Below are 144,179 nucleotides of genomic sequence, written 5' to 3' on the forward strand. Positions count from 1 at the left end.
GGACTTCCTGGGAGGCACACCTACCCCCCACCAGGTCAGAGTTTAACCTCTGCACCTGCCCATTCAACTCAGAGTCACCACCCTGAAGTTGAACAATTGCCTGGCACGCCAGGACTTCCTGGAGGGCACACTGACCCTCCACCAGGTCAGAGTTTAACCTCTGCACCTGACCATTCAACTCCGAGTCACCACCCTGAAGTTGAACAATTGCCTGGCACGCCAGGACTTCCTGGAGGGCACACTGACCCTCCACCAGGTCAGAGTTTAACCTCTGAACTTGGCCATTCAACTCAGAGTCATCACCCTGAAGTTGAACAATTGCCTGGCACACCAGGACTTCCTGGAGGGCACACTGACCCTCCACCAGGTCAGAGTTTAACCTCTGAACTGGGCCATTCAACTCAGAGTCACCACCCTGAAGTTGAACAATTGCCTGGCGCACCAGGACTTTCTGGGAGGCACACCTACCTCCCACCAGGTCAGAGTTTAACCTCTGAGCCTGGTTCCCCAACCCAGGGTCACCACCCTGAGGTTGGGCAATTGCCTGGCACGCCAGGACTTTCTGGGGGGCACACCTACCCCCCACCAGGTCAGAGTTTAACCTCTGAACCTGGTCATCCAACTCAGAGTCAACACCCTGAGGTTGGACAATTGCCTGGCACAGCAGGGCTTCTTGGGAGGCACACCTACCTCCCACCAGGTCAGAGTTTAACCTCTGAACCTGGGTATCCAACCCAGAGTCACCACCCTGAGGTTGAACAATTGCCTGGCACGCCAGGACTTTCTGGGGGGCACACCTACCCCCCACCAGGTCAGAGTTTAACCTCTGAACCCGGTTATCCAACCCAGAGTCAGCACTCTGAGGTTGAACAATTGCCTGGCACGCCAGGACTTTCTGGGGGGCACACCTACCCCCCACCAGGTCAGAGTTTATCCCCTGAACCTGGTTAGCCAACCCAGGGTCACCACCCTGAGGTTGGGCAATTGCCTGGCACGCCAGGACTTTCTGGGGGGCACAACTAACCCCCACCAGGTCAGACGTTAACCTCTGAACCTGGTCATCCAATCCAGAGTCAACACCCTGAGGTTGGACAATTGCCTGGCACAGCAGGACTTCTTGGGAGGCACATCTACCTCCCACCAGGTCAGAGTTTAACCTCTGAACCTGGGTATCCAACCCAGAGTCACCACCCTGAGGTTGAATCTTGGCCTGGCATGCCAGGACTTCCTGGGGGGCACTCTCACCCCCCACAAGGGACACACCGTCCCCAAGGGCCACACAAGAGTCTGGTTGGCGCAGGTCTCCCGACCTCTGCCCATCCGGCAGAGTCTGGGTTTCCCCCAAACCAGAAACGGTTTCACCTGGGTCATTCCTGGGGGGCTCTGCTCTCAGAGCTGTCCCCTGACTCTCAAGGTCCTCCACTGGGGTCTGCAACCCCCTCTCAACCCTATGTCTGGACTTCTGCACCCCCTCACTAGGAGGGGTACTGCCAGACACCAGAACTGTTGGGATGCTGGCTACAGTCACCCCCCCAAGTTCTTCTGACACTGCGGGGCTTCCCTCAAAAGGTGGCCCTACGGTACAGGCTAGGCTTCCCTCCTGGTGTTCCCTCATGGAACCCTCCAGGACCTGGGACCTACCTGGGACACTACAATCCTCTCCCACCACACTCGGTTGGGAACCACCTAGACCACTTCCTTCAGGAGCACCCCCAAATGCCTCTTCAGACTCTCTGGTACTCACCCAGAAGTCTGCCTCCATTGTAAGTTCCCTGGGGTCAGAGAACTCACACTCCACCTGGTGTTGGCGTAGCTCTGGAAAATAAGGACCAGACATATGCTCTCCAGCAATTACATCACTCTGCCCTTCACATGTATTAACCACAGTACCCTTCACCCAACCACCCAGTAACTCAACCTTGGAAAAGCACTCTACTTCACCCTCCTGAGACTGGTGAGACAGTATCTGTCTGTCCCTGACACTCAACCCCAACTCTTCTGGGATGTCTCTACACTCTATATCCAGGACGTCCACCAGGGGGGAACCCTTTTCTCTGTCACTCTCTGCTAGAGTCAGTAAAGTGTCCCTCCCCCCAGTAGGAATATGACTCCCTGTGCCAGTTCCCCAATCCTTCTCAGGGACCCTGTGCATAACGGGAACTACCTCATACCCTTGAACTGCCTGGGGTGTGTCAACTCCCTTCTTCAAGTTGGGCACCACATCTCTGGGCTTGTGCCCTTCTTCAGCAGTACTAGATGAAAGATTTTTGCTGCCACCATCTGAACTGGACTCAGCCCTTCCGGCCTCCAGTTTCAGCTCTTTACAGCTCAGCTCTTGAGCTGCAATCTTTTCTTCTTCCAGGGCTAAGAGTCTTTTTGCCTCAACCTCTGCAAGATACTCCTCTAATTGTTGCTCCTGTCGCCTTTGACTTCGGAGCCATTCATCTATTTCTGGGTCACTGTCCAACTCTGAGTAGTCTTCCTCCTCATCTGAGTAGTCTTCCTCCTCATGTGCGTAGTCCTCCTCCTCATCTGAGGGGTACTTAGTCATTTGGTTTCTTGCTGCCTCTCTCTCTGCCCATCTTTCCTCCCCCCAGACTATGTAGTGATGGAGCATCTCCGCTTTAGTAGATCTCCTTGCTACAGGAAGGCCCCATTGTCTGCAAAGCTTCCTTAGGTCAGCCTTAGTGAGGTGGTCAGTACGAACAAAGAATGAGTAGGTACACAATCCCATTTTGATAAGATCTTATCAGCAAAAACCAAAATCCAAAGTCCAAAATATCAATAGTATATCCAGGAGGACATCAGAGAACCAAGAGCCAAAAAAAGATGAAAAATCAAGTTGACCTTCAACTGTGGGTAGGTAGTGAAATACTTAGCTACTGTATGTCACTGCACAAACACAAGTCCTATCCTCACCGCTGATCACCAATGTTAGAAATGGGGTTTTTGGTTGGCAGTTAGGTTGCCCTCTGTCCAAGCAAGAACCCTCGCTCTAGTCAGGGTAAGTCACACACAATCCAAAATCAGCCTGTGCTCACCCTCCGGTAGCTTGGCACGAGCAGTCAGGCTTAACTTAGAAGGCAATGTGTAAAGCATTTGTGCAATAAATCATACAACACCATAGCATAACACCACAAAAATACACCACACAGTATTTAGAAAAATATATAATATTTATCTGGGTATCTTCAGGTCAAAACGATCAAAGTTGCAATATGAATTTGTAAAGATATCACTGAAAAGTGATATAAAGGTGGTCATTCTGACCCTGGCGGTCTTTGACCGCCAGGGCGGAGGACCGCGGGAGCATCGCCGACAGGCCGGCGGTGCTCCAATGGGGATTCCGACCGCGGCGGTAAAGCCGCGGTCGGACCGGCACCACTGGCGGGCTCCCGCCAGTGTACCGCCGCCCCATTGAATCCTCCACGGCGGCGCAGCTTGCTGCACCGCCGCGGGGATTCCGACCCCCCCTACCGCCATCCAGATCCCGGCGGTCGGACCGCCGGGATCCGGATGGCGGTAGGGGGGGTTGCGGGGCCCCTGGGGGCCCCTGCAGTGCCCATGCCACTGGCATGGGCATTGCAGGGGCCCCCGTAAGAGGGCCCCTACATGTATTTCACTGTCTGCTGCGCAGACAGTGAAATACGCGACGGGTGCAACTGCACCCGTCGCACAGCTTCCACTCCGCCGGCTCGATTCCGAGCCGGCTTCATCGTGGAAGCCTCTTTCCCGCTGGGCTGGCGGGCGGTCTGAAGGCGACCGCCCGCCAGCCCAGCGGGAAAGTCAGAATGACCGCCGCGGTCTTTCGACCGCGGAACGGTAATCTGACGGCGGGACTTTGGCGGGCGGCCTCCGCCGCCCGCCAAGGTCAGAATGAGGGCCAAAGTGTCTTAAGTCTTTAGAAAGTAAACAGAGTCTCTTTCAAACACAAAGTACCTGGTTTCTGGTGGAAAATCTCCTCAGAGGGCCACAAAGGAAGAGGTGCGTGGAAAAAGGGTGTGTGCGTTGATTTCTCCCCAGCACACACGGACTTGCGTCGTTATTTTCCACGCGGGGAAGTCGGGCGTCGTTTTCTGGTGCGCGGACAGTCTCTTTCTGTGGGTCGCGGGGATTACCAGATGTCCCGGGTCTGTGCGTGGATTTTCCTGCTTGTTTTCCGGCTGCGCGTCGTTCTGCGGGGCTGCGTGTCGAAGTTTCGATCTCACGGCAGGCGTCGCGTCGATTTCTCCTGCGGAGTCGGGCGGCGTTGTCCTTGCGAGGCCGTGCGTCAAAGTTTTGATCTCACGGCAGGCGTCGCGTCGATTTCTCCTGCGGAGTCGGGCGGCGTTGTCCTTGCGAGGCCGTGCGTCAAAGTTTTGATCTCACGGCAGGCGTCGCGTCGATTTCTCCCGGGAAGTCGGGCGGCGTTGTCCTTGCGAGGCCGTGCGTCAAAGTTTCGGTCGTCCCGAAGGCGTTGCGTTGATCAGCGTCGGTGTGCGGCGTTTTTCTTGCCGCGGAACAAGCTGTGCGTCGAAAAGTTCGGCGCACGGAGCGTCCAAGAGGAAGAGTGAAGTCTTTTTGGTCCTGAGACTTCAGGGAACAGGAGGCAAGCTCTATCCAAGCCCTTGGAGAGCACTTTTACAGCCAGGCAAGAGTTCAGCAAGGCAGCAGGCCAACAGCAAGGCAGCAGTCCTTTGTAGAAAAGCAGACAGGTGAGTCCTTTGAGCAGCCAGGCAGTTCTTCTTGGCAGGATGTAGTTTCTGGTTCAGGTTTCTTCTCCAGCAAGTGTCTGATGAGGTAGGGCAGAGGCCCTGTTTTATACTAAGTTGTGCCTTTGAAGTGGGGGTGACTTCAAAGAGTCTCTAAGAAATGCACCAAGTTCTCTTTCAGCTCAATCCTGTCTGCCAGAGTCCCAGTAGGGGGTGTGGCAGTCCTTTGTGTGAGGGCAGGCCCTCCACCCTCCCAGCCCAGGAAGACCCATTCAAAATGCAGATGTATGCAAGTGAGGCTGAGTACCCTGTGTTTGGGGTGTGTCTGAGTGAATGCACAAGGAGCTGTCAACTAAACCTAGCCAGACTTGGATTGAAGGGCACAACAAGATTTTAGTGCAAAGAAATGCTCACTTTCTAAAAGTGGCATTTCTAGAATAGTAATATTAAATCCGACTTCACCAGTCAGCAGGATTTTGTATTACCATTCTGGCCATACTAAATATGACCTTCCTGCTCCTTTCAGATCAGCAGCTGCCACTTCAACAGTGTATGAGGGCAGCCCCAATGTTAGCCTATGAAAGGAGCAGGCCTCACAGTAGTGTAAAAACGAATTTAGGAGTTTCACACTACCAGGACATATAACTACACAGGTACATGTCCTGCCTTTTACCTACACCGCACCCTGCTCTAGGGGTTACCTAGGGCACACATTAGGGATGACTTATATGTAGTAAAAGGGGAGTTCTAGGCTTGGCAAGTACTTTTAAATGCCAAGTCGAAGTGGCAGTGAAACTACACACACAGGCCTTGCAATGGCAGGCCTGAGACAGGGTTAAGGGGCTACTGAGGTGGGTGGCACAACCAGTGCTGCAGGCCCACTAGTAGCATTTAATCTACCTGCCCTAGGCACATGTAGTGCACTCTACCAGGGACTTACAAGTAAATTAAATAGTCAATCATGGATAAACCAATCAGTAGTACAATTTACCCAGAGAGCATATGCACTTTAGCACTGGTTAGCAGTGGTAAAGTGCCCAGAGGTCAAAAGCCAACAACAACAGGTCAGAAAAAATAGGAGGAAGGAGGCAAAAAGTTTGGGGATGTCCCCGTCAAAAAGCCAGGTCCAACAATATCCACAAGGACAATCGAAGCCACTTTGTGCAGCTTTTCATGGTCTTGTAGATATGGGGTAGGGCAACGCAGCGCTAGTCGCTGTGTTGCCTTAGTCTGCGTCAAAGAGTGGTCCATGGGTGTTGCAGTGGGTTTTCCCACGCAAATCCCATGGATTTTGACACATTCTCAGATTTATAAGAATTAACAATCATTCATACAACGCAGACACGTGCAAGGGTGCCTGCGTTGACGCATGATAGCCAATTATGCGCCAACGCAGTGGAAGAGGACAGAAATGTGCTGTATCTTATAGATATAGCACTTTCCTGCGCTTTTCTTTTGACGCAGGGCAGCACAGCGTGAGGACTTACAATGCTATCCTGCGCAAAAATATTGTAAATATGCCCCTGGGTTTATGCCTACTGATACCGTGAGCAGTGCCAGCCTTAGGATATTTCAGTCCCTGTGTAGAGTATACTGTAGGGGCCCCCCATGACACAAATCAAATTGTTGTTCATTTCATTTTATTTTACTAGATTGTTAACAAGTACAGTTTACAAGGCTTCTGAGGTGCACATACTCCCTTCTGCCTCCTTGCCGCATTGTTTTTAGGTTCCCTCTAAAAGAGCAGCAGCGCTGAAGTGCAGGTACTCTGACGTCGATGATAACTTTTTGTGAGATTTTCTGAGACATTTTTGGACCCCCTAAGTTGTGGGCCCTGTGTGACCACATGGTTCGCACACCCCTAAGGCCGGCACTGCTGTGAGAACATCTTTTGCTGACTGCCAATTTTTGAGATTAAGGAAAGCAAGCACATTCAACATAAAACCAAAATTACTTGCCATTTGCTGCCTGATTTTAATCTAAAAATATTAGAAATATTTCATCATCCTCTGCAGTAAGGCTATGTGATGTTGCGTATTGTTTGCAAGGGACAGGCCAGAATTGTCACTTGTCTGTGGAGGCGGGGGTTCCCCAAGTACAGGTCTGTTTACTCCAAAAGACAACAGTTAAGTGTGCACACAAAGGGTAGTTTATACATGTATTTCTACATTACATTACACTTATACTTATATTCACTCACATAACACTGTAACTCACCATGTCACACATACTCAAGTCTCCACATACACATAAGTAGACTATGCCCACTGTTATATGACACATAGCCATACTGCTTACACTACATCCAGGAGCAATTTGAGATTGCACAAGGTGCTATTCCACCATTTTACAGTTTTGCACATTGGTCCTGACACATTAGGCTACTTGCGTCAATTAAAACTGACTCAGCACCTCTAAATTTTGTTGCATCGCTGAAGTTGCATCAGTTCTGAAGCGAACTTCAGCAATGCACCACTTTTGGGGCTGATTTGTTATGGCTAAATTCCCACAGATGTGTCAGAATTTCTGACGCACCGTGGGTCCTTGCACCATGATGCCGCATATGGCGCATCCATGGTGTCATAATGGATTTCTGTGCATCGTAAGTCTTTTTGATGCATCGCTGCTGTAAGGCAGCAATTAGTTATTTCTTGTAACTATGCCTCACAGTGCCTCAGCACAAGGAGATAACAGAAATGTTCCATATCTTTGTAAATATGGAGCATTTCTGCACTCTCCCTTTCTTGCAACGCAGCACAGAAATACACCTTGTTGCATGAAAAAATGGTAAATCAAAGGTAAATCTATCGTATTTCTTTTTATTATGCCTTTGTTGGGCAGGCGTACCATTTTGACACAAACCCAGGTTTACAAGACTTTGCATATCTGGGTTTGCGCCACTGGGGGCTGTTACCTTTTGAAAGTGGTGGGGCACATAAAAAAATTACCTTCAATCCTTTCACATTAAAAACAAACTTAGCTTGCAGAATATGTTAGGCTGCAAACACTACCAAAGTTTCCCCTGCCTTGCGCTAATTGCTAAACAATGGCATGTGAGCCATTCCAAGCACTGCTCTCTTGCTGCTTACAATGTTAAATGACATAAGAGCAGTGCTAGGATTGGCTGGAGCAGGCAAACACAGTGCTCTATCGGACACCTACGGTTCTGTGCCTCTGCTTCTCAGCTGCCTTTGAGCTGTTGATTGCAGATGCCTGAACTGCATATGTTAGGCTGGCCACACTTAAAACACTGGCTAATCTGACATGTGCAGTTGAGTTAACACAGCTTCAGGTCCTCCCACTGAACTGCTGTGATGGTGGGAGAGAGAGCCCGGTAATGGCCCCGCCCCTAAGCAGGTGAGAATTCCCTGGAAAGCGTGCAAGGGAAACTGTGTGCCTGTGTTTGTGCAGTGGATTGCAGAGGGGAGGTCAGGGGGTCAACGCCCCCCAGCCCTAATGCTGAACCCCCCTGGTTTGTGCCAAAGTAAATGGATGGATGCATGAGAATGCACATGCTCCACCCATGTAATGCCGACTCGACACAAAGTAACACAAGGCAGCACCATGCACTGCCTTCTCTTTCTTTTTATTATTAAACCACGCAAAACCATGCAAAACCATGCAAAACCACGCAAAGTGGCTTTGTGTGTTTTACTAAATCCATGAAAGTACTTGCGGTACCTTACAATGGCTGGCGTGATGCAAGGACAATGCAAGCCCTCAGTAAATCTTCCCGTTAGGGCCAGATTTACCATTTCTTCATGCAACACAGCAAGCTGCATTGCATATAAAGTAGAGGGCAGAAGTGCTCCATATTCACAAAAACAATAAACCTTTGGTGCACCAGTGGTGTATCTGCACTGCAGCTGCCATTAAGTAGCTGCATTAAGCCAAGGGGAAGAGCATAGTGTGCCGAGGGTAACAAACTAGTGATGCCACTTCCCGTGCAGATGAATAATGGGAAATCCAGTGATGTCACTTTCTGTGCAGATGGGCGATGGGAAATGAAGTCCTCTTGCTTGGTTTTTCTATTAATGACGGTATTGGTGGGAAACCAGAGCTGTCGCTTCCTGTGCAAATGAGTGATGTGTCACAATTTGTTACATACACATGCTGCAGTGAGTGGCCCTCTGTAGCAACAATGCCCTAATGTTTTTATTGAGGAACATGGCAATAAACAAACCGTTGGAGACCAGGACAAGTAGGGTTTATCATGAAAGGGATATTTCACCAAGCAGAGAGAGAAGCAGGATGTATATATACCCTAGTATTACCTAGTGCCAGTCACCACTAGATAGTTATAGTTAGGACCTAGGGGCAGATTTATGGAAAGTGGTGCTGCAACGAGTATTTAAAATACAGCGCACAATGGCGGAGGGTAGGGGGCAATAGTGTCAATATTTTTTATGCTATTGATGTTCTCTGCAGGAGTAGGGCCAATCTGCAGAGTACATAGGGGCCCATTCTAAAGAATGGAAACCCCTTTTTAACACCTGCTCTGAGAAGGCGTTAAAAGTGCCATAAAAAATGGCACAAGAAAATCTCATAGATTTCCTAGCGCCATTTTTTCGGCCCCCCTAACCGGGGAACGCCCGCTTTACATACATTATGCCTGGTGCAGACATAATGTAGGTCAAAGGGTTACAGAGTGGCGCAATATATGCATTGCGCCACTCTGTAAATACAGTGTGGGGATTTTGGTCTCGTTGGGCCACATTAAAGTAAAAAATAATGACATTAGTGTGGCACAAGGTCTCTTTAGGGCATTATAAATATGCACCCAAGTTTCTATAGAAAAGCATTTTTTTACCTGCCTATATCTGTGGCGCTGGTTGAATAATCTTCACAAAATGTTTCAAAACAATTCAGCAGTCAAGTCAGCTGCTGTCTGGAAAGTTTCAGGGTGATCCGTCAAGTGGGGTCTGAGAAAAAAGGGGGGTCCCACAACACATTTCCCCATTCATTTTTCCATTGGGATTTTGAATGACAATAGGGCTGGAACTACTAGACGGAATTACACCAAATTTGGCAGAAATGTAACTCTTTGGTGTACATTTGTTCAGTATTTTTAGAGAAATTAAAGAAAAAGAAAATCTGAATTTGCATATATTGGGAAGCTAAGGATTTGCAACCCCTCCAGATCTTGTGCTGAGATCTGATTGGCTGCTAACACTTCAACAAGGAAGTGTTTTCCAGCAATGTTGAGACTCAGCTTCAGCCGAGTCCCAGAAAAAATATTAAAACCCCTTAGCTCTCGGACCACCCCAGGTCTAAAAAGCACTTAAAAAAAAAAATGTTGCTGTGAAAATGTGACGGCGTCGAAAATCCACGGCAATGTTTATTGTTTTCTAAATGAATCGCAAGCGCAGGCTCCCATGCTTCTTAATACCTAAGCCCCCGGGTAGGCCAAGTGCCGAGGGCATTGATATTTGTAATGCAGGGGGGGGTGTCCCCGCAGCCCCAGAGACCACCACCTCCCCGGGACAATTAGTACACTGTATGTGGGGGGCCACGTGACTCCCCCCAAAGCCCCAGGGACTGCCACCTCAATGGGGCACAAGAGTAATTTAATGCAGGGGCCTCAAGGCCCTACTGCAGCCCCGGGAACCACCATCTCTCCCCAGGTCTATACTAAAAAAGTGAAAAGGGTCCGTTTGGACCCTCCAAAGCTCCAGGGACCACCACATCCCCAGGGCTATGCACGTTAGAAGGGCGCCACGTGGCCCTTCTCATGGAGCCACGTATGGTCGTGGGACCGCCACCACCCAGGGCCGGCTCCTGCAATGTCCTGGGGTGCCCACCCCTGGGACATAGCTCTTAGCTTTTGCGTGTTGGGAGTTATGACAGCTCCCACCAAGCAAAAGCAAACAAAGTCTGCTTTCTGACAGCAGAAGCTGCCAAACAGCATCCACTGTCAGAAAGTGGACTTTTCATCTGTCTTCCCTGCACGCAAAGATGCATGCAGGATACACAGAATAAAATATTGCTCCCAAAAGCAGGGAGCTGCTATTAAAAGCAGCTCCCTGCTTGTGGGAGCAATGCCAGCTCCCAAAGGATGCAGGAAGCCCTATATATATATATATATATATATATATATATATATATATATATATATATATATATATATATATATGTATTTGTGTGTGTGTATATATATATATATATATATGTGTGTATATATATATATATATATATATGTATATATAGCTATTGATAGCTACAGATATAGATATATAGGCCTGTATTATGGATTATATCCGCCGGGACAACGATGGCGGGAAACTGCCGGTCCCGGCGGTGTGACCGCTGCGCTACCGCCACGGTCAAAATATAGCAATTTGTACCGCCAGCCTGTTGACCGCCAGGGTTGTAATGAGGGCCATAGATAGGTATATGCCAGCTCCCAAAGGATGCAGGGAGCCCGATATATCTTATGATTGTTTTTGAGCAGGGAAGTGTCCCTTCTTGCACAAAAACAATCACCCCTGCCACGCAGGCATCCTTGCACAATGGTGCAAGGGTGCCTGCATTGGCGCATGACAGCAGTTTGTGCCGCAGTGCAGGGAACAAGGACAGGAATGTGCTGTATCTTGTAGGTGCAGCACATTCCTGCCCTTTTGTTTTGATGCAGGGCAGCGCAGCAAAAATGCTTGCAACGCTGCCCTGCGCCAAAATCTTGTAAATGAGGCCTCAAGGTCTTGGAGCATCGAACCTCTCCAGCAAGTCCATAACAGGAAATATGTGTGCCAAATTGCGCCACATAGAAAAAGAAATATTGGGTTTTGGAAATCATTTTTTAGAAGACCACAGGCATTATACGAAATAAATTACAAACTTGGGTCTATAAGAAAGCTGAGGTAGTTTTTATGTCCAATGCTGCCCTAGAATGACTGCTCTGCCCAAACGATGTAGCCTGTCGCTTTAAACTGTGATCTGAAGGACACATCCTCTTCAAAGGTAAAGTAAAATCGTCTGAGAAGATGGGGAACTTCTCCTACATCAGATTTAAGATATTCTGGCTTAGTGTTTGGTAGCGCTCGTGTCCAGATCCTGCAACTTCTTAGACCACAATTTCCACAGCGTATTCGCATTCACTAGTAGCCGAGACAGCTCTACAAAACAAAAGCACACTAAAACGAATATTGTTTTCCCTAGTTATAGAGTTGAACGTATTTAAACCAAGGTCGCTTTCCCAGTGAGGAAGACACTTTTTTCCCTTGTCCATTGTTTTAGCATTTATTTGTATAAGAATAGAATGGCGTATTTTCAGATCTGAACTGAGAAAAAGTAACAAACAGATTGAGCATGTTAGTGGGTGTACATGTTGCATTTCGTGTTATCGCTCGTTTATTTTTTCCAGACATTGGTGTCAAATGAAGGTTTATCAATGCTCTATTAGCTAATAAAATTAAATGTAAAACCCTAAAGCTGTACGGTTATCTAGGATCACTATTTTTTATTGGGTACATTTTCAGTATCTGTACAGAATATCTATCCAAACTGAAGTATAGAAATTTGAATCAGCGTTGTTGATACAAATTCCACATGCTGAGGAAGTCTACTGAGGTCTTGTACACCAAAGAAATCCCAATAAGGTCGATTCAGCTCTTCATCCTTGTAAAGTTCATAAATTAGGTTGTATTGAGGTTGGTAATAATAACCTCTATATATAGCATTTTAAACAGTACTAGTAAATGTTAATATTATTTGTGATGGGACAACACTGTATTCAAACTGAGGAGCCTAACAGCATCTGAAACAAGGCAGGGCAGACTATTAATTACATTCTGATTTTCACTTCATCGACGACATTTCAAGTGTTTAAGCGATGTTTGAAATAATATTAATAGACCTTTTGTTACAGTGGGACCCATTTTATGGGCTCGTGGCAAAGGGCAGTGCAGCAAGTCACCTTGCTGCGCCGTCCTGCATTAAAGGCAAAGGGCAGAATTGCGCCTTATCTTTGGCATATGGTGCATTCCTGTCCTTTCCCACTGAGCTGGCTCGTTTTGGCAGCCTAGCCCCAGTGCAGGGACCCTTGCACCATGGTGCAAGGGTGGTTGCGTCGTAGGCAGAATTATTTTTGTGCAGGAAGGGCACTTTCCTGCACAAAAACAATACTGGAAAGCTTTTTCCTCTTTCTAAATGTGCTGCTGAATGCAGAACACAGAAAGAGGGTAAAACGAGAAGAAATTAAGTGCCAGATGTAGGTAGGTTTCATTTTGCGAGTTGCAAATTGCGAGTACTAGCGACTCGCAATTTGCAACTCGCAAAATGAAATGCAGAAAGGTGTCTCAGACACCTTCTGCGACTCGCTTTGGGGTCGCAAAGACCCACCTCATGAATATTAATGAGGTGGGTCGCAGTTTGCGACCCCATAGCGAGTGTAGGCACTCACAGGGATGGTGGCCTGCTGGAGACAGCAGAACACCATGTCCGTGACTGCTTTTTGAATAAAGCAGTTTTTTTTTTTCTTTTTGCAACCCGTTTTCCTTAAAGGAAAACGAGCTGCAAAAATTAAAAATTCCGAAAACATTTGGTTTCGTTTTTTTCAGAGTAGGCAGTGGTCCATAGGACCACTGCCTGCTCTGAAAAAATATTTTTTTGGGCATTCACAAAGGGGAAGGCGTTCCATGGGGACCCCTTCCCTTTTGCGAATGAGTTACCATCCACTTCAAGTGGATGGTAACTGCGTGTTGGATTGCGACCGCATTCGCGGTCCCAAAGCAACTCTGCATGGCGATGCGATCGCAAATAGGAAGGGAACACCCCTTCCTATTTGCGAGTCGCAGCCTCAAATTGCGAGTCGGTAATTTGTGGCTGTGCATCGCATGAGGCCTTTTGCGCATCGCAAACTGCGTTTTCTGCCGTTTGCGAGGCGCAAAAGGCTTACTACATCTGGCCCAAAGATACTTCTCCTCGTTGCTGCCCTGGTGAGGTGAAAGGTTTTGGCACATCCCCAGGTTTACAAGCTTTTGTAAATCTGAGGATGTTAAAATCCATGGGTGTGGTACATGCGAACACCCACCGCAGCACCCATGGAACGCCTCCCTTGCAAAGAGTAAGGCAATGCAGCAATTTGCGCTGCTTTGCCACATATCTTTGCGGCCATTCAAGTACATGCAAGAGACAGGAATGCGCTCTATGCCTTAGATATAACACATTCCTCCCTGGGCCAAAATCCTATAAATATGGACCCAAATCACCGGGATGCAGGAGGAGGTCCCAGGCTCCATAGCATAGCATTTTATTCTTAGGAAGCAATCCCTCGTGCACCCTCCGACTTTCTGCTGTTTATGGAAATCTCTTGTTAGCTCCAGTACATTTCTTGAAATTGTAAACCAAAACTAATGTGCCATTGTTTTCCATACTCGCCTACATGGATAGGGTAACACAATGTCCCGGTTTTCCTTGACAGTCCTGGTTTTCAGTGGACTGTCCCGGTGTCCCGACACATGTCATCATTTTAAATAAATGTCCCAGTTTTTGGGACAAAGGTCAGGTAATCACAATTGTATGGAGAATTTGAAGGTATGCTCTCCTTCCACGGGCTCCTCATAAGACTAAAAAAATAAGCTATTTAGGGTCATATTTAAGAAAAGTGGCGCTTTCAGCTTCTCGATGAGGTAACATGTTTTACAAGGACGTTCCTTTCACTCCAGAGGAGGAACTCGGGCCCTGTAAAAAGGTAAATGTGCGGCCTAGTTGGTCTTAAAAAGACAGCCCTCATATGTTATAGGTTGTTAAAGGTTGTTTGTATAAAGTGTACACGTTATTGTCTCCGTGCTCCTGAAGTGAAACTGAAACTGAAACCTGTGGATAGTGCCACGTGGTGTGACAACAGGTGAGTGAATAGTTTTTGCGTGGGTCCTGTAAACTTCTTTACTTTTGGGGAATTCCTTTAGAGTGGCTTTCTCTAACTAATAGTCCCGGTAAAACATTTAAAAAAACGATTCCAAGGAGCAAAGGGTGGTCCCAGTTGTTTTACGGGTCTTCTCTTTTGTTGTTCGAACTGTTAAAAAAAAAAAATGTGTTTGTAGTACAGATGTTTGTAGTAAAAATACATTAAAATATATTTTCAGGAGGAGAAAGGCTGAAAGAAGAGGAAGAGAGAACGGAGGGTGTCGTAGTTAAATCTTGACAGGTGGTTAGCTGAGGGAACATGTTTTCTGTGCATCTCTGCATGCTCTTTGGATAAAATAGCAGGACACTCTGCAGTTAGATATTTTAGTAGGCTAATGCACATGCTGTGGAGATTTGTGTACCCTGCGCAGTGCTTGGAAAAGAGGCAGAGATGTCTTAGCATTTCATCAGTGGATATAGATTCATGACTGACTGTGGGTCTATGGCAGTCAGTAAAATAATAAACGATCATATAGCAGTCCTTCGTTAGCCTTAAGTTAGTAAAGTGTGTACCTGTGGGTTGTCTAATATTGTAATGCAGAAGTTCATGGTTCTCCTGTCACTCACAAACATATTTGTCACCTCTCAAACAGACAGCCAGTTTTATCTTCGTAGCAACCTGCATTTTCCATGCTATTATTAAAAAACTCATATTGGCAATCGTGAAACTAGTATTACCAGAATGCACAGTATTCTTAGTTAATAAAAGTCATAGATGGGTGAAAGTATCACAACTGACATCGAGCCACTTGACAATTAGGCAAAGGCCCGCACTTGCAGGTCTATACAGTGAGTACTTTGAATAATACATTTTTGCCTGCTGAAAAGAATGGGTTAATGTTGATCTCTTTCTGAGACAAACGCCCTCAGCAGATGAAAATCCTTAGCCCTGCCAGGACAATATTTTCAGTGCAGGGCTATGGGCAGCACATGCTCTGACCTTTTCATACTTCTGTTTGCAGAAACTTACAGCAGGCTGCAGCTGTCACACACTTCTACAGTCAAATCACTGGGAGGTTTAGTAAAGTTCACAAACTCAGAATACCACAAGAATTAGTGTAGTTCAAATTCATCCAAAGTAGTTCACCCAGGCATAGAAATTTACATGGGTGTGACTTGAATACGTGCTGTGGGGAGTGGGCTACAGACGCATATATCACAATGAGTTGAACATTCTTGCTTCATATTCAGGCCAAACAAAGAGGGAGAGCATTAGCCCTGTCAGCCTTAGGGTGGCCCTCCCCGAAACATTTTGACTTACTCCTACATACATTTTCTGATTTAGTTTTTGTTGACCTTAGGACTCTGTGCATTGTACCACTTATAACCAGTGCTAAAGTGTGTGTGCTCACTCCTTAAAACATGGTAACATTGGCCTGTCCCCAACTGGCATATTTAATTTACTTATACGTCATAATAAAGTGGTGCCTCATGTACCCAGGACCTGTAAACTAAGGGGCATATTTATACCTTGCTTGCATCATTTTAGCGTCAATAATTTTGATGCTAAAACGGCGCTGAGCTAACTCCATATTTATATTTTGACGCTAGACCCGTCTAGCGTCAAAATATTGGAGTTAGCGTCATGTTGTGGAATGAGGCATACTACCTTGCGCTAATTAGATGCAAGGTAGGTGTTCCCGTCCACAATATGACGCTAACACCCTACCGCCTTATTCATACTCCGGCACAGAAATGACGTGCACAGAAATGACACGCACAGAGTAGGCAGACCCAAATAATGGTGCTAAGCCTGCTTGGCGCCATTATTTAACACCTGGGTCAGACCAGGCATTAAGGTACCTGTGGACCCATTTCCATGACCAAACACCATGGCCCGTGGCCCACCTATGCCCACCCCAAGCCCCAGCAACACCCCCACCCACCCCAGAGGGACACCATAGGATGGAGGACCCCATCCCCGGTAAGTATGGGTAAGTATTTTAATTTTTTTATGAATTTATTTTTACATTTTATTTTTTAAAACATTTTTAATGTGCAATTGGGGGAAAGACAGGAAAGTAAAGACAGGAGTAATTTTTGGGCGCTAGTGCATTAGAAAATGACGCTAGGCCGGTTAGTGGCATACTTATTGCTGCTAACCAGCTAACGAGCCTAGCATCATTTCTGACCCACTAGTGCCTTTCACCCTACACCCCCCCCAACTGACCAGCATCTTTGTTTTAGGTGCTAGCCTATCCTTAGCTCCAGCTTGTGCCATTCCATAGATATGGTGCACAGCTGCCGCTATGGAAGGGCGCTACTCGGTGCTAAAGATTTTGCCACAAAACTGCATTAGCACAATTTTGTGGCAAAAACCATAAATATGCCCCTAAATGGTGCTAGTGGGCCTGCAGCACTTATTGTGCTACCCACTTAAGTAACTATTGAACCATGTCTCAGGCCTGCCAGTGTACCCTGGTGCAGTTTTAATCTGCCATTTTAAACTGGAAAAATAAACCCTTTCGCGGACCCAAATATTCCTTTTTAGTATATATAAGTCACACCTAGGGTAGGCCCCAAGCAGCCCACAGGGTAGGGTGCAATGTATTTAGTTTTACATGTCCTGGTAGTGAAAAATTCTTAACTTCAGTTCTCACCATTGCAAGGCCTTCCTCTCCCATAGGACAACAGTGGAGTTACCCTATTACATTTAATAACAACATCTTCCAAATGGAAGCAGGTTAACAGTTCACGTTTGGTGTCTTTGGAGTTGTAATGAAAAATCCTCTTTTATGGTAAGGTCTGATTTTGAATTGCAATTTTGAAAATGCCACTTTTAGAAATTAGCATTTTCCTGCCTTAGCCATTTAGTGCTTGCAGCCTGTCTCTGGGTCACATGACTAGGTGTACTTGACAGATTATCTTTGTTTATGCCTCCTAGACAGCCACACTTCATTTTGAACCTCTTTTATGGTAAGGTCTGATTTTGAATTGCAATTTTGAAAATGCCACTTTTAGAAATTAGCATTTTCCTGCCTTAGCCATTTAGTGCTTGCAGCCTGTCTCTGGGTCACATGACTAGGTGTACTTGACAGATTATCTTTGTTTATGCCTCCTAGACAGCCACACTTCATTTTGAGCGTAGGTGGTGCCTGGGTGGGCCATCACTGGCAGGATGGCATGGCGGAGATAGTCACAGCCCTGTGTGTCCTGCCTTCACCCAAAGGATTGCATACTCCTTGTAGGTAGTCTGGAGTCAGGATAAGGGAGGCAGAAAACATGAGCACTTCACAGATAATCCTCTACAAGTCTCTTCCGCTTCAAAAAAAGCATCAGGTATAAATATTGGACCCCAGCCACCAACTCTTCTTGGGGCTGGACCTAGCAACGCTCCATAACCAGGATTTAAGGTACTCTTGTTCAGCGGCCCTAAATGGGTCCCTGTAGCTTGCCCGCGCTCTATAGCAGTTGGATAGAGCTTGTGACTTTGTTCTGGTCCAGCTCAACCAGATAACCACACTTGGCGGTTTGGGCTTTTTGGCAGTATGTTCACTGAAATCTTTAAAATTGCATATCTCTGGTTCTACTGGTTGGATTTTTGTCATTTTGATCTTGATTTATTTATTACCATTTACTCTCGTTTTCTAATCTGGTGTGGGGTTCTTCTTGTGTTGATATTTAAATTTATTACTGCTTGAAATGCTACTTAAATACTTTACACATTACCTTTAAGTTAAGCTTGACTGCTCAGTGCCAATCTACCAAAGGGTTGAGCACAAGTGAATTTGGGGGTTCATTGTGACTTCACCCCTGACAAGGATTGCAGTTCCTGTCTGAGTAGGGTTTCACCCCCTTTAACCAGTAACCTGAGTTCTTACAGAGTGTAGACCCAAACTGTGAGGTAGGAGTCTGTATATGGACCATGCCTGCAGAGGTATTATTGAGTAAGCTCCTGAGAGTGATCTGTAGGGATATTGAGGAGTGTCGATTGAAGGTCACTCCTGCCACTTAATTCTGTTTAGTAGGCATGGAGGTATAAGCAATCATTATATAGGGCTGAAAGAGTATGCTTGTACTTTTCCAGTTGGAAGTGTTGGGAGTGTTGATGTGCTTTTATTTGTCCAGTTAGCTAGTGTTTACCTGAATGACAAACCAATTAAATGGGCTTTGCATTTTCCCATTTGAATTGGAGTATGGCTTTATATTGCCAAAGGACATTGCAAATAAATCCTCTGGGTACATAAAGGGAGTCCAAAAGGGCTCAAATCTGATGGCTTTAAAAGCGGATAAAACCTAGGGACATCTTATTATATTTCATATCCTATTAAATCTATCCATGATGACACGTGGCATCTAATATCTGGTTCTCTTTGGTAATATAGAGATTCCTAAGAGGAAAAAAGCTTGATTTCTGCTGTGCTATCAGTCTGTTCAAATACAGATTGCTAACACTTGAGATTCTTTAGCGGGTCCAGAGAGCCAGTCCAAAAAGACCACCTTATAATAAGCTTTCATCCAAGGAAGTGACAGCCCTCCTTTCTCATGGTTTAGTCGAACAACCTGAAGTTTGAGACCAGGCTTCTTCCCTTGCCAAATAAAATGTCAAAGGTCAGAATCAACTGCATCAAAAATGGTTGTGGAGCTTTGACCATTACATTTGTAAAAAAGAATAAACATAAGGGGAGAGTGGTCATTTCAATCAATGCGACCCAGCCTATGATCATCATTGAAAGACTCTGCCATTGATCTTCTTTAGTGTGGTGCTAGAGTAAAGTGCAAAGAGATCATCAAATTGGGGGGTAACGCAAATGCCTACATATCTCCTTGGGGTAGTTAACAGAGCCTGTATCAATGAAGGCAAGATATCTGAATCGCAGTTAAAGAGTAAGGCCTCTGACTTAGAATGATTAATTGTGTATCGTCCTCTGCTGCCAAGTATAATACTGTATCATCGGCAAACAATTTCAGGTTAGCTGCTCCTGTAACTAGTGGGAGAATAGTAACATCTTGATGAATGTCACAGGCTAATGGTTCTATAAACAAAGAAAAGAGAATAGGTGACATGGGACACCCTTGATGAGTTCCCCTGCTAATGGCAATCTGTCGAGGCGGCTTGGCATTAGTAACTTTATGTGCTGCTGCATTTTTATATAGGATTCCTAATACCTGTACAAACCTGGTTGGAAAGGCAAACCTAGTTAGAATAGCAAATAGCACTTCCTACTGAACCAGCTCAAAAACTTTTTCCGCGTCCAACATAATAACTATCGCTTAGATTTTTGGGGCGGAATAGAAATTGATTGCCTGAGTTAAATAATTTGTATTAATGGTAGTACATCTGCCAGGTAGGAAGCCATTTTGATCGCTGTGGGTTACAGTTTAGGCTAATGGTGTAAGTCAATTTGCAAAAATCCTGTTAAAAAGCTTATCATCACTATTAAGTAGATTATTGGTTTGTTTCATTGCCAGGCTTGTTTTTTTTATAGAAAGCTAACTACCACGGATTCTATGAATGAACTGGGGATTTTGCTGCCTGCCAGGATTTGTTTAAACAGCCTAACTAAAAACTTGATTAGTTGTTGCGAGAAGAATTTATATACTTCTGTTGGTATTCCATCCATGCAACAAGCCTTGATGCTGGGAGAGGAGCTCATCGCTTGCTCAACTTTGGTCAAAGTGATTGGGGCAATGATGGTATCCCGCAGATCTTTTGCCAGGACCGATGTTCTAATGCTGTCTAGCCACGTGTTTATTGCCTCAGGAGTAAGACTGTGCACATCTGTATACAATTTAGTATAGTATTTCCTGAAGACGTTGGCTATCGACTCTGGCTCAGTAACTACTCTAGGTAGGACTGGATCAAAATCCTTTTGATGGAATTCTTATTTTCCGTGTTGCCAAGCAGGCCAACTATTTGCTCAGGTCTTCACTTTCCTCGTCCCTTTTTTGAAGATATGTGCTAAGATTCACTACTTCGGCTGAAGCAAAGTGCTATTTTATGTTCTTTCTCGCTCGAGCTAGCTTCCTTTTAGCTTCGAACTCTGATGTTGACATGTAAACGGAGACTGCCAGATTTAATGCAGACTGTAACTGTTGTAATTTTGCCTTTGCAAGCTGATTTTGTTTTACTTGAGAGGCGATTACTTCACCTCTAAAAAACGCTTTCACGGCCCACCACACCGAAAATTCAGATCCTGTGCCTATATTACGGTCCGCAAAACTTGTAAGACTTGTATAAACGCGCCAGCCAGTTTTCATTTAGAAGCAGAGATTTATCAAACGTCCACCTAGGCCATCCTGTCAGTCTCGCATACAAAGTTTTAACAAAATTACGGAATGATCTGAAAACGAGTTGGCTATTATATCTGTTTGTCCTCGACAGAAGGAGTGAGAATCTAAATAAACATCAGTTCATGAAGCTGAATTAAATCTTTTTGAGAAGTTTTTCAACTAAAGCAAAATCTTGCTAAAATAATCTCAGCACCTTAGTGGTATTAGGCTTATTTTGGAGTTTATTAAGGTGAGAGGAATCCACAGAGACATTAAGAAGATTGAAATCGCCTCTATTACCAAAGACCCCGATACCTCTTTTGCGATGTTGTATATTATATCCAGGGCAAGGGACAAGTCCTCTATGGGCCCGTAAACACTTTTAAAATGTATTATATGATTGTGCACTATAGCTTTTACCCCAATCCATCTGGCTCCCTGGTTACCTCCAATATTTCACTGCACAGCTCTTTAGTTATTAAAATTGCTACAACCCTAAATGCTGCACCAGAAGATGCAAAAACAGAGTATTTGATATAGCCTGGTGTCTTTCAGAGATGAATCCTCTGTGGGTCCCACCCGTCCCAGACTCTCTTCTGGGCCCTGCTCCCCTTTTACTTCCCCCTTAGCTGAGTGCCTTGAAACTGCAATCATAATTGCACCAGAGGGTACCAACGGCGTAACATTCTCTACAGACATCAAATCCCCCCCCCCAAAAAAAAACACTCCAAAGAAAAGAAAGCCCTAAAAAAGAGAAAAGAGCATAAAAGAGAGAAGGATCCAGCAATACATCATACAATAGAAGGGACGTAAGACAGGCAATCCACTTTCCATCAATGCCCAGGGACCAGAGAGTCCCCACATCTGTTCACTTGAGTTTTAGGAGCCCTCTTCCCCTCCTCCCTCCTACAAGATTTAATAATGGATTGTAAAAATTCATTGGCTTGTTCACCTGAAGCAAAGATACAGAACTGTCCTTCAAAAAGAACTTTCAGCTTGGATTGTTGGACAAGACCAGCTTGAACGCCTTGTCTTTTCAAGGAGTCAATCATAGCCTTAAACTCCCAACGGTGACATGCCACAGCCAAAGGCATATTGGAGAAAATTTTGAATGAGAAATCCAAAGTGTGGAACCCTTTGGCTCTTATAGCTTTGGTCAGGGTCTTCTCTTTTATCCAAAAGTCTCCAAAGTTAACCATAAAATTACAAAGGTACTTTGCATTGGGAGGTTGAATCGAGGGAACGCGACGGGCCCGCAGTATTTTAAGGTCCTCCGCTTTTCTTGATTATGTGGGATTACATACTGTTTCACCAATTCTGAAATCATTTTAGTGGTATCCTGACCATTCTCCCATCCTTCAGGAATTCCAAAAAAGCCTGAATTGGAACCCTGGGATCTATTTTCCATCTCTTCCAGCCTGAGCTCTGATAATTCTGATTTAAATTTTGTTGTCGCACTGTCAGACTTATGGGCTGATTTAGATTTTGGCGGATGAGTTACACCATCACAACGACTGATATCCCATCTGTTGAAATCTAAATCCCATTATGTCCGATGGGATTTAGATTTCGGGAGACAGGTTATCCGCCACCGTTGTGATAGAGTATCTTGCCCTCCAATATGTATATCAGGCCCTCAGTCTTGTAATCCTCAAGGTCTGAAATTCTTTGTTCTGCTTGCTCAATTCTATATTTAAGCTGCCAAAGGCTTGCATTTATTTTAACAAGTTGTTTAGTTAGCTCTTTAAATGCCTTATTTTGTAATGTTTTTTATCTCTCTAATCTCTCCCAGGATTTGCTGCAGTACTTCAGCTATTTGAAAAGTCGTTCCTGTAGGTAACATAGTTTAAGACCCAAGGGCTGGCAAGTCTTATTGGATAGTGTTCTTTGAAAATTGTGCTGAAGGTGATAATGGGAAGTCTGATTTCAGCTAGCCACGTTTTCACCCTCATGTGTAGCTTTGGTCCTTTCAGGAAATTTTTGCTCACATTGTGAGCTAACAGGCATATTGTCAGGTAAACATTGGCAGTCTATGTTAATAGTAGTCGCAGCTCTCTGCCCTCACGTGGGGTGGGGCGGGTGCAATGCGCAGGGGTGAGCGGGGCGGTGGTGGGAGTGGGTAAAATTTAATTAAAAAAATGTTTTTTTAAAAACTTACCTGTGCCCCGCTCCGCGCCGTGCCATTCCTCTGTCTCCTCACAGGCACAGGCTCCCATCCTGCCCTGTATCCAATCCTGACGCTGCTCAGAGCAGCGTAAGGATTGGCTGGGAGCGCCAGCCAGGGTTCTCCCAGGCAGACTGGGAGCCTGTGCCTGCTCTCCAGCCCGGCAACTGTGTTTGGCTGGCCCGAGACGGCTGGCCATACACACATGCGCTCTGAGGGGAGTGTACAGTTCACTCCCTCGTACCCTTGTCATCCCCAATGCCTGCCCCTTCAACAAACGAAACAATAATAAACATGGTTTATTGCCGATTCGTTTGTTAAAGGATTTGAAGCGGCTGCTGCTGGCGGGGGAGGCGACCCTCACTGTGCTTCATGTGAACCGCCTAAAATCCTACTATGACAATAGGCTGATATGACCCTGCTCGTGGCCACTGATGAGGGACAGGAAGAAGAGAGTGACCCTCACCCTGACATCTTCTCCAACACTGCAGCTGATGGTTCAGTTGATGGGGTAGTCCTTGCTGACTGCCTTGAATCACAGAAAGAAGACTTCAGGAATCTCCTAGGACAGTTTTCAGAACTGTTCTCTCTAACACCTGAACAAACCACATGGTGTGAACACATCATTGATACAGGGGACAGTTTGCCCATAAAAAGTAAAATCTATAGGCAACCTGGCCATGTTGGAGACTGCATCAAAGCAGAAGTGCGAAAGATGCTGGACTTAGGAGTAATTGAGCACTCAGACAGCCCCTGGGCTAGCCCAGTGATCCTGGTCCCAAACTTGACTGAAAGAATGGGAAGAGAGAAATTAGGTTTTGTATTGACTACAGAGGGCTCAACACTGTCACAAAAACAGATGCTCATCCTATCCCTAGGGCAGATGAGCTAATAGATACACTGGCATCTGCCAAATATCTGAACATATTTGTTTTCACTGCTGGATATTGGCAGATCGAATCATCAAATGATGCTAAAACAAAGATTGCATTTTATACCATTGGAGGGCAGTATAAATTTAGAGTGATGCCCTTTGGTCTGAATACAAGGATTCGAAGCCTATAGTGCAGCTTATCTAGATGATAGAGCTGTCTTTAGCTACCCCTTGGAGGATCACCTGGTCCACCTGTAGAATGTTTTGGAGGCTCTGCGGGAAGCAGGCCTCACTATCAAGGCCTCTAAGTGCCATATAGGGCATATAGGGCAGGGGAATGTTGTATATCTGGGCCACCTGGTAGGTGGAGGCCAGCTTCAACCACTACAGGGGAAATTCCAAACCACTTTGGATTGAATTCCCCCCACTACCCAGACCCAGGTTAGAGCTTTTTTATGCCTCACTGGGTACTACAGGAGGTTCATAAAGAACTATAGCTCCACTGTAGCCCCTCTTAATGCCCTCACCTCAAAGAGAATGCCTAAGAAAGTTTTATGGACAGCTAGCTGCCAAAAAGCTTTTAACGATCTCAAATTAGCTATGTGCCCTGCACCTATTGTAAGAAGTCCTGACTACTCCAAGCAGTTCATAGTTCAGACAGATGCTTCTAAGGTAGGGGTTGGGGGTAGTGTTATCACAACTTAACACTGCAGGCCAGGACCAACCTGTAGCTTTAATAAGTAGAAGGTTGACCCCCAGGGAAAAGCGTTGGTCAGCCATAGAAAGGGAGGCCTTGGCTGTGGTCTGGGCCTGGAAGAAGCTGAGGCCATACTTGTTCGGCACTCACTACCTTTTTCAGACAGACCATAAGCCCCTTCTTTGGCTCAAACAGATGAAAGGTGAAAATCCCAAACTGTTAAGGTGGTCCATATTCCTACAGGGAATGGACTATACAGTGCAACATAGACCTGGGGTAAACCACTCCAATGCAGACGGACTCTCCAGATATTTCCACTTAGACAATGAAGACTCAAATGAACAAGGTTAGACGTATTGCCCTTCATTTGGGGGGGGGGTTGTGTAGGAAAGTACTCTCTTTCTTGGCATGGCTACCCCCATATTCTGCATATTGTCAGTGTGTTTGACTCTGTTCACTGGGATCCTGCTAACCAGGACCCCAGTGATTATGCTCTCTCCCTTTTAAAGTGTGTTTGACTCTGTTCACCGGGATCCTGCTAACCAGGACCCCAGTGATTATGCTCTCTCCCTTTTAAACCTGGTTACTTGAACCTCATACACCCCACATTTGGCATACTATTGCCCCATGTAAGTCACTAGTATATGGTACCCAGGAACCCCTGGGCATTGGAGTACCAGGGGATCCAGATGGGCTGCAGAATGTATAATGCCACCCATAGGGAGCCCATGTAAAATGTGTCTGCAGACCTGCCATTGCAGCCTGCATGAAAAGGTGCATGCACTTTTTCATTACAGGTCACTGCACCAGGTCGCTGTAAGTCACCCCTATGGTAGGCCCTCCTAGCACCGAGGGCAGGGTGCAAGTACCTGTGTATGAGGGCACCCCTGCACTAGGAGAAGTGCCTCCACAAACTCCAGTTCCATATTCGTGGACTTCGTGAGAGCGGGGACGCCATTTTATGCGTGTACTGGACCTAGGTCACTACCTATGTCCAGCTACATAATGGTAACTCCGAACCTAGTCATGTTTGGTATCAAATGTGTTGGAATCATATCCCAATACTGTTGCCAGTATTGGAAATATGGTTCCATGCACTCTGGGGGCTCCTTAGAGGACCCGCAGCATTGCTCCTACCAGCCTTCTGGGGTTTTCTGGGCAGCCCAAGCTGCTGCCACCCCTCAGGCAGGTTTCTGCCCTCCTGCTGCTTGATCTGCTCAAGCCCAGGAAGGCAGAACAAAGGATTTCCTTTGGGAGAAGGGGTAACAACCTCTCCCTTTGGAAATAGGTGGGAGGTAGCCTCCCCAAGCCACTGGTATGCTTTGAAGGGGATTATTTGGTGCCCTCCATGCATAAACCAGTCTACATCAGTTCAGGGACCACCAGTCCCTGCTCTGGTGCGAAACAGGACAATGGAAAGGGGAGTGACTACTCCCCTGTCCATCACCACCCCAGGGGTGGTGCCCAGAGCTCCTCCAGAGGGCCTCTAGGTTCTGCCATCTTGAATCAAAGGTGGACAGGGACCTCGGGGAGCATCTGAGAGGCTAGGTCAGGCAGGTGACATCAGAGCTCCCTCATGATAGGTGGTCACCTGGCTAGGTGACCAATCCCCCTTTCAGGGCTATTTAGGGTCTCTCTCTTGGGTGGGTCCCCAGATTCGGCTTGCAAGATTCCAGCAGGACTCCTTCGCAACCTCTACTTCAACTTCTGGCAACTGAAACTGCAACTTCACCCTCCAGGAACCGACAATCTGTATCCACGACAAAGACTCTGCTTGCAACATTGTTTCCACAACTCCTTCCAGCTTCTGCAACATTTCCCCAGCTGTGCATCCTCTGAGGACACCAAGTCTTCAGTCTGCATGAGAAGGAAGAAGGAATCTGCCTGGGAGTGAAGGAGTCACTCTCCTGCATCTGCAGGCACCAACTGCAATGACGACCAGCTGCGTGGATCTCCTCTCATCACGTGGATCCTGCATCACGGGTGGTAGTCTGGAGTAGTCCTCTTGGTCCTCTCTGCCAGCTGTCCCACTTTGGTGGAGGTAAGCCTTTGCCTTCCCACACAGGACAGTACCCCTCGTCACAGCGTCTCTTGCAGCTAACAAGTCTTGTTGGCATCTCCTCCAAGGGATCTACAGGCTCCTTGTAGCTTCAGCCCCCAGCACTCCTTTCTGTGATGCACAGCCCTCTGCATTCTTCTCCTGCAGCATGGGACCCTTCTCCAGTTGTGCTGCATGGGCTCCTCTGCAACTCCTAGCTCCTCTTCCAGTGGGTCTCCTGTGGGGTCTGCCTTTTCTTAAGTATATTCTCTGACTTGCTGAGGGTTCCCCTAAGACTCCCCCATGGGTTGAGTCCTCCCGGATCTTTCTAGTCCCCAGCAGCTCCACTTCTGCTTCACCATGACTTCTGCCTTTGCCAAGGCTTTCTGGCGGCTTTTCCACTCCACTAACGGACTGCAATCATCCATTTGGCGTGGGACGTGGACTGCATCCTCCAGGAACTCTTCACCTGCTAGGGCTGCATTCCTAACCGTCTTCATCTTACCGTCGGCCAACTCCTGCAACCACAGACGGGTGGGTAGTGGCTCCTGCCCCCACCGGACACTTCTGTGACTTCTGGACTTGGTCCCCTTCTTCCACAGGTCTTCCTCTTCAGGAATCCACAGCTGGTTTCTTGCAGTCTTGTCTGGGTGTTGCATTATCTCCTTTTTAGTCCTTTTGGGTAGTTTGGGAAGATCTAGTAACTTACTGCTTTCTTCCTGGTCGCTGAGGGGTGTTATGGAACTTACCTTTGGGGTTTCCGAGTTCCTCAGCTCCCCTCTACACATTCCACTTATCTAGGTGGGGGTCCTGCATTCGCATTCCATTTTTTTGTATATGGTTTGGGCTCCCCTAGGGTCACTGTTAGACTTGGCATCATTGGCATGATCTCCCCTAAATTTCTGCCTCTACTTCCCAGGTTGTTTTTGTGTGCTGGACTCTGTTTTTGCTGTTTTTGTTTGCTCTGGACACTTTGGGGGTCATTCTGACCCTGGCGGTAATTACCGCCATGGCAGAGGTCGGCGGTAGCACCGCCAACAGGCTGGCGGTGCACCGCTGGGCATTCTGACCGCGGCGGTTCAGCTGCGGCCAGAAACGGAAAGTCGGCGGTGTACCGCCGACTTCCCGCTGCCCTTGAGAATCCTCCATGGCGGCGGAGCGCGCTCCGCCGCCATGGGGATTCTGACACCCCCTACCGCCATCCTGTTCCTGGCGGGTCTCCCGCCAGGAACAGGATGGCGGTAGTGGGTGCCGCGGGGCCACTGGGGGCCCCTGCAGTGCCCATGCCAATGGCATGGGCACTGCAGGGGCCCCCGTAAGAGGGCCCCACAAAGAATTTCAGTGTCTGCTTTGCAGACACTGAAATTCGCAACGGGTGCAACTGCACCCGTCGCACCTTCCCACTCCGCCGGCTCCATTCTGAGCCGGCGTCCTCGTGGGAAGGGTGTTTCCCGCTGGGCTGGCGGGCGGACTTTCGGCGGTCGCCCACCAGCCCAGTGGGAAACCCAGAATGACCGCCGCGGTCTTCTGACCGCGGTACGGTCTTCTGGCGGTTCCCGCTTGGCGGGCGGCTACCGCCGCCCGCCAAGCTTAGAATCACCCCCTTTATCACTGCTGACCAGTGCTAAGGTGTAAGCGTTCCCTGTATAAATTGTATGTGTACATTGGCTTATCCAAGATTGGCATAATTGATTGACTAGTAAGTCCCTAGTAAAGTGCAATAGAGGTGCCCAGGGCCTGTAAATCAAATGCTACTAGTGGGCCTGCATTACTGGTTGTGCCAACCACATTAGTAGCCCTGTAAAAATGGCTAAGACCTGCCACTACATTGTCTGTGTGTGCAGTTCTAAACTGCCAATTCGACTTGGCAAGTGTATCCACTTCCCAGGCCTAAACCTTCCCTTTTTATACATGCAAGACACCCCTAAGGAAGGCCCTAGGTAGCCCCATGGGCAGGGCGCAGTGTATGTGGGACATGTACTTATGTGTCTTACATGTCCTGACAGTGAAATACTGCCAAATTCATTGGGGCTGCCTTTAAATGTTATTAAAGCACAGATTCCCCTTGGGAGCAGATAGACATGTGGAGTTTGGGGTCTCTGAACTCACAATTTAAAAATACATCTTTTAGTGAAGTTGGTTTTTAGGTTGTGTGTTTGAAAATGCCACATTTAGAAAGTAGGCATTTTCTTGCTTAAACCATTCTGTGACTCTGCTTGTTTGTGGATTCCCTGTCTGGGTCAGTTTCACAGTTGGGCTGTTTGCACCTCCCCTCTAGACAATGACACAAAGGGGGCTGGGGTGTAGTCTGCCTATCCTGATGGGCCATCTGGGCTGAGGGGAGGAGTGGTCACTTGCACCTGAAAGGGCTGTGCCTGTCCTCACACAATGCAGTCTCCAGCCCCCTGGTGTTGTCTGGGGCCTGGCCTGGGACAGGCAGGATCTTGAAAACAACAGACACCTCTCTTTGAAGTAGGTCTACTTCTAAGACAGAAAGGGGTATAAGAAGAGCACCCAAAACCCCAAAAACCAGATTACTTCTGGAACCAAGAGGAACCTCTGCCAAGGAGAAGAGCTGGAAGCTGGAGGAGGATTACTGCCCTTTACTGTGTGTGTTGGTACAAATACTTTACAGATTGCTTCTGAAGTGAAGCCTGCCTGCTCATGCCAAGCTACCAAGGGGTTTGAGCAGGGTTTAACTGAGGGTGATTTTCCTTTTCCTCGACTGGAGTAAGGATCCTTGCTTGGACAGGGGGTAACCTCACTGCCAACCACAAACCCCATTTCTAACATTGGTGATCAGCGGTTGGGATTGGACTTGTATTTGTTCTTGACATACAGTGAATAAGTATACATTACTGTTTTCAGTGCAGACCATTACATGACCACCTACTACTCGTCTTTTTGAATTTTGATTTTTTCTCTTTTTTGTTTTTATTTGTCACTACTTCCATTTTGTGGTAATCCTTGATTGACATTTGAACTCCATTTGGGAATTTTGCACTTTTAACTCTTTATCATGTCTCAATCTGGAGATGCATCAGCTGGAGCTTCTTTTGATTTAGGGAAACTGGAGAGCTATACAGTTTCCCAGTTGAGGCAGTTCTGCAAAAACCTTGCTTGTCCCATTAGGGGCTCCACCAGGAAGGATGAGCTTGGGTAACAGCCAAGGCTGAGGGGCACACAGAGGAAGAGGAGGAGGAGGAAGAGCAATCCATCCACAATGGTGTAGTGGGTGGGCCTGTTATGTCCAGGGAGAAGGTCTCCAGGACAGGTAGCAGTGTGTCATCCAAAGGTCTGACTCCTGAAGAGTTGAAGGACAGACAGGCATAGAGGGCTCACCAGTTGGAGGTGTAGAAAATGAGGTTGGCCATAGAAGAGAAAAAGTTATTGTTGGCTTGTGAGCTCAGCTTGAGGGAGCTGGATCAGAGGAGCCAGTCTAGTAGGGATGGTGGCAGCAATAACACAGTGCAGCCTAAGAGGAGGGTGCACATTCCTAAGGACCTTGTAAAGGATTACAAGAGGGAGCATGACATACTGTTGTGGTTTAAGGGGTATGAGCCTGCTCTCCATATGAATCTGGTCCTGGAAACTCATTGGGGGGTGGGTCTGTGGAAGCACTTCGAGGTGGAGGGAAGGGATACTCTGACATCCTTAGGGGATCCCCAGGGGCTCACTTACCCTATCATGAAGGGCGCACTGATCACAAGGTATGGTCTTACCCCTGATCGGTATAAGAACAAGTTTAGGTCCTATAAGAAGGAGAAATCCCAGCTTGATTGGAATGTGTTGATTCTTTTTGCAGGTCACTGGATGGTTGGGTGAAGGGCAGTAAGGTAACCACGTATGAGGGGCTTTACAGTTTGATTGCTTGGGAGCACTTGTACAGTTTATGTTTTCCAGAGCTGTGCCAGCACCTAATTGACAGCAAGCTGACTGACCCCAGGAAGCTTGTGCAGGATGTGGACCTTTGGCAGAGCACCAGGGTCCAAAAGAGGTACGGGGAGAGCATGCCAAGGGTGGGCAGGGTCCCCTTCAGAAGAAGTGGGGGCTAAGGGTAAATAGGGGGAGTTCTCTAAAGGGGCCAACCTAGTTCCCAGGGTAAAGGATCCCAGACCCCAGTAGAAAAGAATCCATGGGTCTCTACAGGGCTTTGCATGTGATCAGGATGGTCACATGAGGGGGGACCCCAAATGTCCCAAGTGGACACCGGGATCCACTGGTGCTCAGTCACAGTGTTTGGCCAGTGTAGCGCTTAGGAAGGAGTTGGTTCCAGATGGGTGGGAGCCAGCTGAGATGACCCTTGTCTCACTAGGGGACAGTGAGAGGGCCCAGAGGACCCTCGTGCCTGATAACACTAAGAAGTACAGGTGGAGGGTGACCATCAATGGACAGAGGGTGGAGGCTCTGAGAGACAAAGGAGCCAGTGTGACTACAATGAGGAGTCACCTGGTGTCTGAAGAGCAGATAGATCTCCATGTACTTCACCAAGTAGTTGTAGTGGACAACTCAGAGCACCTGTGAAGGCTCCCTTTGAATGGGGGGGGCTCAGGTTCCTTGAAGGTAGCTGTGAGTCCAACCATGCCTGTAGATTGTTTGCTTGGCAATGGACTGGAGGATTCCCCTCGGCAGGAGGTGGAACGCAGGTCAAACTTGGAAATGTTGGGTCTGCCTGGGTGGACCTGTGTTTCTACCCAGTCTATGGCAGCCCGTCAGGGTGATCAGGAGACCCTGGAGCCTGAAAGAGTGGCCCAGGTGTCTGCCAGAAGGAGGAAGGGCAAGGGGTGTGGGAAACCGGCACTAGAAGTTCCCACAGTCCAGGAGAAGGCTGAACCTGAGGGGGAGGCCCTGGAACCTACAGGGGAACAGGTGGCTGAACTGTGCGAGGTCCCTGAGCTGTCACATTGGTAGCAGGAAGGATGCCCACCAGGGAAGCATTCTGTGAGGCACAGAAAACATGCCCTACTCTGGAGGGTTTGCAGCCGCAGGCTGCAGACCAGGCGTCTGTCAAGGAGTCTGGATCATATTTGATTTATTGGGAGGATGGCCTCCTATATAGTGAGCCTAAGGTTCCTGAGCCTGTGTCAGCCGGTGTGCTCGTGGTACCCCAGTGCTCCAGGGCCTTCCTACTGGGTCTGGCTCTGATGCACCTTTAGCTGGTCATTTGGGGCAAGACAAGACCTTTGAGTGGCTTGTCACCCACTTCTATTGGCCCAAAATGTGCAGTCACTCTGATGCTCATTGTAGGTCTTGCCCAACTTGACAGGCAAGTGGTAAGAGTTGGAGGAAATGCAAGGATCCCCTCCAACCTTTCCCTGTGGTTAGTACCCCATTTGAAAGGGTTGGTATTGACACTGTGGGTCCTCTGGATCCCAAGGCAGCTATGGGCAACAGGTTCATCCTAGTCTTGGTGGGACATGCCACCCGGTACCTGGAAGACATTCCTTTGAGATTGATCACTGCCCCAGTGGTTGGCCGTGCATTGATGGGGGTTTTTATCCACACAGAGTTCCCCAAGATGGTGGTGTCTAATAGGGGTACCAACTTCATATCTACATATGTAAAGTCTCTGTGGAAGGCGTGTGGGGTAACGTACAAGTTCACCACCCCTTACCACTCCCAAAGTAGTGGAGAGATTGAACCGCACCTTGAAGGGCACGATAATGGGCCTGTCAGAGCCCTTGAGTCGGAAGTGGGATGTCCTCTTGCCATGCCTTCTGTTTGCTTACAGGGAGGTGCCTCAAAAAGGAGTTGGCTTTAGTCCTTTTGAGCTGTTGTATGGCCACCCTGTGAGGGGACCTTTGAGTCTGGTAAAGGAGGCTTTGGAGAAAGCCCCTAGTTAATCGCACAAGAGAACCTGGAAGCAAGCCAGGAAGACAAAAAAAGCTGGTATGACCCGAATGCCACTCTGGGTCCTAATGTGAACTGGCTCAAGACACACTTTGAGCAGACTGAATTGTCCATGCTCCTAGCAACAGATAGTGGGGTGGAACTCCTGTCTGCTGGAGAAAGTGATGGGTCTGTAGAGGGAGTGATTCTCTCCCCCTCCCTGACCCCAGAGCAGCAGAGGGACTGTCACCAGGTGTTGGGTCAGCTCGCCTCACTGTTCTCCCTGATCCCAGGGGTCACACACTTGTGTATACACGATGTGGACTCTGGGGACAGTCCTCCTGTTAAACACAAAGTTTACAGAGTGACTAACAGGGCGAAGGCTAACATTAAAGATGAAGGGGGTCATTCTGACCCTGGCGGTAAATACCGCCAGGGCGGAGGTTGGTGGTAGCACCGCCAACAGGCTGGCGGTGCTCCGCCGGGCATTCTGACCGCGGCGGTACAGCCGCGGCCAGAAGCGGAAAGCCGGCGGTGTACCGCCGACTTTCCGCTGCCCATGGGAATCCGCCATGGCGGCGCAGCTTGCTGCGCCGCCATGGGGATTCTGACACCCCATACCGCCATCCTGTTCCTGGCGGTTCGCCCGCCAGGAACAGGATGGCGGTATGGGGTGTCGTGGGGCCCCTGGGGGCCCCTGCGGTGCCCATGCCAATGACATGGGCACTGCAGGGGCCCCCGTAAGAGGGCCCCACAAAGAATTTCAGTGTCTGCTTTGCAGACACTGAAATTCGCGACGGGTGCAACTGCACCCCTTCGCACCTTCCCACTCCGCCGGCTCCATTCTGAGCCGGCTTCCTCGTGGGAAGGGTGTTTCCCGCTGGGCTGGCGGGCGGACTTTCGGCGGTCGCCCGCCAGCCCAGTGGGAAACCCAGAATGACCGCCGCGGTCTTTTGACCGCGGTACGGTCTTCTGACGGTTCCCGCTTGGCTGGCGGCTACCGCCGCCCGCCAAGCTTAGAATCAGGGCCGAAGTGTCTAAAATGTTAGCATAGGGTGTTATTGAGTTTTCCAGCAGCCCTTGGGCCAGCCCAGTGGTTTGGCCCCAAAGCCTGCTGCTCCAGGTGCCACTCTAGAACTTAGGTTCTGTGTTGATTACCGGGGACTTAATATGATCACTAATACTGATGCGCGCCCCATCCTCCGAGCTGATGAGCTCATTGACCGGTTGGGAGCTGCCAAGTACCTAAGTAAATTTGATCTTACCTCTGGGTACTGGCAGATCGTCCTGACTGAGGGGGCTAAGGAGAGGTCTGCATTCTCCACACGAGATGGGCACTACCAGTTTAGGGTGATGCCCTTTGGGATGAAGAATGCCCCTGCCGCCTTTCAGAGGTTGGTCAACCAGGTGTTGGCTGGGCTGGATGATTTCAGTGCTGCCTACCTGGAGGACATTGCTGTCTTTAGTTCCACATGGGAGGAACTCTTGCAACACCTCTGCAGAGTGTTGGAGGCCCTGCAGAAGGCAGGCCTCACTATTAAGGGAAGCAAGTGCCAAGTAGGGCAGGGTTCTGTGGTGTAATTGGGATACCAGGTGGGGAGTGGCCAGGTGGCACCCCTACAGCCAGAAATTGAAGCCATTCTGGCTTGGGAGCCCCCCAAGACCCAGACTGAGGTGAGATCCTTTTTAGGTCTCACTGTATACTATAGAAGGTTTGACAAGAGTTATGGCACAATTGTTGCTCCCTTGACTGAGTTAATGTCCAAAATGAAGCCTAGAAATGTGATCTGGACTGAATCTTGCCAGGCGGCTTTTGATACCCTGAAGGCTGCCATGTGCACAGCACCTGTACTGAAGGCACCTGATTATTCCAAGGAATTTGTTGTGCAAACAGACTCCCCAGAGCATGGTATTGGAGCAGTACTCTCACAGCTTAATGAAGAGGGCAAAGATCAACCTGTAGCCTTCATTAGCAGGAGGTTACTTTCCAGGGTACGTAGGGGGAGTGCAATGGAGCGCGAAACTTTTGCTGTGGTCTGGGCACTGAAGAAGTAAGACCCTACTTGTTTGGGACCTACTTCAAGGTTCAGACAGAACACAGGACCCTCAGATGGTTAATGCAGATGAGGGGTAAGAATCCCAAATTGTTGAGGTGGTCCACCTCCTTACAGGGAATAGACTTTATGGTGAAACACTGCCCTGGCACCGACCACACCAGTGCTGATGGTCTGTCCAGATTCTTCCACCTTAGTGATGAGAACTCCCATGAGGTTGGGTAGTTGCTCCCCACTTTCAGCTGGGGGGGGACACGTGTTAGACTTGGCATCATTGACATGGTCTCCCCTAACTCTTTGCCACTACTTTCCAGATTGTTTCTGTGTGCAGGACTCTGTTTTTGCTGTTTTTGTTTTCCCTGGACACTTTACCACTGCTGACCAGTGCTAGTGGGTCCCTTGCTCACTGTGCCACTGGATTCAAGCTAACCTGGCTGATGAAGGGTGATATCCTGAAACCAGTCCCAGGATACTTGTTTCCAGGCCAGAGAGGACCTGGCCTGGCAGTTCAGGCTGGACTGTTACCATGGGACTGATTTGCATATGGCTGGGTCCAAATTGGGATGGCATGGTGACCAAAAGAACGATGGATTAAACCCAGATCTGTGACTAGGGGTGAGTGGTTGAGATGTTTCCGCACTCCATCCATCATCCTTTTGTGTTGCTATAGATGCATGAATGCCCATGGTCCATCCATGGAACAAATCCCTGCCACAAGGTAATTCAAGACAGCAAAATGTGCTGCTTGCCGTTACCTTGGATTTACTAAACCACGGAGAGCCACGTAAGGTGGCTTTGCATAGCTTAGTAAATCCCAGTTAACGTCTTGCGCTGCCTTGTGTGATGCAAGGGCAATTCAAGCTCTTAGTAAATCTAGGCCACAATGAGACGAGATGCCCCTCCCCTGACTATCCCGAACCGAGGCCCGTGCACTGGATGAGCCATTTACGGCTAAGGAGATAGGCGTGGCGTTGTCCGCGATGGCTCCTGAGAAAACCCCCGACCCATTGATTTTCCTGCAGAATATTATACAACATTTTGGGATCTCCTGGTCCCTCCATCTACTAGCCCTTTACAGGGAGGTAGAACAAAAAGGTAACTTTCCACTTCAGATAGACACAGCCACGATTGTGGTTGACTTAGCCTTGTTTTTCATCAACTTTGAAAAGGCATTTGTTATGGCGGAGTTATCTATGGTCTGTGCTGGTGAATGCCGGGATCGGACCCTGCTTTTGGAGACCGGTCCAAGCCTTTTACTCTAACCCCTTGACGCAGGTCCAGAGCAATGGTGTCCTCTCCTGGGCAGTTTCTACCAGCCGGGGGCCAGGCAGGGCTGATCCCTGTCCCCCTTACTTTTTGCAGTAGCAATTGTGCCACTGGAGCACCTCATCCATGCTGATGCTTAGCTACGTGAATGGAGATGGAGTGAGGATCATGAGGACCGAATTGCCTAATACGCGGATTACATCCTTCTATACCGTGCGGATCCCGCAACGAGCGGCCCACATTGTGTCCGCATCCTTTAGTACTTCGAGGAGGCTTCTGGACTCTGGATGAGTTCCTCCAAATTAGTGTTGGTGCCTCTGACCCATTCCCATGATTGCTTTGACTGTCAGGATATCATTCCCATCCGTCATCTTAGTTTTAAATACCTGAGCATCTGGGTGCGCTTGCACTCTGAATTTACCTGGTCCCTCAACCTCGAGACTATCACTCATAAGGCCAAGACCGACCTCGTCAAAAGACAGAAACTCCCGTTGAATGTTATGGGCCACATAGCACTGTATAAGATGACGATTCTGCAAAGGTTTTTGTACATTTTCCGAAATCTGTCACTCCTCATACCGCGGTCTTGGTTTAAGTCCATGGACAGGAATGCAACCTCCTTTTTGTGGCATGGATCTTGACCGTGCCTTGCGCACTGTCAGAGGGCCCCATTTGACGGTGGACTGGGTATGGCCAACCTCTATCTATACTACTTGGCCTCCCACCTCGATGCGATCCATGACTGCTTGGTGAGACCCTGCCTATTGGCCAAAGTTGCCCCTTCTAGGGTTCTCCTAAATTTTGGCTATGCTTTGGGGTTTCCCGATCCCTTGGGAGGCACCGCCTGTGACTAAAATGGTTTTCCTGGCTTGGAGCGCAGCCCATTGCCACACTCAATGGAATTTAACACTTGTGCAACAAACGCCCCTTTGGCACAGTACCTGGCTGCAGGAGGCAGCTTCTTCCCTGCAGGGCTTTAGAAGGTGGGACCTTACAGACATTTCCCAATTAAGTGACGTCTGGTCGGGGACACATATGCTGTCCTTTCCAAGACCTTCAGACCACTTTTGCCCCTTGCTAATAGACAATTTTACAAATATCTTCAACTGAGACATGCCCTTCATTTCCAAGACCACCAATCCAACTGCCTTCCTGATTCAGCCCACTGGAAGTTAAACTCCTCATGGGTGTGATAGACAAAGGAGGGGTCTCTAAAATCTATCATACATTGATCAATGCCCCGGGCACCTACGTCCACCTCAGAGCTCGATGGTAGAACTCGATAGACCCCCTTGAGGATGAGGACTAGAGAGATGCCCTTCTGGCACCTAGGACTATCACTATATCTACTAAATTGCTTCGGATTCAAACACACTACTTATATAGTGCTTACCTTTCCCCAGCTAGACTACACCAGGCGGGCCTCCTCTTTGAATCTGCTTGTCCCCGTTGCAGTGATGCCCCTGCCGACTTCTAACATGTGGTTTGGTTATGTCCTAAAATCCACGCGTTCTGGGCCACAGTGGTGGAGGAGCTGAGGTGCAGGGGTGGGAGGTCCCCCTTTCCCTCTTGATGCTTCTACTTGGAATCCTCGACAGCTCTGAGGGTATGAGAGCTGATAGAATATTTTTAGGCACAGCCCTGATGGTTGCCAACCGTGATATTGTTACTTGCTAGAAAAATCATATTCAACGTACTATCTATCGGTGACACCATAGGGTGGATTAGTGCTTACAGCAGGAGAGGCTGGTTTACAAGGCTTGAGGTTGCCCTCGCAAACATGGTCGAGTCTGGAGTAAATGGCTTGGCAAACTAGCCTAAGGTCCCGCTTGAAGGTAGAGATGTTGCTATTGTCTTACTATTGCTATGAGTCACTTGATTGTTTATGCTGTGCTCGAGTGCTGTTTTCTTTTATCCAACATGCTGTTTATGTGTTTTACTGTACCTTTTGTTCAAAATCCAATAAAATGTGTTTATCAAAATCTAGGCCACAGTATTTGAAAGGTTCAGGTTCAGACCGAAAATTCAAAGGTTGATGAAGAAATTCCCATGGGCTATGTGTTGGTTGATTTGAGCATATGTATAGATGCAGACTTTGCCTCTAGGAGCTCATAATTTCCAGGATCCCTTGCCCATATCTATTGTGGCATTTGAACACGTTGATTGACATCAACAGCATTTGAATGAGTTGAGCTCACTTGACTCAGTGGTCCATTATCAAAGACACATTTTGTTTCTCAACTGAGATCCTAAGACTTAGCGTACTTAACATGTGGCAGGTAGTAAGTGAGAACATGGCCATTGTTCTGAAGATATATTGCTTTTTTGAGGATGACACCGTCCAGTTCCAAGCTTGATTTGAAACCAGCAGATTACACAGTTCGCAAGTTCAGGGTTCTGCAAGAAGTCAACGTGAGTTCTGCTTAGCTGCGGGTCTTGCTTCGTAATGGAAATAAAGAAAGGTTATGCATGATGCATGCAATGAGCAGAACAAGGCTTGATTTTGTAGGAAGAAGGCGGTCAGGTTTCTAATTCAGTTCTGGTGCGTGCCCATAGTTTAATGTTTCAAGAGCAGCCATGGGTCAAGTGAGCTCTCGATCAGTCAAAAGACTGAGGGTGTCATTTACAAGCCCTCAGCGGCACACTGTGTCACCAGAGGGTCATTATGTTTATGCTCAGGTGGCGCAGTGTGCCTGCATATATTTTCAAGGCCACGCAAAGCCACCTTGTGTGCTTTTTCATGGCCTTGTAAATTTGGCCTCCTTTCACGCATAACCCTGTGAGAAAAGGGTGTTCCATGGGTGTTGCTGTGGGTGTTACCACGCAACACCCATGGAATCTGACTCATTCCCAGATTTACAAGGGTGGGAATGCTTCATATTCCTACGCCACCTCAGGGGTGGCATTAAAGTGGCCCAAAGGGAAGAAGTAACATTATTTCTCTATGTGTGCTGCGTTCACATAGAGGAAAAGAGGAAAATGCCATTAATGATTGTTTATGTGCAGGAAGGTGTCCCTTTCTGAACATAAACAATCATCCCTGCAACGCAGACACCCTTGCACCATGGTGCAAGGGTGCCTGCTTTGACGCTAGGCAGCAGTTTGTGCACCAGTGCAGAGGAAAGTACAAAGATGTGTTGTATTTTTGTAAATACAACACATCCCTGCACTTTCAAAATGATGAAGCGTGGCACAGCAAGCAGGCTTGCAGCACCATGCTGTGTCATTTCATTGTAAATGAGCCCCTTAATGTGGCTTACATTTGAATTTGACACTTTCTAATTGTAAGGGTATGATTGCGAATCCAATTCTCCAGTGATAAAGAACACATGTCTAACTTCTAAGGCCTTGCACTTCAATTCCCACTTTCCCACTAACTCAAACAAAACCTGGAAGTGTCTAAAAACAGGGTCTTAACAAGTACTAGCTCACTTCTCATGAACACACAGCATTTACGAAATGTCTTCCAACCACAGATGTGGTATTGCGGGACTGGCTTTTTGGTTCAGTGCTCTGCGGGTCACTATACCTTTGTGGGTTGAGGTACTGTTGATGACGCAGAAAAAGAAGGACCAACATATATTCATATATCATGTAACCAAAATCGTATAATGTAGTGTGATTTTAGTAAAGAAAATGATGTACGTGGGAAATTATGCCCTCTGAGTAGTTCGCCAATATTTTAAACGAGCTTTATTAATCACGAAGAATTGAAATTTGTAGTAATCCGTCATAATTGCAAATGTGTGCCATGATTTCTTATTGAAACTGTTTGTGCTTAGCTTAAATTTAGTAGAGGCTTTGGCCTAGTTGCCTGGTCTCAAATTCTAACTGTGTGGCTTTTCCTTGAACTAATAAAATGAATATTTCACTTACTTATCTCCAAGGTTTCGTGCTAGGCAAGTTTCATCCCCTTTGAAGCAAGGTCAGTCTCTGCAGGTGAGGACAATAAGAGTACTGATATCAAAATAATTGGCAAACTGTGTTGCAACTTGTGTTCCAAGGCTCCAAGGACAATGTATGCATAAATGAGTACTAGGAGAAAGACACTTTCCATTGGTCAAATTGAAGCCACCCTATAAACCCTCCAATGGAAGACCCTGCAGAATTTTGAATGTTTCTTACTTAAACCCACTGGACAAAGAGAAGTCAGCCATTTTCCTTGATGCCATCTTTGAAGCCTAATGCCAGACACCATCTTAGATGACATCTTGATGCCCTTTTCTCCATCACAGAGAAAGAGACTTTGAGAATTCTCACCCTAGAGACTTTAACTTTAAATTGCCCCGTTTTGCCCATGCAGTAACTTTGCCCCATTCTCCTTGCTGCTGCAAGGAAACTTACCCTTAACTTTGCCCCTTTGAAATCTGCCCCATGCTGATCGAACCGGTACCTGAAGGACGAAGACTTTCTTGAATGCTGATTGTAATTGGTAATTATGAAAGGATAATTGTATTATGCATTGTGTTTTTCCTTTTAGGTACCAACTGCTATTTTGATAGGGCCCAAGCTAGAAGTTTTCTAAATTTGTGTTGACTAAATTAGTTTTGCATGAAGCCCCACATGCCAATGCTAATTAGAGGTTAGTTGAGGGTTTTATCTGATGCACCATGCTAAATTGAAATCTTGTTATGCTGACCGATGTATGCAATTAGTCAAATTCAATTACTCATATTAGTGATTTGTATTGTTATAACTGAATGCATTATAATACAGATTTTGCATAGATTGCATTTCTTCCACCGTTATGGACAGCTAGTAATGTTCGTATACATATATCATTTGGTCTTTAGACTCATATACATTGTGCTAGCTTTGTTAATATAGGGAAATAAACTCACTAACTTTTAATAAACCGGTGTGGTTATTCAATTTCTGAAAGGTCATGGTGCGTCAAAATGCCAACTGTTATTGATTCCTAATGTGTTATTTTGATCTATTAATTGAGTATTGGCTATCGATTACAATAGTTATTGATTATTGATTTAAGTGACTCGACTATTCGACGATGAGGAGAGCCCAACTAGGCTAAAAGGTTCCCCGACCTCCAACGTGTCCAGGTACAGGTAATTTATAAGGACTGGACGCGTTATCACTGTCCAGCGCCTCTTGTACAAAGCAATATCCACACAGACTACCTTCCTTGCTTTCAGTCAGAGTTTTATATGCTACCCAAAGCAGATCAAAAAAGGAGGAGTAGGGCCTTTGAGCTTCAATGACGTCAAAGGGTCGAATAGAACGTGTATAGGGGTTGAATAAGGAGACCATTGAGGGAGAAAGAAGCGAACTAGGAGAGCCAGGAGGTGGTTGGATCCCATCAGAGGTCGAGTACACACGGAAAAGAGAGTGTAGGAGCACTAGAGAAGCACCAGAGAAAAGAGGAGAGGTGAGAGGAGATATTGAAGAGGGAGCGTGAAGCCTGGAGGAGAGCTGGGAGGAGGCAGACTGCAGACCTGAGCAGGGGTCACAAAGACATGGAGGAGGGTTTTAAGGAACACTGGAGGCCAATCAAGAGCAGGAGAAGGGCGTAGCAGGAAGTTATAGATTTGGAATAGAGAGCAGAGCAAAACTGGAGGAGAGCTAGGAGGAGAAGGAGAGCAAAGCCGGTGGTCATGAAAAGGGCAGAAGAACACCAAGATAGAGCCAGGAGGAAGAGGGGAACCAAACAGACGTGGAAACCAATCAGACAGAATCTCATCATGAAGACCCACTAGACACCACTCCAAGACCCAGTGGCCACTTGAAGAGAGGCACTGATTCCCCACTGCCCACAGTTTTTAATGAGGCCCTGGTCTGTGCAGGTATTTTGTTCTGGGTGGGAGAAGTGTCTCTAAGATAGCATGGGTGTGGATATTAGTTTAGACTACCAATAGTAGACGGTGAGTTAAAGCAATCCACATCCCTTTTTAGTACTGATCTACACTTGATAGTGGAATCACTTTATTGAAGTATAGAGTATCAGTGGCACTATCAATACTCAGTGTAATTGTATGAACGTCAAATATTGGCCTTTGATATATTTGAGGGGTGAAGAATTCTCCAGGACAAAATCACTGGGTTACCACAAGAATCCCGAAGTGAACAATGGTAATCAAAATTATGCACTCATATTGTTTGTTTAATGACGTGTAATGAATACACCTATTACACTTAGCAAAGATTTGTCCCTTCTTGACCAGCTACGTTCATCTACTCAGGGAGTGTCCCTGAATATCAAATGTCCTTCCCTGACAAGCCCCTACACTTTCAATCTTCAAACTCAAACTTAAAGACCGTTTGCTGAACCTATGCTAAACTTAAAATACATTATTATGCCTGCTCGGAGAAGGCATTAAAAATAGGCTCCCATTGGTTTTAATGGGTCCCTGGGTGCTTTGCGGGATTAGTGTCAACATTTTGGATGCTAGTCTTGCAAAGCGCTGAATTAGCGTAAAAAGTTATGACACTAGTTCCCTAACTACTGCCTTGGTGTGCCGTATTTTAAATATGGCGCACACATGGTGGTGTTAGGGGGCGCTAAGGGGTGCAAGAAAAGTGGCACTGCACTAGGTGGACCACCACTTTTCTAAATCTGCCCTTAGACTCGTGTCAAATTCTCTGAGGAGTGATATTTCTTTTTGTCAAATTTGAGTGAAGCATCTCTTTTGCTGAAGGTTTTACCACTCCAAAAAGGGCAATATCTGCTTTTATTTGGTTTGTGGAATCTATAATTAGATCGTAATCTATGGGCAATCTGGTTTCTAAATGAAACATAGATGTGTGTTGTGTGGTACCTCAAGAGTAGCGTGCTTCTTTTCAGAGGAGTGTGAGTTCCTTGCTAGGTCGCCAGAAGTTCATACGGATTAGTAGAGGCACTTCTATTAAATATTTAAAATGCACTTTCCAATGGACACTCACTAATAAGATCACTTCTTACTACATGATCAAATAACTCAAGGAACCATCCCTGATAAGTAATGAAAACTTGCCCCTTTGTGACTTGCATTGGCCCACCTCACTTCAGAAAGAGGGGGACAGGGGAGTAAAATTAATATGACCCATCCCAATACGGCCGATCATCACTGGGGAACTGACAAGGTTTGCACCATTCTTTTAAGTTGGGAATGGCCATAAGTACTAGTTAATTGCATGGTGCCATTCGGTCACTGCCATTGAACCACCGTCTTTATTACATACAATATCAGAAAGCTTTTACAACCCGAGATCTTGGCACGATTAGTTGGAAACATCATATGGCTGTGCTTGTAAATAAAATGCAAAAACTTCACACAAAAGTGCAAACGTGGCAGATTTTATAGTTTGAAACAATCATATACAGGCAGCAATGGAAAACTCTGCTTTCTCAAAGCATTTTCACAATTACGTGGAATAACACCAAGGTTATCAGTATGCTTCTTCATGAAAACTGCTGGAGAAAACGCCTGCCAGTTAAATATGTCTATCTGCATTAAATATACATCATTTTATCAAATAAAATATTGTTTCCGAGAGTGGTTCAGCTCACTGTATCTAGGACAGCTAGAATAACTCGATTTTATTCTATCGGAATAAAATTAGCACCAAAACCGCTTATGTGCATGTTCTAAAGATTCCTTGTTAGATCATGTGAGCACGAACCTAGCACCAGTAAGAAATTGAATTTTAAAAAGATTTAGTAACGTATGCATTTAGAAAAATATCATGCAAAACGGCATTGCTACGTATACAAAATTGATCCTTTTATGCTAAACAATTGTGTAAATTCAGAAAATCTACAAAGTTATGGAGAGTTGTATAGGCTTTTTTATAGGAGTCCTGGACCAATGGAGAACTAATAAGGAAGTCTGACAGACAAATTAGACTTTGCCTTTTTAATTCCGGCCCTCTCTTGCTGAAAACAAACCATTAAGATCTACAGGTGTTTGAAGTAATTCATAAACAATGTTCTTATTTTTACCCACCGTGGTGCCTTTCGTAATGAGATTCAGTCGAGAGAAGCTGGAGACTGTTGGGAGATACCTTTGGGACTAGGGCTCTCCGTTTCCCATTGGAGAGAACTGACAAATTCTGATGACAAGTGAAAATTAAATGTTCTCACTGATTAGATAGTTTTCTCTTTCCATATTGTTATCTGTAACTACGCACTGAGGTGGCAAATGAGGAGTCCCTACTGAAAGATGATTCGGTGAAATGTATATTATAAAGTGTTTGTCAAATTGTGTGACTTGAAAGTTGTGCATTTTACTCACTTAGGGCCAGAATTATTCAACGGCTTGCATTGTCATTGCATAACGCAAGGCGACACAAGGCAATGCATGCTTTTAAGTCAGATTTATTATGCCATACAGAGCCACCCTGCATGGCTGTGTGTGGCATAGTATAACTGAAGTAACGCAAGGCAGAGCTACTCTGCATTGGAAGGTGTTCCATAGGTGGTACGTGGGTGTTCCCATGCACTCACCTATGGTTTTTGGTGCATTCCCAGATTTACTCTAACAAGTAAACTTAAGAATGTGTCAAAATGCTATGCCTTCCCAGGAGAGGTGTAACTAGTAGAAATATGTTTATTTCTCCTTGTTATTTCCAGTTTCTAGGTGAGCTGCATTCTACAGCACACAAAGAAAGAAGAAAATGCCTATATGGATAGTCTTTAGACAGGAAGGTGTCCTTTCCTTCAGAAAAACAACCCTGGCCGTAACACGGGCACCTTTGCACCACGGCTCAAGGCTGGTGCTTTGGCGTTTGGCAGTCACAAGTGAGCCAGCACAGAGAGAGCGTAGGAATGCAACATATGTTAGTAACAATAGCACAGCACAGCAAGTAGTCTTGTTACACTACCTTGCACCAAATGATTTTAAATGTGGCCCTCAACATTTATTTTACCTTGCACTGTACCTGGAAGTGAATTTATATTCACACAATTCAAACATTTTGCATTTTCAGTGAAATGCTTAATGGAAAATGTATTAACTGTACAGTGGGGGAAATATTAAGATGAAAGGGTAAGGAAATCAATGGCACACTGCTTTTACTAATGTATGCCTAGTTGCTTGATTCAGCTTTGTAACTTGCCACTAATGTCAATTAGGAGTGGTGGATGTGTCATTTTTGGCATTCAGCAGTACCTTGGATGGTGCTCCGTACGGAAGATTTTTGGACACGTTAAGCAATCTCTGGACGGTGTAGAGCTCTATTATGGTTGATGTAAGAGAAATAACTTCACATGGCATCATTCCTGCAATAGAAGCTGTCCTACTGATTAGAAATAAACTTTCACAAACCAATTGTTAACTTCAATGACAATCATTTCATGACAGAACTTAAAGGAGAGTTGGTGATTAGAAGTGAACCCAATATTTTCAATAATTTATTTCGATTTCACAGCTACTTTTAGCAATGTGAGTTCAGTCAGATACTAGACCCACCTTCTATATCAGGCATTCCTGCTTACACTTTAGGATTTTCGCTGAATTCAATGGGGGGAATTCATCATTGCTCCCTTGTGAGCACACAGTGCCTTGGTATGCTACACTCTTTGACCTGCCTTCCTTTGTGCTTGACTTTACACATTGCTATGCAGTCAGCATTGTAGCTCACAGTGCCACAACCGCTATGTCTAAGTCAATGCCCATGTCCTACTCAGTGGCGTAACAAAACTTGAGTGGGCCCCCTCTGAGCTCACTTTAGAGCTCTCATGCCAGGGTACTGAGCTGCAGGACTCCCTTGAGCTCAGGGGCCTCCCGCACCGCGGGGCATGCGGGGGCCTTTGTTATGGCACTGACCCTACTTGCTTATCCCATGTCGAAGTATGTCCCTGCACACATCGTTTCTCTTTAATGTCCATAGAGTTCCCTTATTTTCTGTGACCGGCATGTTGTCTTGTGTGGGCCTCGTCTTTTTCTTACCATACGGATGTCTCCACTTAACGCCTTCTCTTTTCTCTCATACTTTTACTTTGCTGCTAGTGCTGCCACCTTTTTACCGCCCGTGTGAAGGTGCTAGAGTTGTGATTATAGCATGGGATTGGCCTGTGTGGAATCGCTGTGACATATTAGCTGCATATATACGTCTTTAGACCAATAACATGCTGTTTTTGTTGATATGTCAATGATGATAAACCTAAGTGACTGTTCATACTGAAAAATAGATGTAGGCTTCTAGAGATTCCAGGAGGGGAAAATGCCTGAAACATATTCCATTTGCATGCTGTACTTGATTTTCTGAAGCAGCCGTCTACTCTCGTATGTGTACTTTCAAAATCCCAGAACTGAGAGCCAAGTGACTTAAAATTACATTGATGTGGTCTAATTTGACTCAGTCTTTGGTGACAATTGAAAAGGCACAGATAAGGCAAGCAGTGTCAGAGCTCTTGAGTTACCCATTAAACTGAACCTGTAGCATCAGTGTTAAGAGGAGAGCAGGTGCTAACGAGTGCTGTCCACTGACCCTCCTGGAAAGTAAAGCCCATATTTATGGGCTTTGTGCTGCAGGGCAGCGCAGCAAGTCACTTTGCTGCTCTGCCCTGTATCACAGAGAAAGGGCAGGAATGTGCCATATTTATCCAATATGGCACATTCCTGTCTTTTCCCCCTGCTCTGGTGCTCTTTTGGCAGCCTAGCACCAACCCAGCACCCTTGCACCATGGTGTAAGGGTGTGCTCATTGCATGCAGACACAACATAGAAAGAAGAAAAAACAAGGAGAAATAAGCATATTTATCCTCGTACGCCTCTCCTGAGGAGGTGTATCTTTTTGGCACATGCCCATGTTTACAATTTGTAAACCTGGGAACGCGTCAAAATCTATGGATATTGTATGGGAACACCCATGCAACACCCATGGAAACTCCTCCCTCGCGCAGAATAATGTACCTCAGCGATTTGCGCTGTGTTACATTACTCGAGATTTATAAACCCACGCAGGGCCACACATGGTGACCTTGCATGGCTTCATAAATCTCATTTAAGGTTTGTGTCACTCTTGCACCACGTTGCCTGGTGCAAGAACGACGCAAACCAGGCCCAAATTCGCTCTTGAGCAGACTGTGAGTGATGTCCGCTCTGTGTAACTGCACTGTAAGGAAGAGTACAAGCACTTCAGAACTCCACCTGAATGCTTTCAGTGAGAGAACACTAGTCCACCGCAGAAGGGTGCAGAAGGTTCTGTCAAGCTTGGGTCACTGTCCTTATCACACACTGGATAATGCCAGGTGCGTTGCTAAACAAAAGTTTGGTTTTCTGCCCACTCCCTATTTCAAACCATGAAGTGCATCTCAGAAGGTGGCCCAACCACCACTTCTCTCAGAACTCACAGCACATGCACAAGGGCTTTATGATAAATATGCATCATAGTTTATTTACAATGCAATGCTTTTTAATGAAAAATACGTGTAGGCTGCCCAAGAGAGACTTGCCAACCACTACCAAGAGAGAGTATACCAATAACAGAATAAGAAAACTATTTTAGCTTCCATTCACAAAAGGGTTATGTTTAGAGCTCATTGGCCCAAAGATACTATGGCTTACCGCCTACACACTGGAGATGATGTGCTTTGGTGCATAAAGTAGAGCACATGATGATCAATTTCTGAGAGCAAAACCTACCTAGCACCAAAGTTTCACATGGTCACAGTGCTAAAAACACCTTGCATTTTGCAGGAAAATGCCCCTGCTTAAATTTATGTTTAAAGGGGGAGTGCCTGGGTGGGGTCAGCACAAGCTGCCATAGTATTTGAGGCAGAGGCAATCAATTAAAATTACATACACTGGCTTTGCATTAAATTCTAATGGCAAATCAAACCTGGTGCAAACACAAGGCAAGTGGAATACTGCATAATATTCACATGTGTACCATTTCTAATGTAAGCAAAATTACAGGCTTTACACAACTTTTCCTTTGCCATTTGACATTGGATAGTAATTTGTCTTCAAGGGTGCTCCTTCAAACACACGATACTGGATCCTCACTCTTGCGCTGTAGTGCAACATCTAGCATCATGCTAAACCAGCATTTCTTGTATGACCGTCCATGATGACATCCTCAGCATATGACACTCAGGGGAAAAGTTACATGGAACTGGCGCAGCGCGGTGTTGCACCAAAATTGACAGTGCCCTGCTGCCTGCTCTGAGACCCAGGGATGCACCGCATTTACAAAAATGCAGCACACCCCTGTGTTTCACCTAGCACTGAGGCTAAATTTAGCTGCCAACACAGGCATCCTTGCATCATAGTGCAAGGATGTCTGTGTTGAATGGAATGATTGTTTATGTGTAGAAAGGTGTCCCTTCCTGCATATAACCAATCTGGCAATTGGGTACTTCTATGTGTGCTGCAAAATGCAGCACACATAGAAGTAGCAAATCGTCATTATTGAATGATTGTTTCTATGCAGGAAGGGACACCTTCCTGCACATTAACCATCATTAATGGCCTTTTGCTTTTTCTGTGTGATGCATTCTGCAGCACACATAGAAAAAGCTAAAACGAGGAGAAATAAAAGTATTTCTCTTTGTTGTGCCATGCTAACGCCACCCATGGGGTGGCATTCATTTTTGGCAGTGCCTCACATTTACGATTCCTTGTACTCCCCCCTGCAGCAGAAAAATGTATCGGAGGAGCCCATATTTACAAGCCCACGTTAGGCCACAAAAAGTGGCTTAGTGCCACCTTGTAAATATGGCGCAGTGCACAGCGCCACTGAAGCGTTGCTAAAAGCGATGCTCCGGTGGCGCTAGGGACATATATATATTTCCCTTTATATTTTTACACTGTCCAGTCCTTTCTCTTTCAAGCAACACAGCCCATTGCATGAATAATGGTAGATTTAGGCCTAACCTTGCTCACAGAGCTTTCAGCCAGAAAGGCCAACCGAATTTCAGGAGATGCTTACCTAGGATTAGTAAGGCCCGATATGGGATACGATCTTTAACCCACCTGGTTACTACCCACCTGAGCAAGTTATCTGTGAGACTCTTAGACAATCATGTAGTCTGAAGAAGACTCCTGAAAACGTATCTTTTTACATGTTCATGTTCTTGCCTCTCCCTCTGGAGTCTAGTGTTAAGGTGCTTATTCAGGTAACAGTTCTCCGTTCGGGCTCAATATGGAAAAAGGTATATCGCAGAGATTTATTTCTGTGCACACAGGTTTGAATCTGGTAGAGCGGGAAACAGACACCATGACATTGATGCTGTGAGATAAGCTGGAGAGGAATTTTAGGTTTCAGATGTTACATTAATAAACGGAGGGCTTACATACACTTAACATTGAATCGTTTCTTGTCCGTAATGGAAATAGCTCCCTGAATTTGATCAAAATCTGACAAAGTATATGTACTAGATATTTGCCCCAAATTTTCCAACAAAAATAGGCCTTAAAACTCAACTAATTGCAAGGGGTGCTTCCAATCAGATTGTCCAGTCTAAACAGGATAAGGCACAGTATCCACAGATGGCCCTGTGAGTGCCGCCATCTTATCTGCAATGTGACCAATGACTAATCTACAGTGCTGTTTGAAAGAGCTTCTCTGATTTCCTCTAGGCAGCATCTGCCAAAATGTGGGTCCTTTGGTTTTTATAAATACACTGCCTCCTTAATAAAGATGGAAAGGCACAAAATTAAATTTTGCCATATGGGCCATTAGACACAAGCTCCTGAGCAAAATCAGTGTTTATGAGACCTGAGGTATTACTTTCAACCTGCTGCACCTATATGTAGTCCAGAAATGTGAACTCATTCACTACTCACCCCCGTGACAAACACATGGCACAGATTTGTGGCCTGACCTGTGAAATGGCCTTACTGTGCAATAGCTCATTAACATTTGCAGGACATTGCTGTATTCCAATTTTGCAGGTGTTTAACTGCCCGAAGTAAGGTATCCCATACACTTGCTTCACAGAGAGAGAGAGAGCACCATTTGTCATTAGCACATGTTTTCTGAAGGTTTTCAGTGTACTGGTGGCGAAATATTTTGCAATTTCACAGCTTCATACTGCAAGATGGATCAGATGCATGGTGCATCATGCTTCAGAGCCTGGGAAATGCAAACATACACTGAAAGTCAAAACAAGTCTAAACGCTATTTTCAAGCAAACACGAGAAATAATGTTTCCTGAACTGAACGGTCTTTGAGTCATATTCACTTTTGACACAGGTCGCTTTTTGGATGTCAAGTGACTCTACTGAAAACCCATGCCTCAGCGAGCTTGCAAACAAGGGGGTACATTTCAATTTTAAAACGTCTTTGCAGTATTGCATGACAGAGGGTCAGCGTCCTCCTTAGATCCAAAACTTTACACTGAGTGTGGGTGCTGATAATGTTTTGTGTGTGGTTGCAGTCAACCAAGAGTGCAATCAGCATCATTGCCATGTATCCAGAGGCAGATTTGTGCATACTTTAATGGGGTGATCCTCACTGCCACATTATAATCCTGCTGCACACCGTTCACATCAACCCACTGGTGGCCAGAGTATATGGCCACGATCTTGCGCTTCCATTTCTTCTTGTTGATCGGATCCTTGAGGCGTATGTAGATGCCCGAGCCACTGGAGCCGGGCTCGGCATCGCAGTACTGGTAGAAAAGATGGTTAGATTCGTCCGACACACTGCAGAAGCGATAGACCAACTGGCCAGGCCGGTCATCATCGAAACCAGAGAAATGCACCCTGCTTCCTGGCATCTTCTGTATCGGTATACTAATCCCCAAATCCATGTACTTCTTTTTGTGAGGACGCTTGAGTTCTAAAACAGCATAGTCATAATCCAAGGCAACTTCATCTGATGTTTCTTTAAACCAGCCTTTTGGGATATGGGTACTTTTTACTCTAGTCCACTGAAATGAAGGCTTTCCATCACCACTGCCTTTGTTCCTCTTTGACCCTTTGTTTCTCTTACCATCTTCTGCAGATCTCTTTGCAATGCTTCTCCCTCTCAATTCACTGGTGTCATCAATGTGTTGCTTATCATTGGATGAAACCTTTGAGTTCCTTTTTCCTCCTCTCCGCTTCTTGCCACCAGCCCCCTTTGATCTCATCTTCATCAACCCCACCCTCAGCTTTTTTCCCGTTTTAACGTAATCCCGGCCATCGTGAATGCAGTGGGCAGCTGTCAAGATGTGTTTAGGGGATATGAGGATCCCACTGCAGCCTGACGAGATCTTGACCGCTGTGCTGAATGGAAAGTTGGTCATGAAATGCTTGTCTGCGATGTTGAATCTGCTGTCCGTGCCATAGACCTGCCTCTTCCTTCTTGTTCTCCCTGTGGCGGTGCCCTCCTCAGTAAGCATGTCTGGCGACAGGCCCTGGACGTTCACCCTGGTCATGGTACGAGTGCCATTCTCAAATACAGTTTCGTATGACAAATACTCCTCCAGCTCAGACAAGCTGGGTGGTGACAGCCTCTTCTGGCACTCAATGGCACATGTTCCGTTCAGCTCCAGCTTGGTTTCTGCCTCGAACCTTGGACTTTCGAGGTGGACAGTTCTCTGGTTTAGAATTTGGGGTAGCTTTCTTAGGTGCCAGGTGAAATCCTGTTCCACTCCTCGGACGAGGCTGATTGTGAGCAGAGAAACCAGTAAGAAGTGCAGCACCTGGGACATTTTGGTCTTTCTTGTTCTAGAAATAGAAAGGAAAATCATGATTAGACTCAGTAAATGGCTCATTTGGCTATGCAAACTTGTGTTTTAGTAGCAACATTGATTTTGTTCACACATGATGCCCTATTTTGGAGTGGGGCAACCGTCACTTGTTTTCCCTACAGGGACCACCATCTGTGCCCTAGTAGGAAATTGCACAATTTCCACCCTGCAGATGGAGAAGGCTCCCTGTACATCATGGTCGATATTATCTTGCTCTGAAGAGCAAACTCCTACTTTTGGACCCAGTGCCTCTAATGCAGCCATCGCAGATGTGGTTCCACAGAAGGCACAGAGATTCTCGTCAATTTGCCAGTCTATTCATTCTGCATGAAACAGAATCTCTTTTCAAAGGGAGCTTCTCCGTAGCTCTGATAAACACACTGTAATGCCATCAACTTCATGTATACACAATTGTATCCCCAACCTTACTCGGTAAGGCTGTATAAACTCAAAGAATATCCAGGACTCTAGAGAGCATAATTAAATTGTGACCAATTCAAGCAAAATGTGGCAGAACATGTAACAAAATACAGAATGCACACCCTAATAAACACAATTTAATGTATCTTTCCTCCGAGCTGCAACCCAACTCTTATTTACATGTCTATAGCCCATATCCTCATTTTCCTTCTTTCAACTTCACTTGACAATCTTAGGCCCATCTTGCAAAGGTTTCTCTGCACAAAACCATATGTGAGTTGAAATTTCACACACTTATTCACAAAATCAGAATTAGTAGAATTTTACAATCTAAAAGTTCAGTCACGACAGCAGGAAATCTGTCATATGTCTAAGCATAGGAGTGGCAACCCCTAGGAAAGCACCCACAAACTCAGGCCCATATTTACAAGGAGCTTTACGCCACCTCAGTGTAATTTTGTTTTGATGCAGCAGTGGTGCAATCAGTGATCCACACTGCTCACTATTTGCAAACTGGCACATTGGGCCCAATGTGTCAGTTTGTAGAGGTTTGCGTCACATTATACCTGTGGCAGGTATAATGTATGCAGGGTAGGCGTTCCCACATTAAAAGCCACATAGAACTGATGCGTTAAAATTACAACTTTTCACTGCGTCACTTTGTGACTTGACTGCGTCAAAATCCCTACGCCGCCTCAAACCAGGCGTAAGGATTAATGCAGGGCTTTTAACATGGGACACACCTCTATGTTCTGACACATTGCTGGAGTTGCATCAGTTTTTCAACCAGCTCCCACAATGCGTCACCTTAGCTCCAAAAGATGTATCAGAATTTCTGATGCTTCTATGAATCCTTGTGCCATGGAGCACTGTATTATGAATACAGTGCATAAATGGGGTTGTAAGGGCATTTGCAGCAGACACAAGTAAACTGACGTATCAATGCTGATGTGTCAGACCTTGTTAATGAGGCCCTTAATGCTTGCATATCTTTCCAAACATTTTGCAAGGAGTTTCCCACTTTGAATGTGCACATAATCCTACTCCTGTTAAAGATAGGATTAGCAGAATTGAGGACAGGGGGTTTCCCCAAAGTAAAATTAAAAATATATGTTCCTTGTTCAGAAAAATGTGTCAAAGCGCAATTCAACCAGAATTACTTGTGCACATTTTCTGCCAAGTGAAGGATGCACATCAGTGCATTTTGGGAAGTGAGGGTGGGGGCCTCGTGAAAATCTACGTGCTCCTAGGATTGTTTACGAATCTACAATAAAGCAGTAATCGAATAGAAACTTAGGGAGAAAGCAACTGGAGTAGATTTCTGCCTTTGGCTTCTGGAATTTTTGAATGGGTGCCTTTGATCTTTTCTTATCCTTAAAATAAACTTTGTACAGATTTCCCTTTAAAAAGAATATTCAAATGAGTATGACTGAATGTTCTGCTATTGTATGACGATGACCTTTGAAATACAAACAGTAATAATGGCATTATTCATCTCTTAGGGGCATATTTCCAAGCCCCTGTGCACTGATGGAACGTCACTTTTAGTGATGGTCTGGTGGCACACACTGCAGAGCCAAATTTACAAGGCCACGTAAAGCCACCCTGCGTGGCTTTTCATGTCCTTGTAGATATGGAGTTAGGCAATGCACTGCAAGTCGCTGTGTTGACTCTGCAATAGGGGGCATACCGTGGGTGTTATGGTGAGTGTGCCTACCTAACACCCATGGCATTTGACACAGCCCCAGAATTAGAAGCTTTTGTAAACCTGGGAATGCGTCAAAAACCCACACCTCGCCAAAGGAGGCAGAAGGGAGGTGCAACAAGGAGAAATACCTTTATTTCTCCTCATTTTTCTTTTTCTATGTGTGCTGCATTCTGCTGCACACCTAGAAAGAGGAAAAAGCCTCCCTTGCAATGTGGTGCAAGAGTGCCTGCATTGGTGCTAAGCAGCCCATTATGAGCCAGTACATGGGAAAAGGACAGGTATATCATAGTTACAATGCATTCCTGTCCTTTTCTTTTTTGGTGCAGGGCAGCAGAGCAAAGAGGATTGCAGAGCTGCCCTGCATCAAAAAAATATATATATATTCTCCTTAGGGGCATATTTATACTCTGCTTGCGCCGGATTTGCGTCATTTTGTTTATGCAAATTTGGCGCAAAACAAACACCATATTTATACTTTGATGCTAGACCCCTCTAACGTCAAAATATCTCAGTGTGCGTCATTTTCTGTATGCGTGAAGCCGCCTTGCGTTAATGACATGCAAGGTAGGCGTTCCTGTCTAAAAAATGACTTAAACACCCGTACGCCATATTTATCGAAGCGGGCAAAAATGGCACACGGCTGGGAGGCGGAGCTGGAAAATGGCGTAAATCCCGATTTGCGTAAAAAATTAACACCTGGGTCAGGGCAGGCGTTAAGGGACGTGGGCTCTTTTCCATGGTGGGAGACCATGGAAGCAGTCCGCAGGTGCCCTTCCCTGCACCCAGGGACACCCCCTGCACCCTAGCCCAATCCTGGAGGACACCCATGGATGTTTTGAGGTTGGCATGGGGGGCCTAACTTGGGTCCCCCTACATGCCACTGTGCCCAATGGCCATGCCCAGGGGACAGAAGTCCCCTGGGCATGGGGAAAGAAGTCCCCTGGGCATGGCCATTGGGCATGGGGGCATGACTCCTGTCCTTGCTAAGACAGGAGTCATTCCCATGGGGGTTGTGCATCAAAAAATGGAGCAAGTCAGGTTAGAGCCAATATTTTGTACTCTAATCTGACTTGCACCATTCTTTGGCGCACAACCCCCAGTCTTCCCTTCGCCCCCACTGCCCGGTTAGAGTCATTTATTTTGACGCAAACCAGGCCGCAGCGCCGGCTAACGTAAATAAGGCACTCGGCAGTTGCGTTGGAATGGCGTTAGCCGGCAGTAAACTTTTTGACGTAAATCTGCCCTGGCGCATCTTTGCGTCAAAAAGTATAAATATGGGTCTTAGTTTGTCAATGTTTTAAAATTCTTGAATATTGTACCCTGACAGTGCACTATGAGGATAATAAACACTGCCAAGGTGCTATCTTATGCTGTTCTTCGTACTGAACTCAAAGGTACTTAAGATATCCTGGTGATTTATTTTATGGGCGTACATCATTTTATATTATACTAAAGTGAAGTAAAATGTGACTTTATCCCTGATTCCTGAGGAAGTGTTTAAGCTTATGCTGGCAAGTCACTTTCAGTCTGTGGGACGGAGGGGAATATTTAATTGCTAACATATATTGCGGTTATCAGTCGTATCTTCTCATTAATTTTAGTTATTAATCTTCATAAAAACATTTCATGTAATTGGTGCTGTTTAACAGCAACACACAATACACAATGTATTCAATGTGTTGACTACAGTGATAGAAACTCACTGGTGTTGAGTATGGTATACTTTCAAGTCTCTTTGTTACGTTTCAGGAAACATTCTTTGCATTCTAATGTATCTAACCTGTGGTACTTCGGAATTATGAATAGATATAAGATACTCTAACTTCTACTTTAAACAAATCCATTCTGAGATTTGTAGTGCGGAGTTATCAGTTCTTCAGTCTATGTATGAGATACTGTATTTGACTATTGAAAGCTCCTATTGAATGCCACCACCATGGTGGTCTTTCAGCAATGGGCCTAACAAGCACAATAGGTCGGAGACATCACAGAGCGAGAGGCTGCATTTCCAATAACGAAGATTGTTTTACCTTGCCGAAATATGGGCTAGAATGTTCCAGACCTAAAAAGGGAGGAGGTACCACAGTGTGGAATGTTGGACAACAATTTGGAACTGACTCATCTTGATCTGAGGAAGGGTAGGATAAAGATGAGAACATCAAAAAATGAACACAGTCTCCTGAGAGGGCTGTAGTGTTCAAACGTTTGTTTCGATGAACGTAACACCTTGATGATAAACAGCTCAGAGAATGGTGCACAGGAATTACAACTGGATTTATTTGACTAATCACAGCCCGCAAGAGTGAAAAGGCAGATTGTTTATTTTTTGTCCCAAAGGGATCTAGAAGCAATACGTTGCAGTTATCGGAGTCTTCGGATGACAAGAGGTAGAATTCCAAGACAGATGTATTTACCACAGTAATGTCTGGAAAAGATGACAACATACCCTACAGTTGCTAAGCATGGAAGAGAAAGCAGGGCCGGAGTCATTTGAGGTAGAAAAACATATGCTAACAATGGAGTTGACTTGAGGAGTCAGGCTGAGATTGGAATGTAGACAAATGGCCACCTTTCTGATGGAGAGGGGGAGAACAGGCCATGGGCTTAAAGTCGACAGTCAGCTACAGGAAGACGATTGCTCTGGACTAACATTTGTGAGGAGGACCTCCATGCTATTATCACTGAGTTTTCACCAAGTACTACATCATCAAATGCTTCTTAGCCGTGAGAGATTGGAAAAGGTTGGTTGGAAATTCTGTCTACATAGATCACAATTTTGAAGTTGTCTCTCTAGGAATCAAAGGGAAGTGCTAAATGATCAGGTCACAGAAGCTAAGGCGTAGAGACAGATGATGAAAAAAGGTGAGAGAGTGTTAGACCTGACAGCCTTAGGGTAGTCACCCCTAACTTTTTGCCTGCCTCCCTCCTCGTTTTTGGATACTGTTTTTGCTGGTTTTTAGACTCTGCGCACTTTACCACTGCTAACCAGTGATAAAGTGTATATGCTCTCTCTCTGTAAACATGGTAACTTTGGATCATACCTGATTGAACTATTTAATCTACTTATAAGTCCCCAGTCATGTGCACTCCAGGTGCCTAGGGCATATAGATTAAATGCTACTAGTGGACCCGCAGCACGGATTGTGCCATCCACTTAAGTAGCCCCTTTTCCTTGTCCCAGGCCTACCATTGCTAGGCCTGTGTGTGCAGTTTCACTGCCACCTCGACTTGGCATTTAAAAGTACTTGCCAAGCCTAGAACTCCCCTTTTTCTGCATATAAGGCACCCTTAATGTGTGCCCTGGGTATCCCCTAGAGCAGGGTGCTGTGTAGGTAAAAGATAGGACATGTACCTGTGTAGTTATATGTCCTGGTAGTGTAAAACTCCTAAATTCGTTTTTGCACTACTGGGAGACCTGCTCCCTTCATAGGCTAACATTGGGGCTGCCCTCATACACTGTTGAAGTGGCAGCTGCTGATCTGAAAGGAGCAGGGAGGTCATATTTAGTATGGCCAGAATGGTAATACAAAATCCTACTGACTGGTGAAGTCGGATTTAATATTACTATTCTAGAAATGCCACTTTTAGAAAGTGAGCATTTCTTTGCACTTAAATCCTTCTGTGCCTTACAATCCACGTCTGGCTAGGTTTAGTGACAGCTCCTTGTGCATTCACTCAGACACACCCCAACCACAGGGTACTCAGCCTCACTTGCATACATCTGCATTTTGAATGGGTCTTCCTGGGCTGGGAGGGTGGAGGGCCTGCCCTCACACAAAGGACTGCCACACCCCCTACTGGGACCCTGGCAGACAGGATTGAACTGAAAGGGGACCTGGTGCACTTCTTAGCCACTCTTTGAAGTCTCCCCCACTTCAAAGGCACATTTGGGTATAAAACAGGGCCTCTGCCCTACCTCATCAGACACTTGCTGGAGAAGAAACCGGAACCAGAAACTACATCCTGCCAAGAAGAACTGCCTGGCTGCTCAAAGGACTCACCTGTCTGCTTTCTACAAAGGACTGCTGTCTTGCTGTTGCCCTGCTGCCTTGCTGAACTCTTGTCTGGCTGTGAAAGTGCTCTCCAAGGGCTTGGATAGAGCTTGCCTCCTGTTCCTTGAAGTCTCAGGACCAAAAAGACTTCTTCCTTTCACTTGGACGCTCCGTGCGCCGAAACTTTCGACGCACAGCTTGTTTCGCGGCGAGAAAAACGCCGCACACCGACGCTGATCGACGCGACGCCCTCGGGGCGATCGAGACTTCGACGCACAACCTCGCAAGGACAAAGCCGCTCGACTTTCCAGGAGAAATCGACGCGACGCCCACCGTGAGTGCGAAACTTTGACGCACGGCCTCGCAAGGACAACGCCGCCCGACTTCCAAGGAGAAATCGACGCGACGCCTGCCGTGAGACCAAACTTTCGACGCACGGCCTCGCAAGGACAACGCCGCCCGACTTCCAAGGAGAAATCGACGCGACGCCTACCGTGAGATCGAAACTTCGACGCGCAGCCCCGCAGAACGACGCGCAGCCGGAAAACAAGCAGGAGAATCCACGCACAGACCCGGGACATCTGGTAATCCCCGCGATCCACAAAAAGAGACTGTCTGCGCGCCGGAAAACGACGCCCGACTTCCCCGCGTGGAAAAGACCGACGCAATTCTGTGTGTGCTGAGGAGAAATCGACGCACACACCCCTTTTTCCACGCATCTCTTCTCCTGTGGCCCTCTGAGGAGATTTTCCACCAGAAACCAGGTACTTTGTGCTTGAAAGACACTGTATTGCATTCTAAAGGACTTAAGACACTCTATATCACTTCCCTGTGATATTTCTACAATTTTCCATTGCAACTTTATTCTTTTTGACCTACAATTATCCTGATAAATATTATATATTTTTCTAAACACTGTGTGGTGTATTTTTGTGGTGCTATATGGTGGTATTGTATGATTTATTGCACAAATACTTTACACATTGCCTTCTAAGTTAAGCCTGACTGCTCGTGCCAAGCTACCAGAGGGTGGGCACAGGATAATCTTGGATAGTGTGTGACTTACCCTGACTAGAGTGAGGGCTTTTGCTTGGACAGGAGGTAACCTGACTGCCAACCAAAAACCCCATTTCTAACATTGGTGATCAGCGGTGAGGATAGGACTTGTATTTGTGCAGTGACATACAGTAGCTAAGTATTTCACTACATACCCACAGTTGAAGGTCAACTTGGTTTTTATCTCTTTTTGAAAATCCGTTTTTTTCCTGACAATTTTCAAAAACTAAATCCTCACTCAACATGTCTCTGACTGGGTCTCAGACAGGGGACTTTGACCTAGTCCAGTTGGATACATACACGGTCAAACAACTAAGAGGATTCTGCAGGGCATTAAGGGTACCCACCCAAGGGGCCTCCAGAAAGGAGGACTTTCAAGTGGCGCTGAGGGCCTGGGCAGAAGCCCATTTAGAGGATGATGAGGAAGAGGAGCCAGAAAATGGCCCCTCAGAAGGATTTCCACTATCTATGGATGGTGTTACCACTGCAATTGTGCACCCTTCCAGACCAGGGAGCAGTGTCTCCATGCAAAGCCTGACCGCAGAGGAAAGGAGAGAAGAAAGGGAGTTCCAATTGCAAATGGCAAAACTGAAAATTGAGGCACAACAGGAGGAGAAGAGGGCAGAAAGAGAAGCCAAACAAGCTGAGGCTGAAAGAGCAGCCAAACAGATTGAAGCTGAAAGAACAGCCAAACAAGTGGAAGCTGAAAGAGCGTTGGCTGAAAAGAAACTATTGTTGGCTCATGAACTGAGTCTCAAGGAGCTGGAGATCAAGGCAAGACAGTCTGAATCCAGCAATAATGGTGGCAGCATACAGACAGGACCTGCTGGAGAAAAGAAGGTTCGTATACCCAAAAATGTGGTGCCCAGTTTTGTGGTGGGAGATGACATAGATAAATGGTTAGCTGCTTATGAAGTTGCACTAAGGGCTCATGAGGTTCCTGAAGGGCAATGGGGGGTAGCTATGTGGGGTTATGTGCCGCCATTGGGGAGGGACACACTTCTCACATTGGATCCACCGGATCAAAACACATACCCACTCCAGAAAGCCACTTTACTTGCCAAGTTTGGGCTGACCCCTGAGGGATACCGTCAGAGGTTCAGGGACAGCACCAAACAAACCACACAAACATGGGTAGATTTCTTTGATTTCTCTAGTAAGGCACTGAATGGATGGGTGCGGGGCAACAAAGTAGCAGATTATAAAGGTTTATATGACTTGATCCTGAGAGAGCATATGCTTAATGTTACTTATACCGATTTGCGCCAGCACCTAGTGGATAGTAAGCTGACTGATCCCAGGAAGCTTGCTGAGGAGGCGGACCTCTGGGTTAGCACCAGAGTGTCCAAGAAGGTACCTGGGGGGGACTCCCACAAAGGTGGTCAGGGTTCCCAACAGAAGAAAGAGGGGGGAGATAAACTTACAGATAAGGAACTCTCTAAAGGCCCCCAAAAGAATTCCCAGGGAGGGGGTGGCAACCCTTCCTTTTCCAAATTTGGGAAGAAACCAGGGACATTTGACAGGTCAGGAAAATCTAGCCCCAAATGCATGGAGTGTTACCAATATGGTCACTACAAAGGCGATCCACAGTGCCCCAAGAGGGCACCGTCCACTACCGGACAGGCGCCTGGGTTGACTAGTGTAGCACTCGGGGGGGAGATGGACCCCACTAGCTTTGGGGAGCAGGTAGAGATTTCCCTAGTGTCCCTGGGAGAAGGAGAAATGATGTCCAAGGTCCACATGCCTAAAAATACTTCCAAGTACCGGCAGTGGGTCCTCATTGATGGGCAGAAGGTGGAGGCTCTGCGTGACACAGGAGCCAGTATGACTACTATCAAGAGTCAGCTGGTGTCCACAGAGCAGATAATCCCGAATACATTCCACCAGGTCATAGTCGCTGACAACCGCGAGAGTCACCTACCGGTGGCTCGGGTTCCCTTTGAGTGGGGGGGGGTCTCTGGTACTCTGAAAGTAGCTGTGAGTCCTGCCATGCCTGTAGATTGTCTATTAGGCAATGATCTAGAGCATACTGCTTGGAAAGAAGTAGAGCTCAGATCTCACCTGGAGATGTTAGGGTTACCTGAGTGGGTCTGCATGACCACCCGGTCCATGGCTGACCGAGAGGGAAGTCAAGGGCATCTGGAGCCTGGAACGATGGCCCAGGGAGCTGCCAAGAGGAGGGACGAGGGGCGCGGGAAACCGGCCCCAGAAGTTCCCACAGTGGCTGACGGGGCTCCTGAGGAGGAGACTCCCGAGCCAACTGGGGAAGACATTGCCACCCTAGGTGACTTACCGGAGCTTGCTGGCTGGCAAGTTGAGGGTGGACCCACCAGGGAGGAATTCTGCCAGGCGCAGAAAGAGTGTCCCACTCTAGAAGGGTTGAGGAAACAAGCCTTAAACCAGGCAGCAGGTGACGCCTCTGGTAATCACCACCTATATTGGGAGAATGATCTCCTCTACAGTGAGCCTAGGGTTCCGGTCTTTGGGGCAGCACGTGTGCTGGTGGTCCCCCAATGTTACCGAGCCTTCCTACTGGGTCTGGCTCACGACATTCCCCTGGCAGGACATTTGGGACAAGACAAGACCTTCAACAGGCTTGTCAACCACTTTCACTGGCCCAAAATGAGGACACACTCAGACAAGTTCTGCAGGGCTTGTCCTACCTGCCAGGCTAGTGGTAAAGCAGGAAAGAGGGTTAAAACCCCCCTGATTCCACTCCCTGTCGTTGGCACCCCCTTTGAAAGGGTGGGCGTCGACATTGTTGGCCCCTTGGACCCCAAAACTGCCTTAGGCAACAGGTTTATCCTGGTTTTGGTGGACCATGCCACCCGGTACCCAGAGGCAATCCCTCTGAGGACCGTAACTGCATCGGTGGTAGCCAGAACCCTGATGGGGATATTTACCCGTGTGGGATTCCCCAAGGAGATAGTGTCTGACAGAGGCACTAACTTCATGTCCGCGTACATGAAGCATCTGTGGGATGCGTGTGGTGTAACCTACAAGTTCACCACACCCTATCACCCCCAGTCTAATGGGCTTGTGGAGAGATTCAACAAGACCCTGAAAGGCATGATTGGTGGCCTCCCTGAGGCCATGAGGCGTAAATGGGACGTCCTCTTACCATGCCTTCTCTTTGCTTACAGAGAGGTCCCCCAGAGGGGGGTAGGGTTCAGTCCCTTTGAGCTTCTCTATGGGTACCCCGTCAGGGGACCCTTAAGCATTGTCAAGGAGGGATTGGAGAACTCTCCAAAGACACCCCCTCAGGACGTGGTCAGCTACATGTTGGCCCTCCGCAATCAGATGACCCGCTTCTGGAAAGAGGCCCAAAGTAACCTGGAGGCCAGTCAAGAGGTGATGAAACAATGGTGTGACCAGAAGGCCACTCTGGTAGAGTTTCAACCTGGAGACAAAGTGTGGGTAATGGAGCCAGTAGAGCCCAGAGCTCTCCAGGACCGCTGGTCTGGCCCATTTGAAATAAAGGAGCGGAAAGGGGAGGCCACTTACCTAGTGGACCTCCAAACCCCTAGGAACCCCCTAAGGGTGCTCCACGTGAACCGACTAAAAGCTCATTTTGAGAGGTCGGAGATCAACATGCTTCTGGTCACAGATGAAGGAATGGAAGAGGAGAGTGAACCTCTCCCTGACCTCCTCTCTGCCCAAGAAGGTGATGGGTCCGTAAGCGGGGTCATTCTGTCTGACTCCCTGACTCTAAACCAGAAAGGAGACTGCTATGAGCTGTTAGAGCAGTTCTCCCCCCTCTTCTCCCTTACTCCGGGACTGACCCACCTCTGTGTTCATGATATTGACACCGGTGACAGTCTCCCTGTGAAAAACAAAATTTACAGGTTGTCAGATAAGGTGAAGGCCAGCATCAAGGAGGAGGTCTCCAAGATGTTGACGCTAGGGGTTATTGAGAAGTCCAGTAGTCCCTGGGCCAGCCCAGTGGTGTTGGTCCCCAAGGCTACTGCCCCAGGCGCGAAGCCAGAACTCCGGTTCTGCGTGGACTACCGGGGTCTCAACTCAGTCACACGGACTGATGCTCACCCCATCCCCCGAGCTGATGAGCTCGTGGACAGGCTAGGCGCTGCCAAGTTCCTGAGTACGTTTGATCTTACTTCAGGGTACTGGCAGATCGCCCTGACTGAGGGGGCTAAGGAAAGGTCCGCCTTTTCCACCCCTGACGGCCATTACCAGTTCCGGGTGATGCCGTTTGGATTGAAAAATGCCCCCGCTACCTTCCAACGGTTGGTTAACGGGGTCCTGGCTGGCAAGGATGCCTTCTGTGCAGCCTACCTGGATGACATAGCTGTCTACAGTTCCAGCTGGGAGGAACACCTGCTCCACCTCAAGGAGGTGCTTCAGGCCCTGCAACAGGCAGGCCTGACCATCAAGGCTAGTAAGTGCCAGATTGGGCAGGGTTCCGTGGTGTACTTGGGACACCTAGTAGGTGGTGGCAAGGTGCAGCCACTCCAGGCCAAGATCGAAACTATCAAGGCCTGGCAACCACCTCGAACCCAGACTGAGGTGAGGGCCTTTTTAGGCCTCACCGGCTACTACCGCAGGTTTGTCAAGGGCTATGGTACCATTGTGTCCCCCTTGACACAACTCACGTCCAAGAAGCAACCTAGGTTGGTGAATTGGACAGAGGCTTGTCAGAAAGCCTTTGACGCCCTAAAGGAAGCCATGTGCACGGCCCCCGTGCTCAAGGCCCCTGACTACTCCCAGGAATTTATCGTGCAGACAGACGCTTCAGAGCATGGCATAGGGGCAGTCCTAGCACAGCTAAATGAGGAGGGCCAAGATCAACCGGTAGTCTTTATTAGCAGAAGGCTATTACCACGGGAACAGAGGTGGAGTGCTATTGAAAGAGAAGCTTTTGCTGTGGTCTGGGCACTGAAGAAGCTGAGGCCCTACCTGTTTGGGACTCACTTCCTAGTTCAGACAGACCACAGGCCCCTCAGATGGCTCATGCAGATGAGGGGTGAGAATCCAAAACTTCTGAGGTGGTCCATTTCCCTACAGGGGATGGACTTTACGGTGGAACATCGCCCAGGGGTTGACCACGCCAATGCTGATGGTCTCTCCAGGTACTTCCGCCTTAGCGATGAGAGCTCCCAGGAGGTCGGGTAGCTCTCCCCACTTTCAGCTGGGGGGGACACATGTTAGACCTGACAGCCTTAGGGTAGTCACCCCTAACTTTTTGCCTGCCTCCCTCCTCGTTTTTGGATACTGTTTTTGCTGGTTTTTAGACTCTGCGCACTTTACCACTGCTAACCAGTGATAAAGTGTATATGCTCTCTCTCTGTAAACATGGTAACTTTGGATCATACCTGATTGAACTATTTAATCTACTTATAAGTCCCCAGTCATGTGCACTCCAGGTGCCTAGGGCATATAGATTAAATGCTACTAGTGGACCCGCAGCACGGATTGTGCCATCCACTTAAGTAGCCCCTTTTCCTTGTCCCAGGCCTACCATTGCTAGGCCTGTGTGTGCAGTTTCACTGCCACCTCGACTTGGCATTTAAAAGTACTTGCCAAGCCTAGAACTCCCCTTTTTCTGCATATAAGGCACCCTTAATGTGTGCCCTGGGTATCCCCTAGAGCAGGGTGCTGTGTAGGTAAAAGACAGGACATGTACCTGTGTAGTTATATGTCCTGGTAGTGTAAAACTCCTAAATTTGTTTTTGCACTACTGGGAGACCTGCTCCCTTCATAGGCTAACATTGGGGCTGCCCTCATACACTGTTGAAGTGGCAGCTGCTGATCTGAAAGGAGCAGGGAGGTCATATTTAGTATGGCCAGAATGGTAATACAAAATCCTACTGACTGGTGAAGTCGGATTTAATATTACTATTCTAGAAATGCCACTTTTAGAAAGTGAGCATTTCTTTGCACTTAAATCCTTCTGTGCCTTACAATCCACGTCTGGCTAGGTTTAGTGACAGCTCCTTGTGCATTCACTCAGACACACCCCAAACACAGGGTACTCAGCCTCACTTGCATACATCTGCATTTTGAATGGGTCTTCCTGGGCTGGGAGGGTGGAGGGCCTGCCCTCACACAAAGGACTGCCACACCCCCTACTGGGACCCTGGCAGACAGGATTGAACTGAAAGGGGACCTGGTGCACTTCTTAGCCACTCTTTGAAGTCTCCCCCACTTCAAAGGCACATTTGGGTATAAAACAGGGCCTCTGCCCTACCTCATCAGACACTTGCTGGAGAAGAAACCGGAACCAGAAACTACATCCTGCCAAGAAGAACTGCCTGGCTGCTCAAAGGACTCACCTGTCTGCTTTCTACAAAGGACTGCTGTCTTGCTGTTGCCCTGCTGCCTTGCTGAACTCTTGTCTGGCTGTGAAAGTGCTCTCCAAGGGCTTGGATAGAGCTTGCCTCCTGTTCCTTGAAGTCTCAGGACCAAAAAGACTTCTTCCTTTCACTTGGACGCTCCGTGCGCCGAAACTTTCGACGCACAGCTTGTTTCGCGGCGAGAAAAACGCCGCACACCGACGCTGATCGACGCGACGCCCTCGGGGCGATCGAGACTTCGACGCACAACCTCGCAAGGACAAAGCCGCTCGACTTTCCAGGAGAAATCGACGCGACGCCCACCGTGAGTGCGAAACTTTGACGCACGGCCTCGCAAGGACAACGCCGCCCGACTTCCAAGGAGAAATCGACGCGACGCCTGCCGTGAGACCAAACTTTCGACGCACGGCCTCGCAAGGACAACGCCGCCCGACTTCCAAGGAGAAATCGACGCGACGCCTACCGTGAGATCGAAACTTCGACGCGCAGCCCCGCAGAACGACGCGCAGCCGGAAAACAAGCAGGAGAATCCACGCACAGACCCGGGACATCTGGTAATCCCCGCGATCCACAAAAAGAGACTGTCTGCGCGCCGGAAAACGACGCCCGACTTCCCCGCGTGGAAAAGACCAACGCAAGTCTGTGTGTGCTGAGGAGAAATCGACGCACACACCCCTTTTTCCACGCATCTCTTCTCCTGTGGCCCTCTGAGGAGATTTTCCACCAGAAACCAGGTACTTTGTGCTTGAAAGACACTGTATTGCATTCTAAAGGACTTAAGACACTCTATATCACTTCCCTGTGATATTTCTACAATTTTCCATTGCAACTTTATTCTTTTTGACCTACAATTATCCTGATAAATATTATATATTTTTCTAAACACTGTGTGGTGTATTTTTGTGGTGCTATATGGTGGTATTGTATGATTTATTGCACAAATACTTTACACATTGCCTTCTAAGTTAAGCCTGACTGCTCGTGCCAAGCTACCAGAGGGTGGGCACAGGATAATCTTGGATAGTGTGTGACTTACCCTGACTAGAGTGAGGGCTTTTGCTTGGACAGGAGGTAACCTGACTGCCAACCAAAAACCCCATTTCTAACAGAGAGTAAGGGGCATATTTTACAAGAAAGTGGTGCATCGGTCCCGATGCGCCACTTTTTTTGCGTTGCCCCTGCCCCACCTAACAACACCATGGTTGCGCCATATTTACAATCCCCTAAGCAAGCGTTAAAAAATGACGGAAAAAATGGCACAGTGAAATGTTGTAAATTTCACTGTGCCATTTTTCGGGCCTCCCTGCATTGGAATGCCCCCCTTGTATACATTATGTCTAGCACAACCATAATGTGGCGCAAGGGATTACAAATTGGCACAATGCAGGCATTGTGCCACTTTGTAAATGCAGCATGGGAGAAAGGCCTCCCTAACGCTGTCTCGGCGTTAAAAAAATTATGATAGGACAGTGCAAGGTGGTGCTAGGGCCTTGCAAATATGACTCTAAGAGAGAAGAACCCTGAGGAATTCAATGGACTCTAGCTGTTATTCTTGTGAGATGGGCAGATGTATTACATAAAAGTGGGTAATAATATATACTGTTATTATAATGACCTGTTCATGGTATGAGCTGTCTAATTAGTAGTTATATTTTTTTCTTTTATGAGCTTATTTGATGCACTTAACTTTCTGCCAGAGAATCCTGCTCAATAAAGCACAGTATGGGTATATACTAGCTATGAATGTGACACAGAGTAAAGTGGACCTAGATAGAAGTGACCCAGGGCCTAATTTAGATCTTTGTGAAGGGGACTACTCCATCACAAATGTGACGGATATCCTGTCCACCATATTACAATCCCATTATATCCATCGGAGATCGTAATATGGCAAATGGGATATCCATCACATTTGTGAAGGAGTATCCATCCTCTAAGATCTCAATCAGGCCCTCAGTTCTTTCCGCACTGGTCCATTAGACATATAAATAATGATGGAGATCACTTGGCCTACCTATCGTCCACCTATATTTCTAGCCACCAGCTCACACCAGTCTTGTGTTTCTACAGCACCTTGTTACCTTACTTTCTGTTACAGATTTTGTCATCAGCACCACCACGGGTAAGATGTTTATTGTTTTCAAAGTCCTTGATACAGAGGAGTCATGGGAAGACGTTCACATGAGAACACATCAGAGTCAGTGAAATAGTGAGGTAGGAAGCAGGAACTGGAGAGACTCCCCAGACTATCAGCCGGAAATTAGCTAATGTGAGCAATCATTTAGAGGAGAAACAGATGTCAGACAAAGGAGCAAACAGCTGGTCGGGGAGAGGCTTCTCAATGGCAACTAGGCACAAGCAAGCCAGGTTCACCATATTGGTGATGCAGCTGGTACCTATGTCAGACAAACAGTTATATTAAGGCCAGCTACACTTCATACATCCAGTACCCGATGGAAATTGCAAAGCAATAGCTGTACATCCTCAGACACCAGACCATGCACAACACTCATGTATTAATTTAGTATTGCACCAGACAATCATGGTGTCCCCCGTTTAACCCTGAAAGCAGAGTGCAAGCCCTAAAATATAGGGGACTGACTAATTAGCATACAATAATGTCACTTTGTCATAGGGAGTGATGCCACAACTTCAATATACCTTAGCCCAGATTTACAACAAAGTGGGGCAGCTTTGTGCTGTGCCACAAAAAAGCATGCCACGGCACTTTTGAAACACAGGGATGTGCCATATTTACAGGAATATGGTGCACCCCTGCGTATTACCCTGTGTCGGCACTGAATTAAGCTGTCTGCACAAACGCAGGCATCATTGCACCATTGTGCACACCAAGGTGTCCCTTCCTGCACATAAACAATCTACAATGGCGATTTGGAACTTCTATGTGTGCTGCATTCTGCAGCACACATAGAAGTATCAGTTTGTCATTTTGGAATGATTGTTTATGTGCAGGAAGGGACACTTACCTGCACATAAACAATCATTCATGGCCTTTTGCCCCTTTTATGTGTGTTGCCAGCACACATAGAAAGAGCAAAAAACGAGGAGGACTAAAAGTATTCCTCCTCGTTGTGCCATGCTAACGTCACCTAAGGGGTGGCGTTAGTTTTTTATGCTGCCACAGATCTACATGTTCTTGTAAATCTGGGGCAGCTTCAAAAGCAATTGGTGTTGCAGTGGAACACCCACAGCAACACCCACTGCACACCCCTTTGGCACAGAAAACTGCATTGGAGGGGCCCATATTTACAAGGAGGCATTAAGCCACAAAAAGTGGCTTAGCACCTCCTTGTAAATATGGTGCAGTGAAAAGCGCCACTGGAGCGTCACTGAAAGTGATGCTCAGGTGACGCTAGGGCCTTGTAAATTTGGCCCTTTGTCTTTAATGTGTTAATGGAAACTGTTCTATTTTGCAGTCATACGTGAGGTTGGACCGTTTTCTAAGTACTAGGGGGCAAATTTATCATGATTTGACGCAGCAAGCCACCTTACTACGCTGCTTTGTGTGAAATGGAAAGGGCAGGAATGAGCTCTATTTAACTTGACACAGAGCATTCCTGTCCTTTCCTTGTGCTGGTGCACAATTTGCTGCCTTGCGCCAATGCAGGCACCCTTGCACCAGGGATTGTTTTTGTGTAGGGAGGGGCAGAATGCAGCACTTAGAAAGAAGAAACAACAAGGAGAAATGAAGATATTTCTCCTCACTATGCCTCACCTGGGGAGGCAAAGCATTTTAACGCATTCCCAGGTTTCCCAGTGTTGGTAAATCTAGGAAAATGCCAAAGTCCATTCCACCCACAGAATGCCGCCCTGGGGCAGAGTAATGCAAGGCAGGGATTTGCTCTGCCCTGATTTACTCCAGATTTATCAAGCCACTTCGAGCCACGCAAGGTAGCCTTGTGTGGCTTGATAAACCTGAGTTAGGATTTCTGTTGCCCTTACGCCCTTTTGTGTGGCGCAAGGGTGACACAAAACCTTTGATATATGTGCCCCATAATATATGCGTAGATATGATATATGCTATGTGTGTTTTCAAATTTAACCTATATCTTGATGGTTATGAACTTATTGTCTGCTACATACTGTAATTATTCGAGGCAGTATCTGGGACTATATTTAAAAAATTTATACAAGCATGCATGTGCATTCAGTCATATCTGCTGTGCAATATACATACAGTAAAGTAGACAAACATTGCATGAAAAGCTAACCACTGTTATGCAGTTCTACTCATTTAAAATGAAATTAATCTTTTCACCATTTTAAGCGGTGGATGAGCCTATAAATAACTCAAAGTGCCAACAGGGCCAGGTGAGCTCCACTATGAAGAAGATGAATGCTGGAGAGTCATGATTTGTACTGCTGAAATGGATACACAGAGGTGTCTGCCCTGGGTCTGCAAATGGGGTGATGTGCACAAGAGCTTTCTCAATGGTGCTGTCAAAGTTACCTTATGATTGGGTTACTGGGATATACTTAAATGTCACTGCCTGATGACCCTTCATAAAGGGGGTGGGGTCAACAAGCACTGGAGTTGCTTTTAGTGCCACAGCAAGTATTTGCCACCTCTCTTCAACGTTAAAGTGTCTCTGGTAAGACTGTGTTACCGGGACATAAAGCCACATTCCATTAGAGTGCAATTTAAAATGTGTTTCTTTCAATAGGTGTATATCCACAGACTGTATGCTATGCAAAATGTCCCTGCTATATTCTGAAAACCCTGCATGAAACAACTTTACATTTTTCCTCCTTTATTTATTTTGAATGCCCCTCTCCTTCCTTTCTACATGCCTCCTATATATATATATATATATATATATATATATATATATATATATATATATATATATATAGAGAGAGAGAGAGAGAGAGAGAGTACTCTAAATTGCGAGCTTATCTTAGTCTCTCTTTCTTGGAAAACACATCCCTGCAACCTAACTTAACAATAGCTGTTCATACCATAAAGCTTATCACAAAATTCCCTCTGAAGATCACTCCTGAGTCATTAATGTATAACAAAGAAACTGGAGTAAATGCATGGAACAGTTTCTTCGAGAGCACAAGATTAATTCCAATAGCCAATAGATTGACTACTAACTTTGAGCTCCTGAGTAGAACGCTACTCAATGTAATGTGCTTCAGGGTATCATCAGGGGTGGGACACCCCATACAAATGCAATTTTAATTACAATTCAACACTTTAAAACAAATGGGAGATATGCTTGGTTGATATATAATAATATTTGTTTTCAGTGACTATAACAGAGGGGTCCTAGTGTAAAGTGATAGGGACATATTTAGAAAAAGTAGCACTGCACACAGTGAAGCACCACTTTTCTTGCGCCCCCTTAGCAACCCCCCTAACGCCACCCTGTGTGTGCTGTATTTAAAATACGGTGCACTATGGCGGTAGCCAGTGATTAGTGTCAGAATGTTTTATGCTATTCCCGGACCTTTACAGTATTAATGTCACAAATGTTGACGCTAATCCTGCAAAGCACCCAGAGGCCCATTGTAACCAATGGAAACCTTTTTTTAACACCTGCTCTGACCAGAAATCTCTTAGATTTCTTTGCGCCCGTTTCTTGGCCCTCCTAATGGGGGGACCTTCCCTTTGCATACTTTATGCCTGGCGCAGGCATAATGTAGGTCAAAGGGTAACAAAGTGGCGCAATGCATGCATTGCACCACTTTGTAAGTATGTTGCAGTATTTCTTACCTCGTTGGCCACATTAGCAACAAACAAATGATGCTAATGTGGCGTGAGAGTGGCACTAGGGGCTCTAAAATATGCCCCATGGGGCATATTTAAGAAAAGTGGCACTGCACACAGTTTTTTTGCACCAGTTAGCGCCACCCTAACACCACCATGTGTGCGCACTATTTAAAATACAGTGCACCACGACAGTACTTAGGTGACTACCGTCAGATTGTTTGACGCTAGTCTGGCACTTTGCAGGATTAGCGTAAAAAATGTTGATGCTAATCCTGCAAAGCACCCAGCGACCCATTTTAACCAATGAAAGCCTCCTTTTAATGTCTGCTCTGAGCAGGCGTTAAAAGTGCCTAAAAAAATGTTGCAAAGAAATCCCTCAGATTTCTTTGCACCATTTTTTTTGGGCCCCCCTAACGTGGGAATGCCCCCTTTGCATACATTATGCGTGGCACAAGCATAATGTAGCGCAAATGGTTACAAAGTGGTACAATGCATGCATTGTGCCACTTTGTAAATATGGCGTGGCATTTTTGGCCTTCTAACGCCACATTAGCGTCAAAAATATTATGCTCAGAGCAGGTGTTAAAAGGAGGCTTCCATTGGTTACAATGGGCCTCTGGGTGCTTTGCAGGATTAGAGTCAGCATTTTTTATGCTAATCCTGCAAAGCACCGGACTAGCATCAAAAATGTTAATGCTAGTCCCCTAACTACTGCCATGGTGCACCGTATTTTAAATGCGGCACACACATGGTAGCGTTAGGGGGCCGCTAAGGGGTGCAAGAAAAGTTTCTAAAATATGCCCCAACGTGTTTTAAGCAAACTGCAGCCATATGCATGTCCTTCACCCTTCATCACCCTATTTAAGGATTAAGGGCCGTATTTATACTCCGTTTGCGCCGAATTTGCGTCGTTTTTTTCGACGCAAATTCGACGCTAAACTAACGCCAACTAACGCCATATTTATACTATGGCGTTAGAGGCGAATAGCGCCAAAGTTCCCGGAATGTGCGTCATTTTTTAGCGTGAACCCCTTCCTTGCGTTAATGATATGCAAGGGAGGCGTTCCCGTCTAAAAAATGACTCCCAGGCCTTTACGTGGTATTTATACTCCCGGGCAAAAGAGACGCCCGGGAGTGGGCGTGGCTAAAAACGGCGCATTTGCGCCGCTTTTTAACGCCTGGGTCAGGCATGGCGTTAAGGGACAAGTGGGCTCAAAATGAGCCCAGAGTGCCCTCCCCTGCCCCCAGGGACCCCCCCTGCCACCCTTGCCCACCCCAGGAGGACACCCAAGGCTGGAGGGACCCACCCCAGGGACATTCAGGTAAGTATTTTTTTATTTTTTTTAAATAATTTTTTTTGGCATAGGGGGGCCTGATTTGTGCCCCCCTACATGCCACTATGCCCAATGACCATGCCCAGGGGACAGAAGTCCCCTGGGCATGGCCATTGGGCAAGGGGGCATGACTCCTATCTTTACAATGATAGGAGTCATGTTGATGGGGGATGGGCGTCGAAAATAAATGGCGCAAGTCGGGTTACGACGATTTTTTCGACGTAACCTGACTTGCCCCATTTTAAGACGCCCATGCGCCATTTTCCCCCTACGCCGGCGCTGCCTGGTGTACGTGGTTTTTCTCGCGCACACCAGGCAGCGCCGGTCTGCTTGCGCCGGCTAACGCCATTCAATAAATACGGCGCCCGCATGGCGCTTCAGAATGGCGTTAGCCGGCGCAAAACTTTTTGACGCTAAACTGCGTTAGCGCAGTTTAGCGTCAAAAAGTATAAATATGGGCCTAAGCACGCAGTGCTAAAGGAGGAAGATGAGGGGATTAGTCCTTGGAGATCCCTTAATTCAAGAAAAGAAAGTGCCAAACAACTTGCTTTAGTATTTGAACTAATACTAGTGAGTTAGCCAAGTGCTCGAGCTGACTACTTTATTTTAAGGAAATTCTAGAACGAAAAATAATCTTCAAACAAGGAATGAACGTTCGTGCCTTTTAAAAATATGCTTTTAATTTCATTAACAGAACTCGTGTAATAAGAACCTATGTTTGCCTTAAAAAGAAGTGTATGCATTGACAGACAAATGTCACGGTAGCCACCAGATGGCAGCCTTTCACTGACCAGCAGTAGAAGCACGCCAACAAGTCAGCAATACTTTGACACATTCAAACCCACCCACTTAAAGAAACAATTCGACACTGTACATTGCAGAGAAGCTGCTGCCCACCCACAACCACCTTAGGCCGACCTAAGAATGCATAGACAGGCTTTACTTAACAGGGGAGGGGGTGGATCCATATGTCTGCCTACAAAACCTAGCAGGGTGCTCCTAAAATTATGTTACATAAATGTGCTCTGCTATTTTGTTGTACTTCTCTGTTTTTCCAGGCCATGCTGTTTCTGAAGCGTAAAAGGTCAGTCTTTGTATTTTGTCTTCTACTTATAACCTAGCCCATGCACAATGTGGACAGGGTCGTAATAGAGGCCCCTGGGTCGTAGGGGTGGGGGACCTTTCAGAGGACCTCCTTTTCAGCCTAAGGCCTACAAATATTCTCAAAATGTCGGGGTCTCACCAAATTCTGCAGGGGCCCCATCATTTTGCATTATAACGCAACATGTGGGACGCACAATCTCACAGAGACTGCAGTGCTTAATTTGTGCTTGTTTCCGGAGCAGAGCACAGAACTTATTTTTGAGGGCCGGCACATATTTTTCTGCCTCAAGCATTTACTGCGAGCAAAAGACACATATGGAAAAGACAGAGGAAGAGAAAAATAAAAAAGCGTTGCAATGGGAGAAAGCTGCAAGAGTGAGCTGAAGGGGCAGGGAGTGGCTTTAAATGGATTCAAGGGGCCCAAGATGGCTTCAGGATTACATTACCTCAGTATTGTGTGTTTGCACATTTTATTGCAGCAGTTGCATTTTTGAGAGGAAGGCTTTGGGCACCAGCACATTTTTATTTACAGATTAAGCACTGAGGCCCATATTTATACTTTTTGACGCTAAACTGCGCTAATGCAGTTTAGCGTCAAAAAATTTAGCGCCGTCTAACGCCATTCTGAAGCGCCATGCGGGCGCCGTATTTATGGAATGGCGTTAGCCGGCGCAAGCAGACCGGCGCTGCCTGGTTTGCGTGGAAAAAAAACACGTAGACCAGGCAGCGCCGGCGTTGGGAAAAAATGACGTTAGGGCGTCTTAAAATGGGGCAAGTCAGGTTGAGGCAAAAAAATCGCCTCAACCCGATTTGCGCCATTTTTTTACGACGCCCAGACGCCATTTCATGACTCCTGTCTTAGTAAAGACAGGAGTCATGCCCCCTTGCCCAATGGCCATGCCCAGGGGACTTGTGTCCCCTGGGCATGGTCATTGGGCATAGTGGCATGTAGGGGGGCACAAATAAGGCCCCCCTATGCCACCCAAAAAAAAGTAAAAAAATATAAAAAATAATACTTACCTGAACTTACCTGAATGTCCCTGGGGTGGGTCCCTCCATCCTTGGGTGTCCTCCTGGGGTGGGCAGGGGTGGCAGGGGGGGTCCCTGGGGGCAGGGGAGGGCACCTGTGGGCTCATTTTGAGCCCACAGGCCCCTTAACGCCTACCCTGACCCAGGCGTTAAATAGTGGCGCAAATGCGGGGTTTTTTGACCCGCCAACTCCCGGGCGTGATTTTTGCCCGGGAGTATAAATACGACGCATTTGCGTCGCCGTCATTTTTTTAGACGGGAACGCCTTCCTTGCATCTCATTAACGCAAGGAAGGCGTTCACGCAAAAAAATGATGCTATTTGCCAATACTTTGGCGCTAGACGCGTCTAACGCCAAAGTATAAATATGGCGTTAGTTTTGCGCCGAATTTGCGTCGAAAAAAACGACGCAAATTCGGCGCAAACGGAGTATAAATACGGGCCTGAGTGACTGTACCAGAGGAAGACGGGCACATCTTCATGCACTGTCAACAACAGCACTCTGAGGCCCAGATTTACAAAGATGTCACGTAGCATGGGGCAGCAACCAAAGCTGGTGCGTTGAGGTGCATTAGAGGGAGAGAGCAAGATAGCGCCATATCTACTAAGATATATACACCCTGTGAAGCGGGCCCCTTGATGCAAAGTGAAAAGAAAGGCTTACTTTCAGGCAACTTTCCAGTACAAAAAATGCTTTATGCTGGAAAGTACATTAAAAAAACATTTTGGGCCTATTTACGAGCTGGATTGCGTCGCTCTCGCGCCATGCAATGGCCAAGGGTTCCCGCATTGGATCTAGGCTGCTAAAAGCGCAGAGAAAATGGCAGGAATGTGTCATATTGTCTTAAATACGGCACATTCCTGCCCTTCCCTTGTCACGCAGTGCAGCACAGCAAGGTGATTTTCTGCGCTACACAGCATGACTTTCATAAATAGGCCCCTTTGTGTCAGTTTGCATCACTTTTGCAAAGCAAATCTGGCACAGAATATTAGCCAATCTGACCCTACAGTATGAATGATAAACATGTGTGGCCTTTTGTGGGTTGGATTACCTGCTTAGTGTCTTTCGGTGATGACTCTGATAAGAGCAAGGGTCAATATGTCAGTCACATTATTTCACAAAAACACAAGGGTGAGGATTGGATATAACAGGGTCTTTGATCTTCCCAAAGGTGACTTCACAAGATCTCCGACTCTGCTGAGCTACTTTATGTTCCATAATTTTAAACACTCTCAGTAAAAACCTAAGGTTGCAATACACTCATATCTCTCGTATTTTCAAATGTGAACATTTTAAGGCAGTAAAAGCAGTTCAGACTTCCATTACAAAGCACTTGGGTGATTTTTAATAGAGGTGTACCTTTTTATTCTAGTCTACCCCACCTTACATGACAGTGACTGTGTGTTTTCTTTATTCAGACCGTGTGCTGCGGGAAGTGCCAATTCCTGACTGTTATTTTCAGGTGATATTTGTGAAGCACAGCATCCGTCACTAGTGTGGCTTCTTGGTGATAAGGGTTCTCGGGCGTCTGTGGTGTAACTGAGGTGATGATCATATGTTGTTAGTCTCCCACTGTGCAAGTCGCCTGAGTGCTGTAGACCCCGTGTCTGTTTCCTTGGCAGTGTTTCTGTGTGGTTGCCAGCGCCCCCATAACCTCATGCCAGTGCTGTTGCTACCACCAACCTGGTGTCCTTCTCTCTACCAAGAAGAGAGTTGTGAAAGCCACCTACTTGGTCTTTCTTTGCTGGTAAGCTCAATAATTGCTCTAAGCATTTGATTACAAATGGTAGACAATGGTATATTCTTTTTTTCATTTACACTGTTAAATTTCAGAGGAATGTACATCTTGACGCTAAATGCACTGAAGTTCATTGTCAAAGAGGTTAGATACTCCAGTCTAGGTAAATGCCTCCAAAATAAGATCTTACTCTAAAGCAAGAGATGAACGGGAGAAACGCCCTCCTTGATGACCATCAAGTGTGGATGAGGCTCTGTGCTAAGGAAGTACCGGTTGATTTTCATTTGTTCTCTGCTCATTTTTCATTCCCAGTGCCCTGGTTGTTATTTGAACAATATAGGTTTGGCCAGAATTTGCACTAACCAAATATTTGTCGAAGATTAATAGTGTGAAATTTGAGAAGACTCAGTGGTATCAACTGACCACAGTACGGCAGTCAAACACATCAACGAACGATAATGCAAGTTTCGTGCTCCATTATCTGATACAATGTACCAGATTATGGGTTTGTTCCAGAACCTCAATGTGTTCTACTGATTATCTGGGCCTCCATCACCAGTGTGTGAATCTATAGCTGTCTCAAACACAACAGATAATTTCTGCAGCTTACAAGAAGTGGGTTTTGCAGCCTACACAAATATGTATTTGGGCAAGTGGTGACTTCTCCTCTGCTGGGTCGCATTCTTTTGACTCAGAGGATGCCATAATCTGCAGCCGGGCTGCTGTGATTGCCCATGCAAGCCAGAGAGGTTTATGGAAAGGAGGGTTTACGTAGGAGATTATGCCTGTGTGGCTTTGAGTATTATGGAAAGTGGCCAGAAGCCACTAATCGGCGTAATGGAGGCTGATGTTGAGCCAATGCCTGGCTAAAGGGAATCCGACTTTGATCTCTTATGGGCATTATCCAGCAACACTGTGAGATTTACTGGCCTCCCGTAAACTGTAAATAGTCCATTAGTGGTTATATGCATGACTGGCCTTGATCTATTATTGGGCATATTAAAACTGCCCATGGTGGTAATGACATACAGTAATGGCCTCTTTTTTCTAATATTTTGTCGACTGTGTTATTTCTGAGTCTCCTTTTTCAGAGTCTTACCATGACTCTTAAACCCCTTTCTTCCTCAGCCCTATACTTATTTCCCCAGACACTCTTCCCTAGGTCTATTCTGGCTTCGTGATTGCCTTCCTGTTAGACTTTTCATCCTTGGCGTGGTCTCCCTTAACTTTTTGCCTCTGTTCCCCGGGTTGTTGATGTGTGCTGGACTCTGATTTTGCTGTTATTGTTACTCTGGGCACTTTACCAATGATAATCAGTGCTAAAGTGCAAGTGCTCTTTTACAAAATGTGTATGTAATTGGCTTAACCATGATTGGCATATTTGATTTACTAGTAAGTCCCTAATAAAGTGCACTGGAGGTGCCAGGGCCTGTAAATCAAATGCTACTAGTGGGCCTGCAGCACTGGTTGTGCCACCCACATGAGTAGCTCTGTAATCATGTCTCAGACCTGCCATTGCAGTGTCTGTGTGTGTAGTTTTAACTGTAAATTCGACTTGGAAAGTGTACCCACTTGCCAGGCCTAAACTTTCCCTTTTCTTACATTCAAGGCACCCCTAAGGTATGCCCTAGGTAGCCCCAAGGGCAGGGTGCAGTGCATGGTTAAGATAGGACATACAGTAATGTGTTTTATATGTCCTGACAGTGAAATATTGCTAAATTCGTTTTTCACTGTTGCAAGGCCTGTTCCTCTCATAGGTTAACATGGGGGCTACCTTTAAATCTGATTAAAGTGTAGATTCCCTTTGGGAGTGGATGGACATCTGGAGTTTGGGGTCTCTGAGCTCACAATTTAAAAATGCATCTTTTAGTAAAGTTGATTTTAAGATTGTGTGTTTGAAAATGCCACTTTTAGAAAGTGAGCATTTTCTTGCTTATGCCATTTCTGTGACTCTGCCTGTTTGTGGATTCCCTGTCTGGGTCAGTTTGACAGTTGGGCTGGTTGCACCTCACACTAGACAGTGACACAAATGGAGCTGGGGTGTAGCCTGCATATCCTGATGAGCCATCTGTGCTAGGAGGGAGAGGAGGAGTGGTCACTCACACCTGAAAGGGCTGTGCCTCCCTCACACAATGCAGTCTCCAACCCCCTGGTGAGTGTCTGGGGCCTGGCCTGGGCAAGGCAGGATTTCACATTCACAAGAGACTTTGCTTTGAAGTAGGCCTACTTCAAAGGAGAAATTGGGTATAGAAGGGCACCCAAAACCACAGACTTTAGAACACTTCTGGAAACAAGAGGAACCTCTGCCTGGAGAAGAGCTGAGGAAGAAGAGCTGCCCTGCCTGTGACTGTGCTTTGTGGAGCTATTTTTCAGTTGCTGCTTCTGCCAGAGTCAGAGGGCAAAGACTGGACTTTTTGTGTCTTCCATCTTGTGAAGAAATCTCCAAGGGCTTGATTTAGAGCTTGCCTCCTGTTGTTTGAAGTCTCAGGGACAGCAAAGACTTCTCTCTGCCAGCACCTGGAGTCTCTGGAGAGACTCCTGCTCTGACAAGGGGTGCCCTATCCAGTCCCTGGGCCCTTAGAAGGAAGGCTTGTGGAAATTTAAGGAAATCGACTTCGGACGACTCTGGACTGACGCCACTGCTGAATCCGGTGAGGCCGCCTGCAACCGACTCCGTGATCTTCGCTGGAACGCGACGACCTTCGCAGGCCGACATCGTTGCAACCCCGCCGAAGTCTGCAACTCAGTGGAAGGCGCTGCAGCACATCGTGACCGACGCCGCTCGAAGTGCGTGGATTCAACATTTCGCACAGACGCCGCCATCCCCGACTTCGCGCATTGGCTCGTTTTCATTTCTTTACCAAGGTACTGTACCTGGGGGTCTACGCGACTCCGTGTCCGACGCTGCTGGTGTCAGATTGTTGGGAACAACTCCGTTACGGCGCCGTGTTAACACTACCTCAAGCATTTTTTGTTTCTAAGCGCTATTTTTGAGTTTCTTCTTTAAAAATTCATAACTTGACTTGTGTATGTCGGATTTTTGTCGTTTTGGTCTTGTTTTGTTTAGATACATATTTCCTATTTTTCTAAACTTGTGTTGTGTCATTTTGTAGTGCTTTCATTAAGTTACTGTGTGTGTTGGTACAAATACTTTACACCTAGCACTCTGAAGTTAAGCCTACTGCTCTGCCAAGCTACCAAGGGGGTAAGCAAGGGTTAGCTGAGGGTGATTCTCTTTTACCCTGACTAGAGTGAGGGTCCTTGCTTGAACAGGGGGTAACCTGACTGTCAACCAAATACCCCATTTCTAACACTTCCCTGTACTCAACTATGGATTTCCATCTTGCTCTTCTAAAACCCTACACTGGCTTCCACTCTCGAATATGACCTTGCACTGGTTTCAATAAGTTTTACTTGGTCTGCATTTTTGTGTAAGCTTATCTATATGTCTTATGTGCAATACGCTTTTTGCAAGCTGCTGCTTGATTTTACCATTTATTTATGGGACGGTGTTACATACTGCTGTCTTTCTTTCTACCCAGACAAGATGCCGCCAGGACTTTCACTTGAGTCCTAAATCCCTAATCTATGGCACAATCCTACCCTCACTTAATGCAAATTAGTGTCTAGTCCAAGGGATGTGCCATGTTTTTTCTCTAATTGCATTCACTAGTTAACTCATCTGGTGACCTATTTATGTTACCTTAGTATCTGCATATGTAAATAGTGCACAGAGATAGTTACTTTGTGCTATGTATGAATGACAAGCATCACTTGAACTTAGTTAAAATCCACAAAGAGGCAGATTTGAAACAAGGAAAAAAAGTGTACGCTAAAATAGTGTTTCCGACACTGTGGGTCACAGGCGATTTTTGGTGGGGCTTGAAAGTCCGAGCAATATGATGTCTTTAAATTCTTTATTTACTTTGTCACATTTGCTGCGCTCTAAATACAGCGGTTAAATATCAGACAATGGGCCTCATTACGACTTCAACGGTCCTTTTTCAAGACCTCTGAAGCCGCTGCAGGCAAAAGACTGCCAGTGCTAGTGGTCTTTTGCCCACCATATTAGGAGTCCTTGGAGGACTTCCGCCCATTTCTGGGTGGAAGTACAACTCCGAAGTGGCGGGTGCATCGCCAGACCACCACAGCAGCAGGACTCCGCCCGCCGTATTACAAGCCATAACACAGCTTGGTGGAGTCCTGCTGGCATGGTGGTGCTGGCGATGCAAGACCGCCTGGACCCATCCCCACCCAGACGTCCTCCTTGAGGAAGAAGATATGTGGGCGTCCGAAAGGGGTGTGAGGGTGTCTGTGTGGTTGGGTGCGTGTCTGCATGTCTGTGTGTCTGCCGAGGGGGCTGGTGAATGTGTGCGTGTATGCAAGTGAATGTGAATGTGTGTGTGCATGTATGTGCGCATGTATGGGGGTGTCTGTGTGGATGAATGCGAGTGAGTGGGGGTGTCTGTGTGGATGTATGAATATGCTGAATGGGTGTGTATGTGAATGTGTGCGTGCGTGAAGGGGTGGGGGGTTGTGAGTGTGTGTGGGGGGATGTGTGCATGTGTTGGGACATGTGTGCATGTGTGTGCCGGCGACAGAAATGGAGATTCCTGTCACCGGGTGCGTAACCGCCAGGGTTTTCGTGGCGGGCTGACCGCCACGGAAAGCATGGTCATTTGCAGCCTTGTAAACCAGCCGGCAGGCTGAGGCCTGCCGTCAGAGTGGAGGTGCTCACCGTCAGCCACCTCGGTGTGACCGCACCGGCGGCCAGGCGGAGTTGTGGAGCCTTTGCGTCTGCCAAGCCCCACAACTCATAATGTGGCGCTCCTTACTGCCGGCTCTGCAGCAGAAGGACCGCCATGGCCAGCCTTGTAATGAGGGCCAAAGTCTTCTGACAAATTGCTACTTCGTTTTTTACATGGGAATTTATATTTACAAGCTCCTCTCAGTTGGCAATAAGAGAAAGAAAAGTAAAGTGAATTATGTGAGAACATTGCTGGGGAACAGAGAGTGTGAATGGAAAGGATGACATTTTTGTAGCAAAAATGTAAATACCTGTAAATTAACTGTACATTCAGCTCTTAGAAAAGCAAAAGTGAAACACATTTTTTGTAATTCTGAAGTGTGAAGGAAACAAAGATTTTAATAAGATCAAAACATCAAAACACTTACTTGGGATTCACAAATGATAAATATTCACTGAAACCCGATTTCCAAACATTATAATTTGTGTGCAATGTAGTTTTATCATTAAAATTGTATTCCTATGCAATTTAGTGGTCATTTCAATGGAAAATATGTTGTCTGTAAATGACAGTATGCTGCCACAGGATGCCTTAGTTACATTAAAAAAATATTGCCTGCCTCATGTCCGTTAAAGCTAGATGGGTGGTGAACATTTGTGGTTTTAAAAAGTGGATAAAAGTTTTAAAAAATCTCTAAAAAGTTTGGAAAGCACTGCTCACCCAGTGAATCATTCACTCTTGGTTCTGTGACTGCTTGCAATGCTTTTACCCTAACAACCAGAAGATACAGCCTCTATGCTAGGGCATCACTTCCTCCACGCCTCTGACCCTACGACCTGGAGGAACCGAGGCCTTACCCGCCCAGCATCTCTCTGGTGGTCTAGGTCTAGTGGCCTCAGTCTTGGACCTCACATTGAAGGTAACATGTTAAATCCCACAGCGAAGAGAACATAACTACCTCTGGGTCTGACAGAACCTGCAGATATCTAGCATTACCAGCACCGGTACCTCATGCCTCTTCACACTTAGTTATTGCTTCTCTCAAATGCTACCAGCCATTCAGCCGCACACAGGCTGCAACCTTCTGGCCCTTTTCTTACTTCACAGTGTCTATAGTACCACCAATGTGGTATTTAAGCTCGCCCTATAAAAAGGTACACCATATCCATGCACACAAACCAATTCCTCCTTCATCAAATTCAACAAGTATTTCATCCTCAAAACGTCACCTTTCACACTATTTCAGAACCATCACTTGACTCAGCCATGTGATGTCTGCTCCTCCAACCCACATGTGAAATACATTTGTACATACACTTCAGAAATAGCAAATCTAAGTTGCCCTGCATTCTAGAAGTAATGCTTTTCCTTAACCCTCATTGTAAATATAGGGCTACAAGTACCAGAATACAAAGTAAAATAAACAGTGACTTATATCTAGGGAAACTGCAGAGCAGAAATAGACTAAAATGCACTGAGTACTCATTCTTTATTGAGTAACAAGAACTCAAACTTACCAATGAAATACTCTTTCTCATGCAATGACCCCATGCTTTGAAACGCTTGCGCTAAAAATCTGAAAGTCAGGTGTTTCATATTTATCTCAATTTAACTCCACATACTGTTGTATGGACCAGAAGAAACAGATACACCAGTAATGAGATGGTAACATCTTGTGTAATTATATAGACTTTGCTCCTTCATTATTATGTTCTATTAGTTTGACTTGATATAAAGCATAGTTATACCACTCAGTGTAGTTGGCGCTATATAAAACTGTTCAATAAATAAAGGTTTTCAGACTTTATGGTAGCTGGGAAGGGTAAACCTCTGATGACTGAGATCTGCAGAATATAGTCTGATCATTGAAGATATGCAGAAATTTGAATGGATTTTTGTAGAAGACTCAATGTGAGTGGAAGACGACAGGTTTGAATCCCGATAAGATAACCCAGTGGGTTACGCACATGCTGCAAAGAACTGCATGTAATTTAAAAGTGATATGTTTAAATACCTGCAGAGGTAATGCATTTTTCAGTTGTCCGAGCTTGCTAAAGAAGACTATTATTTAATTTGTTAGTACTTCTCAGCTATTACTCAGCACTAGGAAACCATTAAATTTGGATGGCATGCTATATGAAGGATCATGAAAAACATAAACACTTACATTAGCCTACATTCAAATATTGCATATAGGTTTTATTGTGCATGTTATGCTCCTTTCCATTGTGTATGTTATGCTCCTTGCCTAATCTGAACAGAGGAATGTCTGTCCTAACGATACTTCATTTTTTCATCCACTTGTTTATATAAATGTTGCCTTTTCACCGAGCTCGACAAAAGAGAACATTTTCATATCTCTGTTTCTCTCATCCTTCTGTAGCCAGCTTGTGAGTTGAAAGGCTGCAGATTGTTTTAAGCGTGGGTGCGGTTTTTGGTATGCTCTTCTCTGCAATCACAAAAACCCAGAGATTTCATGTTCGCTTACAGAGAGCCAGGGCCATATTATAGTTTCAGAGGCGCAATGGGCGTGTGCACAAACTTCCTGTGCCTGGGGCACTTTGATATTACAGAAGAGACCACGGATGTTTGCGCTGCACTTCCGTACTTTAGCTTTCATTGTTGCAAATGTGGAACTGACATGATCCCAAGGAGGCATTCTCTAATTTTCTTGACAGCATGGTCCCAGGCAAATGAGGAGCCACTTTCATCCGTGGCTGCACTATGTTACAGATGCAGCACAGAGGCGAATAATCTGTCAGGAGGTGCTGTATGTGCCACAGAGAGGTGGGCTGCAGTTATTGCCCCCACCCCCCCCTGAGGGCGACCCTTGAAGAAGGCCAGGCGGTAGCCTGGACTCTCCAGACATCTCTGCAGGCAGGTATAGTCAGTCGCTGCACCCACCAAGCGGAGGACACTGGCCCCCCCTTTCAAAATGAGGGCGGTTTACCCCTGCACTGTGAAAGGCTTACTGGCTGCTTCAAACAGCGAGTCCACCTTCACTGATGCACTGCCCCAGGGCATGTGTGAGTGTGCAACTGCGCTGGGGGGCAACTAATTTACTATAAGAGCGTGCACTGTCACAGTCTGAGCCCTGCAGACCCTTGTAAAGGTGTGCTACAGCACTAACAGGGACAGTGCGCTTATTTTAATGCTGGGTCAGGAGTGCACGAAGTCCTTGAAACACTAAGAAAAACACAAAGGTTAAGGAGGACTATTTGGCATGACTTCAGAGCTATATACTCAGGACCACTGAAATCAAATGCAGGGGATGGCCAAATTATGTGGCAGGGATGAAAAATGATGTGACAAGGAAAAGGAGATGATGCTGTAAACATCCATCACCTCTTTCATTCAAAAACATGTACATGTCTCAATAGCAAGTACATTATGATTATAAATTTGGATTACTAATGCAATAAAATAATCATACCACAGAGGGGTGTGGCTTGGAGCTTATTGAGTGAGCAGCCTCGAGGAAGAGCTCCAGCCCGGGATCTCCGATTTACATTCATCCTGCCTGCAATGCCTGGAAATTTGTACACCTCCCCCGCTCCCCGGGGACTGGGTAGTATTAGGACGGAGGCTGAATCGCTCGTCTCAGGGCCTTACACGGGCTCGTGGAGACAGAGATCACCGCGCCGCCTGACCTTAAATGGCGGGCACGTCAAGGCCGGCAAATCCTGGGCAGAGCGTGGCCTAAAGGGACTGATACGTGGAATCGCAATGTAGTGTCCTTCATCAGACAACGTGATCCCCACTCCTGAACCAGCAGCTCTGTGGCCGGAAAACACCATAACCCGTTGATGGAGGCAAGCGGAGTCTCGGGGCACGGGGTTGAGGCCTGGATCGTCGCAGGCCAGCCGCACTGGACCGGAGGCGGACTGTTTGGGGAGCCCCTTGCAACGTGGGAGAGTGAACTCACCTCCCAGGTGAGGGGCGTGCGGAGCGACAGCATGGGGCTGCCGTGGAGTCCCTCTTTCCAGCCCTGGGGATCGAGATGGTGCTGGAGAAACTGAGACAGTGGTGCGCCAGACCATGCTGAAAGGTTCTGGGCTGTGACCAAAAAGTGGCTGTACCTGTCGACGAACGAGGGCAGCCCTGAATAGCGGACACCGATGGGGGAGAACATTGCACACAGACCGAGAGAAGAATGCCAATACGCCGCCATATGATGGGCAAAACTGGCAGGAAAAAAGATATGGTTGGTGATCCCAGTGCACAACAGTGCTATCCTATATCCCCCCCTTGCCACTTCAACGCAATCCGCAACCACTGGGGATCCGGCTGGTGCCCCCTCGGTGGGAGACATAATGCAGTCAATTACTTTCTCCAAGGAAAGCCTGGAATCCAAAATTGACTCGCTGGCAGTGGATCTGGGCCTACTGCGGGAGGACCAACGTCGTCTCGCAGGGCAGGCGGCAACAACAGAAAGAACAATGGAGGAACTTAGATCTGAGGTGGAGGCTGCGAGGGACCGGATAACTCCCCTGGAGAAACAAGTAGGGACACTAGTTGCCCGTGCTGAGGACGCAGAGAACAGGTCCAGGAGGAACTACAGCTGGGTAGTGGGCCTTACCGAGAGAGTTGAACAACGAGACTTACCTGAGTACCTGGAGTGCTGGATAGCCAAGGCAGTAGCACCAGATGGACTGTCGCGCTTCTTCTCCTTTGAGAAAGCACACAGAGTACCTGCGCGGGCTCCCACCCCGGGGGCACCGCCACGGCCGGTAGTGGCCAAACTACTGCACTATAAAGACCACAACCACATTCTTGCACAGGCCAGAAAAGCTGGGGAAATAAGAGTGGAGAACAACTACGAATGTTAAACATCCAGTACACTATGCTATTCCCCTCCACGCTGAGGGTGGCGGACGGCCACAGAGCATGATTCTTTCACACACCCCAAGAGGCGAGAGCCTGGCTGGATGAGCGGGAGGCCCCATGGGCGAGTAGGCGCCTCGGGGTCCCAGAACCAGGAGCAGACAACGCCGGTTTAGAGGACCCAAGAGGGGGGGTACGGCACCCACCTCGGAGGAGGTCCGGGAAGAGCAACAGCGGGCCATGGCGGCAGTAGCCTCCTTAAGCAGAGGGAATACCAGCCCACGTTCCACGGGGACACCGAAAGGTACAAGAGGGTCGGACTCAGATGCAGAGTCTGAGAGCTCAGCGGCTACGACCCTGGAACTACAGGTAGTGACGCCAGGAACATCGGAGAATATAATATGACAGGATGGCCAGGCACCGACGTCTATACTGTGGGACCCGAAGCAATGAAGCCACAGCATTCTAACAAGTAAACGAGAAGTAAGGCTTGCACAATATTAACGGAGACCACCCGGGAGCTGTGAGGTCCACGCGGCTGGAGTGTCACCTTCACCCACCTATCAAGTATTGACTTTGGTTTGTAATATTTTGGATAGGGAATTGTTATGACTCCTGTCCTGGGGAAGGGGAGTTGGGGTTGTTTTTGTTTGTTATCGGGGGACCCGCCAATTGCCACACCTGTAGGAGAACTACGGCCCTTATTAATTACGACATGAGACTCCCATTTGAAGGGCGGACGAGCAGGGACACTAAAGTGTTGATTATTTCTAATGGGTGATCCACAAGAATATAAAGTGGTCTCCTGGAAAATGAGGTGCATGCACAACATGGCTAAACATTACAAAGTTTACTCCTATTTACGTAGAAGGGGCGCTCATATAGTGATGCTACAGGAGACCCACCTAACGGCAGCGGAGGGCGAAGCACTGTAAAGGAGATGGAGGGGCCAATTATTCTATACAACCTATTCAGCATATGCAAGGGGCACTTAAATCTGGATAAAGGTAGGAGTGCCATTTCAAATTACCAATACACTAATAAATGCTAATGGGCGTTTTGTTGTGGTCACTGGTCGACTCGGAGGACGGGACATAGCGCTGATAAATGTGTATGTACATAATATAGATCAAAGCACGTTTCTAGATCAGTTATTGCACACATTAGCACCCCACATGTTGCAAGTGGCACTGATTGGGGGATATTTTAACTGTGTGGCCAACCCTGGACTTTGTAGATACCACTCACCGTTGAGGGGCTTCTCAGTAAACACATTAGCTGAAAGGTTCCTGGAATGGTAAACTGAGTGGCAGCTGTTAGACTCCTGGAGAACTCTCAATCCACTTACCAGGGACTATTTTTACTACTCTGCTGTGCATGACTTACATGTGCGGCTCAACACTTTCTAATGCACCCCAGAGGTACACACCCAGGCACGAGGAGTAGAATACTTGGGGAGAACAATATCCGATCATAACCCCGTACTTTTGCACATGTCATGGACAAAGGCCATCTCATGCATTCCCATATGGTGACTTAAACCAGATTCCCTCGAAGATCACTCATTTCGCGACCAAATAAGCGGACACAGCACACATTACTTTGAGGATAACGAACCCACGTCCCTCTCCCCCCAAACACTGCAGGAAGCATTCAAGGTGGTGGTATGAGGCCGCTGTGTATCTGCATCCATGGGGATTAGAAGACCTTGCTATGAGATATAGACATAGCTGAGAAAGAGCTCCGATCATTAAAGAGACTGACCCCGGGCCGCACAGAATTGCAGGGGAAAACGGGAAGCCGAGGCAAGGGTTGTGGAATACACAGAGACACTCCGCTGCTTTGATTAGAAAAAATAAGCGGCAAAGGTGCACGCGGAAAGAGATAAGACAGGAGCGTTGCTGGCATGGTTGGCCAACCCTGCTAAACGTGGGTCCCCTATTATAGAGGTTACTACCCCGTTGGGAGCCAAGCTCTACCAACAGGCTGAAATCAATCATCACTTCTTTGAATACTATACCACCCTACATGCCAGCGCACCGCATGGGGTGGGGGCCGAGGAAAGGGAATTCCTGGCAACACTGCCGTAACTAACCCTCAGTGATGCGGAGAGGTACGCCCTGGGGAATGACATTGAGATGTCCAAAATTAGAGAAGCCATTACAGGGTTAGCTCAGGGGAAAACCCCAGGAAAAGACGGCTTGCCATTTGAGTTTTATGCTACATATGCACAGCAACTGGCCCCTAAGCTAATGTAATTGTACAATGAAGCACGCGCAACAGGACACCTCCCAAACTCTACAAAAGAAGCCCTGATGGTTCCACTGCTTAAACCGGGTAAACCGCCTGACGATAGCAGGGCTTATAGGCCTCTATCCATGCTAAACTCGGATTATAAAATCCTAAACCGAATATTGACAACAAGATTACTACCACATATGACACATTTAGTCCATCCTGACCAGGCGGGATTCATTCCCACTAGGAATACCGCCCAGAACATAAGGCGAGTTCTTCATATTAAAGATACCATCACCCCACTCTTGCCTACGTCGGCAGTGCTGGCAGTAAATACTGAGAAGGCTTTCGACAGCTTGGAATGGGATTACTTATGTGGAGTTCTCGCCCATATGGGCTTGGGGGAGGGCTTCATCAAATGGACAAAGCTGTTGTACACAGATCCCAAGGCGAGGGTTAGGAATGGGACAATCATATCGGAGCAGTATTCGGTGGAAAGGGGCACTAGGCAGAGCTGTCCCCTTTCACCGCTGTTATTCGCCTTGGCAATGGAGCCTTTGACTGCCCAGGCTCGGGCCGCCACCTGGTATTGGTGGTTGGTGCAGGGTACCCGACCCCATGTGATAGCACTCTATGCGGATGACCTGCTCTTATTTTTACAAAACACTGGTCTGGCGCTGGAGGGAGCCCAGGCTCTATTGGCGCTATTCGTCCAGTTAACAGACCTGAAAGTCAAATGGCAAAAGTCATTCTTGTTCCCACTGGCTGCGAACTGTTATCCACTGAATGGGCTGGGAAATGTAACATGGGAGTTCCGGTGTCTTCCTTACTTGGGAGTTCGCGTGTATCACTCTAAGTCAGACATATTAGAGGGGAATATAGGGGGAGCCGTTAGGGCCCTGAGATCTAGCATAGGCTTCTGGAGCTCGCTTCCGCTTTTGGTAGCTGGAAGGATAGTGCTTATTAAGATGGTGGTGTTGCCGCGGCTATTGTACTACTTTGCGGTTCTGCTGATTTGGGTGCCGATAGCGGTGTTCAGATAATCACGGCATTCACATGGGGAGGGGGGAGATGCAGAGTGACATTGACCACTTTGAAGCAACCTCGAGCGGCGGGGTGGCTGGTGGTTCCCAACTTTGAGGCCTACTATTTGGCGGCCCAGCTGCAATGGCTGGTCCGATGGGTGGCGGAGCGCAGGGCCGGGTGGAGAACGGCGTCTCAACGACTCCCCCACATCGGTACTCGCTGGAATATTTTTTAACCATGCTGGCTTGAGTCCAGAGCTCCTGAGATTGCCGTCCTCCGTCGGAGCTGGAGGCACTGTCTCCAAAAAACAGGACTATCAACGCCTTATACCCCTGAGATACCAATGGCCTGGCTTTGGTGGCTGCCTCGGGCAGGAGACTGGAGGGGACTGATGGCTTAGGAGGAGGCAGGGGCCATACCAATGGGCGACCTATACAGAGAGGACAGCCTCCTGCCCTTCGAAGACTCCCGAAAGGAACATGACCTCCCGCAGGGCCACTTCTTGCTGCACCGAGCGCTCATATGCACCATCGGAGTGCACTGGCAGATGGGCAGTGCAGAACCCTCTCCTCATCGTCCCAGTGCCTTCCTGCTGACCTCGGATGGCACACATAAAGCAGTTACTGGGCTCCAGGACCTTGCATATATCTTAGCTAAAAGAGAACTGACGAAGAACTGGAAAAGCCCGATCGGTCCCAACCCTCAAAATTGGAAGAGAGAGCTAAAGAAATGGGCAGAAAGTGAAAGATTAGTAAAACACACAGAGCTTGAGCGGGGAAGAGGCTCCCCTGAGTTGAAGGAGGCCTGGGAGCAGATCACTATAGCACTGCATGAAGGGCCCTCGGTTCATCGCACGGACAGAACTGAGCCAGTCACTGCACCCACAAACTGACGAAACAATATATTCACACATCCACAGGAGAATTGACGTAGCAGACAGGGCAGTGTTACATCAAGCATGACTCCTAGAAAGCACACGACCACGGGCGTAGTAAGATACTGCTACATAGGGCAGGGACAGGCGGGGAATTGGGGGACAGTTACGAGTAGAGTGGGGTAGTCCTTTATCTTGTTACAGCATTCTGACAAGAGAGATACCGTGCCTACCTTCTCCCCCCACTTATATGTATTTGAAAAGCAGTTACCACTGGAGGGGGCGAGAAGGGGTTGGTATACGTTAACCTTGGATAGCTTTCAACGTTGTTATAACCATACGATGACAATCAATATTGTGTAATATCTAGCGAAGTTAGCTCTATTAACATGAGCTGTGTAAATTTCGGCATTTTACCATTCCTATGTAGTTGCAACGGTTGAACTCAAATTTCAATAAAATGTGTTTAAAAAAAATAAATAGTCATACCGTAGAAAGAGGCTTTTTATTCACAAAGTTTCGATTATGTGGGGGTAGTTAAGGTTTTCGTTTCTTGATACAGACCAAACCCTTTCTTCAGTCGATCAACTGCCTGGTTAAATGCGTCTTTACAGTTGACTAAAGCCAACAGACTTTTGTGAAGAGTCTGATGCATCGTTGCACCCAGTATGCAGCAATTTAAATAACTTTTGATTAGGTTTAGGTAAGAACACATTTTTTTAAGTATGAATTAGATGATGGATTATTTGGTGAGTGTGGTGAATCATATTTATGAGCAAAACGGCCAAGACCGTATAATCCCATTATTCTAGTGGCACTGATTGTGCTTAATAGCGCACCTTAATAGATCTTATCTAAAAGGCCTATACAAAATATCTATTTATTGGTGGTTTTATAAAGCCCTGTCCCCCCGCTTTGGTCACATATGCACTCTATATGTTGGCAGTGTCTTAGAGGTAAGGTTGAGAAACGTGGAGTCCAGACCATTGTAATTGGGACCCACGTTTGATGCTCTGCTCTCTCTATCTCTGTTTTGTGTGAGCTCAGTAGAAGGAGAGCCAGAACAGCTCGGTGCTTTGTGTATATTTAAACACCAAAGAGCCTTTTTTACTGACATTTTATGCTGGGTTTGCATCACAAAAGTGACGCAAGCCAGCACAAAATGTTTTTTTAGAAATTTACTTTCCAGTGCAAAACGTATTTTGCGCTGGAAGGTGGTCTGAAAGTAACGCAAACCAGTGCAAAACACACCTTTGCTTTACTTAGCATCAAGAGGACATTCACAGGGTGGTACATGTGCGTTCCCAAGCAACCACCTATGGTTTTTGATGCAACACCCTATCTACCAAACATTTGAGACAGAGTTTTGTGCCACAGTTTAGCAGCACTTGAAATCAGGTATTAAAAGGAGAACTGTTTTCTATTTGTCTTTCTCCTTTCATTTCTCCTTTCTTTTCTGACTTTGCATGTGTGCTCCACTGTATAGCATGCACACAAAGAAGACATTTTTTATAAGTTGTCTACGCATAGGAGCATATTTATTTTTGGTTTGCGCCGTGTCAGCATCATACATTTTGATGCTAAAATGGTGCAAACTTAGCTCCATATTTATATTTTGACGCTAGACCTGTCTAACGCCAAAATATAGGGGTTAGCACTATTTTGTGGATGCAGCAAACTACCTTGTGCTAATTAGATGCAAGGTAGGCGTTCCCATCCACAATATCATGCTAACCCCCTAGCACCTCATTTATACTCTGGTGCAAAAATAACGCACATGGAGTAGGCAGACTCAAATAATGGTGCTAAGCCTAGTTAGCACCATTATTTAACTCCTGGGTCTGACCAGGCATTAGGGGACCTGTGGACCCATTCCCATGGCTAAACTCCGTGGAATGGGCCCACAGATGCCTACTCCAAGCCCCAGGATCAACCCCACCCACACCAGAGACCAGTGGGACGTCATAGGATGGGGGGCCCCATCCTGGGTAAGTAGAGGTAAGTATTTTTTTTTCAGTGCCATTGGGGGCCCCTTATATGGGCCTGCATAACACTGGGGATTATGGCCATTCCCAGGGGACACTGCTCCCCTGTGCTGGCCATTGGGGTGGTGGGCATGACTCCTGTCTTTACAAATACAGGAGTCATTTTTGGGTGGTAGTGCGTCATTTCTGGCCAACTAACGTCTTTCCCCTGCTGCCACCTATTCCCCCCCGCTATCGTCTTTTCTGTAGACGCTAGCCTGTCCTTTGCACCATTGGCTGACGCTATGGAATGACGCTAGCAGGGGCAATGGATTTTGATGCAAGCCTGTGCTAGAAGGGAACCATCCCACTGAAAAACATATGCTAGATTCACACACACTTGCACTATGGCACAAAGGTGTGTGTGTGGATCTCAGCAGCAAAATTCTGTGCTGACGCTAGATAGAGGGGAGGGCCATATCTCTGTAGATATGGCGCTCTCATGCTCTCTTCTTGTCACGCAGGAAAAAGCAATCCTGCCTACAACACAGGCACCCATGACACAAGAGTGCCTGCATTTGTGCTAGGCAGCCGAAAGTGCGCCAGTGCTAGAAAAGGAGAGGAATGCACTGTATAATAGTAAAACAGGGTGCATTCTTGCCCTTTTCCTTTCATGCAGTACAGCAAGTTGGCTTGCTGCGCTACACTGCTTGAAAGAATATTAAATTTGGTTCTTAGTTTCTTCCAATGTTTCGTCGTTTTTTTTACTAAAGTTAGAAGGCACTTGGGTTAGCCAAATGAATCCCTGTTTACTAATAGGTCAACTACAGGATGGTCTGGGCATCATCAGCATAGCTGAAATAATTGAACCCACAATTACTACACAATTTTGTTAGAACTAGGGTAATGGCACTAAAGAAAACAGTGTTAGAGCAGATCTTGTGCTATCCCATGTGGGTACCAATGACAAATGCAATAATGGCTTCTGTATTGATTCTGTTAGTTATAAAATGCTTTGATTCGTTTGATGACAGACCCATCTATTCCAGTTCACTGGTATAACATTATAACCCTTATTGTACTGCCAAGCTACCTTGGTACCCTGGTTAGAGTAGAATATGTTAGGTGATCTATTATGAGGTTTGGTTTGTCTTCTAGATTAGTCTGAGACTGTGATGATGTCCTCGGCGAGGTTAGCAGCGAGTGATGAGGTGGGGGCCATTGATGGTAGCTGAGGAAAGGTCGCTAGACACAGGAGTAGATTGGGCTTCTCCTCCAGTGTTAGTCACTGTAGCTGTTATCACCTCAAATTGATTCCCTTTCGTCTACATAATTCCAGCTTCTCTTTCCATTTATGTAGACGTAGATGCTTTGCTCTAGGGTTAAATGCCTTCTCATGGGGTAGATCTATACAAAGTTTGCCCCAGAGGTCCTGGTCCCTAGGCGTTTTAACGATCAGGATTGCTGTTTTGGCTAAGACCTTGTCAAGATGGTAAAATGTGTTTCCGTCCCATGAAGATTATCCTGTGGTATACCCACATGCATTAAGGTCCTCCATTTCTTTGTTGGCTGCAGTGAAAATGTAAATTTGCACAGAAAAATATTTTGTACTTAAATTAAATCAAGGTATTCGGCCACTCGGAGCAGCCTATGGCCTACAGAATCTTTGATGGCAAAACCATCTGGTAGAAAGCTAAGTGTAGTCCATAATAGAGAAAGCGTCCACACCCTCTGTATGGAACATGAGACGCTCAATGCCTGTGAAAGCTTGGATAGATTCCCGGACCTTCAAAGCAGCCCATGTTCTGGGGCTCATTTGACTTCTCTCTGTGGCATCGACTTCAGGGTGCAAAGTGGAAAAGTGAATAAATAGAAGGTAACATTCTAACAGAGTGGCCTCGGCTTGAGTTCCAGACCTGTTAGTGTTAGGCACTTTGATCCAAAGTGCTGTTTTTAAAATGACCAAAAAATAAAGAAAAAAACTAATTTCACGTAAATTCACTTCACGCATGTTCGTCCGGTCTATCATAAAACCTTGCTGGATGTTAGCCTTCGTATGTCAACCTTAATTTCAGTGACCGGCCACAACAGACAACCTGTAGCATGTTAAGCCATCTCCTTCTATCTTCCCTCCGTGCAATACTTGCTATTTGATCTGCCAAAGAAACCTTTCGAAGGAGACAATGGAATCTTTGGCGTCCATGCAGTGATCCAGTTTATGATCTTTGCTAACATATTGGAATCTCCCACAAACAGTACCTCGGAGTGCATTAAAGATTTTTTATGTATGTAACATTCTTGTATAGCGCACTTCAAGCTGCCTTATAGGCAGGATGCTCGGTCCTATTCTGCGCAACATCACACCCTTGACTGAGTGTGTAAGGCACTGACAGGGACAGTGCACCTTATTACACTGAGGGCCAGAATTATTGAAAAGTGGCGCAGCGCGGTGCAGCGCCATAATTGACAGCGCTGCATCACTTTAGTAACATAAGTGTGTGCCGCATTTAACTGAATACGGCACACCCCTGCGATTTCCCCTGCGCTGGCGCTAAATTTAGAAGTCAGCGCCAACGCAGGCATCCTTGCACCATCGTGCAAGGATGTCTGTGTTGAGGGGTATGATTGTTTATGTGCAGGAAGGTGTCCCTTCCTGTACATAAACAAATCACTAATAGCGCTTTGGCACTTCTGTGTGTGTTGCACAATGTAGCACACATAGAAGTGCCAAACCGTAATTTCAAATGATTGTTTATGTGCAGGAAGGGACACCTTCCTGCATAAACAATCATTTCTGGCATTTAGCTCTTTCTATGCGTGCTGCAGAATGCAGCATGCATAGAAAAAGCAAAAAACAATAAAAGTATTACTCCTCGTTGCGCCCTGCAAACGCCACCCGTGGGGGTCGCGTTAGATTTTGCCCCTGCCTCACATTTATGAAATTTCATAAATCTGAGGCAGCATCAGAATACAATGGGTGTTGCTGTGGCACACCCAGAGCAACACCCATGCACGCCCCTTCCACACGCAGTGCTGCGTGGAAAGGGGCCGTATTTACAAGATGGCTTTAAGCCACAAATAGTGGCTTAACGCCACCTTGTAAATACGGCGTTGCGCTTAGCGCCACAGGAGCGTCACAAACAGTGACGCTCCTGTTGAGCTAGGGGCCTATAAATATGGGCCTCTATGTGCTGTTCAGACGAAGGCAAAAACTCACACCTGCCTTGACAGATAATTAGTGAAAGGTAGTATGGCTATTTGAAGCCGACGATCCACCGTTCACTGCAGGTGACAATTCAGTCTGCCTATTAAAGTGGGACAGGGATTCCCCACAAGCGTGACAAGTGAATGAATGCACCTGTCTGCAATAGGATTTCTTGGGGGGTTGCTTGGACCCATTTGGCCGTCCCAAAAGGTACATTAAGTCTTCACCACCTCAATGCGAGATACTGTCAGTGCACCTCCTGCCGGCATCTTTGCCTCTGCATCCACATCTGTAACATGCTGGATGCTAAAATGCAAAGGTTTATGTCATTTGCATGGTGCTAGGCTCCCAGGCAAATGAAGGCATAGCTCCTTCTGATCGCACCAACTCATATTTAGTGCTGCATGATCCATATTACTGAAAGGTCTGTACAAGCACATACAGCCCCTTCTGTAATTCCAAAGTGTCCTGGGGTGCAGAAAGTCTGTGCACACAGTTGCACCACCACCTACTCCCTGTCCATTAGGTTTTAGCCAAGGATACTTTACATGTAAAGCATGTTCACTTTACAGAGCACCTTTAAAAGGTGTTGAACTATAAGAGAACTATAAGAGTAGTAAGAGGAGAAAGCAAGGCACGCTTAACAACAACAGTTTTTTTGTAGAATGTCAAAGTTTGGGCTGGGAATGGTTTAGGAATTAGCAGAAGAGAAGGCTTTCAGGACATTTTCTGATGTTAAGAAGGGTGGGCTTAATCCTGATGTTGAGTAGGGACTTCCAAGAGGTAGTAACACCCCTGTAGAAGGGTTGTTTTAGGGCGAATGTTGTCCTGAATTTAGATACTTCAGTTGAAGGGTATTTCAGCTAGTAAGACCCCTCAATTCACCAGCAGTGGAGATCAATTATGCTAAGAAAAGCAGATTGTTGTGGCCTGTGGCTTCCTATGCAAGGTAACAAAGTTTGAATTCAATCCTGCATTAAATCCTGGGTTGACAGTGGGGTTAATGCAATAGGGGGTGATGTGATCAAACTTTATGTTAATACCTTCTTTTATATAGCACTTAATACTAAACTTCCACCAGTTTTAGGCTCGATTGGTGTTATTATTGCTCAGTATGGGTGGATGGTTAGTTGTCTTGCTGGGATTCACCCGTGTCCCACGCAGTTCATAGCAAGTCTGCGGTGAGTATATAAGCTGCAGACCACACACGCACTTTAATGAACCGTTTACTTTATAAGCCTTCTGTAGTTTTTCCTTTCTTGGTTATGTCTGTGACCTTTTTGGGATGTACATGCTAGTCTGGTCCAGTCTGCTTGTATAAACACTTCCTGTTTGTTGGCAGGTTCGGCTGTGAGTAGGTTTGATCACTTTAGCACTCACTGTCCTCAGGTCCTGCACTCACTCCACCACAGAGTCTGTCTGTTACCATTGTAACCATGGGCTAGCCAGGGTACCCTGCACCCAGTGCAAGGAAGGGCATTAACACCTGTTTGTTGTCTGAACTACAAAATAAATGAACCATCAGTGGGCCACTTAGGCCTCTGGGCCCTGGTTCCACTGCACCTACTGCACCAATGGAAGCTATATCCCGGATTCCAAATCCACCTCTTGTGTCTCATGTAAACTCCCTACCCAACCACCAAATGATGAGTTGACAGAGTACCACTGTCTCTTGCTCTGCACGTGAGCACTTGTGGTCCTGAGGTTTTTCTATCTTACTGTGAAGAGATAAAGTCACGTTTGAGAGTGGGTCTCTTGGGCCGTGTTGCATAAGTTACATCAGTGATAATGTCATTTTGGAACAACTGTTATAAAAAGGATTGATTGAACAGATGTTGGTACAATTATACACTGACATTTTGATGACCGAGTGATGTGAAATGCTGTAGTCATACTGGTCAGTTGAGAATATGTTTTGCACTTGCTAAGTTGCATAAATGTATTAGGAAATATGCTCTAGCGCCCTTGAAATGCATATAAGGGCACATTTATACTCTGCACTGAATTTGCGTCATTTTTTGTACGCAAATTTGGCGCAATCTTAACTCCATATTTATATTTTGACTCTAGACCCGTCTAGCGTCAAAATATTGGAGTTTGCGTCAATGAGATCATGGTAGGCGTTCCCATCCAAAAAATTGTGCTATATTTATCCCCCGTGCTAAAATGAAGCACGGGTGGGAGGTGGACCCAAATAATGGCGTTAAGCTTACTTAACGCTTTATTTAATGCCTGGGTCAGACCAGGACAAACACCATGGAATGGATCGAAAGGGGCCCACCCCAAGCCAAAGGAACTCCCCCACCCACACCAGAGGGACACCAGAGGATGGGGAACCCCATTCCAGGTAAGTAGGGTAAGTTTAGGTAAGTACTTTTTTTTTTTTTTTTAAGTGCCATTGTGAGACCAAGAAGGGCCCTCCTGCATGGCACTGGGTGCAATGGCCATTCTGAGGGAACACTGGTCCCCTGTGCTGGCCATTGGGGTGGTGGGCATAACTCCTGTATTTTCTAAGACAGGAGTCATGTTTTAGGATGGCTGTGCACCTGGAAATGACGCAAGGCTGGTTAGAGGCAGTTTTTTGCAGCTAACCAGCCTAACGTAATTTTTTGATGCACAATCTCCTATTCCCATACTGCCACCCGCACCCGGCTAGCGTCATTTTTGTTGACACTAGCCCAAGCTTAGCGCCAGTTTGAGCCATTCCATAAATATGGCACCTGGCTGGCAATCAGGAATGGCGCAAGCCGGCTGTAAACTTTTTGGTGCAAAACTTCATTAGTGCAGTTTTGCATCAAAAAGTTTAAGTATGCCCCATAGTGCGGACATGTTGGTGCACAACTGCGGCAGTGCTGTTAGTCCAGCTCTGTTCGTCTGTCTAGAAATGGAGCATATAACCACAGCACCGGTTACGCGACCGTGTCTACTGCATTCACTTAGAAATGCTTTAATTGCTGGCTTTACTGAACTCAGTTTCTCCCAATTTAGTTATAAATAGACTTCCACAGAGGGCGATGTATTTTGTGTGAACCTCTGTGTTTAAATCCGCACAAAGAAGAAATGGGAACGCTGTCAAACTATTTCTGACACAATGAGCCAAATATGCAGGGAGAGGGCAAAACAGGAGGAGGAAAGAGTGAAGAGATAATGGGGTTCAAACTGGGTCGGAGGGATGTGGAAGGAGAGAGGGGGGTGAGGTGTGGTACAGAGTGATCAGATATTCGAAGAACATGAAAGACGTGCAGAATGAACTACCGCATATCGGTAGACAGGCAGAGAGAAACCAATAACGAGTCAAGAAAGACAGAATTAAACGAGGGGAAAGAAAGCGCCACTGAAAGGAGAAATTACAGAATGAAGGAGGTCTCGTTAAAGTGGGTGGGGGAAGGCTAGGGATGGAGGGAGGAGGCAGGGAATGGGGAGCACAAAAGAAGACGTGGCAGAGGTTATTGAGAAAATAAAGAAAGAAGAGAGGTGTGGGCTGGTGGGCGATGCAAACGGAGGGTTTATTGGGAGGCAGATTACAAACAGGCGCGTGACACAAAATAAAACTACAGGAAAGACAGGCGTTGAAGTGAAAAGAGAGGTCGATGCTTTGGAGTACTGGGAACGAGGCTGCAATTGAGGGAGAATAAGGGCGCTGGGTGGATAGAGGGAGATTTGGGTGTGGAGGAGAGAAGTCGGGTGTCATTTTCCAGCAAGCACGCGTAACAGTGGTGGAAGCAACGGATCTGTCCTAGGTGGCAGCAGACCGCTGGCTCCCGGTTCCCTCCCCCCGCCTTGAAAGGGGTAGCTGGTCTCTGACCCGATCCCCCCACCCACCCTTCTCCCCTCCCAATCATCTTTCCTCTGCAGCTCGCGACCAGAGCTCTGAGCACCGGCCTGCGGGCAGAGACCGCCCCCTGAGGCCAGGCCTATCATTAGCAGGTAAATAAATAGGTGCGAGAAAACCACCCGACGAAGCAGCCCCCTCCCACCGGCAGGGGCTGAAAGCACCTGAAGAGCGAGCAATGCAACATTTAAAAAGAATGAGTTTCTGGACACCGTGAATGGGGATAATGACAGAGGTCAATTTGGGAGGGGACTAAAAACGACAACGTTTCCCAGTTTCTAAGAGGATACATTCTTTCACCATACCCTCAAAATCCAGTCACGGCAGGCACCTATGACTTCTACTCACTGATAACACATGGGATGCGTGCTCCAATCACAAGATAATTCTGACAGAGAAATTGTATTTTGACGCTCTGTTAAAACCCTTCAGCCAGACATATTTAAAAAGCGACTACTAAAATAGCAGCGAGGTCATGTCGCTGGGTGAAATAGGGCGTTTATGTCAATCAAGTATACATACTATATACATGGTGGGAAAGTGCATTTACACGTGTGCACGATGATAGGATACACTAGGTGCAAAGGTTTCTCTATGTAGAGAGCTGTGCTCAAGCTGAAAGTCACTGTCTCAAATACCCAAGAAGAATGGCTCAGCTTTTCATCCTGGCAAAGGTGGCTAAAAGGAGTATCAGTGGTAATAAACAAGTGGCGGATATCAGTGACAATGGAAAGCACGTTGGAGGATGAGGTGGGGTTTGAGAAGAGTGGAGAAACGGCCCTCTGGTGCATTGTGTGGCCTTCTGCCTGCCTCATGCAGCAGATGAACCCTGTCCAAATGCTGGTGAGGGGGTGCTGTGGGATGAATCTTTGTTGCCGTGCTTGACAGAAAACTATAGCTCTGCTCACAGTTTCTTAGGCACGCCCTCCTGATCACCCAGGCCCTCATACTCTACTCTGCAATAACCTCTCACACACACCTGGGATGCGTAACCCTGTCCTCTGTCGGAGCCGCAGTCACACTGCCCTGGGCATGGCCTCTCCAGGTCTACAGAACTTCCCTCATGTTAAGCCACAGTCCCGGCCCTGGACATGCCACCCGCCCCTCCCTGTCACCGCAGGCTGCCTCCTCGGTCATTAAAATCAGTGTTTTCTGAGTTATACAAAGACGGACCTTCTGCATAGGATGTTAATTGCAGACTGCGTTTTCCAGCCTCTCTCATCTGAGAGCGGTTTTTCGGCAGGTCGGTTCTTAGTGCCGCTCCAACATGTGTTTTTCTGCTCTCGTCTGAGACTGCGTTACTAAACTTAAAGCTGGCACAGAGGTAGTCTCGAGGCGCTGAGTGAATTCGCTCCCGTAGAGCGGGCGCGGAGCTCATTTCAGCGCTCCGCTGCCTTTGTCGCGTAGCATCTATACATACATTAATGCGTACACATGCTTCGCATCAGCTGAAAGCTTCCCTCAGCATCTGGGTAGTGCAGCGCGGGGCATCAGGTGCAGCGCCCGGACGGTGAGCCGAACGCACCTTTACTCACCCAAGACAGAGCTCCAGGGCAGCCATGCATCAGGTCATTCACCAGAGGAGAGGATTCTACCTAGGTAGGGGCAGTCTTTATTGTAGACAATTATGTTCATATCTTCAAATATTTACTTCCCAAAACATTCTTAATTCAAAGCAATTAAACTGTTCAAACACAAAGCATCCCCTTGTTTCGCAAAGCCCCCTCGTTTAGTTGAGCCTTTCCATAGGTTGTCATTCAGGCGCTATATTAGCACCTCATAGACTCAAGCAGTGCACCCCTCTTACCTGCGGCTGTGTAGGAGGTAAGCACTGCAGGAATGTGCCTGCACGTGGGATCGACCTCTTTGTGATGAGACGCTGATATTCAGGGCGCAGTGGCTCCCTCAGAGGCTTTTCGTGAGGTCCTTGAAGTGAAGGAGCACCGGACACCTCCCTGCCAGCACAGCAGCCCAGAGCTCTGACAGAGGCAGCGGCCCCTCCTGCAGGACACCGAGCAGGCGCCCCCTCCTTCAAGGGCACGGGGAGGCTGCATTGAAACCTTGCTTTAGGAGGGGAGTGTGTGGGATGGGGGCATAGGAGGAGGTACTATGCGAATATAGCAAGGAGACGGAGAGAGAGAGGGCGGAGGGGCGGGGAGGAGACCGAACACGGAGGAACAACATCCCGCACACGGTAGACTGCTCCGGGGGGAGGGGGTGGCAGCTGCACCGCCGCCGAGTTGTGGCACACTGTGAGAGAAGGACATGGATCAGTATGTCTCTTTTATTAATACACACCTCACTAAGGGGGGAATGGGGGTGTTCACACAACACAGAGCAGAGGAGCACCTTTGATGCAAACAAACACAAGTGACAGGTGTGCCTTTGAGGGTAGCGAGATTTGAGGAGAAATGCCAACACCCACCCCCGAAGAGACATGCTTGGTGATGGACGGGCATTTAATCAATGAAGACCCTCTCTTGGTCAAGGAGTTTCATTATATTTTATCGTGTAAAACACACCGGCACTGTCGCAGATGTTACCGGACACGTGCAGAGATGCTCCACAGAGCCTATTAATGTTTGAAGGTGGTTGCCGCTGTGGGCTCCGGCTGAAACGTTTGCAAAATGAGAATAGGAAAGGACGAGTCTTCTGCACCAGACTGCCAGGCGTGGAGCCTCTGGGCCTCGAGGCCAGAGGGTGGAGAGTTGGGGAGGATTCATGACGGCGTCCAGGAGACAGGCTTGGTGGCAAATAAGACGGTCTTGTGAATAAGAAGCTGAAGCACCTCCGTAGAGAGGTCAGAGGGAGCATTGTGAATACTGCCGAAGTCAGATTCGCACGAGAGGGAGGGAGGCTGAAAGATAACCATACACCAGAGCTCCAGGCGTGTGCGTGGTGGGAGATGTATTTCTGTTTGTCAGTAAATAAAGGGCTCCGGTGCTAATGTTTAATTTAAACCAAGGTGTAACTGTCCAGTGTGCGGCCTGTACGTGGTTAAAGAAGGGTAAAATAGTCTTAGTGTAAATGTAGGATTCCCTGTATATTTTTTAATTTAGATCTAAATCTACAAAAAAGACTAGTAATTGAGAAAGGCTTATGAGTGATAACATATAGGGGGTTATTCCAACTTTGGAGGAGGTGGTAATCCGTCCCAAATGTGGCGGATTTACCACCAGCCGTATTACGAGTTCCATAGGATATAATGGACTCGTAATACGGCTGGTGGTATATCCGTCACTTTACCGTCACTTTTGGGACGGATTACCACTTCCTCCAAAGTTGGAATAACCCCCATAGTCACATAAAATATATAATTATAAAGGCGCACACAGAGCTGTGAAACATACATTTCAGAAACAAACACAACAAGACGTCACAACACAAACACACATAAAGTAAGCACTATTTATATTCACAAGTTAACAAAGCATCATACCATGATCACAGGATTATTTAATGGTAAATAAAAGTAGAGTTCAGTTTTACTTAAAAAACATCACATTTCAGAATGCTGATGTTTTGGCTTCATAGGCCCTCATTACAACCCTGGCGGTCGGTGTAAAAGCAGCGGTAATACCTCCAATAGGCCGGCGGAAAAAAAATTGAATTACGAACATGGCGGTTACCGCCATGCAAAATCACCACTTTTACACATCGACCGCCAGGGTGGTAACGACCGCTGGGCTGGAGACTTCAGTCTCCAGCCCGGCGGCCATCACTAGACTGCCGGTGGTATCAGGACCCCGCATACCGCCATGGATTTCGTGGGGTTTTGTACTGCCATGAAATGCAAGGCGGTAGGCACTATCAGTGCCAGGGAATTCGTTTCCTGGCACTGATTGGGGTCTCCCCCTCCCTCCACCCCCTCCCCTGAGTCCTCCCCCAACACCCTCGACCCCTACCACCCCCCAAAGGTGGTAGGAACTCATCCCCACCGCACGCCCCCCCACAGAAACACCCACCCCCACCCCCCACCCCCTACATACACTCTCACACCACTCATACACATACACACCCACATACGCGCACACATACATGCACACAGACATATACGTCACATTTTCTATACACACAATACATCCCCGCATGCATACACACACTCACACAACCCCTCTACACACTCAAATACACACCCCCATGCATGCACACACCACACAACATCCCCCCACCCCCCTCACCTAACGGACGATCACCTTACCTGTTCCGGGGATCCCCAGGGAGGGAACGGGATCCATTGGGGCTGCTCCGCCACCAGCACCCCGTCACCAGAACACCGCCACGCCGAATACTGGGACGTGATTCGGTGGGCGGTGTTCTGATGACGTAGCGGTGGAGGTGAAGCAGCCTCCACTTCACCGCCAACCGCCAGTATGGATGCTGGCGGCTCTCCGTCTGAAAAAGGGCGGAGGGCTGCCAGCAGTCATGATACGGTTGGTGGAAGACTGCCACCACTGGCGGTCTTCGGCCCAGAGTAACCTCGGCGGTCTTTGAAAAAGACCGCCGAGGTTGAAATGAGGGCCATAGTCTGAATATTGCATAATGGCCTTCATCAGGGTTAGGAGAAGAATATAGCCAGTCTATTATCACGTTACATTAGACCTTGTGACAAAAACACTAATCATTTGCTATAAGGATTATATACACTTAGTAGACCAAGATTTAAAAAGGTTTTGTGTCAGGTTTGCATTACTTTTTTAATGCAAAACCAACGTAAACCTCCTTGGAAGTTTACAAACCAAAGCAAATTGGTATTTGCATTGGTTTGTAAGGAAAAGTAACGCAAACCAGCATGAAGCGCTGATCTGCAATACTTATCGTCACGGGAGCTGGTACATGGGTGGTACATGGGCATTCCCATGCAATCATTCATGTTTTTTGATGAAAAACCCTATGTACTAACATTGGTAGGCAGGGTTTGCGCCCCCCAAAAAAACGCTGCTGAAAAGAAGGCATTAAAAGGAGAAATATTTCCATTTCTCCTTTCTAACTTTGCATGTGTGCTACATTGTACAGCACACGTACAAAGTAGGAAAAGTTTTAAAACTTGTCTAGTCATAGTATTTTGTACTGGAAGGGTACCCTTCCAGTTAAAAACCTATGCTAGACTCACACACACATCCTCAAACTATGGCACAAAGGCATGGGTGTGGTACTTGGCAAATTCTGTGCCAGGGCTAGGAAGAGGGGAGTGCCACATATCTGTAGATCTGGCGCCGTCCTGCTCACTCCCTGTCCTGCAATGCAGCACAGCAACATTGGGTGCTTTGCTGTGTTGCTTGACACCTTTGTAAATCTGGGCCCTAATGACCTTGAAACACCTCTAATGAGACATCACAGATGGATTGCACTGACTATAACGTTTGTAACCGTTGTCATCTTTATCTAATAATGCCAGAATTCCTTTCAGAAGGCAATTGGGTATGTATGGGCTATTGGGTCTAACCATGGAGGTTGAGGACCTTTACTCCTGATTTTTCGGGGCCCGACCTAATAAGGATCTTCCTCAGCTGGGCCAAGTACCCCTTCTGCACTTGACCCTCAGTGAGCATTGAAGACTCTCTCAGTGGAAATACAGTATGAACAATAAATCAGTGGCCAGCCAAAGACTAGCTTTTAAAAGAAAAAGTAGTATTTTATTTCTAATTCAACACATGCAAATGGATACGACATTCAGAAGCAACCAGCACAATACCCCTGCAGGTAGTAGTTTTCAGGCAAATCCCTATCCCATCCTCCCCTGTGGAAAGTGTCCAGGGTTATTCACTGTCGGCAGCCTCAAGAAACACAAATTATTAGGCCATACTCAATGGTTCTCCCTTATGACCTTTTAGGAACTTAGTCAAAAGAGTCTATGGTGCTGCGGCACCATTAGCAACAAGTCCTCTCGGGCTCCAAAGGCTTGGTTTCAGTCTTAACTGCTGTGGTGGTATGGTAGTGTTCAAGGGTGCAGTGACTGCCCTGTCCTTAGGCACTCGCCAGTCAGAATCCTCTACGGCAAAGTCTGCTGGTCATTTTTCAGTTATCATAAATGCTCCCATTTGTCGCTCACAAAATGTAAGTTGCTTATCCCCCTAGCGGTGTTGTGGGGGAGGGTGCTGGTGTGATCCTCCAGCTATGGTCCGGAGCCCCAACAAGGGTGCAACATTCTCAGTGCCATCTCAGAGAACCTCAGGGACTTCATCAGATGCTGATCATGGTGTTTGGGCTTTAGCCCTGGTCACAGCATTTCTCCTTCGGTCTGGGGCGAAGGTCCAAACTCTAGGCTAAAGTGGTACTGATAGTCCCTCCTGGCATATAGGGTTGCTGCAATACTCACAATGAAGGCATGAACTCTCCTTAAGCGATCATCCTCATTACTGTGGCCCCTCCTGCATTAAGGGGTCACCGATCTCGACAGTCACTGATCCTGTGCACCTGGGCAAAACTGGGGTCACTGTGACACAGCAGCGTGGTTTGGTGCTTCCCACCCAGCCTTCCCGATACTGTTCAGAACAACACAGCCCTCTCCTTGCATAAGAGAGTCACAGAGCTGATAATGCACACAGGCAATGGCCTGATCAGTGTACAACCTCACACCTTGCTCATAGAATCTCCATGCAAGGATCCCCACTGGACCTCACTTCCTCCAATGCTCTCCTCCCCTCACAGGGCATACTGGTCTTGGCAAGCAGGCAGGCAATGGTACTCCAGGCTCCAAGACAGGTGATCTTGGTGTTCTGGGTGATGTCCCCTCACCTAGCAGAGAGACTAGCAGGCCTCTGCCTCCAGTCCTGGTCATAGGCAGAAGTCTTGCAGAGCTTCCCCTTCTCGCACAGCCATTTTAGCTGTTTGGCAGATGGCCAATTTTTGGGAACTTAACCTACCCTTTTCATAGATCTTTCACAGACACGAAATGTAATTTAGGGTCTCGGTCTTTGAAATTTTATGATGGCATTCTTCTTTTGAAGTGGACACTTCTTCTTTTCATATTCATTGGTTCATGATAGAGGACTGCTACAGCAGGCACAACTCCAAAGCTGATTGTCCACAATATAATTAATGGGAAGCAACCAGAGTTCACACCTGGATGTCATCCACAGTGATATGGGCATTGAAAGGTTAATCCCAGACCCCCAGGCGTACTCTTTGTGATTTTCTTATCGGCCCCATCTCCCTTCCTGAGATGGGTCCATGTCCCTTCCCTGTGATCTGTCACTGAATCAAATAGCAGTAATTTGAGATGTAAATGGAGTCTCTTCCTTCCCTCTAGTCTGTGTTCCCACCCAGCTCACAGGGATGTAGCAATCCACAAATCTGTTTAGATGGTCTTTCTCTCCTCCTGAAGTCTTCACCACGCAGACCTGGGCTTTTCAAAATGGAACTCAGCGTTCTCACACCATATACCCTGTCAGGCACATTTACTCAGTGTACAGTCTCAGCACACTCAGGGACAGATTTGTTATAGTGTTGTCTCGTTCTTGTGCCACACAAGGGAGTGCAAGGACGACGCAACACTAAAGTCAAATTTATCTAGCCACACAAGGCCACGTTGCATGGCCCGGCATGGCTAGATAAATCTGGAGTGACGCAAGACAGCATAAATTACTGCATTGCATTACTCTGCTTCTGGGAGGCGTTCCAATGGTGGAGTGGGATATTTGCATGCATCCATCTATGGATTTTGGTGTATTCCCATAATTACATTAGTGATAAACCTGTGAATACGTCAAAATTCTATGCCTCCCCAAGAGAGGCGAAACAAGGGGAAATATCTTTATTTCTCCTTGTTTTTCCCTCTTCTACGTGTGCTGAGTTATGCAGCACACATAGACAGAGAAAAATGCCTCTGAGGAGTGCTTTTGTGCAGGAAGGTCTCCCTTCCTGCACAAAACAATCTTGCTGGTAACGCAGGCATCCTTGCACTATGACACAAGAGTGCCTACTTTGGCGCTAGGAAGCCAAAAGTGTGCCAGCTCATGGAATGGACAGGAATACGCTGTATAATGTTAAATACAGTGCATTCCTGCCCTTTGCACTTCACGTGGGGCAGCATGGCAAGGTGGCTTGCTCCGTTGCCCTGCATGATTGAAAACAAATACGTATGGACCTTACATTTCAGCACTAATAACTCTATGTATTGTACCTTTATATACACCTATGCTTACCATGCAGAACACTTCTATGTCCAAACAAATAGGTAATTACAAATTAGCATATCTCACATTAAATTTATATCCAAGATCTAGCCCATTACCTTTTTTACCCTTCACATCCCAGTACTTGCAATGTGAGGTATGTTCATCTCTTCCCAGGCAGCACATAACCTAGCTAAACTCAAAAAGGATTCCTGTCATTCTCCCCCTTCCTTCCCACCATAAGAGATAATAGAGGATGAGAATTACTCAAAGCACATCCTGTTCTGATTGTCTGCTCCAGTAGATTATCCTGACCTGGCTAGGCCAGGTCAGCCTCATATCTTCTATTTTGTATTCTTTGGTATCTTATTTTTCTAATTCTTTTTTATGCTTTGCTTAGCTCTAGGTTAGTATGAGTGGTGACCGGGCCTTTTCTTGCTGTGGCCTGGAGGCCCTGGTTTGCCTTTCAGGCCCATTGTCGGCTGATTGTGGTATTTGGGCATCAGGTTTGGCACTATGTTGCTGTTGTGTTTAACCGTTTAATTATTTACATTCTTCATGTCATGTCCTTCATCCCCAGTACTTAGGTATGTCCTGATTTGCTTTGGGTTGCCTTCCTCTTTACTGTCCCTCATAATGTGAAGTGGCGTGAGGATGAGGACTGGAGAAGATGACGGGAAAGATGAAGATGCATTGTGCAGCCGAAGCAGTGCATTGATTCAGAGATGTGGCATGGTTGCAGTGTTAGGACCTGCTTTGTCATTGAGCATCCCATCAACAAGGCTTGCAATGCAAAGTCTGGCGCCGAGGATGCGGCATGCATTCAGGCTGATGCATCAGTTCCGAACAGCTGCAAGGCTGCGATGTGGAGTCCGTTTTCATCATCGAGCCTGCCGTCAATGAGAGAAATGAGGGTCTGCACCAAGGATGCATTGCACAGTGGCAATTCTGAAGGCAATACAAGCTGCAGCGGTGATGCAAGTCTTTGTGACAGGTACAATACACATCAAAGCAGAGTTGCGTCAGATCTTCTCAGGGTTCTGCCGCACAGCAAAGGAGGTGCGTCGGTTCTGCTCGGTCCACAAAGGCCTTCAAAGCACCTTAATCTCACTTCCAAAGGTCCAGGACAGGGGCCACACCAATTGGAAGGGTAGACTCACAGATGGCAGAGTCCATGTGCAGATGCAAGGTTGCTGAAAGCCTATGTTTCTGAGGTTTCAAATAAGGAGGCCACAAAGCTAGCCCTTGGAGTCACTCTGGGTTCTGGGTTCAAGAGATGGAGATCCAGTCCTTCTCACCCACTTAAGAGGGCCGCAGGCATCAGGTTAGCACATCAAAGCTGGAGTCCAGCAGAGTGCAAACCAGCAGAGTGGCAGTCCATCATCAACAATCTTTTTTCCTTGCAGAGTATCCACAGGCCACTTCAGGTTCAGAAGTGTACTGAAGTGTTGGTGTCTGAGGTCATTCTTTTATACACAGTTGTGATCCTGAAGTGGGGAGAAACTACTAAAGGCATGCCTTTGAAGTATGCAGGTGCCCTGCCTTCCAGGCCCTGGATCCAGATTAAATTCAGGGGGTATTCAGCCCTTTGTGTGGAGACAGGACACAGCCTATCCAGGTGCAAGCAAGGCTGGGCCCAACTCCTCCCTCTCATCCTGCCAGTGATAGCCATCCAATCACATCTAAGCTCTCATTGTGTGTGGCTGTCTAGGAGGAATACACAAAGCCCATCTGCCAACTACACCCAGTCATTCAACTACAGACAGGCTGCAGGCACGAAATGACTAAGGCAAGAAAATGACAACTTTCTAAAAGTGGCATTTTCAGAGTTGTGATTAAAAATCCAACTTCACCATAAGCTAGGATTTTAAATTAGGATTCAAGAGACACCAAATGTGACACAGTGATCTTTTCCCATTTAGAAAATACTTATCAATTGTACTAAGGCAACTTCAGTGGTATCATATGGAAGAGACAGTCCTTGCAGTAGTGAAGAATTAATTTAAGTGTTTTTCACTCCCAGGAGATGTAAAGTTTAAAACTACATGTACAACTTTTTAAATATGGTGCACATTGCCCTTGCGGCTGTCTTGGGCCTATCTAAGGGGTGACATATGTATTAAAAAGGAAGGTTTGGGCCTGGAAAGAAAGTGTATATTGCAAGGTGGATATGGCAGGTTAAAACTGCACACACAGACTCTGCAATTACATGCCTGAGGCATGTTTAAAGGGCTACTTAAGTAGGCAGCACAATCAGTGATGCAGGCCTGCTAGTAGCATTTAAGTTACCGACCCTGGGCACATGAAGGGCACATTACTAGGGACTTATATGTAAATTGAATGTGCCAATTGGGTATTAGCCAATGTTACCCTATTTGGATCAGATAGCGCACACACTTCAGCACTGGTAGCAGTGGTAAAGTGCACAGAGTCCTAAGGCCAGGAAAAACAAAGTCAGTAAAAACAGGTGGTCTGAAGGTAAAAAGTTAGGGGTGTCGCGTAGGTTCTCATTATCCTAAGGAGAATACTGGATTGGGTGGCAGAATCACCTGTACTGCGGGTAACTGAGTTGGATCCCGCACCATGTGACACCTGTCGGCCTAATCTGGGTTTGTTCTGGCTAACTAGCTGTAGGAGGCTGGCCTGGCTTATAGTGGGTACCTTGTGGTACTTACACCTTGTGCCAGGTCCAATTATCCCTTATTGGTAGAATAGAGGTGTTCTAGCATCTTAGGCTGATAAAGGTAGCTATAGCAGAGCAGCTTAGGCTGAACGAGGAGACATGAAAAAGCTCCTACTATACCACTTATATCATATAGCACTACATCTTAAGAAAACACAATACTCAGAGTTACTAAAAATAAATGTACTTTATTTTAGTGACAATATGCCAAAGGTATCCCAGAGGATATACTCCCTTAGGAGGTAAGTAATATGCACAAAATATATGCACACAAACCAAAATCAGGTAAGTAACAGTTAAAAAAGTAGTGCAAACAATGTAGAACACAATAGAATGCAATAGGGAGAAATAGGCCTAGGGGCAACACAAACCATATACTCCAAAAGTGGAATGCGAACCACGAATGGACCCCAGGCATAGTGTAGTGTGTAGAGGGTCGCTGGGAGTGTAAGAGAACACTAAGGGTGTCCAAGATACCCCACCCCAAGACCCTGAAAAGTAGGAGTAAATTTACCCTACTACCCCAGAAAGACAGTAAAGTTGAGATAGGGGATTCTGCAATGACAACAACTGACTGCAAAACACTGAAGATGGATTCCTGGACCTGAGGATCTGTAAAGGAAGGGGACCAAGTCCAAGAGTCACACAAGTGTCCAGGGGGGGCAGGATCCCACTAAACCCTGGATGAAGGTGCAAAAGGGCTGCCTCTGGGTGGAAGATGCCAAAGATTCTGCAACAATGGAAGGTGCCGGGACCTTCTCCTTTCGTCAGAAGATGTCCCACGGCGTGCTGGAGGATGCAGAGTTGTTTCCATGCAGAAAGACCGCAAACAAGCCTTGCTAGCTGCAAGAGTCATGGTTGAGGATTTTGGATGCTGCCAGGGCCCAGGAAGGACCAGGAGGTCGCCCCTTGGAGGAGGAGAAAGAGGGGGTGCTCAGCAACACAGAGAGCCCACGCAGAAGCAGGCAGCACCTGCCGAAGCACCTGAACAGGCACTTAGAAGATCTTAGGACAACGGTCAACTCAGAGCCACAAAAGAGGGTCCCACAACGTCGGAGTCCAACTCAGCGAGTTGGGCAATGCAGAACAGAGTGCTGGGGACCTGGGCTAGGCTAAGCACAAAGGAAGTCTTGCAAAAGTGCACAGAAGCCCGAGCAGCTGCAGTTCACGCAGTACACAGGATTACTGTCTGGCGTGGGGAGCCAAATTTGGACAGAAAGGCCACTGGACTGTCAAAGTCACTTGGACCCAGCTCCTGTGTTCCCGGGACCACGCTCGTCAGGATGAGAGGGGACCCAGATGACCGGCTATGCAGAAGTTTGGTGCCTGCGTTGGCAGAGGGAAGATTCCGTCGACCCACAGGAGATTTCTTCTTGGCTTCCAGTGCAGGGTGAAGGCAGACAGCCCTCGGAGCATGCACCACCAGGAAACAGTCCAGAAAGCCGTCAGGATGAGGTGCTACAATGTTGCTGGTAGTCTTCTTGCTACTTTGTTGAGGTTATGCAGGCGTCCTGGAGCATTGTGCCCTCACACCTCTGCATCCAAGATGGCAGAGGTCTGAGACACACTGGCACAGTGGCAGTCCTGTGTAAGAATTGTCTGAGCTCCCTATGGGTGGCAAAAGAAATGCTGCAGCCCATAGGGATCTCCTGGAACCCCAATACCATGAGTACTTAGGTACCATATACAAGGGAATTATAAGGGTGTCCCAGTGTGTAAAATTTGTCACTAGCCTGCAGCGACAATTTTAAAAGCAGAGAGAGCATAAACACTGAGGGTCTGGTTAGCAGAGCCTCAGTGACACAGTTAGGCACCACACAGTAAATACATACAGTAAAAATGGGAGTAACATGCCAGGCAAGATGGTACTTTCCTACACTAGCACTGCCTAATCTCCACCCAGGAGCAGGGATGATTGGGGCAACCTAGGCACATGACATACATGCCTCCAAAACAGGAATACTCAAATGTGGTGACAGGAAAAATTATGACCCACTGTGCGCCTGGCCTGATGATCTTGGACTATCTCCTCAATTATCCGAGGACGTTAAAAACCTTGGAATTACCATAGACTCCAAGTTAACAATGAATGCCCAAGAGGACAATTGGCACGAACAAGCTTCATCACCTTGAAGACTCTACGACGTATCTTCCCCCACCTTGGATTTCCACACAAGGCTCAGGCTACTATCTCTCTTGTACTATCCAAACTGGATTGTGCCAATGGCCTCTACCATGGATCATCTCTATCTAAAATGAAGAAACTACAACGCATTCAGAACTCTGCTGCCAGGCTACTATTTAATGTAAAGCCACAAACTGACAGCTCACCTGCCTTGAGCGCACTACACTGGTTACATGTGTTTTAATGTATGTGTGTGTGTGTATATATGTGTATATATGTATATATATATATATATATATATATATATATATATATATATATATATATATATATATATATATATGTGTGTATATGTATATGTTATTCTATGCTTAACATGTTCATAGGTCATTGCTTAGCTCCTAGATAAGTTGTTATATTAGATACTTATTGTAAGGAAATGCCTCCTTGGCATGGTTACCCCTAACTTGTTGCCTTTGCTGATGCTAAGTTATGATTTGAAAGTGTGCTGGGACCCTGCTAACCAGGCCCCAGCACCAGTGTTATTTCCCTAAACTGTACCTTTGTCTCCACAATTGGCACAATCCTGGCACTCAGGTAAGTCCCTTGTAACTGGTACCCCTGGTACCAAGGGCCCTGATGCCAGGGAAGGTTTCTAAGGTCTGTAGCATGTCCTATGCCACCCTAGGGACCCCTCACTCAGCACATGCACACTTCTTCACAGCTTGTGTGTGCTGGTGGGGCGAAAATGACTAAGTCGACATGGCACTCCCCTCAGAGTGCCATGCCAACCTCACACTGCCTGTGGCATAGGTAAGTCAACCCTCTAGCAGGCCTTACAGCCCTAAGGCAGGGTGCACTATACCACAGGTGAGGGCATATGTGCATGAGCACTATGCCCCTACAGTGTCTAAGCAAAACCTTAGACATTATAAGTGCAGGGTAGCCATAAGAGTATATGGTCTGGGAGTTTGTCAAACACGAACTCCACAGTTCCATAATGGCTACACTGAAAACTGAGAAGTTTGGTATCAACTTCTCAGCACAATAAATGCACACTGATGCCAGAGTGCAATTTATTGTAACATACACCCAGAGGGCATGTTAGAGATGCCCCCTGAATACCTACCCGACTTCTAGTGTAGGCTGACCAGTTCCTGCCAGCCTGCCACAGACCAGACATGTTGCGGCCACCTGGGGAGAGAGCCTTTGTCACTCTGTTGCCAGGAACAAAGCCTGTACTGGGTGGAGGTGCTTCTCACCTCTCCCTGCAGGAACTGTAACACCTGGCGGTGAGCCTCAAAGGCTCACCCCTTTTGTTACAGTGCCCCAGGGCATCCCAGCTAAGTGGAGATGCCCGCCCCTCCGGCCACTGCCCCCACTTTTGGCAGCATGGCTGGAGGAGATAATGAGAAAAACAAGGAGGAGTCACCCACCTGTCTGGACAGCCGCTAAGGTGTCCTGAGCTGAGGTGACCCCTGCCTTCAGAAATACTCCATCTTGAGTTTGGAGGATTCCCCAAATAGGATTAGGGATGTGCCCCCCTCCCCACAGGGAGGAGGTACAAAGAGAGTGTAGCCACCCTCAAGGACAGTAGCCATTGGCTTCTGCCCTCCCAGACCTAAACACACCCCTAAATTCATTATTTAGGGGCTCCCCAGATCCCAGGAAATCAGATTCCTGCAACCTGAAGAAACAAGAAGGACTGCTGACCTACAAGCCTGCAGAGAAGGAGGAATACGACAACTGCTTTGGCCCTACTCTCCAACTTCGAAAACCTGCTCCAGCGACGCATCCGGCAGGGACCAGCGACCTCTGAAGCCTCAGAGGACTACCCTGGACTAAAGGACCAAGAAACTCCTGTGAACAGCGGCCCTGTTCAAAACCAGCTACTTCTTTGCAACAAAGAAGCAACTTCCAAAGACTTCACGTTTCCCGCCAAAGCGTGAGACTTCCCACTCTGCACCCAACGTCCCCGGCTCGAAATCCAGAGAACCAACACCTCAGGGAGGACTCCCCAGCGACTGCGAGCCCGCGAGTAACCAGAGACGACCCCCCTGAGCCCTCACAGCGACGCCTGCAGAGAGAATCCAGAGGCTCCCCCTGACCGCGACTGCCTGTAACAAGGGACCCGACGCCTGGAACCAACACTGCACCCGCAGCCACCAGGACCTAAAGGAACCAAACTCCGATGCAGGAGTGACCCCCAGGCGACCCTCTGGCTAGCCCAGGTGGTGGCTGTCCCGAGAAGCCCCCCCTGTGCCTGCCTGCACTGCTAGAGTGACCCCCGGGTCTCTCCATTGTGTCCTACCTGAAACCCGACACCTGCTTTGCACACTGCACCCGGCCGCCCCTGTGCCGCTGAGGGTGTGTTTTGTGTGCCTACTTGTGTCCCCACAAAACTCTCTACAAAACCCCCCAGGCCTGCCCCCGAGGACGCAGGTACTTACCTGCTGGCAGACTTTTTTACAAAGACTGCACAATATATTGTTTCCATTCAAAGTTCCTAAAGTATCTAAGTGAAGTACCTTACATTTAAAGTGTTTAATGTAAATCTTGAAACTGTGCTTCTTAAAATAAACTAAGAAAAGGTATTTTTCAATATAAAAACCTATTGGCCTGGAGTAATTCTTTGAGTGTGTGTTCCTCATTTATTGCCTGTGTGTGTACAACACATGCTTAACACTACCCTCTGATAAGCATACTGCCTGACCACACTACCACAAAATAGAGCATTAGAATTATCTGCTTTTGCCACTATCTTACCTCTAAGGGGAACCCTTGGACTCTGTGCACACTATTTCTTACTTTGAAATAGTATATACAGAGCCAACATCCTACACTTATGAATCCCTGCTCTCATTTATATCACACTGATCAAATGTTTTATTATCATAAGCATTTGGCTATTCAAAAATTGAGTAAAGATAAATCAATGTTAGAAAAGTACACTTATTAATTAACTTCAAATATTACAAATATTGAAAGTCTGTGTTTATATAATACTACTTTTCTTATCAAATTATACCCATTATTATATTCATTGAACATATATTCTCTATTTATTACTCTAGTCTTACTGTACTAGACACAATTAAATAAAGTAAAATCTATAAATAAAATTCAAATTATAAATAAGTAAATTTAAATGATTTTTTATTAATAATACATACATAAAAATAATGATAAAAAAATATGTGTGTACATATATAAATAAAAATATTATATTTTCACTAAGCTTTACTTTATCTACCCATCACCATATGTCATGCCTTTATCAATCTATCCTCCATCCCCACTCTGACTCATCCCACACCCATTCTACTGCTTTCATCTCCTAAACAACGCTCCTTAAGCACATCCCTCCTCTTCCACATCTAGCTCACCCAAACCTCAGTTTATGTCTATGATCTCCCAAACAACCCTACTAAATTCTCCCTCATATATCTCACTTTTGACTCATCTAAAACCCCTTACAATCCCTCCTGCTACTATGATCTCCCTAACCCTTTACGCAGACTCTTCCCTCCTCTATCCCCCCTTTACCCAGCCCAAGCCTCATTCTATTACTATAAACTCTCAATTAACACTTCTGGATTCTTTATTCCACTACTCCAGTCAATCCAACTAACAAACTCACATATCCATGGTTCACATTAACTCATAATAATAATAAAAACTGTGCGCCTATTTCCCTATACTAATCCACCACTAATTCCTTTTGGGTCCCGGAGTAGTGTGTTACTCGCCGAAAAGCACTTGGATGCTTCGTCAGGGGTAGTAAGCGTTATATAAATACTATTACAATACTATACAATACAATACATGACTCCTCTGGGGAATTGTGGTCACTCAGACCTTATCTGTTTCTCTCAGTTACATTAGTCTCACATATGCAAGGACAATCAGATGCAGAATATAGTTCAGTAAGGTTTTATTGAAGTAACTGCATCTTAGATGGTAAAACACAAGAATAACACTACCATACTGTCACAAGGTTTGTAGGATGGTTCCTACCTAAGCTATGTTAGAGAACAGCATGCTTAGCTCTAATTCTGCCTTTCAGGTTCCCCCGGGAAGACATCATCCCTCATACCTGAGCAAGAGGCATGTAGTCTACATAAGCAGCTGTAGTGAAGCAATCAGCCATCAGCATACAGTCGTGGTCATCTGGCTGGAATCTCCCTCTAACGTACATGGGTCAAACTGGTGTTTTTATAATAAAACAGCTGATGTTCCAAGAAAGGCACGCCACGCAAGAGTGTGCATGTGTTCTGTGAACATTGGAGACAAAGCGTACCACTTTTGCCGGCAACCTATCTTACTGCAGCCTTGAGAAAAGCACAGAGTGAAAGAGCTGTCTTATTTAAGAATGCAGTGCTGACCTAGGCAAAGACCAGCTAGTTAGAGAATATAAAACAAGACCGCAAATGTGGCTAATGTTAAAATAATATAACATAGCTAAATAAAATATATCTAGGCCAAAGTGCACAGTGGCAGGCCTAGTTTGCTAAAATAACGTTGATAAAACTATAGCTAAAATAGCTACACAACAGGGGGAACCATTCAAGGATGCAGGTTTAACAGTCACCTATCCACTGTACTACATTATCTGTTCAAACATAGTATCCTATGATGAGATACTGTATTGTACTCAGGCACAGCTTCATAACTGCAGGCATAGTCTCAAATGACAAGTACAGCTTCATAGTTAAGCACAAACGGATATGTCCAAGTATTGTTCTATATTCATAGCCCAAACTCTTATGCCCAAGGAAGCCTCACAAGCTATTTTGTATGATACATTTTTTAAAATACATCACATTTGAAGATGCATCTTCATGTAGCTAACTACAGCCTCCTATGCTGAAGTACAACTTAATTTCCCGAGTGAAGCCTCAAGTGCCACATCATATGCTCAGGCACCCGCTCATATGCTCAAATGCAACCTACTCTCAAACATAAATCATTGGATTCCAAAGTGCAGCCCCAGTATGTCCAAGTACAACTAGTCAAATACATGTACTCAAGTACAGCATTATATCAGCCTTTTATGCCCATACACAACATCATAAGTCAAGGTATAACCCCATTTCCAAGGGTCAGTCTCACAGCAGCTTCAGATAGCCTTATTATTACTCCTTGAGTTTCTGGGATATTAACTAAGTTATATTGTTCTATGCAAACCATATTGTTTGTAGCAGAGAAACATTATTGCTTGATTTATCCCAGTATGAATTAAAATCAAAACTACAAACCCTTGTACAATATCTCTGCAATAAAAACATCTCATGAGTTTGTATTCCTATGGATTCCATTTTGAAGGGAGATGAGTGCCTTCACACACACGCTTAGTGTAATTTATTTTTATTGGTTACCTCGCCCTTGAAAAAAGTCTGAAGTTGGCCTTTTTGAGACTTTTTTATGTCTCATCGTCAGATACCATGTATTGTCTGGTGAAGGTCTATTTTCTACAATCAAATAATAACACAGAGGGTGGGCTTTGGGTCCATCCAGTGGTTATGATAGGATGGCTTTATTGTCTATCTCATTTCAGTGTTTCTAATTTCATGGCTTTCCTCTCTATTTTTGCTTTGTACTGCCTCTGGAACATAGCTTCTTTACCACCATTTTGACTGGATGAGTGTATTCGCCCATTGCTACCATCGGAGAACAATATATTTATTTGTATTTTAGCACTCAATGGAAGTTCAATGCTTCCGCCACTCTCTGCCATCCTATCTCACCACTCTTACTGTGTCCTTTGCTTCCACTCCCATCATGCCCCCACCTCATTGTTTTTTATTTTTATTTTGAGAAAATTGCATTTAAACTAGCCTGGGAATTGCACACCACTACAAAGTCATTAGCTTTTTCCTCATCCATTGCTGCCCCACCACTTATTTCCACCCCTGCTTTTGGTTTGTTTAAAAAAATATTTTTGGAAGATTCCAGCAGCTATACAATAGTATTAGACAACTTGCTTTGGTATTTTTGTGCAGCATACCCATTCACATTTTATTTTTCAAAATGTAAAGTTCCAACATGACTGTCTCCCATCTTAGAATGATACATTATGGGTATGTATGTCACCCAGACAACCACCAACACAGGACACTCAGTCACATCTGCATTCATCTGCATACTGAATGTGTCTACCTGGGCTTCAAGGGTGGAGGGCCTGACACTTACATTTCAAAGGCCATTGGCCAGCCCTCACACAATGGAGTGATAACCTCCCACTGGGACCCTGGCAGATAGGACTGGGCTGAAAGGGGAACTTGTACCCTTCAAAACCACTCTTTGAAGTCTCCCCTACTTCAAAGGCATTTTGGGGTATATAAACTGGGTCTCTGACCCCACCAACTCAGACACTTCTGGACCTGCACCTGAACTCTGTCAGAAGACCTGCCTTGCTGCCCAAAGGACTCTCTAGAGTGTTTTGCTGCAAAGGACTGCTGCCCTGCTGTTGCCCTGCTACCCTGCTGGCCTCTGGTGGTGATGGAAAGACTCTGCCTCCCCCAAAGTGGAATCTGGCAGCAAACCTTAGATTGCACCGAAGTGGTGCACTTACCAAAGACTGGTGTAACAAGGAGAAATGTATTTATTTCTCCTTGTCATTTCCTCTTTCCATGTGTGTTGCATCCTGCAGCACACATAGAAAGACAAATACGCCGCTAAGGATTGTTTTTGTGCAAAGAGGTATCCCTTTCTGCACAAAAAGAATCATGCCCATGAAGCAAACATCCTTGCAACACGACACAAAGGAGCCTGCATTATCTATGTAATAAGGTGCCATTCACCTTTCTCCCCTTCCCACAATGCACCACACCAGTGTTCCTTGCTGCATCTCATAAAATATTATTAAATATGCCCATGAACATTTGCTGTACAGTTCAAAACATATACAATTTGAAAACATTGCTACATTTCTCCTATTTAACGCCTGGCTCAAAAGTTTTTTTTTTTTTTTTTGCGCAAAGCCCTGTCTGCCAATTTTAGAAGATAGGTTATTGCATCAAAAACCATGGCTGCTAGCACCCATGGATGCCCCATGACACAAAATAATGCATGGCAGACCATAGCACCATTTGTGGTACTTTTAGGGCACCTTTCCAGTGCAAATAAAGTTTTGTGCTGGATGGTAAATACTTTGGGGCAGGTTTACAAATATGGCATGCAACATAGTGTCACAACCAAATTTGCTGAGCTGTGTTGCATGAGAGGGGGTGAGCAGAACCACATTATATCTAAGAGTTATGGCATTGGTTCTTTCTGTCCCTGCTCTGGTACTCTTTAGGCCTGTATTGGCCCTCACACACAACCTTTAGACATGGTGCAGGTGTGTGTGTTACGTGTAGCAGAGGATTTCTATTTAAAGTTTACCCTTCCTGTATAAAATCCTAAGATTAGACTATCTTTAAAGCTTTACCCACATTAAGGCCCATATTCATACTTTTTGACGCAAAACTGCACAAATGCAGTTTTGGGTCAAAAAGTATAGCGCCAGTTTGCGTCATTCCAGAGAGCCAGCCGAGTGCCAAATTTATGGAATCCTGCAAGCTGGCACAAAGGGAGGGCTAGCGTTTGGGAAAATTGCATTCGCCGGGTGAGGGGTGGCGGTACAGGGAAAGGGGGTTGTGCTTCAAAAAATGACGCTAGGCTGATTAGAGGCAAAAAAAATGCCCTTAACCTGCCTAGAGTAATTTCCTGACACAAAACCATCATTATCACAGGACTCCTGTCATATAAAAGACAGGAGTCATGCCCACCACCCCAATGGCCAGCACAGGGGACAAGTGTCCCCTGGGCATGGCCATTGCACCCAGTGCCATGTAGGGGCTCATTTCAGGACCCCCAATGGCACTTAAAAAATATTTTTAAAATACTTATCTCTACTTACCTGGGGTCCCCCCATCCTCTGGTGTCCCTCTGATGTGGGTTGGGGTGTTCTGGGGCTTGGGGTGGGCACCTGTGGGCTCTTCCCGTGGTGTTTGAACAAGGAAATGGGTCCGCAGGTCCCCTAATACCTACTCAGACCCAGGCATTAAATAATGGCGCTCAGCAGGCGTAGCACAATTATTTAGGCCTGCCTCCCCGTGCACCATTTTTCCTAGGGAGGATAAATAAGGCGCTAGGAACTTTGAGTCATTTTTTGGACGGGAACGCCTACCTTGCGTCTCATTGATGCAAGGAGGTTTCATGCATCCAGATAATGATGTTAACTACTATATTTTGACACTAGACAGGTCTAGCGTCAAAATACAAATATGGAGTTTTCCCTGAATTTGCGTCGGAAAAATGATGCAAATTCAGTGCAAACAGAGTATAAATATGCCTCTGGATGTGTACTGGACAACGTGGAAAAAGTTGGTAGAAAAAAAAAAATTCTCCTTTTTACTGCAAGCTGTATCTACAATTTTTAGTAGGTAGGGCTGTGTGTCAACACACATGGGTGATGGAATGGGAATGCACACATAGCACCCGTGGAATGTCCCCTGGACACAAAGTAGTGCAAAGTATACAAAAGCACTATTTGCATTATTTTTAGCACTTTCCAGCGTAAAACACAATTTGCACTAGAAAGTAAAGAGCGTGCATCCGTTTGCATCACTTTTTATGATTGTGCACCCGAACAATGCCTTGATGTTTCTGCTCCTTTATCAAGACAATGATCTGGATTATGTGACTTTGCACCAGCAAAGTCTTGATAAATCTGCACCAAAGTTCCAAACTGTGGTGTACCTATGCCTGGATGCAGGTGGTGTCATATGGACTCTTTTCTCAATGTACATTGTTGTTGTACAAACAAAAGTGATCCTGGGAAAAGTAGTTTCTTTTTGATTAATGTTTTTTTTCATTTTAAAATGTCTGATATTTGCAATAAAAATCCTTCTTCTCCACCCTGAATATAGGGGTGGTTCTCTTAAACCACACCATGATCTTATTTTAGATAAAATAGATACTTTTTCTTTGGGTATAGTATGGCCTTCTTGTTTAGAGCTACTGCCCACCTTTTTAGCGCTCTTTCCCTGGTGTAATCTCTCTGGGGGCTTTAAACCATGCCCATGTCACGCCCATCAGTTTGGTTGGCTCGTGGGCTTGCCTTTTAAAATTCACTTGATTTCATTAGTGAAAGGCATGCATATGTTATGCCTTTTCCGGTGTTTAGCCCGCCTCGAGCGCACTGGCCAACTACTGAAAACATAGGAGGCTCTATGTTTTCCGTATGGTTTCTGGACTGCTTTTTCTCTTTATTTCAGAGGCAGCGCGATCTCGCTGGGCAATAGTCAAGTGCCTTTGCATGACATCGACCCTGTTGCATGGAAAATTGCACTTTTACCAGTTACATCGATAGTTGCATTTTGCCGATACGTTTCACTGCACGCGAACTTCAGTTTCCCTTTGTGTGTCTGCTGCATGCTCAGAGCAGCTGTCAGCTCGCTTATATAGTACTGTTTTACTTTTCATTTTCTGTTTATGTGGCAAGAAAAGTCCGGTTAGGAGATTACAACGCTAATAGCTCTAACTCGAGCAAACGCGAGACCCATTGCATTGCAAATGCTTGTTATATTTAGTCAGTTACTTTGTATCATACTATTTGTAGTGAAACCCCTGAAATGGGTGTATACTTGTGACACTTATCTGTGGATTTCGTCCAAAAATGTTTAATTGTTCTATTTTTAATAACTGTTGTGTCGTATAATGTGGACAGCCTTTTGTTGTTTTAAAAATAATCAATCGTATGCCTTCGCTTGTATGAAGTTTTGCTACGAAGTGCTGGACTTGTTTTGTTGTAAGTTTCCACGGTTTATAAGGCTCTCATGTTCAATAATTCTAGTCTTAATTCTTCTCCTGGTCATGCCTGAATATTTTATCTAACTTTTGCATGTCAATATATACATTGCATTCTCACTATATGTGTCCTGAATCTCCTATGAATCAAACAATCCCTTCTACTTTTACCACATTTAAATGTGATTTTTTTTTGCCGCTGATACATGGTGACTAACAAGCTAACTAACCCACGCAAATAAGAAAATCTGATGTTTCTGGAGGACACTGAGGGGTATATTTAGACTCTGTTTGCGCTAGATTTGCATCATTTATTTTGATGCAAATTTGGCGCAAAATTAACTATTTATACTTTGGCGCTAGACCCGTCTAGCGCCAAAGTTATGGAATGTGCACCATTTTTTGTATGTGAAAACCTACCTGGTGCTAATGACATGCAAGGTAGGCTCCCGTGCAAAAAATGACTCTAAGGCATGTGCACCTTATTTACCCTCCGGCGTCAAAATGACGCACAGGAGGAGGTGGGCCTTAAAACATGGCACAAAGCCGGATTTGTGCAGTTTTTTAATGCCTGGGTCAGGGCAGGTGTTAGGGGACCTGTGGGTTCATTTCCATGGTGGGAGACCATGGAAGCAGTCCACAGGTGCCCTTCCCTGCACCCAGGGACACCCCCTGCCACCCTTGCCCACCTCTGGAGGACACCCATGGATGGTGAGTACAGGTAAGTGAAGGTAAGTATTTTGTTTAAAAAAATGTAAGTGCCATGGGGGGGCCTAACTTGGGCCCTCCTACATGCCACTGTGCCCACTGGCCATGCCCAGGGGACAGAAGTCCCCTGGGCATGGTCATTGGGCAGGGGGGCATGACTCCTGTCTTTGCTAAGACAGGAGTCATTTCCATGGGGGTTGTGCGTCAAAAAATGGCACAAGTCAGGTTAGAACCAATATTTTTTACTCTAACCTAACTTGCACCATTCTTTGGCGCACAACCCCCAGTCTTCCCTTCACCTCCGCTGCCCAGTTACCATCATTTATTTTGACGCTAACCAGGCCGCAGTGCTGGCCTCCGTCATTCCATAAATATGGCGCCCGGCTGGCGCGTAGGAATGGCGGTAGCTGGCGTTCAACTTTTTGACGCAAATCTGCGCTAGCGCAGATTTGCGTAAAAAAGTATAAATATGGTCCTGAGTTTCACGCAGTTGTACAAAGGCGAGCCAGCAGAACCTAGCCTAAGATTTGTAATGTTGTACACTCGCCATTACAATTTCAAATACAAATGAAGACAATAGCAAAGGTGGCAGATATGTAAGATGCGCATTTTAGGGTAAAGCACACATCTTATGAGCATTTATTAGGGAGGCGTTTCATGGGTGGTGCTTGGGAGTTCCTGTTTATCCACAAGGATTCTTATGCAAATCCATATTTACTCTGTAAGTCATTAAACCTGGGTTCTCTCCATAATGATTTGCATACCCGAGGCTACTGTAATGAAGAGAAATATATATTTTTCCTTGTTACGTTTTCTTTCCATGTGTGCTGTATTTTGCAGCACATATACAAAGAGGTATATGCCTCTGAGGATTGTTTTTGTGTAGGAATCTATCCCTTCTAACACAGAAACAAATCTGCTGGTAACACATGCACCCTTGCATCACATACAAGAGTGTCTGCATAGATGCTATGCAGCACACAGTGCACCAGCACTATGAGAAAGCAGAGCTACACCATATCTTTGCTCTCTCCTATTCACACAACATTGCGCTGCAAGTTGCTTTACTGCACTACGTAAAAGCTTAATAAACCTGGCCCTGGGTCTGCTGTTGTTGCTTGAGCTGTGGCTTGTTAGGAAGAGATGCCCCAGTGGCACCAAGCCCCCTCTTCCTTGTGGCTGTGAGTTTTTTTAACAATTCTTCATAACAGGAACTGCAGTAAATCCTTTACCACCTCCACCACACCATTTATTTTCCTGTATGGAGGTATGTCAAGAAAGCTTCTATGACCCAGCTCACCACCCCACACATAGGTTATCATTCTCCTCTGTTATAAAAGAATTCCCTGGTGGCTCCACTATCACTCAACTGCAAACGTACCTTGGCTTTTTAAAGGAATGGTATGTTGTTATCCCTGCAGCTCCTTCTGCCTTCTCCCTCTTCCTGTGTGGAGGCAAAGGTGGTCATTCTGACCCTGGCGGTCTTTGACCGCCAGGGCGGAGGACCGCGGGAGCACCGCCGACAGGCCGGCGGTGCTCCAATGGGGATTCCGACCGCGGCGGTAAAGCCGCGGTCGGACCGGCACCACTGGCGGGGTCCCGCCAGTGTACCGCGGCCCCATTGAATCCTCCGCGGCGGCGCAGCTTGCTGCACCGCCGCGGGGATTCCGACCCCCCCTACCGCCATCCAGATCCCGGCGGTCGGACCGCCGAGATCCGGATGGCGGTAGGGGGGGTCGCGGGGCCCCTGGGGGCCCCTGCAGTGCCCATGCCACTGGCATGGGCATTGCAGGGGCCCCCGTAAGAGGGCCCCTACATGTATTTCACTGTCTGCTGCGCAGACAGTGAAATACGCGACGGGTGCAACTGCACCCGTCGCACAGCTTCCACTCCGCCGGCTCGATTCCGAGCCGGCTTCATCGTGGAAGCCTCTTTCCCGCTGGGCTGGCTGGCGGTCTGAAGGCGACCGCCCGCCAGCCCAGCGGGAAAGTCAGAATTACGGCCGCGGTCTTTCGACCGCGGAACGGTAACCTGACGGCGGGACTTTGGCGGGCGGCCTCCGCCGCCCGCCAAGGTCAGAATGAGGGCCATAGTCTGTACCCCAAATATTCTTTCTCCTTTATTTTCAAGATATGCTTAGTGGCAAAACCTAATTAACCCTCAGTCATTATATTTCCCACCTTCAACTTTGCTGCATTCTTTCCCCTTCTATGTGTTGTAATGGTCTGTGTCAATCTTTGGGAAGCAGGCATTCGTTCCTATCCATTGTTGAGGGCATAGGCAGAGCCGCAGTGTGACGCCGCGAAGACCGGCGGCTTCCCACTTGCAGACCGCCGTTGGATCGGTGGTCTGCTTTTCGGGTGGCCGTTCCTGCTGCAGGCCGCTTTTCGGTTTGTGACCTGCTTTTTGGCCTGCAGCGCGACCTGAAACTTTCCCTTTGGGCTCTGTTTCACGCTGTGCCCACGTTTTACCTCCTATTTTTACTTAACTGTTTCTTGCTGTTTTTTCTTCTTTTTTCTCTTTTTCATTTTTGTTCCTTCTTGGCCATATTTCCTCTTTCCCAGGACCCTGTGTTTCCTTCCCTGCATGCCTTGCTCCCTACCTTTTATACTAAGGCTATTTTTCCATTTACCCAATCCAAGACGGTGTCTTCATTACTTCCTGCATGTCACTTCCTGCATGTCACTTCCTGTTTGTCAGTATAGAAGCACAGTTGATTTTCTGTTCCTTGTGTTGCAAACACTTCCATTCCGGTTGAGCTCCTCGCTCCTTTATCCTGTGATTTAGGACTTCACCTGCTTTTTCCTGTATGCAGTTTTTGTCCAGAATACAGAGGTAAGAAGCGTTCAGGTCGTGACACGCAGAGTAGTTTCAGTAGATCACTCCCCCTTCAACTTTTTTCCAACTTTTTTTTACAAGGCTTCAGCATATATTAAAAAACAGGCAATATGATGGAAGCTATGTCTCAGTTTCACATACAACATATACCTGCATAAATAGAAAACATCTCCCAACTACCTCTGCTCAAGATCCCCTATCCAGAATATATGTGTCAAAAAGAGTGTCAAACAGAATAAATCTGTTATTACAATGAAACCTGCCCTAAATTCAGCAGATCACGTCTTAAGGGAGGTCAAGGACTAGGAAAAACAAAACTGTAAAATAACCATAATATGGGAAGATGTGTTTTTTCCCTATTATCATTTTGCTTTGTACTAATATGAGAATGTGGATTATTTTTTGGTATGGTTGTGTGACCTCACCTTCACCATGTAATACTGTCACATTCCATATGAGGTGCAGTTAGGTTGGTTAGTATAACTGTAGCTTAGTCCTGGGCTCTGTGGCACAAAATAGTCAGGCTGCAGTAAAGTAACAATTATAAAGCATTAAGAAGTACCAAAACAGTTAGTAACAAGAAAACATGTCATGATAAATATTTAACAACAGTATATAAAAACAGAGCATAATTTTATCTTTCAGTAGACAACTGAACAATAAAATATGATATGATATTTGAAGGAAACAATAAATCAGTGCTTTTTCTCTCAATGAAATAAAGCTTTGTAATCAACCGAAATAGGTGTTTAGGATTAACCACAACAAGCAAGTTATAAACAGCTATTTAGGCTCACTTGAGTGGGCAAACGTCAAGAATGAACCAGTCACAAAGACCAAACAAATCCCAGGGGACAGTTACCTATCACTTTTAGCAGTCTCCTTTCCAATTCCGATCATTAGGCAGGACTCCTATTGCAATCAATGGAAGTGATCCTGATTCAAGGGATACAGGATGCTGAAGAGACTGGGGATGCTGGGCTAGTGTGGTTGACCTTCTTGTGGCCATCCCTTGGTTTAATTTAACTAGCTGGGTGACGAATGGACACGCTGATGGCCTTCACAGGTAAAGCAAACTCGAGGGCACCTCGTGAGGGTCAGCGCTTGGTTTCCCAAGCTGCACCTTGGCATTCAGCAGCGATCAGGGTTCTTAGAGTTGGGCTCACAAGGATGCAGGCTTCTCAGCTTTTATGGCTCTGTGACTGTATAAGGGATTCAACAAACTGACTCTTGTAGTCTCTTCTTCTGTCTGGCACACATGGGCACCTTTCACGAGTGAGGCACCACAGTCACAGTCCTCTCTTTGACAGTCCTCAGGTTCGACCGGTGCTGTCCAGTCTTTGAAGCAGTTTGTCTTTGCTGGGTCCCAGGAGCAGAAGGCCAGTACTCTTCAGTCTTCTTTCCAGGCCAGTAGTGATCTGAGGTCTGGGCACCAGGGGTGCCACTGTTATGTCTACTACTAGCAAGAGGGTGGTGGTGACTAACTAGTTAATGGGTTCCCAGGTCCTCTTCCACCTGATAAGAATGCCCTATGAAGTGTGGTATAGATATCCTTGAGGGCACTATTCTGCCCACTTCCAACACAGCAATAACCTTCTGTTGGTGTGTGAAGCTCTCTACCCCAACCCATAGGTGTGGATGCCTGGGGGCTACACCCTCCTTGAAAAACCATGCTTCTCTAGCCTCATGGAGAAACCACAGCTGCTTATAAGCGAGTATGCTAATTGGGGGTCACTCAATTGCACATTTACTTTTTAAGGGTTACAGAACTGTCACTGGGGCCTAGTTGGCAGGTCCCAGTGCACTTTCAAAGTCGAAAAACCAAAAGAATCAGTTCAAAGGTATGGGGTTGATCAATCAAAAAGAAGCATTTCCTTACAACTGCAAGTCTGGAAGGCAGACAGCAAGAAAATCATCCCTGATTTTATTTCAGTGTCTTGTTTGCCTCACCAAACACCATTGTTACCTGTATCAGATAAGCACAGTCAGGGCAGGAACCTGTTTCCCACATCATGCAATAAACATGCTGGACTTCAAGAGTAAATGGAAAATTAGGTTTTGTTCCCGACCATGACCTTCACACAGTATTTCAGCTTGAATGCCAATATCACTGTGGAGGATTCAGCAGAGTCTAAGCACTGGGAATCATCACCAAATGGTACCACCCCGTCATATTGCTTGCAGGAAATCGCTTGTGATACCCAAAAGCATCTTTCTTAGTTTATCAGGAGCTAGGTACCCCCAAGCCGTGGCTTGCAAAACACGTTTTATTTGTTGGTTGGCTGTGCTGTGTTTTTTCACCCCAAAGTAAATTCTGGGGAGCTCCCATTTCAACTTGGATTTATTGTCTCACTAATTTGAACCGTTCCACCTCTCTTTTTTAAGGGGAGAACTAACCAATTTATACAAACTAGAAGCCAACGCCTAGTGTTCATGAAAGCAGTAGTTGATTTTTCGAATAGGGTAAGTGCTGTGCCACAGCTTTTGCATTATTTCTCGATACCTGTATCTCTTACCATGAAGTTGCCCACATTTCTATTGACAGTATTCTGCATTATCCCCGCCACCTACTCCCATCTCTGAAAAGCATTCTTGCCCAGCACTGAAAAAGGTCTTGATTAAAATATTTTAGGAGTCAATAGAGATGGAAAGGTTCTCAACAGTCTAGAAAGCATGAACACATCCCAGACGTCTAGAAGGGTCCTAGTGATCTGGCTGTAATACAGGTTTGTTCTAGAGATCTCTTAGAGAACTGAATAACAACCAAGAGTGACATGCCGGTTATGGCTTGGTCAACAGGGTTCCAATATTTTAAAATATTATCTGGGACCACTCACTCTAGACATGCATCTGTGCTGCTCTGAAGTAGTCTCACCGTATTTAACATTTTAGGAGAAAAGTTTTATAGTCATTCCACAAGCACATGGCTAGACCTTACGGAGCACTCATAGTGGCTACCCCCAAACATTGCATCCCCGGGGCCACCAAACTGTCGCTTCTGTTTAGACATTATTGTACAAAGTCTAAAATTCTGCCTGATACCAATAATGTCTATAATAAAGAAATGAAAATTATGTGATCCAGCTGGACATTAGACAATAACTTACTTAACCTGTGACATGGTATGTTTGTTTGTCTCATCGTTTTTAGTTCGTCTGTCTCTAGGCCTAAAGACTTGATCATTGTCTTGATGCCTTGGCTGCCTGCAAGTACTGATGCTTGTGGATTATCCTTCTGTCATCTATGGGCAGGCAATTAAGGGCATTGACTACATCTGAATTCCTCTTTTCTTGCTTGTGCTTCTTTGTGGCTCTCAAACTGACCCCTTATATTAATTATGAAGGTAGCCTGTGTCTAGTGCATGACCAGCCTCTGACCCCTCAAGGCATATATGAACCAACTCTTTATATTACTTATGATGACTGTCTGTATCTAGTACATGCTGTGGGTTACCATGTTATCAGTGGCAGCTGGCAGTTTTAGGAGGGAGGGGGGCGGGCGGGAAGCACACTCACACTTTCACACACACACTCATGCACGAACATCCATTAACAACACTCAACATTCAAACATACATGCACGCACCAAACATTCATTTAAAAAGATCGATCACACACACACACACCTGAAGCGCCCAGGTCGAAGTCAATGGGTGACACTTCTCTCGTCACCCCTGGGAGAGCCTCATGGCACCTTTGCTGAGCCGAGGAGGTCATGCCCACAGGAGCTGTGACCTCTTCAGCCCAGCAAAGTTCAGCTCAGGCAGCCAGGAGTCTGCACAAATCGCGCATGTCTGCTCATTGCTGCCTGACCTGAACATGAGAGTGTCTGTCAGGCTGAACAAAGGTTAGCCTGACAGACACTATGGTGGGGTGTGTGTGGCCTCTCTGCCCTAAAGGACGGGTCGCGCCTGCCTGTTATTAATTTTTAGTTGAACCTAAAAGTTTTATGCTGGCTGTAACCAGCGACAGCCATTGGCTGCGCTGTGGTGTCAGTAGCAAAGTACCACAATTCTCTGTCTTGCACCATGCTCCAGGGCATGGATTTACTAGAAAGATATGCAACACAAGGCTTCAAGACAACATGCTGCAGTGTGTGATAGGGAGAGAGCAACAGTGTGCCATTTTCACTAGGATATGACACATTGCTGCTCTATCCCTGCCCTGGCACACTGAGTGCTGCCCAGTACCTACACAGGCACCCTTGCACCAAGATGCAAGGTTGCTGCATTACAGGCGAAATTCTTGTTGCGCAGGAATGGACAACTGCTGGCACAAAAACAAGCCTTTAGAGGCATTTTCATCTTTCTATGTGTGCTGCAGAATGCAGCACACATAGAAAGAAGAAATAATGAGAAGAAATAAACATATTTTTCCTTGTTACGCCTCTGATGGGAAGGTGTCCGATTATGACTCCTTCCCTGATTTACTATTCTTAAAAAATCTGGGAATATGCCAAAGCCCATGGGTGGATGAATGCCTGGGAGCTTCCACATTACACCCATGGAACATCTTCCCAGTGCAGAGTAATGCAAGGCAGTGACTTGCATTGCCCTACTCTGCTCTAGATTTACTAAGCCATGCAGAGCCACGCAAGATGGCTTTGCATGGCTAAGTAAATCTAACTTACAGTCTTGCATTGCCTTGCATCACCTTGAGTGAAGCAAGGGCAATGCAAGCTCTTAGAAAATTTGGGATCTGGTGTTTTTTCTGCATGGACAAGAATCCGAGCAGAATCTGCTTTCTATCTCTTCTGGGTTGCATATATGCTACATTTCATGCCTGCGAGTTACTACCAATCACTCCTGGATGAACTCTCGAAATCACTGACAATGGTTGCTGTCTACAGCATATACCTAACAGCTGCTTGCTTGTCACTATGGAATTATTAAAAGCTTTATGGATTCCATGGAAACCTGCTCATTCACTAAAAACAATCAAACTATCATGAAATGTCTGCTTTCTATCTTTCACTTCACTTTCTACCATTATTTGTAGCAACACTGCAGCCTAAGCCAAATAACATTCACCATTCTTTAAGGTGAGCCCTCCACCACTGTGTAGTGTGTTTCCTATTTGCTAATGAACTTTGGTGTCTGGTCAGGGGTATGAAGTATTACATACACTTAGCTACAATACAGTACAATGCCACATAAAATTTTCTTTATTGCAGGTTTTACAGCCTATGCTGAGCTACCAATGATGAACCAAGCATTCCACACAAAAATGTTTATGGCTAATTGGAACCCAGTCATTTTGGTTGTATGCGAGTACAGCCCCTGCTCACATCAAAACTGTTGCCTTTCGCTAGATACCTCAACAATTTAGTTTAGGATAGAAGTCAACTTGAAAAGATTAATGAATGTAGAATCTCTGGCCAAATTTGTAGAGTCCATCCAAGAATAAATGTCCTAAAACTACTTTAAAGCATGGTCCACTGAGGACTGAGTTCCTCCTTTTATCTGGAAAAAACCCTGACTCCAATTCCTACATGGCAGAATTAGTCTTAAGTTTATGCTGTGATTATGGAGTCTGCCAAATTTCTGGGATCCCTATGGAGCAAAAACCTTAGCTTGCCAGCACACATTGTTACTACGTTAAAGAGAGTTCAACTGCAACTCCATCTCCTCTGGGGTATCAACCCTTTTATCCCTGAGCAAGATGTAAACTAGTTATTTAAACCTTTGTTCTTTCCAAAATGATTACTGCAATTTTCCTCCACACATGCATTCCCAAAATGCACCGATTCCAACTCCAGGCCACTCTACAGGCTGCTAACAGGCTGGCCACACAGGCAAAACAAATTTGGCTACATCGCACCTATTCTGATCTGTATGCACTGTATTTTAATAGAAGCAAGAAACCCCTACAAGCTGCACTGCATTGCACATAAAGCTGTGGAAACCTGCTACCTTGAACAAAAACTGATCTTTTCAGGTGGACAGCCAGGACAGTCTCCTCATCTAGGTTTCAAGATTCATGAAATAAAAGATACTGAAACAGTTCTTCTCTGGAAGAGCTCCGAGTGTGGAGCTCTCATAATATCATATCATTATAATTGTGTCCTGGGACCTCTTCAAGAAAGCGTTAAAGAACCTGTGGCCAAATATGCTAAGCATTTTAACGGTATAGAATACGTTGATTCAGTGTTTCAGATTGTTAAAATGCTTTGCAGAATTTACTAAAGACATTTTAAGAATTAGTAAACTTTTGCCAACTTCTAAAACGGCTTTGCAAATGGATGTTGATTTGCAATTTTTAAGGGGCATGATGTAGGCGCCCCTTCCAAATTATGAATCAGTATGTGATGTATTAATACTTTGCGACCATAAACTATTATCAACTACAGAGTTGAGGTGTAGTGCATTTGTAAAAGGAAATGGGTTCTCTTGTGACTCATTTGCCTTTATGAATTTTTCAAAAAAATATTTGTTTGGGAGTAGGCACTAGTTGAAGGGATCAATCCCAAACCTAATTCTTAAACACACTTTTAAAAAAAGAATCCTTTTTTCATAAGAAGCTCCGATTCCATTAAGGAAAGTGTACTGAATTAAAAATAATCTTTATTGCGAGGAAAGCACAGACAAGGTTGTCTGCTGATACTAGCAGGCCACCATACCTTTAATGGCTTCCAACTGGAATGAGTCACAATTTGTGACCTACCTCAGCAATATTCATGAGGTAGGTCAGATTGCGAAACAGTCTCACAGTCTGAATCTTTTTTTATAACTCTGACCTTTTGATACATAGGTCAGTTTGTAAAAAAAATTCTGGTTGCAAAAATACTGGTCACAAATTGTGGCCAGTACTTGCGATTAGAAAGTAAGTACCTCTGGCCTCTAAAGCCTGAAATGCAAAGTAATTTAGTGGTTGCAAATCCTTTATTACAGGCTTTGTGACAACTAAATCACTTTTTCTTTTTTACTAACCCCATTTTGCGATTCAGTAAACTTTTCACAATCGCAAAATCAGTTTAGAAAAAACATATTGAATAACAATTTGGAAATAGCATTTTCTTTCTAATTTGCGAGTCAGCAGAGTATGTATGTCTTTGGACCCTATCCTCTTTGTGAACATTGGATAAAGATTCAGGGAGCAACTTTCAGTGTACCTTTTTTTAATGTAGTCCTGTTTCATTTAAGGAAAAGGGACTGCATCAAAAAAAGTTTATTTATTTAAACACAATCAAAGATCGGTTGACCCTTGTAGTGCACCATCCATGTGACTGTGTTCAATCACTGTGAGCCACACTTTGCGACCGATTTCATGAATATTAATGAGGTAGGTGGGATTTCAACCCACAATAATTGAATATTTTGTGAAGCGACCCCTTTTGTACATAGCCTGGTTTGCCAAACTACACACTGGTAGCTAAAATACTGGTTGCAAACTGCCACCAGTTTTGGCAACTAGCATATTAATATTTCTGGCCACTACTTTTCTAATATCATTTCCAGAAATTCATTGTCCTTTTGGTGGAGTCTTCACAGATGAAAACTTATAACAAGAATGCAGTTCCCCATTTATATATGAATCACCTCCCTTTTCATGCATTTCTACTCTCTCTGTGCTGTTCATTACCTCCTTCGACCTTTCACTATAATATGCGATTTACTGTATATGTAATCTAATGTTATTGTATTTGATATAATACCTATTTATCCCAAATGATATTTATCAGAGAGAGTTATTTTGTGTGCTCTGTCACTCATTGGTTTTTATTAAACTGCTAATAAAGAAATTAATTAATAAATGAATACATATGGATGTTTCAGTACATGCATGATTCTAGTCATGTGCACTGTGAAAACTCTGGGGCCTATTTACAAAAACAGTCACGCAGCGCAGCAAATCACTTTGCATGCACTGCACTGAGTGACAGGGAAAAGGCAGATATGTGCTATATTTAAGGCAATACAACACATCCCTGTCTTTTCCCCTGTGCTGGCACCCTTTTTGCGACCTAGCAGCCCTAGCAAGCCCTTGTGTTTTACAGCACACATAGAAAGAGGAAGTACTGAGGAGAAATAAATATATTTCTTCTCCTTATGTCTCTCCTGAGAAGACATATCTTTTTGGATCATTCCCAGGTTTACCAGTTCTGGTAAATCTGGAAGTGCATTAAAAACAACAGAAGTTGCTTTGGAACACCCGCACAACTCCCATGGAACACCATCCCAGGGCAGAATAAGGCAACGTAGCAATTTTCTCTGCGTTGCCTTATTCCAGCTTTATGGAGCCACTCAGGGCCAGGCAAAGTGGCCTTGCGAGGCTTCATAAAGCTGACTTAAGGTTTGCGTTGCTCTTGCACCATGCTGCGAGGTGCAAGAGCGACGCAAACCACCTTGTAAATAGGTCCCACTGTTTATAGTCCAGTGCTTGGAAAGTGTCACATGGCAGGTCAGGCTAGATGTGCATCATGAGAGCTCTGTGAATGTCATAGTAACGGGATAGTGGTGCATGGCAGGTCAGTATAATTATATCCTTGGTGGCCTATAGATGATTCAGTACTGGAACAGAGGGTTCGAGATCCATGATGGTTCAAGATAGAAATGCATTGTGAAAGCCTTTTCCATGTCATGTTACTGGCAGAACATAAAGTGAGTCAGGCTCCACCAATAAGAAAAATAGCATTTGATGTAATTTTTTTTTTTTTTAAACCATTGAGTACATTGAAAACATATTTAATATAAACAAACACAAAATTCACAGTTCACTATCAAATTGTACTGCGAATTGACGTTGTTTGTAGTGCCTTGCAAGCAATAATTCCACATTTTCTTATAGAGCATTGTGCAAAGGAATCACATTTTGAGACTGAAAAAGGAATAAATAAGTCCTGGCACTTATATACTTTATTGATGCGACCTTCTGGCTACTGCTGAGTGCAGGCGATTCTGGACCCCATTAACATAAGAAACACGTGTTTCCTGAGAATGGTGAGGCATATGATCATGTTTTCCTAAGGAGTGATGCCTTCCTCAAACCTGATATAAAGGGTCAGTTTGAGAGTAACGAAAGGTAACTCAAAGGCGTGAAAAGGAGGAATTCAAATGTAGTCAAAGGGGCATTTTTAAGAGCCCCTAGCGCCACCTTAGCGCCGCCACAGCATTATTTTTTCAATGCTAAGGTGGAGCTAAAGTGTCTTTTCTGCCACAACATATTTACAAAGTGGGGCAATGCATGCATTGCGCCTCTTTGTAAGCCCTTGCACCACATTATGCTTGTGCCAGGCACGATGTATGCAAGGGGGACGTTGAGGTGCTAAGAGCCCTGCAAAAATGATGCAGTGAAATTTTAAAGATTTCACTGCACCAGTTTTGGCGTCACTCTCATAGTAACCTATGTGCCTCCTTGCACTTCGCTGCACTAGCGTCAACATTTCTGAAGCTAGTTAAGCAAAGCGCCACAACAACATCAAAATGTTGACGATATTGTGCTAGCGACTGGTATGGTGCACCTTATTATAAATACAGTGCAACCATGGTGTCATTGGATTGCGATGGGGGGCGGAAGAAAAGTGGTGCATTATAGCTTATATGCCATTTCTTTCTTAAATATTGGCCAAAGCCTTTTAAAACCTTTCCGTAGTTGGTGGAGGTGTAACCCTCAAGCAGTACTTCCAAGCTGCCAATGTCCCAAGATCATGATCGTGTCTGTAGCCCTAGAAGAAGGCCTAAAAGCAGACAGAATAAAGAAGCTCTGCAGGCCTAGAAGTAGACAAACTAAAGAAGATGAAACAAACAAACATGCCAGGTAACATTTTAAGCAGGCTATTGACTTATGCCCAGCTCGATCAGAGAATATTCATCTTTGTTATAAAGAAATTATTCCTATCAGGCAGAATTTAAGACTTTGTTCACTAAAGTCCAACCAGGAGTAAGAGGGTGGTGGCCCATGGCATGCACTGTTTAGTGGTAGGATTAGTGCTCTACAAGATACCATCATGTGTTTCTGGGCTAAGAGAGGAGCTGGTGACAGCATTCACTACAACACGTTACCCTATAACGTTAAATGCAGTGAAAAAAAGAATAGGATTACATATCTCAGATACTGGAGAGTGCTAAGTTGCATGTCTTTAGTGAGAGGCCCCAGACAGTTTCCTAAAAACAAAAGAACCATGTGAAGTAAGTCACGAAGGGCATGTTACTCTTGTACGTTTTCCGGTTCTCCAAGAAACACAAACGTGTATTGCAGGCAGATCACTAGCATCCTCCTAAATGTCTTGGGCTTGCTGGTACTCTCTAGAATGATGACAGCCTATGTTGGCAAATATAGGTTAGACCTAGGGATGGATACTAATTTGTGATCAGTTAACTTTAATGTTCTGGGAAGGTAGTAGGGAGTTTTTTTCCCCTCAGATTTAGAGGACGCTGTCCGAGGGACATATGTGTACCAGGCACATATTTTGAAGGAAATCTACAGGCTGTCGTAATTCAGTAAAGTGATGATCATTTTTCAGAAATCTCGTTATGGCTCCTAAGACAATACATCGAACTACCCCTGATATTCTGCCCAGCTTCATGACGTGGGCTTTTTTCTTTGAAAATAAACAACCTTAACCATAGTTGGTGCTGTGGGTCGAACATCATTTCTGACTCTATGAAGATACCAAGGAGCTGATTTAAGAGCCCCTAGCACCTCCTTGTGCCACATTAGCTTAATCTTTTTATGCAAATGTGACCCAACGAGGCCAAAATCGCAGCACCAAATTTACTAAATGGCACAATGCATGCATTGTGGTACTTTGTAACCCTTGCGCTACATTATGCCTGCGCCAGGCATAATGTATGCAAAGGCTGTTTTCCATCATTGGCGATAAAACGGATGCATGCATGCTCAGAGCAGGTGTTCAAAAGGAGGCATGCCATTGTTTTCAATGGGTATCAATGGGCTTTGCAGGATTAGCATCAACATTTGTTATGGTAATCCTGCAAAGCTCTGAAAGAGTTCCCCTAACTTCTGCCATAGTGGCGTTAGGGGGGGGGGGCTAACCAGTGAAACCAGTGCAGTAGCCATGGATGTTCAACAATAGAAAATACCTCAGACAAGTCAAGAAGAGCTGACATGGGAGCATGCTCTTCATGTATTGTTTCCTGTTTGTCATCCTTCACTCCTAAAGGGTTTATGTCCTCGTCTAAAAACGAACTAAACATGTTCCAAGTCTGACTGGGCATCTAGTAAAGTATGTCACAAACACATCTTATGAAACTACAAAGGTGGCACCATTGTTTGGTGCACACTCTACATATGGATCTGCCACACTTCAGGATTTCGATAGTGGGTGCTCGGTGGTGGAGGAAGGCTCTTGTGGCAACTTCCTCCATTGTCTTCTGTCCTCTTCTGGGTCGAGGAAGTCCTTAAGTCCTGAAGTCATCCCTGTGGCCTCTTCTACACCACGCAGCTGGCAGCAACTGCAGCGTCCAGGAGATCACAGTAGCAATCATACTGTAAATACTCATCTTATGCACCAGAAGAACGGTGATTATCTTCTCTGGTGAATGAGGGACATGTCCAACGAAATTCCATTTGCCAAATAAAGGTATTTAGGCTACCTCATCGTGTGTGGGGGTAATATATCGGCTGTTACCGTTCTGTATCTGTTCTGTTACCGTGTGTGGAGCTTGCAGAGCTGCTGCTCAATCTATCTCTGTTTTGTGCATGTGAGGAATACTTGCACTGGAACTGCCTGCACCTGCTGTGTGACTGTGAGGTACTGGTGATGCCTCCTCCGCTTCCACTTTGAGGAGCTTGCTCTGCTGTTATCCATTTGTGTGCGTGAGGTAAGATTGTTTTTTTTTCTCCCCGTGTGTACTTGTCTTGTCTGTGCAAAAATGTATTGCTGTTATATGTGCTCAATCAGTTGTTCATGCACAGGAAGTTTGCACTGCTGCCACCCCGTGTGTCACTAAAGGTTGCACTGCTGTTGAACTCGCTGTACCCTCTCTGCAATGGGGTTGAGGAGCACCTCATAAGTCGCAACAGCGGAAACTGGCACTGACCGACGGCCTGGCGATCTGGGACACTGTGGAAGTATAATAACTCCTTTATGCACCCCTTTCTGTCTGTTATTTTGAAGAAGTCATAAATCACATTTCAGAATGCCACAACCGATATTAGAGGTGGTGGTTGAGAGACCCAACGGAGCAACAGTGACTGGCAGACAAGGAGAAATTAAGAAAAATATGAAGTGAGGCGAGAGAGAGGCAGAGAGGGAATAAAAAGCATGGTGGAGACAAAAATGGAAAAAGAATCCTAGAAAAGAGGAGAAGAAGTTAGGAGCAGAAAACCACCTCAGCAACACCAAGCACCACCTGAAAACTTGTAAGGACGCTAGATTCCCTGACTTCACCACTCGCTGTCTTAGCCTAAAGGGCAAAGTGGGGTATTTTAATTTAGGGGTATGTTCAAAGTGTGGTATCTTAATTCAGGGGCATGTTCAAAGCGGGGTATTTTAATTTAGGGGTATGTTCAAAGTGAGGTATTTTAATTTAGGGGTATGTTCAAAGTGGGGGCATTTTAATTTAGGGGTAAGGTGAAAGTGGGGGCTATTTTAATGTAGGGGTATGGTGCAAGTGGGGGCATTTTAATTTAGGGGTAAGGTGAAAGTGGGGGCTATTTTAATGTAGGGGTATGGTGCAAGTGGGGGTATTTTAATGTAGGGGTAAGGTGAAAGTGGGGGTATTTTAATGTAGGGGTAAGGTGCAAGTGGGGGTATTTTAATGTAGGGGTAAGGTGAAAGTGGGGGTATTTTAATGTAGGGGTAAGGTGAAAGTGGGGGTATTTTAACGTTCTGGCTACTCTCTTGCTGTTCTGGTGTGATAGAAGTTTGTATTGCTACCGCTCACGCTGTGTTATGTGTCTAAAAGGAGCTTGCACCCTCTGCCCCCTCCTGTTCTTAGAGCAAAGGGAGGCTTGACTTGCCAATGACATTTCCTTGTGTCTTGAGGAACCTTCAAATATAATTTTACCGGAATAAAAGCCAAATGATTAGTTTTGTCAAAGCTTGTTTAACAGATAGGCAGGTCATTTTATGTAAGACTTCATAGTTTCCACTAGGACGACAGGCTCACTTTTCTGCAGGAATGAGGCTCCTTTATTTTGGACACCTCTCTTCAGGACTGCTTGTACTGTGACAATGCCAGCACTTGTCTGCAGGCCTGTGAGTCATGCAAGCTTGTGAGCCCCCACTCCCTGCTTTCAACCCGAACCGAGAATTTAAATGACTTAAAATGAAGCAAGCCGGCATCGCGTGTCTCTGGAACACTTTGCTACGTTTGTGGTTCAGTCTCCAGTTCACATTTTGAACTCTCGTTTTCCGCTGTTTCCCTGGCAATCAACCATGCGCCATTTATGATATTATTTATATGAAAAGCATCAAAGTCTTTGGGCAAATCAGAGAAGGCTTTTGTGGACGGAGCAGAAAAAACGTGCATTCATTGCTCGAAGGACACACTGCACTTTCTATTCACAACGCGCAAGGAAATCTTGGGCTTTCAAGTGACCTGCAAGCGAGGGTTTGGAGTGCACAAAGGTCGGCATTCAGATTTCTATGAAAAACAAGCGAAAGAACGCAAAAGATACTTTCTTTTCCCCGCTACGCGGTGGGCGTCGTCGTCAAAGCATCCCTTTCCTTCTACCTCACATTTAAGTGTTAAAATATATGAACGCTCAAGAGCGAGGCTTTCCGAGTGATTCCGCGCGTTTGAATCTGAAATTCCCAGTGCACGTACAATGCTGGGCCACGTGTTGATTTGACCCAGTAGCGTAGGTTAGACGGTTTGGACTCTCGAACAAGACATTTAAAAAGTGCCTCTTTGACTGCTGTCGGGGCAACTATTAGGGTTCATTGGGCCCCTGTACCACTGCACCCGCTGCAGCAATGATAGCTATGTTCCTGATTTGACTCATGATTTCTGTTGCTGAATGGGCAATAACGTGGGCGCGTACAGACATTAAAGCAGCGCCTGGTATTACAATAAATGGCAATTAACAAAGGAATTGACAAAAAAGGTATAAATAAACAAAAAATACTTCTCAACAATGACATCATAAATTGTCACTGGACACGCATTAGCTTTGCGAAAATTCACCGTTTTTCTGTATCTACAGAAATAGTAATTATGCTGCAACATCATCACAAACGATAGATGAAATTATACAATTTAATTAAAAAGAAATTACTAAAAACATCTTGTGGTGTATCAAATCACTTGTGACTTCCAAATATAAAGGTGGTTACTATATCCATAGTATTATATAGTTTACTTAAAAAAGAAATGAATAAAAACATTTTGTGTTGTATCAAATTCCTTGTGATTTCCAAATTCAAAGGTGGTTACTATAACGCCCGTTTCTTTGACTAGTAGACTGGTAATTCCGGTAGGCTGTCAAAATTAGCATAACGGTATAACCAGCACAACAGGTTCATAAGTGTTTGAATCCTACATTTTTAGCCTATATGCTTAAAACAAACTGTGCAACACTATGCATTATTTGGATAGACTGCTTCTAGCAATTTATTTGGACTGAGGAAACCATCCCTGTTTTCCAAAGTCCACACGAGAGGGGCAGACTAGCTTGATAAGCACACTCACTTGGTGCCATCTGACCTGTCTTGTCTCCGATTCCAGTTCTGTAGGAAGCCCCAGTCCTGCTTTGTTCCAAAGTGTGTATGTATGTGTGTGGCCAGCATAGCACATGTACCAGGCTTAATGGATGCATCTGCACCTAACCAGTTGTCGCCCTTGGCCTTTCAGCTGAACACTCATGTTAAGCACCTGCAGCGGCTCTCAAAGTTATTGTCATCATAGAGCTAGGTCCGGTTCACTTGTTTGTAGTGTTTTACCGATTGCAAACACTCATGGAGCTTCGATGGTGCCTGCTGAGTGCCGTTCTCACTTTTCTGACCAGGGCTCATCTTTGCACCGTCTTTATGAAAATGCCTATGAACATGTGAAGTATTCGATTGGATTTGGTGTGGTGCTGCAGTGCATTATTTTTATTTGAGCATACCCACATACAGCTCACAATGCGTGATCTCACTGCTAATGACTTACTGGCCCTGCTGATCAACAGAGCCTAGCAGATTGCCCACTCTGGGGACCTCATCCACAGCAGATATGGATAGAATTGTTACGATTAAGACCCCTGCCAGTAATCATGAGTATTCTTCAGTCATGACAAGGAGATATCATTTTGTTTCTAAAAGCCAACAAAAGTCCTCCTTAAAAGATGTCAGTACCCAGACATGCACAATGACATCTGTCTAGTTAATTTGTGGAAACAGTCTCAGAGTGGCTCTGATGCACAGTGTCAACCCACTGTCATCTAAAGTGCTTTAGAATTAAGATTGAATCTTGGAAGACCGACCCTATTTAAAATTTTTAGACAAAGACTCGTGAATGTATTTGGAGCATTTCAAGTCCTCCAACTCAACCTCCACCAAACGATGTTGGGCGCCTTTGAATTGTCACTAGCACGGCGTCCTAGTCAGTCTGTGAACCTCCTGCGACATAAGGCTGGATGAGGTAATGAGACTGGAGCAGGAGGGGAGAACTGTGTAAGTCTCAGATCCCTCTTTGTGAGCAACTGCGGCACACTCATTAGTTTTAATGAATGTTTTAAAATATAATTAATCAGACTATGGCCCTCATTCTGACCTTGGCGGTCGGCGGAGAGGCGGCGGTCGGACCGCGAACAGACCGGCGGTATTAAAAATGGCATTCTGACCGCGGCGGTCACCGCCGCGACCGACCGCCACTTCCCCACTCCGACAGCCACGGCGGTCATGACCGACGGGCTGGAGTCTGCGCACTCCGGTCCGGCGGTCGACCCAAGACCGCCAACGGTATCATGACCCTGCTTACCGCCGCAGTTTCTGGCGTCCGGGAACCGCCATGCGAACCATGGCGGTAGGCACTATCGGGGCCAGGGAATTCCTTCCCTGGCACTGATAGGGGTCTCCCCCACCCCCCACTGCCCCCCCGAGTCCTCCCCCCACACCCTCCACCCCCCTGCCACCCCCCAGAGGTGGTACGAACCCCCTCCTCACCCGCACCCCGACATGCACATACACGCACCCCGACATGCACACACCCCCAACATGCACATATACACACCCCCTACACACACACATACACAACGGGGACACATACCCGCACACATACATGCCGACATGCGCACCCGCCGAACTAAACACATTGCCCATAGGCACAGCAGCACTCCCCGCCCGCATGCACGCACTCACACACCCCCTCTACACACTCACACGCACACCCCCATGCACGCACACATCACACAACACCCCCCCACCCCCTCCCCTCACGGACGATCAACTTACCTTGTGCGTTGGTCCTCCGGGAGGTGACAGGAGCCATGGGGAGGTGACCGCCAACAGAAGACCGCCAACAGAAGACCGCCACACAGAAATGTGGGTCGTAATTCTGTGGGCGGTGTTTTGCTGGCGTGGCGGTGGAGGTTGACCAGTCTCCACTTTCCCGCCGACCGCCAGTGTGGCTGCTGGCGGTTTTCTGGCGGAACGCTCCCAGCGGTCAGAATGCGCACAGCGGCATACCGCCGCGGTCGGCGGTCTTCACCGCGGCGGTAACTCGGCGGTCTTGCGAAAAGACCGCCAAGGTCAGATTGAGGGCCTATGTCCTTTGGGATTTAGATAAATAATCAATAGTACCTGGAGGCCCACTTCACAATTAAAAGGTTTGTCTGATAGAAATAATAAAATGTTCACAATTAGACAAAGAAGCAATATTCTTTTTTGTTTTTGTGTAATATAACCTATGGACATCAATGACTATGTGCTTCTTGATTTTATCACATGCCCTATTGCACACACATGGTAGGCTCCTTGTATTCCATGAGGGTCATTTGTCACATCTTTTGTCCTCCAAATGCCCTTGTTACATATCTGGACAAATAGCCTGCCACTTGCCTGTGGCTTCCAGTTCCTGCTTGTTCCAGACTAATCCAGTGAGATTGCAGCTGCCTGGGTTTTCCTGCTAGAGTTTTTCCCAACTGGGCTTCTAAGTGCGCCTGACCTTAATGAGTAAACGTACAAGGGGACACAAATAGGTTGATGAACTTTTTGACTTGCAATTAAGATGATCCCACCATAATTCCAGTATATGCAGATCAATATTCAATAATCAAGTGACACCATCAATAATCAACAATTATCAATTACATTAACCTCTTCTGTGCCTTGGACGAGATGATCTCGTCCAAGGCTACAGTTCCCCTGTGCCTTGGACGAGATCATCTCGTCCTAGGCACAGGGGAACTTGGGGGCGCGCTAGCGCGCCCCCCGTGCACCCCCCCTCCCCCCCCAGGCGGGGATGGAAGGGGAAGACCTTCCCCTTCCACCCCCGCCCCCCCCCCCCCACGGCAATCCGATGACGTCAGCGCGCGCACAGCGCGCTGACGTCATCTAGTGTTGCCGGGCGCGCTGGAAGCCATTTGCTTCCAGCGCGTCTACCGAGGAGGACCGAAAAGGTGAGTCCTCTTCGTTTTTGGGGGTCGGGGGTGGTGGAAACAGACACGGGGGGAAAGGAAAGGGTTTTTCCTTTCCCCCGGTGCCTGTTTTCATTAGATTCCTGCTCCACGATCGCGGGCAGAGCCCGCGATCGTGGAGCAGGAATCTCCACTAGCCACCAGGGATTTATTTTTTTCAATATTTTGGGGGCGACCCCTTGGGCAAGGGTCGCCCCCCCCGGGGGCAAGTATTTTTAGTATTCGCCCCCCCCTGGGGGCAGATCCGCCGTTTTTTCGGCGGATCTGCCCCCAGGGGGGGGCGAAAACCACTAGACACCAGGGATAGTGTTATTTTGCCATGATTTAGGGGGCGACCCCTTGGGCAAGGGTCGCCCCCCCCGGGGGCAATTTTTTTTTGTATTTCGCCCCCCCTGGGGGCAGATCTGCCGATTTTTTGGCGGATCTGCCCCCAGGGGGGGGCGAAAACCACTAGACACCAGGGAAAATGTATTATATTTATTATTTTGGGGGCGACCCCTTGGGCAAGGGTCGCCCTCCCCCGGGGGCATTTTTTTATTGTATTTCGCCCCCCCCTGGGGGCAGATCTGCTGATTTTTCGGCGGATCTGCCCCCAGGGGGGGGCGAAAACCACTAGACACCAGGGATATAGTATTTTATGTTTATTTTGGGGACGACCCCCTTGGGCAAGGGTCGCCCCATCCCGGGGGCAATTTTTTTTTTTATTTCGCCCCCCCCCGGGGCAGATCTGCCGAATTTTCGGCGGATCTGCCCCCGGGGGGGGCGAAAACCACTAGACACCAGGGATTTTATATTTTGTGTATATTTTGGGGGCGACCCCTTGGGCCAGGGTGGCCCCCCCGGGGAATTTTTATTTGTATTTAGCCCCCCCCCCCCCGGGGGGCAGATCCGCTGATTTTTTGGCATATCTGCCCCCGAGGGGGGTTGAAAACCACTAGACACCAGGGATTTATTTTTATTGTAAAGTTTTTTTTGGGGGGCGACCCTTTGGGCAAGGGGCGTCCCACTGGGGGACACATTTTTTAGTATTTGCCCCCCCCCCTCCCCCCCGGGGGCAGATTGCCAATTTTTGGGCTGATCTGCCGCGGGGGGGGCGGGGGGGCAAAATCCACTAGACACCAGGGATTTTGTTTTTGTTGTTTATTTTGAGGGCAACCCCTTGGGCAAGGGTCTCTCCCCTGGGGAGTTTTTTTTTTCTGTTTCGGCCCCCCGATGGCAGACCAGTCATTTTTTGGACGATCTGGCCCCGGGGGGGTGGAAGCACACTAGGCGCCAGGGATTGTGTGGTGTGTGTGTAATTTTGTAGGCCCATCTGCCCCCAAGGAGGGCAGAAACCACCAATACGGCAGGGATTTTTTTGTTTTGTGCTGGGGGTGCCCCCTTTGGGAAGGGTTGCCCCCTAAAAGGGGGCACAGAGGTGTTGCCCATTTCGGCTAATTTTTTTACGCCCATCTACCCCCGAGGGGGGGCAGGATCCACTTAGGTACCAGGGACAACTTCTAAGTTCTTGGTGGTGGGGTGTTTGTCAACAGGCAAAGTATTTGTATTTGTATTTGTGATTATCAGGGACAACTTCTAAGTTCTTGGTGGTGGGGTGTTTGTCAACAGGCAAAGTATTTGTATTTGTATTTGTGATTATAACAATTTATTTCTTCTTTTTCTTCTAGTTCAACGCTTTTGCTTCCTTTGCTGTGGATCTTAGCGGTTTTGGCAGTAGTTGTCCAGTGGTTTGCATAGCTGCATGTTTTAGGTAAGTGAAAGCAATTTACTCCAAAGGAGTATTGTTGACATGCATGAATGACATGTTTGTAGGTGGTGTACTAAATGCAGTATTGTGTGTTTGACATTGTCCTTAGATTTGAGCACAGTGATGTTTGTGTTGTCATATGTCTAATTTGCTT

General features: G+C 46.3%; 1 protein-coding gene across 1 annotated transcript; it reads right to left on the reverse strand.

The window, feature by feature from the left end:
* Positions 1–43,004: 43,004 nt before the first annotated feature.
* PRSS35 (serine protease 35) lies at positions 43,005–100,549 on the reverse strand. The gene is made up of 2 exons (XM_069235608.1): positions 100,295–100,549; positions 43,005–51,324 (listed from the first exon to the last, which is right to left on the reverse strand). Exon 2 carries the CDS (start codon positions 51,306–51,308, stop codon positions 50,049–50,051), a length of 1,260 nt encoding a protein of 419 aa, XP_069091709.1. The 5' UTR covers positions 51,309–51,324; positions 100,295–100,549; the 3' UTR covers positions 43,005–50,048.
* Between the last annotated feature and the right edge of the window lie 43,630 nt (positions 100,550–144,179).

This window comes from Pleurodeles waltl, chromosome 5 (assembly GCF_031143425.1).
Source record: "Pleurodeles waltl isolate 20211129_DDA chromosome 5, aPleWal1.hap1.20221129, whole genome shotgun sequence".
Taxonomy (NCBI): domain Eukaryota; kingdom Metazoa; phylum Chordata; class Amphibia; order Caudata; family Salamandridae; genus Pleurodeles; species Pleurodeles waltl.

Excerpts from the sequence above, each read along its gene's own strand:
- PRSS35 (XM_069235608.1), bottom strand. The coding sequence starts at position 51,308 with ATGTCCCAGGTGCTGCACTTCTTACTGGTTTCTCTGCTCACAATCAGC.